Source organism: Sapajus apella, unplaced genomic scaffold (assembly GCF_009761245.1).
Source record: "Sapajus apella isolate SASKATOON/1434 unplaced genomic scaffold, GSC_monkey_1.0 scaffold74, whole genome shotgun sequence".
NCBI classification, from domain to species: domain Eukaryota; kingdom Metazoa; phylum Chordata; class Mammalia; order Primates; family Cebidae; genus Sapajus; species Sapajus apella.
In genome coordinates, this window is record NW_022437014.1 from 7,405,745 (window position 1) to 7,549,923 (window position 144,179).

The 144,179-nt window shown below is 37.1% G+C and overlaps 2 protein-coding genes across 5 annotated transcripts; one reads left to right on the forward strand and one right to left on the reverse strand.

Annotated features, from left to right (window-relative positions):
- Positions 1–4,562: 4,562 nt before the first annotated feature.
- On the reverse strand, positions 4,563–64,411 carry EXOC5 (exocyst complex component 5). Of its 3 annotated transcripts, none has more exons than XM_032251167.1 (18): positions 53,961–54,349; positions 43,713–43,807; positions 42,428–42,575; positions 39,579–39,773; positions 35,813–35,877; positions 33,651–33,679; positions 32,015–32,124; positions 30,326–30,370; positions 30,081–30,221; positions 28,974–29,056; positions 27,867–28,076; positions 26,196–26,343; positions 16,959–17,067; positions 13,694–13,814; positions 12,061–12,147; positions 9,888–9,996; positions 9,506–9,721; positions 4,563–8,733 (listed from the first exon to the last, which is right to left on the reverse strand). In XM_032251167.1, exons 3-18 carry the CDS (start codon positions 42,530–42,532, stop codon positions 8,545–8,547), a joined length of 1,962 nt encoding a protein of 653 aa, XP_032107058.1. In that variant the 5' UTR covers positions 42,533–42,575; positions 43,713–43,807; positions 53,961–54,349; the 3' UTR covers positions 4,563–8,544. The 3 variants fall into 3 exon arrangements, with proteins under 3 accessions (XP_032107058.1, XP_032107057.1, XP_032107056.1); XM_032251166.1 differs by lacking the exon at positions 53,961–54,349 and adding an exon at positions 64,129–64,411 and having other exon boundaries at positions 4,577–8,733; XM_032251165.1 differs by lacking the exon at positions 53,961–54,349 and adding an exon at positions 64,015–64,155 and having other exon boundaries at positions 4,577–8,733.
- An 81-nt stretch (positions 64,412–64,492) lies between these two features.
- On the forward strand, positions 64,493–88,922 carry AP5M1 (adaptor related protein complex 5 subunit mu 1). Of its 2 annotated transcripts, XM_032251168.1 has the most exons (8): positions 64,493–64,890; positions 69,675–70,320; positions 74,626–74,853; positions 76,517–76,656; positions 77,365–77,450; positions 77,542–77,660; positions 81,007–81,103; positions 83,566–88,922. In XM_032251168.1, exons 1-8 carry the CDS (start codon positions 64,817–64,819, stop codon positions 83,646–83,648), a joined length of 1,473 nt encoding a protein of 490 aa, XP_032107059.1. In that variant the 5' UTR covers positions 64,493–64,816; the 3' UTR covers positions 83,649–88,922. The 2 variants fall into 2 exon arrangements, with proteins under 2 accessions (XP_032107059.1, XP_032107060.1); XM_032251169.1 differs by lacking the exons at positions 81,007–81,103; positions 83,566–88,922 and having other exon boundaries at positions 77,518–77,650.
- The last annotated feature ends 55,257 nt before the right edge of the window (positions 88,923–144,179 follow it).

The following is a 144,179-nucleotide window of genomic DNA, read 5'->3' on the forward strand; positions in this document are numbered from 1 at the left end:
TTAACTAGGATAACATTTTAAAGACTTTTTTTTTTTTGAGACAGTCTCGTTCTCTAGCCCAAGCTGGAGTGCAGTGGTGTGATCTCGACTCACTGCAACCTCTGCCTCCTGGCTTCAAGCGATTCTCTCGCCTCAGCCTCCCAAGTAGCTGGAATTACAGGCACCCACCATCATGCCCAGCTAATTTTTGTATTTTTGTAGAGACGGGGTTTCACCATGTTGGCTAGGCTGGTCTCCAACTCCTGACCTCAGGTGATTCGCCCACATCGGCCTCCCCAAAGTGCTGGGGATTACAGGCGTGAGCCATCGCACCAGGCCTAAAGACTCTTAATAAGCTAACCCCAACCCAAGTGTTTTACTTGCCCTTTTGATGGACCCCACACATTGAGTTCTACTCATACAGCAGTTTTCCCATTCAGACATTACACCAGTGACGCGTGCCTCCACTCCTTACAAGTTACTTCTGCCTAGAATTACCCTTCTCCTTCCCCACTTATGAAATGCTATTTGCCTTTTTAAAGCACAGCTAAAACGTTATTTCTTTGGTGAAATCTTAAGAGGTAACAAAGTGGTTAAAACATAGGCTATGGAAGCCTAAGGATATGAGTTTGAATTCAGACTCTATGTAACTTTGATGAATTTAACTTCTTTGTGCCTCCATTGGACTCCTATTTCACATTGTTTATTGTAACATGTATTGTAATAGATCCAGCCCAGATAGAGACTCCTTTCTCACATGAAATCTTACTTGACATATGTTTTTTAATGGCCTACAAAAACAACAATTGTTTGATCATTTTTCCTTTGAACTTTATTAGTAAAAATATCCTACTGGTATTAAGTGCTTAATGGTCAGGTTTCCATTCATACAGTTTCTCTGATGCACTCTTATTTATTAAATAGCAATTACAGTAGCAAGGAGATTATATAATAGAAAAACATATGGTATGCATTTCAAATTTAATTATTTCAAAATGTAAGGTCTGTGTCTTTGGCATAACACTTGACCCTCCTCAATTCGGCTTTACTAATTTGCTCACTACATTAAAAACAAAACAAACCCACCAAAAATATAGTTGTTTCTGAGTGATAAAATTTTAAGTGATTTTTAAATTTAGTATTTTTAAATCCTTACATGATTTCTGGAATGACCATTCTTACTCCCTCAATTTGGTTCTAAAGCCAAAAAACCTTCAAGAGCTAAATGAGATGAGGATGGTCTCCTCCTGAGTAGAGAGAGGGGAAGCCCAGTATGGGGTACTGAAGCTCAAGTGAGGTGAGGAAGACGTTGCAGAGGAGTGTGTGTGTGCAGGTGTATATTTAAAATATGTGTGTATATACACACATAAAGTCCCCTAGAACTATCTACTGAGAAAGAATAGGGTCAGACTCAATAATAACAACCGCATCTCATGCACAAATATCGGTTTCTAATTGCCAGTTTCACTAAAAGGTGGAAGAATAGCTGATTAAAGAGCTGGGGCAAGGCAAGTACAAGATGAACGTGGAAAATCCTGTTGTGCCTAGAAGAAAGTGCTATAAAAATCATGGGAACATGCCAAAACACAGGAGGCAACCTGAAGAGGCTCCTACTGACCAAATTTGGGATAATTTGAGATTTGGTAAAATAACAGATAATCAAACAGAAAACTATGAATACATAGTGATATTGAGAATTCTGATTAGAATACATATATTTATACACACACACACACATACATACACATGCACACACACATATGATGGCTGGTTAAGGTGGCTCACACCTGTAATCCCAGCACTTTGGGAGGCCAAGGTGGGCAGATCACTTGAGGCTAGGAGTTTGAGACCAACATGGCAAAATGCCATTTCTACTACAAATACAAAATTGGCCAGGTATGGTGGTGTGCATCTGTAGTCCTAGTTATCTGGGAGGCTGAAGTGGGAGAATCACTTCAACCCAGGAGGCAGAGGCTGCAGTGAGCTGAGATAGCGCCACAGGATGCCAGCTTGGTCAACAGAACAAGACTATCTCTAAATAAATAAATCTATCGATTAATATCTATCTACCTCCAAAATATTTACAAAAGGAAAAGTAACAGTTTTACAATGGAGAAGCCTGGTAAATAGTACCTTAAAGTGATAAAACTGAACATCAACAGAAATGGGGCAAATTGAAATTGTGTACTACATGACAGGATGCAACAAGTAAACAGAATTGCATCTGTGGTACCCCTGCCAAAAAGCACAAATGGAATCTAGTTACGAGGAAACAGAAATCCAAATGTGGGGTATTTTACAAAGTAACTTCCCTATAATCTGTAAAAGTGTCCAGAGTCACAAAAGTCAAGGAAAGACTAAGGAACTGTGTCACAATGAAGGAGACTAGAGACACTACAATCTAAAGCAACACGATTTTGAACTGAGATCCTTAAAAGGAATTAGGACAGCTAGATTGGGGTCTGAGAATTAGATAATATGTCAATGTTAACTTCCTAATTTTCATGTATTGTAGTTATACTGGAGCATTCTTTCTTCTTGGAAATACAAAAGTAGTGGAGGGTGGTGCAGCATCATGACAGCGACTTATTCTCAAAAGGGAATAATTTTATTTGTACAGTATTTACAACCCTTCTGTAAGTCTCAGATTGTTTCAATGTGATATATAACTAAGAACACATAATTTTAATCATGGTAAACTTTGTTCAGTTCCTGTGTCCATTGTGCACATGTTCTTCAAAACTGTTTTGGTTTTATTAGAAATTTTTTTCATGCATGACTTTTTGAATCACGTTTAAACACACATACACACAAATATGCACACACATGCAATTAGGATACCAAAATGTTCATAGATGCTGTAAAGTTATGTGAATTCTATTTTTAAAATTAAAAAATGTACATATTACTATAAAAATAACTTCTCCCTCTTGTGGCAAAAACTGAAAATACATTCTACTGGAGAACTGTAATAGAGAGGCACTTAGGTATTATTCCTTATAAAATATTTTCACATAATTTCATGTGAATCCCCCATGTTATCCTCTAAATGGTACACGGTATTTACAAATAATACACTTAGAGGTAGCTTCACAGTTTTCTTTACATCCAGCATTGTCCAGATTCTATTTGGAGATTTTCTACAGGAAAAAGCTAAGAGTTATTTATTTTTCTAAAGACATGGACTCACTATGTTACCCAGGATTGGTCCTAAACTTCTAGTCTCAAGTGTTCTTCCCACCTAGGCCTCCCAAGTAGCTGGGAAGCTGTAGACTTGATAAAAGTGCTACAATAAAAGGCCAGAGTTGAAAGGAACCAGTTACAGCATAAAGATTAAAATGATAGGCAGGCAAAGAAGGACGGCCTTACTTAAAGGCATCTGCCAATCGATTTACAGGGGCATCAGGAAGGCTTCTCACCTCTCAAAGCTTAATCTCAAAACTCTGAAAGTCCATCATTGGAGATTAATTCCTTTGTTAGTTCTAACCAACCTTCACTTAAGTTTATTAAATAAAGATACGCTAGAGGGGATATGACATTTTCTTCATTTAAGATTCCCAATGGTGAAAACAAAGAAAGTCACTCATCTGAGCCAAAAATGAAACTTAACTTTCTTATTCCAGATTCCTGTTTCCTTTCTTAAACCTCCATATTTCCTCCTATTAAGTCACTAGGCACTTATAATTCTATGTTTTACTGACCTTTCACTGATAGTAATTTAAGTGGTTTTTGAAAGTAAACTTAATTCCAGTTTCAGGCTTTTAAATTAAAAGTGACTCAGTTGGATACTGTCTCTTAAACACAGTAATATAAATATTAGTATCTTGGCTAAAATGAATTATTGACAATTTTAATACATGTTGCACAGTACATATTAATACAGAAAAATACATGTTATCAGCAGCATAATGTTGACCATGTTCTAATCCATTCCACCTGCTCAAATATTAGTGCAAATAATTATATATTTGTAATGCATCACTGCTGTCTAGCACAAATCTATGCCTTCTGAATAAATGACTTTCCTCTAGGTTGATTGCTATTTGAAGTATGTGATATATTCCTATTTAAACTGGCTTTGTATGGTGAAGCAGACTGTAACCTTCTAAACCACTTAGAAAATGAGCAAGTGTGTTTAATTACTCATCTTTCCCCCAAAAGTAATCACAAAAGCAGAAGTTAATGGTACCTATCAAATAATAGTAATAAAATACACAATGCCTAGTTCAAAAATAGGAATTTTGTTAAGCCCAAGGGTGGCCTAGCTGCTCTAATTCGGCAATTAAAATTTCTTTTCTTTAAATGTCAGCTTTCTTTCCCATATATATTTGAACAGTTGTTTCCTCCCTAAATTTATAAAGAGAATGACTGATCAGTGGTAGAAATAAGAATTATGACAGCCTTTAAAACCCTTAGCATGCAATTTTGATTACATGAAAATAACTACCTGTTAATATACTAAATGTTTTGCCTTATATTTTCACTACAGCATTAGCTATTTAAAAATTACCAATGCACTAAATAGTTAACACAATTGGCAAGCCTGTGACATTTAAAATAGTTTTGGAACATAAAAACACTGATTTCTTCATATCTTCACGGTAGAATTGTCATTTACTTCTATGTCACAAAATATAGTACAAAATATTTGGTCTCTTTCTATTGTGAAAATTATCAAGCTGGAAAAGTATATAAAATAATAGCAATAAAATTTGTGATAGACATATTTCCATTAGGTACAAACTTAATATTAAAGTTTCATGACCACTTATAAAATTTTAAAAATCAGATTTAAAAAGTATGACTACACATTGAACATATTAAGAAAAACGCAACAGTAAATTAGATCCTGACCCTGTATGCCAACACATAATATAAATGCCACAATAAGACTCACATTGGATGAAAAGATTAAGCAAAACTAATGAACCTATCCAACTAAAGGATCAATTTAATGTTACATAAAGAGAATAGCATATAGAACCTAAAAGTGAGTGAGAAAAGATTTAGGTTTCAATCTGAGGATTTTACTAGCTGTAGACCTTGGCTGGTCTACTTACCTTTCTATGCATTAGGTTTTTCATCTGTCAAATGAAAATAATAGTATCCAAATCCTAGGGTTGCTCTAGAATCAAATAATATATGCAAAGGACTTAACACAGTGTGTGAGACTTAAATGAATACATGTAAATATAATTATCTTTATTATGCAGTAAAATTTTTTAAATTGCTAACTTTTAACTTGATGTATAATTATTCAGTCTAACAATATGGACTGATCTTTTCTTCTAAAGTACGTAATAATGTATTACAGGGCAGATCAGAGAGAAATAATACAGAAACTGAATTTAATTGAATGAAAGCACAAAATGCTTTGTATGTAAAATTCAACAATATATGGATAATGTGCAGAATAGTTTTGAATTAAAAAAAGTTAAATCTTCCAGATGTGAGCTTTGTTAGTAACCAATTATGTACTCACTGAGCCCTGATGTCTCTCCAGCACAGTTCAAGCACGCCTTAGCCATTACCTTAGGAATCTAACCACTTTAAGGGGTTTTGTGGCATTTCAAAAATCAAAATCTCTTTATCCAGATCCTTGTAAATATGCACCATCATAGATAAGAAAAACGCATTTTAGGGAAGCAGTGAAATCTCCACTTGGAATTAATCTACTGACTGATAATTAAATTATTTCACTGTGAACCAGAAGGCTAGTATTTAAAAAGCAAAATATTTAGAAGTGAAAGAGGAGAAAAAAAAGAACAATCTACAATGTAATATAAATTAACCTAATTTAAATTAGATTTTAATTTAACCTACTTTGACAGTTCTTTTTAAAACAAGAAAGATCCTAAGGACTTGCAACTATGGCAACCCTCAAAATGGGACCAAAAATTGTCTTGGAATGGGCAGGTGGTCATCTGTCTAAAGATCCTTCCAGCTATTATTTAATAATTCTTCATAAGGACACTTCATCTACTCTGGTTTACTGTCATTTTCAACATCATAATTTACATAAGGTAGGAAAACTCGTATTCTGTATTTCAGATATTTCTCAAATTTTAGAAAAACAATGTCCAGTGTGTTAGAGTGTATTTTCAACTTCATTCAATGCATTACCTAAATACTGCATATTAGCTCATGTGATACTGTGGAATATTGCAAAGATTGCACTTATTTAAATGTTGGTTAAAGTTACCAATATACAAAGCTTCATTCTCTACCTAAAATTCTACCATGTGCAAATGAAAAACATTTTACTTATTGATCATCTCTTCTGAGCCATGAACTTTGGGTAAAATTTTGTGATGGCTATAAATATGAAAATATTTTAAAAAATCAGAATACAAAGAATGCATATTGCTTCACAAGACACTTTTTTTTTTTACCCCCTTACAGGAAGACCATCTCTGTTTAGGCTAAATTTCTAATCTTGTTTAGGAAAGTGAGAAGACCTATGCTGTGAAAAACTTTTTAAATCTTAAATTTTTAAATAAAAAATCATTTATAAAATTCAGGATGGATGGCTCTAAAATATAAAAAGAGTGAAATAAAAAAAAAAACAACTGCAGGGAATTTGTTTATTGAGCATTAATGTTAACACTTCTAAATTAAGTATTCACTTATGAATTTTGTCACTGTCCTATCAATGGACATAATAGAAAATATTGCACAGAACTCAGGCATGAAAATAATTAACAAAATAACTAAGCAACAAGTATATGCTTTACATTTTAAAAATTAATCCAAACAAAATAATTTGAAGCACTTCTCTGATTTGGAAGTCTTAAAATGTTATCTCATGTTTTATTTGAGATTTTTTTTCTTTTTTTCTTTTTTACAAATTGACACTGTACAAAGAGCTTAAATGGCCAGTAAAACTACTGCCTTAAAATTGTTGGCTTTAAGTAACAGAGGTAAAATTTAATTCACATCAGAGCTTTCTAAAATGGCAACAGTACAAGCATATGACTTTCTCTAGTGTTGAAAACCTGTTCTGGCTCTCCCTTGGCTAGAAAACAAGACAGCCTTCTAAAGCTGCCTTAATGTCCTAAAATGCTTTGAAAGAAGTTGGTATACTTCATTCCCTTGCTTACCTGGGTAACAGTGAACTAAACAGAAAATGAAGAAAATTCGGTCAACAGTAACTTAAACAGTACTAAGTTAGCTCTGGACTTAGGAAGTTTGGTAAAGTTGATGACATTTAGAATAAGGATCTTGGAAGAAAAGCAGTTTTCCAAAAATAGGCTAAAAAGTCTATATTAAAGAAAAAATGCCAAGAGTGAATTGAATACTTATTTGTTCCTAGAAGACTATGAACAACACAATAAGAGCTGAAACACTACATATAATTTAAAATGCATTCTCCCAGAGCAAGTTTATAAGGTTTATAGAATAGTAATGGCCTTTCTAAATTTTCACTTGATGTTTAAAATTTTATGTGATTTATTATGTCACCAAATTAAGCCAATTCCATAACTCTACCCAAGTAGGAACACCTTCAGAAATGTTTTGAAAAAGGACAATCACAGGCCTACAGACATGAAGAGCAATCGGTCTTTGCAAAGCTCATCTCCAAATCTATCATTCTCAATTCCTCTTAAAATAAAAGACTAACTGTATGTTCAGCCATTCCATCTTATTAAAGTTTAGCATTATGACAGAAATCTTAAAGGGCTGCACTGTTGCTAAACACTGTCAATATTTCTTATATGCACCATTTAGACTATACCTCATTTTTACTTCCCTTATATTAAAATAATGAATAAATATGGTCCTTTAGTTAAGGTCCTCCATCTTAAGTGAAATATAAATAAGGTAGTTTTATTAATTTCTTACTAGAATTGGCTTAAAATCTATTTACCAAATAAGAAATAGTAAACTTTTAAGTTTTACCCAGAAAGCAGAAGTATTCTGATCCACTCCTAATGTCTACATAAAACTTTTCACCATTTCAGTTTAATTTATGACATTTTCTTGGACTAGTATTAATGCTGTACCTCAGAAAAAAAAAATCCAGACAACCAACTACAGAAAGTATGCTTAATTGTTAACTTTTTGAAAGAGGCAAAAAATTATTTAGGAAAACCTAAAATAATCTGATTAGCAATTGATGCTGAAAAGGTCATTAAAAACTGAGGAATAATAAATGTAGTTTTCCTGCATTTCAACTGTTATTAATGCAAAACAGAATGGCAACATTTCTAAATGGAATATGTTAAAGTACAAGAATGGAAAAGACTGGTAACATTTCCTTTGCCTTCTGACAGCAACATTTTCTAGGATGAAAACGGTGACATGTAGTTTTACAAAATCTGAAATTTCTACATTCAAGAATAGAATTGAAATTCAACTTAAGGGGAAAAAAAACAAAATATGGCTAGCGGCGTCCAAACTTGAAATAAAACCTCAAAGGTAAGTATGGCTGCTGTTTTGTTCCAGTCATTGTTTCACAAAATGTTGGCTGTGTCATAACGGATCTCCTGTGCTTTCTATCAACCGAGGCCTACTGAAAAACAAGACATTCTTGTGTAAAGGAATTGACATTGAATTCCTTCAATCTCAGCTGAAGTGTCGAGCAAGGCGGGCAGATCTATAATCAGCACGAAGTTGTACGAAGGAGTGAAGTATGTTCTTGTCCAGATTAGCAAGTTGTTCTCCTGAGCAGACTTGCTTTAAATTATCTGGGGCAACTACCAGAAGATTGCAAAGAGCATGCAGAGTATCAAAAAGATGTAATACCATTGGAATCTGAATTGAGAGAATAAAGAAAGTAACATTGAAACAAAATAGGTTCCAGTTTTACAATTAGCCTGTAACTTCTTACATAGTCAGGTGGGACTTACTAGTGTAGGAGGGGTTCAACATGTTAGAACTTTTTAAGATCACAAAGAATTAAAACTTAAAGATTTTGGTAGCTACATAAACTTGCTATAATATTTCGAAAAGATCCATATGTCAATTTTCTTCAATAGTAAGAATTATATATACTGCAGTGGACTAAAACTAATTATCATTAGTATATATCATTTTTCATAATTTAAACGTTAGAGAAAAATTCAAGACATAAATGAAGACAGAACATTATTTTCCTAATGTGTGACATATACAGCATTAGTCATGGATGTCAGTAAGTCAAAGACTGTAGGACTGAAAATGCAGCATGAAGCAAAAATGTGTTTAATATTGAATAGATCAGTCAGGCATGGCGGCTCATGCCTGTAACATCAGCACTTTGGGAGGCTGAGGCAGCAGATCACTTGAGCCCAGCAGTATGAGACTAGCCTGGGCAACATCGTGAGATCCTGACTCATCTGAAAAAAATAGAAAATAAAAATTTAAAATTAAAAAAAAAAAAAAAGATTGGAACAACACTTTTTCAGATAGAATGTGTTAATCTATCTCATACAATATCAACAAAACTTATAAACCTTTTACTAATTATAAGTAAATATCAATTTTTAATGATCTGACTTATGTTCCTAGGCCTATTTGCAAGTTTGATGTTTTTGTGTATACATACCTTGAAGTCTTTGGCACACTTCCTATATTCAGCTACATCACAAATTGCCAACATGCCACCCATACAACTGTAGGAATATTGTTGAAGATGCTCATAGATAAGTCGATGAAAACGTACTCCAAGTTCCATCAAAACTGTATCCACATTCTTCCCATCCATGGAATTTTTAATCTTCTCCACTTGTTTTCTTACATAAGCACAGACTTTTACACAGGCCTATAAAAGTTTCTACACTCATTACATAGGAATATATACCAGCTTAGCTAAAGAGGAAATACATAGTTTCTCATTAATCTGTAAGTATAAAAGAAAAACATCTAGGGCACAGGATACATCAATAAAAATGTTAACAAATATTAACAAATTCAATCATTTTACTCACATTAGTATATTGAATCAAAACATTGTTTTCATCTTCTGGCTTAAAATCTGTTTTCTTTTGTTCTGCAGCCAAAATATGCTTCATCTGTCCAATCATACAATTTAATGTCCTAGAGAATTGAGAATACAACATTATTTAACCCATCTAACTTATTCTAGGTTTCTGTTTAATTATATTATTTATACTAAATTAAATTAGTAGCCAGGCTCGGTGGCTCACGCGGGTAATCCCAGCACTTTGGGAGGCTGAGGTGGGCGGATCACCTGAACTCAGGAGTTCGAAATCAGCCTGACCAATATGGTGAAACCCCATCTCTAAAAAAAAAACAAAAAACAAAACAAACTAAATTAAATTAGTTATTTGATTTCCTATCACCATAAAACTCTTTTACTATTGATAAACTTTAGATATTAGAAAAAGCAAGCTCTAGGTCTTAATATGAAAGAGCTCTTGGTTTTATTATCTTTCTGCTCAAAACAGAGAGCAGATTCTTTGTGCAGTATTTCAAGGAAATCCTAAAATCTTAGAAGCCTGCCACTAATTCAATTCCTTAACAACTAAGGATCTTCAAAGCAAAACTATACACAAGTTGAGTATCCCTTTCCCAGAATTCTTGGGACCAGAAGTGTTTTGGATTTTGGAATTTTTCAGATTTTAGAAAATATCTGTATATACATAAGATATCTTGGGGATGGGACCCATTCTAAACACAAAATTCATCTGTTTAATATATACCATATACATGTAGCCTGAAGGTAATTTTATAAGATATTTTAATAGTTTTGTACATGAAACCCATTCATTGAGCCATCAGAAAACAAAGATGTCACTCAGCCACCTATGTGGACAATCCATGGCTATCTGGCATCACCAACATTCCTGACACTGAATTTACATGCTACCAATAAGCAATCATTTTCTTATACTTATTCACACATGAGTACTTAACAGTAAAAAAGATGACATGCCATTAATACAGAGAAAAAATAACATGCTCAAGGTAACTAAACAGCACAGTAACATCACTAGAATACCTGTATTGCCCGTTAAACAACAACAAACAATACAGCAGACACAAGAACACCCCAAACATAAAAGGAACTCAAACAACTCAATAGCAAAAAAACAAATAAGCCAATGTTTAAAAGGCAAAGAACCTGAATAAAAATTTCTAAAAGACATATAGATGGCTAACACGTATATGAAAAAGTGCTCAACATCATTAGTCATCAGGAAAATGTAGTCATCACTTCACACCTGTTAGGATGGCTATTTTCAAAAAGGCAACAGATAACAAGTGTTGTCAAGAGTGCATACAGACATCTGCACACTGTTGATGGGGATGTAAATTGGTACAGCCATTATGGAAAAGTACAGAAATTCCTCAAAAAATTAAAAACAGAGCTACTATATGATCCAACAACCCCACTTCTGGATATCCAGGCATGCCTTGTTTTATTCTGCTTTGTTTTATTGTGTTTCTCAGATACTGTGGTTTGTTTTATTTTTACAAGTTGAAGGCTTGTGGCAACCCTGTGTCAAGCAAGTGTATTAGTGCCATTTTTCCAACAGAACATGCCCACTTTGTGTTTCTGTGTCACATTTTGATAATTCTTACAGTATTTAAAACTTCATTACTGCTAAATCTGTTATGGTGATCTGTTATCAGTGATCTCTGATGTTATTTTAATCGCTTTGGGTACCACAAACCATACCCATATAAGACAGTAAACTTAAGTGATAAATATAGTGTGTGTTCTGACTACTCCAGTTAATGGCTGTTTCCCTGTCTCTCTCCCTCTTCTTGGGCCTCCCTATTCCTTGAAACACAATAAAATTGAAATTAGGACAATTAATAATCCTACAATGGCCTCTAAGTGTTCAACTGAAAAAGTCACGTATTTCTCACTTTAAATCAAAACCTAGTAATGATTAAGTTTAGTGAGGAAGACACGTTAAATGCCGAGATCGGCCAAAGTAAAAACCTTCAGGATTCAATAAAGACAACATTCTAATAAGGATGAAGGCAATAAGTAAAAATAAAATCAAATGTTGTAGCAAGATGGTAGAATTAAGACAAAGAATTTTTCTTCTCTAAGAAATATTTTCACGCTGCTATGATATGGTGTTTTTATAATTTAAAAAAATGCAAGAGACAAAACCAACAACTTGCCTATCAATGCCAGTATCCAATTTCATCTCCATTTGTTCAATTATTTCTTTTTTCTTCTGAAGGCATTCAGATAACTTAGGGGAAGAGCTATTGTATATTTAAAAGGGATAAAGAATCATATTACTAATCCAATATTTTCTATAAGTTTTTCATATATCTGTGGGTATTACGTTATATATATTTATAAATACATCCATATATACAGACTAATACTGTTAACAAACCCAAGATGCATATAACAAGCAAAGTAATTATTTAGCATTCACTATGCACAATTCATTATACTAGTTAAGACTAAAAACAACCAATTAAAAGCGAAAAAAGGGCCGGGCATGGTGGCTCACCCCTGTAATCCCAGCACTTTGGGAGGCCGAGGTGGGCAAATCACCTGAGGTCAGCAGTTCTAGACCAGCCTGGCCAATATGGTGACACCCTGTCTTTACTAAAAATACAAAAATTAGCCAGGCATCGTGACGTGTGTCTGCAGTCTCAGCTACTCGGAAGGGTGAGGCAGAAGAATCACCTGAACCCGGGAGGCGGAGGGAGATTACAGTGAGCTGAGACTGTACCAATGTACTCCAGCCTGGACGACACAGCAAGACTCCGTCTCAAAAAAGGGAAAGACAATGACTATTTAAATTTGTTATTCTGATCTCTGAGAAGACATCTCTGAAGAATATAAATGTGACTTTAAAATTTTGTAATTATTTGGTTTTCTTTATAAACAAATATCTAGTGTAATAATAAGAAAAGTTACAGACTATCACTAGGGTTTTAATAATACAGTAAATCATACTATAAAATTTGGAGGGTAACAGCCAATCCAGTTGTATTTTTAAATCTTTAAAACCCTAACAAACATATTTGCCTTCTGAATGCTATCGGAATGTCAAAAGACCCAAAATATCAAGAAATAGGCAACCCTAATAATTGTGTGAATTCTCTGCTTTGTGGTATAACAGCTCTTAAAAAGTAAATTTCCTTCCAAAATATGATTCAGGGTTTACAAGTGATTTTTATCTTTGAGACTGTTTCTGGACTTGTCTTGGCATATCAATGTTTACAACAAAATGTCAAAAAAATTTATGTATTTTTCTTCTTCCATAAAAACACTAAAGGGATAGTTTTGTAAAGCATGTTCACATGCAAACCATCTTATTCAATTCTCATAAGCTTTATAAGTTCACATAAATTGATATGAAGATGCAAACCAAACCTTACTTAATACCTCATTAAAATCTGTCCTATTGATCTCAGAAAATTATTTGTATGTCTTTACATTACATCAAGTGGGTACACGAACTGTGTCTATCAGATCTTTTAAAAGATGTCAAATTTGCTGAGTTTCACTAAGCTGGAGGTCCTCTTTCACATTAGATTTCGGTTTTAGGTGGCAGATTAAATCTTTTGAAATACACCAAAATTAATATAGTGGAAAGAGAAAACAGAAATGCAAGAAGAAACAATATTTTATTTCCTAAGAACTTTTATATTTTTATTTCATACCACTTGTACAGTTTGACATTTTTGTAAACGTGTACTTTTTAAATTTAATAAAAATATATGTAGAATATTATGTAGAATACTGTATTATTCACTGAAATATTAATAAATATCAGATAATTTGACTAACCTTATAAGTGGCATAAGGTGATCATTAAACTGCTTGTCAAAAAGATGAAAAATAGTATTGGCCTGTTGCACAACATCCAAAAAGTAAAGATTTGCATTCCTAGAATCTGAAGAGGGAATTCCTAAAATTGGAAGGCATACATATGTTAGAATTATCCTTGAAGAAATTCATTTTGGCAACAGAAAAAAAATGTTTTTTTAAAAATCTATAACATAAATAAATGTAACCACTGTTTTAATACATCGATAATGACTTCTGTGGACAGAAGAGGAAAATCAAGCTTAAGCTTATTAATATATTAGTAAAACTCATCCAAAGTTATTTTTATGCCCAATTTTTACCATCTACTTAGCCTTCATGATTCACATGAGCCATGAATACACTTGCACCATTTTTCTTATAAACAGACCTTTTTTTCTCATTAGTCTTCTTCATTCAAGTCTCTTTATCTTTTATCCTAGATAGTGCTGCCATAGTAATATGCCCAAACGGACACATTTGCTTTACTGTACTCTCCACTAATTCCTCAAAAAATACTCAAAATGTCCTCACTGACTACAAAATAAATTCCTGATTTTATTCTGGAATTTATTCAGAATAAAATAAAAAGAGAATCAAGCCACTCCATATTCTGACCTCAAATGTCAGCTGATCTCTCTGGATTTCCATGTCCTCCTTTTTGCAAAGAATAACAGATGAACTTTAAGGTCCTAGATGTTTATGTTTCTAGCTAAAATGAACAGACTTAGACTAAGGAAGATATGCATAGCTAATGAGAAAATACAGGCTTGATACCTAAAGTTATTTGTCCTATAACGATTTTTTTTGTCTTAAAAATGGAAAACAGGGCTGGGCATGGTGGCTCACGCCTGTAATCCCAGAACTTCGGGTGGCCAAGGCAGGCAGATCACTTGAGGTCAGAAGTTCGAGACCAGCTTGGCCAAATGGAGAAATCCTGTCTCTACTAAAAATACACACAAAAAATTAGTCAGGCGTGGTGGTGCATGCCTATAGTCCCAGCTATTCAGGAGGCTGAGGTGGAAGGATCGCTTCAACCTGGGAGACAGAGATTGTAGTGGACTGAGATAGCACCACTACACTCCAGCCTGGGTGTCAGAGTGAGACTGTCTCAAAAAAATAATAAAATAAAATAAAAAATAAAAAAATAAAAAAAAGGGAAACAAAGGTGTTTCCTCCACCCTCAATAAAAGACAAGATTACCAACTTGTAAGAAAATTGAAGGCTCCAATTGCAAATGAACTTTACAAGAGAAAAAAATAAAATACATATGTATAAAATATGAATCCTTGTTATTAATAAAAGACATAAAAATTAAGGCAATATTGATGCATTTTTTCTTTATAGGCATCAGAATTCAGCTACAATGTACGGTTTTAACCACAAAATTATTAAAAATTTTTAAAGAATATTCAATAATTACAGAGAAACTGGCACACACAAATAGTCCAGCAGCAGCTTAAGTTGGCAGGAAATGAAACCTTTAGGAAAATAGTTTAAATCAAAACAAAATCTTGGGAGGCTGAGGAGGGAGAATCACTTGGAGCCAGGAGTTCAAGACCAGCCTAGGCAACAAAAAGAGACTCCATGTCTACAAAAAAAGAAAAAATTAGCTGGGCGCAGTGGCATGGACTTGTAGTTCCAGCTACTCAGGAGGCTGAGGTAGGAGTATTGCTTGAACCCAGGAGTTCAAAGAGGCCATGAGCCATGACTGTGCCACTGCACTCTAGCCTGGGTGACAGAAACCCTGTCTCCAAAATAAAAAATAAGGGCATATCAAAATATTACACATTTTTTTTTCATTTTTTTCTCAGTTTTATTTTACTTCATTGTACTTTCTAATCATTTGTCTATCTTTTCCACATGAATGTAAACTCCACAGGTTCAGGAGTAGGCATTTAATAAGCATGTGTTAAATGAATGAATTTTGGTGAGTGGAGGCAGACATTAACAGATAAAAATTTCATTGTTATAAGTGCTATAAATAAAGTTAATGCAATGATAAGATAATGAGGATAATTAGGCTAGAAAAAGAGGGCTACTTTATCTATGGTGATCAGCAAGGGCCTCTCTGAGAAGATAACATCTTTGTTGAGATCAGAAGGTTGAAAAAGCGGGCCATGAGAAGAGCTGAGGCAAAATAATTTTGGGGATAAGGAAAAACCAAGTTCAAAAAGACTAAGCAAGGAAAAACAATGAGGGTCAGAGTGACTGGGGCAGTGAAAAGAAATGCAATGAGAGATGATCAATGCCTACTAGGTCAGATGAAAAGTCATGTTTTTCTAGAGTTTGCTGTTGTTTTCCCCTCAAGAGTAACAGGGAACTACTAAAGATTTTTAAATAAGGAAATGAAATTAAACTTGCTGTTACATGAGTCAGTAACATGGAGAGGCAAGAATGGATGCAGGGAGACTAGTGACAAGTAGACAGAGATAAACGGTGTTTAAATTAGGGTGACATCAGTGAAGATGGAGAAAAGTATATGAATTTGATTTATGCCTGGAAGTATATGGAGAGGATTTGCTGATGGACTGGCTATCGGAACTGATTTCTGAAAAGGAGGAATTAAGAAACTCCTCTGTTTTGTTGGGGCATTGAGCAACTGGTAAAATGGTAATGCCCTTTAAAAAAACCTGACATATAATAATCATTCATATTGGTAATGCCTTTTAATGACACTGGAAGAATGAAAAAGAACAGGTTTAGAGGGAAAATAAAGAGTTTCACTTTGGCTATTTTAAGTTTGAGATCACCACTGACTAGATGAAACAGACAACTGAATTAATGAGACTGGACTCAAGTCATCATTATGCTACTAACTACTAAGCCCAAAAGACCAAAAGCAAAATAAGAATTTTAATTTGAATCTATTTTTTTCCAGACTTCTGGAAGAAGTTTTGAATACTTCTCTTTCTAAATCTTACATTGCTCAATTCCCCAACCACAATTGTTTTCGCCTTCATTTTTTTCCTTGACATTTTCTTACTTACAGCATTGTAAGACATTGTGTCATACATTCTAGTGACTTAGGTAGCTTATTATTCTATTACGCTGTATGTAAACAATATGAGAGCTTCTGTATAGCTTTCAGCACCTGGCAAATCCTTGCATTATAAAAGCTCAAACTTCATTGTACTGAACTGAATCTGACATACAGAGATGATTATATGCAAAACAACATTTTGTATACAGTTTAAACAAGCAGGATCAAAGGAATTTAACACAAGGGTAACACAAATACACTCACCAGCAAGTCCTGTTTCCAAAGCATAATCAATATGCTCAATACATAAAAATTCCACAAGGATGGTAAAAATTCTGAAGGCATTCCTTGGTAAGTCAGATGGATCAGATAGCTTAAAAACAAAAATCAAGCAATATCACTCCTCAAGTCTACCTTTTTAAAACACCAATTTTTTAAGCAATCAATTTTTTTATAAATACAGTCAGTATTTCAGGTATCAAAATAACTCACAGCTCTCCCCTTACCCCCCACACACAAACACACATACATACAATTAAAATGCTCCATATTTGTTTGTAACTCTCCTGACTTAGAGCAATGTTTTTCAAATATGCATTACAATCCATTGGTAAAATCCAAGTATACTATCATAAAATACATACCCCCCCACATATATATGTATACATGGGGCTAGCATGTAAAATGCATTTCTTACTGTGGATCGAAGGGGTTTGGGAGCAACTGACTGAGCAAAGAACAGTCTAGTAAAACTCAGAACAAAAAGAATGCTTTGTTTTACTGCGGAGTGGAGACGGAGAAATTAATAACAGAGGCACTATAAAATATGACTGGCTCAAATAATAGTTTTCTCATTTCCTGATTAAGTGAATCTTTGAGATGTTATTTAACCCCATCAGTGCCTCAATTCCTTCATTTGTAAAATGGGAATAATATTAGCAGTGCTGACATTCTAGCCTTGAGGTGAGAACAAAATACAAAAAAAAAGCATAAAGTATTTTAGCACAGTATTTGCACATAGTGAGCTTACAATATTCTTTTGGTGCTGCTGTTGCTACTAACCTAGCTATTTCATAAAACAATTATTAGTTATGCTGGGAAAATAAAATACTTTTTTAACAGAAGATTACTCTTGACTTCTTATAATTGCTTTCTATGTTATTTATACATTGATTTTTGCTTCTGTCAAATCTATTTGTTGTCTTCATTAATGTACCTTCTTGGGGTTAATATTTATTATCTGATGTATTAAATTTGAAGTTGATAAAGAATTCTATAACCCACTTTGAATTCCCACTGATTATAAATACTGATTTGGTATTACTCAGCTTCCTTTGTGGTCTTATTAATAATTACCCCAACCATTAACCCTCCCTCATCAGCCTTTCTACTCCAACATTCACCCTCCCTCTCTAATCACTGATGTTCGAAAATGCTGTTACCTTCTTCACAAGCCATTCTTACACTCCACCAATTTACATCCAAACATCCATGTGTAACAGACAGAAGAGGCAGATGGAAAATTGGTAAGGATATAGAAGACCTGAACACCATAATCAACTAAGCCTAACTGACATTTATACAATACTCCATCCAACAACGTCACAATATATATTTTTTTCAAGTGCGTAGAAAAAAGATGGACCATATTCTGGGCCAAAAAAAAAAAGAAGTCTTAATAAATTTAAAATGGGTTTACATCACACTAAGTATGTCCTCTGACTGAGGAAGGAGACCCAGGCATCTAGGACCTCCCCCTTGACCTCCACACTGCATTTCAATAGAAGAAAAGGCTGGCCGAAGGGCAGTGCCTCTTGAATCACCTTCCTATAAGATAGCAGGAGACACGGTTTTTACTTGAGATCAAATCCCCACCCCACTCCTCCATTGGAAACCAGAAACCTTTCACATGTAATTCCTAAAACTGTAAACCCAAGACCCTTTCACATGTAATTCCTAAAGCTGTAAACACAAGACCCTTTCATATGTGATTTCTAAAGCTGTAAACCCAAGACCTCTAATGCTGTAAACCTAAGATCCTTTCACGTGTAATATGTAGAGTGTAGGCCTCTATAAAGGCAGAGATTCTCTTTGTTAGGGGAGCTTGGCCATTTGGACAAAACATAAAGCCTTGCTCCCAGGCCGTAATAATAAAACCCCTTCCCTTCTAGTTCCGTGTCTAAGGGGTCTGTTTCTCAAGGCTGCTCCTGCTTCATGACCACAATGAAATCAAATTTAAAATCAGTAACAGAAAGATATCTAACAAATTCCTAAATATTTAGAAACTAAATAACACATCTAAATCATGATTGGGCCAAAACAAATCAATAGCAAAATTAAAAGGATTTGAACTGAATGAAAATAAAACACAACATACAAAAATTCTGGGATGCAGCTCAAGTAGTATTTACAGGGAAATTTATAAGACAAAACACCTGTATTAGATTAGAAAGTTCTCAAAGCTTCCACCTTAGGAAACTAAAAAAAACAGGGGCCGGGGGCCGGGGAAGTAAAACCCAAGTAAGCAAAATAACAGAAGTAATAAAGAGTAGAAACTGATAAAATTTAAAACAGAAAAACAGTAGGGAAAAATTAATGAAACCAAAAGCTGATTCCTTGTGGGGGAAATAAATCAGTAAAATGAATAAACCTCTAGCCAAACTGATAAGAAAAAAAAAATGACACAAATTACTAATATTAGGAAAGAGATAACATCACTACAAATTCCACAGATATTAAAAGGACAAGAAAATATCATGAATAATTTTATTCCAATAAATTCGACAATTTATGTGAACTACACAAATGCTTAAAACATACAAACTACCAAAGATGATTTAAAAAGAAGTAGATATCCTGAATTGTTCTGTATCTACTAAAGAAGTTGAATTTGTAGTTTAAAATCTTCACACAAAAAAATTCACGCCCAAATGACTTCACTTGTTAATTTTACCAAACACTTAAAGAAAGAATACCAATTCTAAACAAACTCTTCCAGAAAATTGGAGGAGTGGTGGATCTATTTCCCAACATATCCTATGAGGCCAACATTACCCTGATACTAAAACCAGACAAAAACTTTAAAGAGGGGGAAAAAAAAGTCAGTATCCTATGAACACAGATGTTAAAATTTTTTTTACAAAAATTTAGTAAAGCTAATCCGACAATATATAAATATGACAAAAGGTCAATTGATGACCAATTGCAGTTTATCAAAGAAGGAACGCAAGGCCAACATTTGAAAATCAATCACTATAATTTACTATATTAAGAGAATAAAAAATTTTGCACAAAATCTAACATCTAATCCTCAATGCAAACACTCAGCTAAGTAAAATAAAAGAATTTTCTCAATCTGAAAAAGAATATCTATGAAAAACCCAATTAGTAATATACTTAATGGTGAAAGACTAAATGGTTTATTCTTAAGATCAGAAACAATGCAAAGTATTTGCTCTCACCACTTCTATTCAGCACTGTACTAGAAGTGTGGCTAGTGCAGTAAGGCAAAAGAACAAAATAAAAAAAATATATACTGGAACTGTCTTTGTGGGCTGATAATATGATAATCTATACAGAAAAGCCAGCGGAATATACAAAAAAAAAAAAAGCAAATAGAACCAATAAGTGAGTTTAGTTAGGTTGCAGGTCTGAACCCAAAAGTATGAGACAGGTTTCAATCAATTTAGAAACTTTATTTTGCCAAGATTAAGGACATTCCTGTCACACAGCCTCAGGAGTTCTGCCGACATGTGCCCATCTAAGTTGGCTGGGATACAGCTTGGTTTTACACACTTCAGGGAGACATGAAACGTCGATCATTATGTGTGATGTTCACTGGTTCCATCCATAAGGGAGGAACAACTCGGAAGGGTAGGGGGTGCTTCCAGGTCACAGGTAGATAAGAGACAAACAGTTGTATTCTTTTGAGTCTTTGATCACCCTTTCACTGAATATACAATTTGTATGTCAGAGGTAGGTAGAGGAATAATCACTTAAGCCTTAATCTGGATCAGTGAATCTATATTTTTACATAAACAATAGGACAGAGGAAGCAATCAGATATGTATTTGTCTTAGGATAACTTAAGTTCTCTTCTTTGTGCTGCAACTGTGAAGATAAGCTATCAATTTACATTGCCAAGGTGTCATTCAATAATACTGTTTTAGGGGAAAGATCTTGAGACCCTCAGGAATTTCCTTATAGGCAAACTGTGAGGGAGATATGTAGCTTTTTTACCTTTATAGCTATCTTATTTGGGAATAAAATGGGAGGTGGGTCTGCCTGATGCATTTCCAGGCTTGAGTTTTTCCCTTTGGCTTACAGTACTGATTCTGGGGTCCAGAGATTTATTTTCCTTTCACACAGGATACAAGAGCAACATACAGAAATCAATTGTATTTCTATATACTAACAACTAAGTTAAATTAGAAATTAAATATAAATTTTAAAAAGACCACTTACATTACACTATAATAGCATCTAAATATGTCAACTTTCCCCAAGTAGAACTATAGAGTCAATGTAATTCCAATGAAAATCTCAGACTTTTTCAGAAACTGACAAGCTAGTATAAAACATAATACAAAATGATTTATATGAAAATGTTAGAGGACTTATACTACCTGATTCAAGACTTATTATAAAGTTACAGCAATTAAGAGAGTATACTACAGGCATACAAGACAGACCAATGAAAGAGAAGGGTCCAGAAATAGAAGAGCTCAGAAACAGACCCACATGTAAATGGTCAACTGATTTTTGACAAAGGTTCTAGAATAATTCAGTGGGGAAAGCACAGTCTTTTCAATAAATGAAACTGAAATAACTGGATGCCTAATTGTAAAATTATGAACTTTCATCCACAATATGTATAACTTAATTCAAAATTGATTATATGTCTTAATGTAAAGCCTCAAACTATAAAACTGCTATAAGAAAACATAGGAGGGAATTTTTGTAAACTTTGGTTAGGCAAAGATTTCTTATATATATATGATACCAAAATCAGCGTCCAGAACAGAAAAGTATTATTAAATTGGATGTCATCAAAATTAAGAACATCTATCCTTTGCAATACTGATGAGAATAAAAAGACGAGCCACAGATAGAAAAAAAATGTGCAAATCACATCTGATGAATTTTAACAATAGAGAGTGCTCAAAAAAAACAAAAACAAAAACAAAAACACCAAACCAGAGAGTATATACTGATGGCAAATAGCACATGAAAAGATGCTCAACATCAATCATCATTGCATTAGGAAAATGAAAACTAAAACTATAATGAGGTATCACTACACACTATTAGTTTGGCAGTTTCTTGAAATAGCATATGATTCAGTTATATCACTACCTAGTATTTTTGAGATTTATTCGTGTTGATACATGTAACTCTACTTCACTCAAATTGTATAGTCTTCTACTGTATGAACTATACCAGTTTAACAATTCTCTTTTTGATGGACACTGAGTTTGCTTTTAATTTTTCACCATGACAAAAAATGCTGTTATGATGTTAGACATATCGTAAGAACCTATGAAGTTTCTCTAAGAAATTGCCAAAGTAGTCCTCAAAGTAACCGTACTAAATTCACTCCCATTGGTGGTGTGCAACAACTGCTATTGCTCCACTTCCTTAACAATACTTGGTCATCAGACTTCTTAATTAACCCAACCTAATGAAAATGGGATGGTATTTCTCTAAGTTGCATTTCCCTATTATTAAGACTGAGTATTGTACTGGTGATTTACATTTTCTTTTTTGTAAACTGCATATGTGCTTGCTTTGACTTGTTTTCTATTGATTTACATTCACAAGTATAATTTAATTTACTGTCTCAATACTTATAGATTATATACGTCAACATAAATAATTAAGACTGTCTCAACTCTCAATCCACTAAAGAGCCATGTATCTCAGTTCTTTATCTGCAAAATAACCTCACAGAGTGGTTATATGGTTATATGATGAAATAAGCCTGTATGATGTAAATATACATGTAGGCTTATTTCATTATATAACCATATAACCATATATTTATATACATACAAACATGTAGGCTTATTTCATCATATAACCACCCTGTGAGGTATGTAATCTACATACAAGCAAGATATATATACATACACACACGTGCACACTTCAAGTGCTTATAAGAGTGTCTGGCACTTCTCAAAAGAAGACATTTATGCAGCCTACAAACATGAAAAAAAGGTCATCATCACGGGTCATTAGGGAAATGCAAATCAAAACCACAGTGAGATACCCTCTGATGCCAGTTAGAATGGCAATCATTAAAAAGTCAGGAAACAACAGATGCTAGAGAGGATGCAGAGAAATAGGAATGCTTTAACACTGTTAGTTAAAGTGTAAATGAGTTCAATCTTTGTGGAAGCCAGTGTGGTGATTCCTCAAGAATCTAGAACCAGAATTACCATATGACCCAGCAATCCCATTACTGGGTGTATACCCAAAGGATTATAAGTCATTCCACTATAAAGACACATCTACATGTATGTTTATTGCAGCACTGTTCACAATAGCAAAGATTTGGAACTAACCTAAGTGCCCATCAACAATAGACTGGATAAAAAAAAATGTGGCACAGACACACCATGGAATGCTGTACATCCATAAAAAAGACTGAGTTCATGTCCTTTTCTGGTACATGGATAAAGCTGGAAACCATAATTCTCAGCAAACTAACACAGAAACAGAAAACAAACACTGCATGTTCTCACTCTAAGTGGGAGTTGACCAATAAGAACACATGGACACAGGGAGGGGAACATCACAGACTGGGGCCTGTCGGGGGCTGGGGGGTTAAGGGAGGGATAGCATTAGGAGAAATCCTAATGTAGATGAGGGATTGATGGGTGCAGCAAACCACCATGGCACATGTAAACCTATGTAACAAATCTGCATGTTCTGTACATATATCACAGAACTTAAAGTATAATGAAAAAAAAAAACCCAAAAAATAAGAGTGTCTGGAACATATTATGTACTATAAAATTATTAGCTATTATTATTTCATACAATCTTTTGCTAGTAGTATCATTTACAAATATTGTACTGGCTCGAGCATAGAAAGTCAACACCAAGACAAAAGAATGCCAAATTGCAGGGTCTTTATTGCCGGCAGCCACGGAAGACTCGCGTCTCTCCAATCCGTGGCCCTGAAAGGAGGGTGTCAAGACATTTTATACCCGTAAAACCACCTCCGGGGTGAGGGTGAGGGGCAGGGATGGGGGTGAAGGGCTTCAGACATTCCAAGGGCTAGTGGATTCTTTAAATCACCTCCTCGGCGGAGATAAGGGTGAGGGACTCCCGACATTCTGAGGGCCAGGGGACTTTTGACATTCCGATTGTTACTTAAGTGGTTCACAAAAGTCAAGATAAGCATTTGTTTACACATTGTCTGGGTATAGTAGAAATCACAGACCTTACTTACTTATTACAAGTCGCAGGGGCCAAGATGGTGTGGGTTTGGACTGCTTGTCTGTCACATTTGGGGTTACAGAGAGCAGTTTCAACAGAAAGCCGAGGTATGGTTGAGGTATGCGGTTTTATGGGGCTTTTACCATGTCATACAAATACTTTCTCACTCTGACTTATCTGTTTTGTGGGTCAAGATGGCCAGGGGGAGACCTATGTTAATTCTAGCTAAATAATTATAAGCTTGCTTGGCTCAGAGTATATTGAAGTTTATACACTGAACTATATTATTGGTACAGTTAATTAGAAATCAAGTAGCAACAGGAGGCCTAAGGTAAACACCATCTGAGAGCTCGGGAACACGGGGGTGGGTGGTGGTGTGATATTGTGCTGGCCTAGAGCCAGAACCGGAGCAAAACTATTTTATAAAATGCAAAACTGTTTTTAGATAAAGTTGAAATGGCTGCCCCATTCTCCTTACAATAACTGCTGTCCTTGGCCTCTGTAAATAGAACTGCTAGCTTGTTCTTCAAAACTATGTAAAGCTGCTTACCTTTTCTTATCAGTAACTGCTAAAATCTGTGATGTGTAAACAAATGTATATCTTGACTTCTGTAAACCACTGAGGTGAATCACAGAATCCCCTAGCCCTTGGAATGTCCGGAGACCCCTGCCCTTGTCTCCACCCAGGAGGTGAATCACAGAATCCCCTAGCCCTTGAAATGTCCAAAACCTTATCATCCCCATCCCCGCCCCTCACCCCCACTCCCAAGGTGGTTTTTTGGGTATAAAAAATCATGGCACCCTCCTTTTGGCACCACAGGTTGGAGAGACGCGAGTCCTCTGTGGTCGCCGGCATAATAAATGACCCTGCAATCTGGCATACTTTTGTCTTGTGGTAACTTTCTACGCTCCGGTCAAATACAACAGTGGTGGTTGCAGCAGGAAATACTGCTCTGGTCCCACGAATACCTTTTCAACATGGAGACCGCATGAGGGTCTCATAAAGAGGGCTTATGCAAAGATCTCTGAGAAGGGAGGTGACCTCTGCTCACGAGATCCGGGAGGGTCTTTGCAGATGGGAGCTGGTAAGGAGAAAAGCCTTGCAGGGCAGAGATCACAGAACGCCTCAGGCTTAGCCTAGGTTCTTGGAATATGGAGTGATTTTAATTGCTCTGTGTCCTCAATGCTCCGGGAGACAAAAGCCCCTTGATGCAGTGAGTGTGGTCAGACAGGATGCCATCCCCTATGCTTCTGATGCAGCCACACCCTGATAACAATCGGTGATAAACTCAGAGTACTAGTTTAGCACATCTTAGAAGGTCTAAAGTACTGTTAAATGCTCAGAACACCAGCTTAGCATGTCTTAGAAGGATCTCAAGTGCTCCCCTCCCCATCTTACCTACCCCTTCACCCTCCACTTCCATGCCCATAAGATCAATGAGATTATGCACAAAATAAAAGCGTTTGGGTTCCCAGGCTTGCGTTGGTCCCCTGGACCCATGCTATAAATTCTACTCTTGTGTCTCTGTCTTTACTTCCTTTTCTCAATCCCTCTTCACCCACATACCCGGTTGGGGCTGGTACCCAACATGTTTATTTTGTTTAAAGTGTGTTTATTAGAGAGGAAATTCTAAGTTTTACTGGAGCCACATGTTCATTCTTTCTCTTTGATGTCGATGTTCTTAAAACACCATTTTTTCCCTGATGTACCATTTCTTCATGAGAAAAGTCTAACTGACCCTTTCACATCTTCATTTAATCTTATAGGACAAAAATTTGATCTGCTCAACTTTCAAGTTATATTCACATTTATTCCTAATATTAAAATTATTCTGTTCTCCAAAACAAAATCCTATCTTTTATTACAAAACATAGTTGTTCCTAATCAGAGAGTAAATTTATATCTTAGTAAAACAAGGTAAGACTTAAAATACACAACTACATACAGTCAATTCTCCATGTCTGTAAGGTCCGTATCTGGATTATAGTGGATTCTGCACTAGCAGATTCAACCAGCCACAGATCAAAAATATTCAGTAAATTTACAATCACTCTTACCCTATGACATCTTTCAAAGGCTTGTTTGGTTTCTTGTAGAAGATTAACCACCACTTCTTGGGAAAGAAAAGTTTCCCCATGAGTATCGATACTTGGCCCAAGTGGTAAGTTAGTACGTTGCCTAATTCTCTCCTTCAAATCTTGAATACTAGTACGTCATAAAGACAAATGAAAAAAAGAAAACACTTTACTTAGATTTCAACTTCAATTACTTCCAAACTTAATATACATCAACAACAACAACAAAAATGGACCAATGGCCAAGAGACCTCAGTTCTAATTCCAATAACTAGTTTTGTGAAATAAAGCAAGCCTTGATCTCTAAACAGAAGATTTTCATCTGATAAATGAGTACATTTGGACTTCTAATTCTCAAGTCACTTATAATTCAGCCTTACAATTCTGACTCAATAGCAAAACTTGTTGGGTTTCTTTAGGAAGTCAGCTATTCCAAATCGATTAGCATTCTAAATAACTAAATAGTTCTGTTTAAAAAGGAAACTTTACAATTTTAATAGTCATTTTAAGATTTTTCACATTTATTCATATTAAACAAGATGTATTAAACATAATTTAGCTATTCTTAATTACTGAGGGTCATCTGAAACACTTACATGGGGTATCTTTGGAACGTTAGACTTTTTTTGCTCCTAGGATGTGTAATTCCAGACTACTATAAACTCACTAAAAAAAAAATTCCTATTACTCATTAGTTTTTCTTTTCCCTTCCTTGCTACTACCTTTCAGGTATTACCTCTTACTACTAATTTTAACTCCCTCTAATCATTATTTAATATACAACAAAATGGGAAATAAGAAACTAGTTTGGATACATATGTGTGGGGATTCTGGACTCTGCATGACTCCACTATCCTTCTGTCTCCTTTTAGAATCAACTGGGTTCTAGGCAGTTAAAGCCTGGCAGCTGAGATGCCAACTACTCTTACAGCAAGTTATTTTCTTCCAGTCTGTGAACAATTGCAGGCTTTAAGGTATTAATTTAATAGTTTTTTACGCTAAAGTCTCTGAATAAAACTCATAAATTCAAGTTACTTAAACTGCAAACTATTTTCTATTTTTTTCACACCTCCAACAATAACCAAAAAATGATGCGTTTCCTGGTCAATAACCTGGAATTTATTCTATTTAGAAAAAAAAAAAAAGAAAGAAACTATGGAACCTTTTGTATTACCGTGTTCTGTTTTACTTTTGAGACAGGCTGGAGTGCAGTGGCTCAATCTCAGTTCACTGCAAACTCTACCTCCTGAGTTCAAGTGATTCTCCTGCCTCAGCCTCCCAAGTAGCTGGGATTACAGGAGCCCGCCACCATACCCAGCTAATTTTTATTTTTAGTAGAGACAGGGTTTCACCATGCTGGCCAGGTGGGTCTCTCAAACACGAAATCTCAGGTGATCCGCCTATCTCAACCTCCCAAAGTGCTGGGATTACAGGCGCAAGCGAACTCGCCCAGCCTACATTTTAATCATGTTATGTTAGATCATTTCAACATGTGGTTTAAGAGCAAGATTTGATTGATAACATAACAATCTAAATTAAAAGAACTCTTCATAGAAAATTCTAATGATAGTCAACCTTTGATAAACTTGCCCAAATATAATAAAGTTATTAATGTCTTTAGTTTTAATGGTAATATTTAACAAAGACACTCACCCTCCTGTGCCAATGGATCTCTTTTGATGGTTTTTTGAATCATAATAGCGCTGTAGGATCATAGCACTTCTGCTTTTCAAATATCCAGTCTCCACCTCAATATAGTTCTCCAAATAGGAAATGAAAATGGATTTGATAAGCTTAGACAAGAAAGTCTGTTTATCAGTACCTAAATTAAACTCCATCAACTTGCTGGAAAGACTGCTGGTTCTTTTCATGGAAAAGAGGAAGAAAAACATTAACACATGCTTTAGGTCTAGTAACAATACTAAGGAATACAAATTTTTACAATGTGACTTTAATGACTTGTGTTAAGCCACCATTTCTTAAACTATGGGAGAGTACTTAGGATGCAGAAATCAACTCCATGGGGTTACATATAGAGTGTAATATTATGAACAATTTTATGGTTTTGAGAACTGTTATAAATTCCTAGGAAAAGAAAATGTAAGGCAATGTACCAGTCCAGAAATAGTGACAATGGCACACTGGCCTCAAGTCTGTCTAATGCCATTATTTATCACATGGTACCCAAAACAGAGTACTAAGAGGTCTACTGTCTGTTCACCCTCTTTTGTCTTCGTCCCTGTGGACTTTCCTCTAATTTTCTATTTCCCATTACTGAAAATAGGGTCATAACAGTGTTGCTATTGACATGGACTTCCTCATTTGGAAAAATCTTCTCCCAAAATGAAGACACTGAAGAATAGTAATAGGATTGGGAAAAGTCAAGGAAAAAAAACAAACAAAACTATGTATGAAGCTTCTGAGACAACCTGACATTTACAGAAGCACAAGACAAATTCCTACAGCTGAAATTATCATTTGTTAAGATTATATCACTTCCTTTTGCAGTTTCTAAAGTTTTGATTGCAGATAAATGTAATTACATTAATAGAGACAAGATAAACCATATCCAACTCCTCAAGTTAATGTATTAAGAATGTTCTACAATACATTATTGTACAATACTAGTCTATACAGCCAAGTAAATGCTAAAAGGTAAACTGCTGACAAGCTTACTCAAAAATACCTGAATACTTCCTCATTTTTTATCAAAAAAATAAAATCTGATATCTATTATTTTCTAATCATTAAAAATTTTACCTTGTATACAGATCATAGAGATTTTTGAGATATTGTTCTGCATCAGACTTCCTACATTCTTCTAACTGTTCTTTCACGAAACTCTAAAAGAAAAAGGTGAACATTCTGTTAATTAGGTAAATATTAAATTCTATAACTTCCCAAGATATTTTTTTTTTAAAATTCACTCCACAGTATTGAACTTTTCTGACTTACAATCCAACCAAATAGGCAATGTACAGAAAACAGACAAATCAGAAAAAATTTTCAAACAGGTTTTAAAAATTTATCGCTTCTCATATTTACCTGTAGAGGACCTGTAAGTACTAAGAATTCAGAAATACCTTTTCTTTTAAACTGGCCTATTCTGCTCTGTGAGGTACATCAAAAAAACAAAAACAAAAAACAAAACTGAGAGTACAAACAGTAGAGTGAATTCTTTAAAGCAGCATTTCCCAAACTGAGCTCCAGGCAACAAGTGTTCTTTCAGACATCTATAAGCATGACTCTAAAATAGGCTTTCTTGGACAGGAAACGTGTGAAATGCTGTATATTACAACCCCACTTCTAGAGAATTACAACACACATTAGTACATTAAAAGACTATCAAAAGCCCTGAATTGTGTTAAAAGAAAAAAAAAAAAGCAAAAATTTATTGAATGTTGTTTAATCCAGTGGTAAACATAATTTAGGGAATGTTGTCTAAAAGTACAGTGATATCGGGGATAAATTAAATTTCTGTGTTTTCCCTTTTCATGTCAGTACCATATTTTTAAAAATTCTACAGACAGCTTTTGTAATTCTTATTCAGTTTCACAAATGACATCTATTGGTGAAGGCAGGGACCAAAAAAAAGAAAAATCCCCAAGGCTATCTTACCACAATGTTATATTACTATTACAATGAAACGAAAATTTCAAGTGTGTTCTCTGATGATACTTATTGATTAGCACTTTTATGAATAACAAAGCATTTTTTTTTTAAAAGCAGGAGGGTTCCTTTCTCCTTAACTACATTACTATTTCTAAGGTCACTATATAAGTAAACTAAATTTTAAAGATACTTTTAAAATATAGGGAAAAAAATTACACATTGCTTTAAGAACTATTTGTTACTATTTAAAATTACCTGTAGTTTGATTTCAAATACATTTTGAATAAGTTTGGCCAGCACTGTTTCTGGATTACTGAAGATATCTCCAACTTGTTTGTTCACTCTTTGACAGAGTGCTGCAGCATCTTCAAATATATCATTCCTTAAATAAGCACCCTAAACAGCAGAGGCATTTTACACAGTGAATATATAATTTCTAAATGATTTTAAAAGACCAATTAGCATAAAATAAAATCCAATAAAATGTACTATTATGTTACCTCCTGGCACTGCTTTATATAAACATCAACACAATGGGAATAACCCTACAAGGAAGAAACATATTGTTATTATTCTGCTTAAATTATAATAATTATTATTTCAATAAAAGCGTTACATGTCATAAAGCTGTATCTATTTACTAGTAAATGGCCAATAGCAACAGCTATTGGACTTAAATAAAATTAACTGTAGAAAACCAATAACTTAACAAAGGCATCTTCTCCCTAGTGACTTCTATGATGAAATTTATCAGTTGGTACATGTCCTTGTTGAACCTTAGACTGAAACAAGAAAGCCGAAGTATATAACTGAGTTCTTCAGAGTGATTTTTGTCCTATAATCATCCAGCCATCTCCTTCCACTACAAAACATACCCACTCACACACACCTACCCACATGCATACACACACACACACAATGAGTGGGAAAAGGTTTTACATATATATGTATGTATTTTATATACATATAAAAATATTTATCTATGTATTTAAAAGTGTGCATATATATATATATATATATATATATAAATTAAAAAGTATGTATACAGGGATTCACTCCATCACCCAGGCTGGAATGCAATGGTGTGATCTTGGCTCACTACAACTTCTGCCTCCCAGGCTCAAGTGATCCTCCTGCCACAGCCTCCCAAGTAGCTGAGACTACAGGCACACGCCTCCATGTGCAACATGAGCAACATAAGAAGTGCACTACTGTCTCAAGAGCCATTCTCGGTACTCATTGAGATTGTACCAAAATGCAAAGTCCAACAAAAATAGCTTCCCTTTCCCCAATCTGATACAAATCAAATAAACGAATTGAAGGAAGAATCATTTCTTTAAGTACTTTTTTGCATAAATATACTCCTATACAGGAATTATCTCCCAAGTCCACATTCTAGGAAAACAATTCCATAATACAACATTCTTTTGTATTGCCTCCTGACGTCCCCTGGATTTAAGTCTTTTACTAGTCATATTCCATCTGCTCCCTGGTTCCTATATTCTACCAGATATTTACAGTTAAGATTTCTTTCTTTTCATCTATATCATAATACGTAAAAGCAAAAAGGCAAGCTGGGCATGGTGGCTCATGCCTGTAATCCCAGCACTTTGGGAGACTGAGGCGGGTGGATCACGAGGTCAGGAGTTCAAGACCAGCCTAGCCAACATGGTGAAACCCTGTATCTATTAAAAATACAAAAATTAGCCGGGCATGGTGGCACATGCCTATAATCCCAGCTACCTGGGAGGCTGAGGCAGGAAAACTGCTTGAACTCGGGAGGTGGAGGTTGCAGTGCGCCGAGATTGCGCCACTGCATTCTAGCCTGGGAAATAGAGCGAGACTCTGTCACAAAAAAAAAAACAAAAAAACAAAAAAACAAAAAAAAAAACAACCAACAAAAAGCAAAAAGGCAAACAATATGATTTTCTTTATCAAACTATAAAAATATTTAATTGATAAATCAATTTTAATTCAATATTAGTATTATTTAATATAAAATCTTAAATATCTAACATTTAATACCACTTACAGAGTATAAAATGTACAAATTACCAAAAACAATAAAAAATATCACTGTGATATAGTTACATAACGCATGGGGGAAAATCAGAGACTATAATATATAGAACTTGTAAAATTTCCATAACCTTGAAAACTAGTCTTCATTTGTAATTCTTACTATTTACCTTAAAATGAAGTAAAACTGCTGCTACTTCTCTCATTCTGGAGATTTCACCTCTTCTTTGAGCACTGGTAAATTCCTGAATCAGCTGGCATTCTAAATCATGGTATTTACCTAAAAATAAAGTCATTCAGTTACACTGAGGCATACAAGGTATCCAAGTTTTTTAAGAGTATCTACATTATTTACAAATATAGTAACTATGAATATAGCTTTCTTTTGAAGGAATAACAAAAACAACATGAGATTACAGGCAGTGAATCTAGCTCCTGTTATATACTGTGGCATACAAATCTACAATTTCAAAACAAAAGACTTCCCAACTGGTAAAACTGCTGAGATATCCAGAGTCTGAATGTCATTTGCCACGGTTACTTAAACCAACAGCTGACTGGAAAAAATCCTCCAGATGCTATTTCTGATAGCAATATATATGAAAAATCTTACTCATGAACCTATGGAAAGGGTGAAAAGGACTACAGAACTCTTTCATAGAGTTCTGATGCCTCTACCATAAACAATAGTGGACCGATGACTGAACACCAAATCTCATCCTGATAATATGCAGTATTCCTATTTTCTTCTTTTTTCTTTTTGAGAGAGTTTCGCTCCGTCACCCAGCCTGAAGTGCAGTGATGTGATCTTGGCTCACTGCAACCTCCAGCTGCCGAGTTCAAGCGATTCTCCTGTCTCACCCTCCACCTGTCAAGTTCAAGCAATTCTCCTGCCTCAGCCTCCCAAGGAGCTGGGATTACAGGTGCCCTCTACCCTACCTGGCTATTTTTTGTATTTTTAGTAGAGATGGAGTTTCACCATGTTGGCCAGGCTGGTCTCGAACTCCTAACTTCAGAAGATCTGCCCGCCTCAGCCTTCCAAAGTGCTGGAATTACAGGTGTAAGCTGTGTCCAACCCTATTCACTATATTCTTGAGGTTAGTATAGTTCTTAATGAACACTTGAACTTCAAACTAATCTATTGTGATGAAAAATATTCTCAGCAAGTCTAACTAGCTGTGTCATCCTTATTCTAAGACTTTTTTGAGAAAATACATGAATCTTTGAATCTTCTATGTAGTGGCCCACTCTAGACAGTCACCCTGGCTACCATGGAATCTCCAAATTTAGTCGTATTTTCAAAAACCTAGAATGATCTAACCTAAAATAAAATACAAGACTGGCAAGAACCAAACTAATTATGCAAAGGGTTAAATAGATACCAAAATGCTTATATAATCTTAAAAAAAAGAGACAATCTTATTCAGAGATACATGTATGGAAGCACACAATTTCCAAAATGCACTGTTAAATTAAAAATGCAAGTTATAAAGCTATAGTATGGTAGCAATTATTTAAAAATAAATGAAGACAGAAGTACATATAAATACCTATACATACACACACATATATTTATGCACACAGATATATATAGAATTTACGTCTTATGCTTGTATATCCATAGATTATTCTGCAAGAATATCCAAAAAATTCGTAATGGTTGTTTTCAGGGAAGAGAAATCAAACTCAGAGATGGGGTAGGAAGATGACATTTTTCCTACTTTTTCTCCTTTTGCTGTTTTATTTTTACCTAAGTAGTTTTTTTTACTTATTATAGAAAAGTAAAATAAACACAACATCGCTTACTTGCAATTTTTGATTTAACTTCTGAAAATCTGAAAGACAAAAGCCAACGATAAGGTTCGTTAGTTGTGACAAACATCCTATGCCAATTTAAGATGTTAACAAAAGTGAAAACCGAGTGCAGGTTATATGAGAACCATCTGTACTATTTTTGCAATTTTTCTGTAAATCCAAAACCATTACAAAATTTAAAGTTTATTGTAAAAAGAAAAAAGACAAAGTCAGAAGAGAAAATACTCATAGAAGCATGCCAGGTAATAAAACTGAATGTAGGTAATTCAGATGGGGTAGCTGGTTCTCATTTAGGAAATTCACACATTGAAATTTGATTCCCTTTTAAAAGAATCAACTGCTCTGCATAAGGCACTAACAGCCAGTCCCAAAACTGAGTTACCGTTCTTACTTATATTTGCTGGCATTTTAAATATACTTGATTATTTGTCTTCCTCCCCACTCCCATGGTTGGTATTTTTAAACATAAAGTTCCATCACTATTATTTAAAAGAAAAAGATGATCGATGATCAAATAATATATTATATGATAATGATATATTAATGACAAATGATAAAAGGACCCAGCAATGTGCCTAGCAGAGTAGCCATTCAATCTTTACAAACTAAAAAGCTAAAATACCACACAGTAGGATTTTTTCAAATCTTAAATATCAAAGTGAAATGCATAGCATGAAAAAGAAATCTTTTAAGATCATGTGCAATTGTTTGAAGAGAGTAGCTACCAAAAGAGACACCAAAGACAAATGAAGAAGGAAATAAAAATCTAGAGTGTTATACAATGATGTATCAAAGTCATAGCAGATCAGATCACATATAAGGCTATCTTAATCTGTGTGAAAAAATTAAGTCTAAATAGGATATATATTCAACTCCAAGGCTTGGTGAAGAGGCTAAAACAAAACCATAAGAGAAGTATGTACCTGGGTGGTGGTGAATACGACTCTGTGTGTGTGTGTGTGTATGTGTGTGTGTGTGTGTCAGAGAGAGAAACTGTGTGTGGTGTGTGTGTGTGTGTGTGTATGCATGTGTGTTCTGGAGTGGAAAAATAGAATGAAGAGAGCATGGGGGGGTGAAGTCAATAATTATCATGAACCTATTATGAGCTAGACATTTTACCCATTAAAGTAAACAGTCCAATTCTGAAATGAGATAAAGAGAAGTGTTAAGTGTTGGTGGGTGACTTTAAAAATTATTACAGTAAGTTAAATCATAATGCTGGGCAACTACCATATTATTATTAAGAATGACAAGATGATCATTTTTGCTAATTCTTCATGGTTATCAGACTTCAGAATAAAACAGATACATTTTTGGGGGAATTCCACTGCATGTTTGGGAGATAATGGTTAAGCTTTAAGTATAGCAATATGTCCATATTTTATCTGTTCCTAAGATTTTCAAGTATCATCAAAAAATAACTGTTTATTAATATATATTATTTGAAATACAGTAAATCATATTTCTTTCAAATATTCACATGAAGTACTATTTTACCAAGAGTTTATTAAAGAGTCTGACATTCTATAGACTAGAAGAAATCATGAAAAAATCTCCTTCTCAGTGGATAATTTATTTTAGGATGAAATCTAACTTAGCAATGGCTCTGGGCCCGGCCTTTTTGAAAAAGGGGTTCTTAACCTGAAGTTCCTAGGAAGAGTTCTGTGGATAAAGTCTAAAACTCCACAAAATTGTAAACAATAATCTGTGTGTATCTTAATTTCCTGAAGAAAGGTGATAGCTTTCATCAGCTTTTCAAAGGTACCCAAGGCCCCCCAAAAGCATAAGAACCTTCATCAAGAAAAAGTTCTCTCTACCCCCTACCTGGTTCTCAAAGTCCAAAATATGAAAATCCAAATTTTACCTTAGTCAATTTCAAAATCCTCCATCCAATTTTTTTTAGAAGACAGAGACTGAAATTATTTCAAGGCCTATCATTAAATTTAGATATTAAGAATAGACTATATTTTTTCAACAAACCATTTTATACTGCACCTTGTACAAAGCGAACGAACTAGCAAGTAAATGAACCAGCAAGTGCTCAATAAATTCTTGTTTAATTAATGAGCAAAGAAAATCGTATAGGAAAAAACACAATTTTATTTTATAAATTATACTATACATTCAAATTAACTCTTGAGAAATGTACTTGCCTATCAAAGGGTAACTCTTGGGCAATTAGGTGCAACTTCTGAATGATGTCTGCTGCTTCCTTTATCTATTAAAAAATAATAGAAACAAAAAAAACTTTTAGGCATATCACATCAAAAAATAATTATATATTTGAAATTAGTAATATCTCCTTGTATCTGTCCACAGTCCCTTCCCTAAAAACGTTTCCTTTAAAAATCCACAACAAATAAAACTTCATGAGCAACAAGAATACATTTGGGGTGTTACCAATAATGAGTCAATAAAACATAAACATTTATCTTTCTGGTACTGAAATTCTGTGATTTTTTGATGCCACAATCCCTTCCCAATAAAACCTGAAGTTCAAATTTAATCTGAAGAAATTCTCGAAACCAAGTGTAAATCTCTTCTAAGTTGATGAATCCAAAAAGGATAAACAAGATTTATAAAAATGATTTAGGGCATACTGCCACATACATCCTACATTGAGCTAAATGCCTATTATTTAATAATCATATGAATTTATAACACTTGTAAAAGCAAAGATAAAGTTTAATGTAAAGCCCCGGATGAAATATAGAAATGTGCGTTATTTATTCAAGTTGTGGAACTAAGGAACTTCGGCAAGAGTTTTAAAATTCTTTAATGCAGATATCCGTGCTTATTTACACAACAGTATAGGGGAGTTCTATAATGTTCATTATTCTTTAAATTTCAAATTAGTTCTTAGTTTTACTTTGACACAATTTTAAAGCTGATTTTATGAAGATTCATTTTATTTTATATTTGAAAAGACAGTGAGACTCATTAACATGAAAGAAGAGCTAAGAACATCAATATAGATTTTTTTTTCTTTTTTTTTTTGGAGACAGTCTCGCTTGGTTGCCCAGACTGGAGTGCAGCGGTGTGATCTCGACTCACTACAACCTCCATGTCCCAGGTTCAAGCTATGCTCATGCCTCAGTCTACCAAGCAGCTGGGATTAAAGGTGTGTGCCACCACACTCAGCTTATTTTTGTATTTTTTTTTAGTAGAGATGGGGTTTCGCCATGTTGGCTACGCTGGTCTTGAACACCTGCCCTCCAGTGATCTTCCCACCTTGGCCTCCCAACTGCTGAGATTACAGGCTTGAGCTACCATGCCCTGCCCAATATAGATTTTTCTAAGTAGGCATGTGAATTCTGACAAGCAACTGTGAATAACAGCGGAGCCTCTTCCCACTTCTTGCTCCAAATTATAGTGAATATAGCATTTCTGCTTCAGTTATCTCTTTTCTCCTAGTCAGCAGGTCCCTGTCATTTTCAACTACCAAACACTAACTCTGTGCTGCTGTATATGGACACAGATACCACTGCAGTATCTGTCCTCGCCATGCCATTAAGTTGTATTAGCAAAGTCCATAATTTTCTCCTCACCAATACCCCCATCAGAAATAATATACTTGGCACACAGCCTGCTCTATATTTCCATCAGGAGTTTGTTTTTGTTACTTCAAGAAGTCATCATTATGTGCTACTTGCAAACTTTGTTTAATGTACTAAGTAGTAGAGAGGTAAATGGCACTTGTTTTTATTGAATTTCCACAGCAAATTATTTTGTAAAAATTGTGTAAAGCACAGGTAGTTCTTAAGGTTACAATAATATGACACATTTAGTCAGTTAAAACATACTACAACAATAAGTAACAAAAGCTGTCAAAAACTATAATCTAATAGTTACTGATATTTGGGTGAGGTAAGAGACTACCCTTGCTAATAGTGTTAAAGATAATCACAGTCGCCAAGTATTATCCACATAACAAACAATAAGCTGCCACTCTAGGTTTTAAAAAAAAAAAGAAAACCCAACATACATGTAAGGACAGAGGTAAACATACAGTAAGGTTTTTTTTTGTTTTTTTTTTTTTTGTTTTGTTTTTTTTCAGATGAGAAGATTCCCTTTTTTTTTTTTTTCCTTGAAACAAGATCTATCTGTCACCCAGGCTGGAGTGCAGTATTGCAATCACAGCTCACTGCAGCCTCAACCTTCCGGGCTCAAGCAATCCTCCTGCCTCAGCCTCCTGAGTGCCAGGACTATGGACATGTGCCACAACAATCAGCTAACATATATATATATATATATATATATATATGTTTTGTAGAGACAGGGTTTCACCATGCTGCCTGGGCTCGTCTCAAACTCCTAAGCCCAAGCAATCATACTGCCTTGGCCTCCTAAAGTGCTGGCATTGCAGGCATGGGCCACCATACCCAGACAAGATTCTAAAAAGGAACAATTAAAAAAACAAAAATGACTAGGGGGCAAGAAGAAAAATAACATGATGTGTTGATATCTTATCCCATTCTAATTCCTCCCACAATCACACATTGGTCTAGCTCTGTGGGTGCTTTTTCCTTTTCTTTCCATTGGAAAGGTGACTGGTACAGAGTCCAGAAATTGAGATAGCTAAGAGTTTATCTAATAATTGGCAATCTAATACCATATGAGTTCTTAAGGATGGCTAAGTGGTAAAACCAGGCCAGAAATGAATTCAACTGCAAAGATATGGAAAAAATCTAAATGCCCATCAACCAATGAGCAGATAAATATGGTATAGTTATCCTATGGAAAACTACTCAGTCACAAACAGGAACAAAATAATGTCTTTTGCGGCAACACGGATGGAGCTGGAGGCTATTACTCTAAATGAAGTTACTCAGGAATAGAAAGCCAAATACCATATGTTCTCACTTATAAGCGAGAGCTAAGCTATGAGGACACAAAAACATACAGAGTAATATAATGAACTTTGGGGACTCTAAGTGGGGAAGCTGACAGGGGAATAAGGGATAAAAGACTACATACTGGGTACAGCGTACAATGTTTGGGTGAAAGGTGCACTAAATCTCAGAATTTACCGCTGAAGAACTCATCCTTATAACCAAAAAACCACCTATACTCCAAAAACTACTAAATTTTTCAAAAACACCTTTTATTTAGAGGAATTATCAGGACACACATAACTATTTTTCAAAGAACTCTAAAAATTATAAATTCTATAACCCTACAGAGTTCTATATTTAAAAAATGTGTTGCTTAATTCAAACTTAATGTCAATAATACTTAGCCTTTACATTCCACTATCTGAAATATTCTATGGAGTAATTCTAGAATTCAGAAAGACTGTATTCAATACATGAGTGGACAATGTTGTGATGTACATATACGATCCATAAGAATGTCCATTTTCTCACGCATTTTGATTTTTTTTCCCCTGAGGGGAAGAAAGTGAGCTATATTATCTTCTTTCAAGATTGTAGAGCAGCCAATACCATGTACCTGTAGACCAGGAGTAAGTGACTAGTGCCATGAAAAGGATTAACAAACAATTCAGAATGTTTTTCAATTCATCTTGGTCCAAACTGCTTTAATTCCTTATAAGAGATCTTTATTCAAGTAATAAAAAGCAGAAGTTCTGAATTCCTTATTCCTTTACAGAATGGCATCTCAGCTTATCAATGATTTATGTCAGACCACCACACCACCACCCAATGGACTGTAACTATTTAAAGACCACAGAAATTCTGTTATTATTGAAAGACATCTGTGAGATACTTATGAACACAGTTACCACCGCAATTTTAAGCCACAAAACAATTTCATCAAAAAATGCCAGAACAATAAAAGCTTTTAATAAGTCAGCTACTCAGTGATTTGAAGTCTAACTCTGGAAAGTCATTATTGCAGCTCATAATTAGGGCACTGTTATTAATGCTGTGATTGGTTTTATCCTCTGACAGCACTTACCTTTTCAGAATTTATAAAAACATCAGATTTCAATTCTCCATCTAGAAACTCATTAAAGTATTTCATCAATTTCTGAGCCTCCACTGCCCGTTGTCTGGGTGTGTTTACCCCCTCCAACTGGTCTCCAAGGTGACAGACTTTAGTTGCTACATAACTAATGTGCTCATCCAGTTCTTGGAAATGTTGGAAGGCAACCTAGGAAAAATGTGCATAAGCATAAAATATAATCAGTGTGCTCAGTTTGAAAGTAAATACACATCAAAACCAAACCACTAATCTCATTGCTACTAACTAATGATAACAGAAATTATATATGAGATAATCTACAAAATTCATGCTCATTAGGGTGATATGATCTGAAAACTTGTTTGCAAACTATTAAAAATAATCATATTTATCATAAGTATACTTACTAATCAACAAAAAAGCAAACAAAGCTATTTACTCCTCTTTCTGTTTTAACAAAAAATTCAACATCATTTAGCCCCAAATAATGATTCTGAAAACAATTACCTAAGTATCAATAGGATCACACATCTAAAGAGCTCTCTTGCTACTAAACTGAAAAGAATAAAAAATATGTCAGTAGGAGGCCAAGGAAGGCAGATCACTTGAGGTCAGGAGTTCGAGACCAGTCTGGCCAAAATGGTGAAACCCCATCTCTACTAAAAATACAAAAATTAGCTGAGCATGTGTGGAGGTGGGCACCTGTAACCCCAGCTAGTCAGGAGGCTGAGGCAGGAGAAGCACTTGAACTCAGGAAGCAGAGGCTGCATTGACCCAAGATCATGCCACCGCACTCCAGCCTGGGCAACAGAGCAAAACTCTGCCTCAAAAAAAAAAAAAAAAAAAAAAAAAAGTCAGTAGTAAAATATACCAATTTATTTTAAATATTTACAAAGTGATGTTTACATATAAAGTAAAATAGTTCTTTCTCAGTTTTGAAAACAGAAAAGTAGTAATTATACTACTAAGGCAAAAGTATATTTTACTTTCTAGAATATTCTTTCCCTTCTCTTGGGGTATACTCATTGGCCTGTGGCATATACAAATTGTGTGCAATGAATGCCTTGTAACTGCCAACAGAAGAATTGCTGATAATTTAGTGCGGGACTTTTGTTCTAACCTTAATTGAGGTGAAGAGCTGTAAACATTTATTGAGGACTTTCTCTGTGCCAGACTAGACACTGTTCTAAGCATATTACATGTAGGTACTTATATAATCCTCTCAACAACATATTTTACAGATTTTTTTAAAAATGAGGCATGAAAAGGTTAAATTGCTTGAGATTACACAGATGATAAGTGGCAGAGCTAAAACTCAAACTCAGGCAGATTGGCTCCAGAGTTTATTAGCTTAACATTATTATTATTATTATTATTATTATTAGCATGGGAAAACTGCATTAGAAGTACTTGGAACCTGTCACCTTAACTACTTAAAAATGTATTTCTTTTTTTTTTTTTTCTTTGAGACGGAGTTTCACTCATGTTACCCAGGCTGGAGTGCAATGGTGCGATCTCGGCTCTTCAGGCAATTCTCCTGCCTCCTGAGTAGCTGGGATTACAGGCACGCACCACCATGCCCAGCTAATGTTTTGTATTTTTAGTAGAGACGGGGTTTCACCATGTTGACCAGGATGGTCTCGATCTCTTGACCTCGTGATCCACCCGCCTCGGCCTCCCAAAGTGCTGGGATTACAGGCTTGAGCCGGATTACGCACCCGGCAAGAATGCATTTCTTATCTTAAATTACTGACTTCCTTATTTCTCACAGCCACATACGTTTAAGTGATGGAATCTAAAACACTGAAACTTTAGCAGAAATCAGTTTGCTAATCCCTGAGAGGCAGCAAAGCTAAACAATCTTCCAAACTACACTAAGGCCAAGAGCAGTACTTCACACCTGTAATCCTAGCACTTTGGGAGGCCAAGACAGGCAGATAACCTGAGGTCAGGAGTTGAAGACAAGCCTGGCCAACATAGCAAAACCTCTACTGAAAATACAAAGAAATTAGCTGGGTGTGGTAGCATGCACCTGTAGTCCCAGCTACTCAGGAGGCTGAGGTAGGAGAATCACTTGAACTTGGGAGGTGGAGGTTGCAGTAAGCCAAGATTACACGACTGCACTCCAGCCTGGGCGACTGAGTAAAACTCTGTCTCAAAAAAAAACAAAAGGGGGGGGGTGGTAATCAAATTCCAGATAAATCCCAGCCTGTAAATGGGATTCAGAGGTTCCAGATTAAGTCTAGAACCTAAGAATGATTAAGAAGTTTGGCCTGCTTAGCCCCAGGACCAATCTAGTGATTTGGTTTTACTCCAAAACACATGGAGGCAGTTTTTCCTATAGTTACACTTTTCCTATAGTTACACTAGAATTCTCACTGATGCGTATCTCTCATGACTTCTGTGAAACTTCCCAGAGCAGGTTTTCCTTAGGGAAAATTTAATCCAAACAATAGCTCATTTCATATTACTTTATGATTAAAGAGAATGCAAATGACTACCTAAATATCCAAACTAATAGAGTCCCTAAAATTACAAGTCTACTAAAGTGTCATTCTTGAAAGTTTGCATTGTTAGAGGAGAATCAAGGACCACACTCAACCGGATACAACTCTATCCTGAGAAAAGAGTACTGTGATCCTAAGCCAATGCTCTGTAGAAAGTGAATGCCAAGAGTACCTGATAACAATTGATTAATATTTCAACCCATGGGACTGAAGCAGTAGAGAGAAATCTTGACAATTACTATCATCTGACTAGACTTTTTTTAAGAGCTTAAAACTGGAAGGAAATCAAGATATCACAGCATATATAAAATACCCATTTCTTAACAAAATGTTTACCTGATTGCTTTTCTGGAGCTCTTGTACCTTCTTGGCAAATTCCTTGGCTTCTTTCTGACATTGTTGCTCTAGTTTCTCTACTTTCCTTTGAATCCTTTCATCCATTATCTGGAGTTCCTGAATATGATTTACGAATTCTTCTAATAATCTAATAGAGGAAAGTTTGAATATGTATCAATCTACCTATTTTTAATCCTTAGGAACTGATGAGTTCACTTATAATCATAAAGAAGGTCTTAATAAGAAGAGTTCCTAGAGCTTGGAATGATCATGTTAACTTTCTCTATAGCATCTTGTTAGAAATTTCTTCATCAAAAGATAAAGTTGTTCTGTAACTTCATAACTTCCTCATAGTTTTGTTCAGGCCACATTGCTTTCAAGCAAACATGACATTTGAAAATACAGCCAGGCTTTGCCGAGCACAGTGGCTCACACCTGTAATCCGAGCCCTCTGAGATGCTGAGGTGGGTGGATCACCTGAGGTCCAGAGTTCAACACCAGCCTGACCAACACAGAGAAACCCTGTCTCTACTGAAAATACAAAATTAGCTGGGCATGGTGGCACATGCCTGTAAACCTAGCTACTCGGGAGGCTGTGGCAGGAGAATCACTTGAACCTGGGAGGCGGAGGTTGTGGTAGCCAAGATCACGCCAATGTACTGCAGCCTGGGCAACAAGAGCAAGAGAAAGAAGGGAAAGAAGAAAGATGGGAAAAGAAAGGAAAGAAGGGAGGAATGAAAGGAAAGAAAGAAAAGAAAAGAAAGAAAGAAAATACAGCCAGGCTTAATTGAATTTGATGAAATAACTCGAAGGTGAATGAAAACCTCACCCAGAATCCCTAGTAAACCCCTAGAATAGAATGACATTTTATAGCCTTTATAAAATAGTCAAGAAGGTAAATGTACCATATAAAAATATACATTCCAGAGTTCAGTGACTTTCTGTTCCCCAATGTACAACTATATTTAAAACAATATATTTAATGTTTTTATTTTAGAAGTATAATCAACCATTTCTAGTTTATGACTCGTTAGAAGAAATGTTAAATTCTTATACTCAATAAAATTCCTTCTGCACACCAGTTAAACTGCTTCTTTAAAAGAATGTCAAAGAAAAAACAAAACCTCAAGCTTTTAATGCTCTGTTGTATTATATCTTTTATTGGCCAATTGTTAACTAAAATCCTTGTAGAGGAGTGTTGAAAGCAATCGCAATAGTCATCTCCATTCTAACACTAATGTGTACTAGATTAGATCTAAGGGGAAAAATTTTTTTTTCACTTCACCTTTTAGGATCAAAAGCTTCAGGTCCACCTCTAGAGCCTCCTCCTGGGGTTCTCCATACAAGACGTTCAATATATTCATCTGCCACAAAAGGCTCCTAGTTTATGAAATAAATACACTTTAACAAAGTTTCATATACAAGTACTTAATATTACCTATAAAATTAAAACAGCTTCTACTAGGTACAAACTTAAAATGAAATTAAATTACTATTTAAATACATTTATATTATTAAAATGTGCAGGTTTTTTTTTTTTTCAATTAAAAAATCTTCTGACAAAGTTTTCTTCTTTTAATTATAATGAGGAAGGCAGGAAAGGATAAACTGAAATTCACACTCTCATCATTGTTAGAAATATCAACAGGTATAATCTTTTGGAGGCCACTGGTAAGTATCAGGTAATATCAACAGTGTTACAAATGCTTGCACACCCTAACAGTAACTCTACTTTTAAAATCTAAGGGAAAAGCATATATGAATGCAAACATTTCTGCAGAATGTTCATTGAGCATTATGTATAATACTAAGAAATTGTTTACATAAATAACATTCACAAAGCAATAACTGACAAATTAGGGTAAACTTACAGGATGAAAAACAACGTTCCTATTCAAATCATAATCATGTACAAAGTTTAGAAATGAGAACAAAGTCTAACATATAAAAGCTGATGAAAAAAGCAAGATACAAAATCTTATAATTTTCTAAAAAAAAAAAAAAAAACCAAGTTTTTAAAAAGGATATCAGAGAAGGTTCAATCAAGAAAATAAAAATTCGAATGTCCACCATCAGCATATAATACATTTTTAGACTAATTCACACGAATTTACATACATTTCATACTACCCTCTTTCATGTAAATGGATATCACATATTGCCTCCTACCTAGCATGTAACTTAAACTAGTGATCAGCATTTGCTAGTGATTCCAACTTGAACTTTTATATCTACAAAGTTTTTTCTTAAACTTTTAAAGATATAAAGTACTGACATGTTTAAGAATTAAGTCCTAAGGATGAATTAATATCCTTGCAAAGTAAAAAATTTGGCACCCTGAAATACAACAAACTAATTTAGCAACATATCATCATTTACATAATCAGCCTCTAGTCTGCCTCACTTTTGATGAAACAAGAATTGATGCAAATCTAATAATGTTTAACATACATCTAAAATCGAGAAATATTGAATCAAGATGAATTTATATTTACAGTACTTAGAACTTGAGAAACTAAGCTACTTAAAAATTTTAGAAAATCTGGCCATCACATGAAATGCCCTATATAATGAAATGGTGGTGACAGCTAAAGTTTTTAAGTACCTACTAAGTGCCAGGTACTGCCTAGCATTTTACACTTTATCACACTCAATATGTATTATGGTAAGCAGTAAGTCTACAAGGTAGGTTCTATCAATACCAATTCATTTTACAGTTGTGAAATTACTTGAGGAAGTAGTCAGCCCTTCCAAAAATCTACAATACGTCCATTAAAAAACTTCATATAGTAATCATGTTCCTTTTCCCTATCATTTTATTGGCATACATATTTGTGTAAATTCTTAGTAATCAGTTCTTATGTGCCTTTTCCCAACTGGTCTGCCCAGAAGACTGGCCTTTTTGCAGTGCACCTACTCAGATGGGGAGTCTTTTCCTAATGCACACAAAAGTGGCTTATGAGGGGCAACCATGGTTCAAAGCACATTTAGACTAATGCTAGTACTACTACTTTAGACAGGTGGCTGTACATATTTATTTTCTTCAGCCAATAATTTGAGAACCCTGGCTCTGCAGCAGGCACTGTGCCAAGTGTGGCAGGACCAGTGTGACAAAGTCACAATTCCTGCCTACCTTCTTCCTGGGAGTGCCTATACACAATAACTCTCCTATCCTATTCCTTCTCACAAAAGGAGCTACAGCCATTTACTTTAATAAGGAAAGGAACACACGCAAATATTTTGAAATCTGTTGGATATAGGGGGCTACGTGGCCCTAAAAGCATCAGGGACCACGTCAGAGAGAGAACATATGGGGGCCAGGTAATAGATTCCTGGCCAAGATCTCGCAGAATCAAACCAATATATTCACGCGCGTATCTAGTGGTCATTTCTGCAGTCTACATATGTTTAACAGTGACAGACACACTTAGTAGCTGATATGACTCCAACATTTGGGTCCTTGGTCTACAGAATAAGAACTATTATAATGAGGAAGCCCAAGTAAAAAAATCTCTAAAATTGCCCCTGTCCAGCCAAAATAGTTAATCATGTGGGATGGCAAAAATTAATGCCACCCTTAAGAATCTAAAGTAGGCCGGGCACAGTGGCTCACACCTGTAATCCCAGTACTTTGGGAGGCTCAAGTGGGTGGATCACAAGGGTCAAGATATCAAAACCATCCTGGCCAACATGGTGAAACCCCATCTCTACTAAAAATACAAAGATTTGCTGGCCATGGTGGCACGCGCCTGTCGTCCCAACTACTCGGGAGGCTGAGGCAGGAGAATTACTTGAACCCAGGAGGTGGAGATGGCAGTAAGCGAAGATTGCACCACTGCACTCCAGCCTGCTGACAGAGAGACTCTGTTCAGGAAAAAAAAAAAAAAAAAAAAAAAAAGAACATAAAGTAGAGATCTACAATTTTTTTCTTAAAAGACCAGATAGCAAGTATTTTAGGCTTGCAGACCATAGAGTCTCTGTTACATACAACCATTCAACTCTGCCACTGTGGTACAAATGCAAACATACACAACACATAAATGAGCATGGTTATGTATCAATAAAACAGGATTCTGGGAAGACGGCAGAGTAAATCTGCCTCCCCATCTAGGTAACAACTGCACTGACAGAATCTTTCTGTTTTGGAACTCTGTAGGATAATGAAGGCTTATATTTTCCCAGGGGTAAGACAAGAAAACATGGTAACTTTGGTCAATTTCAGCTCTTAGCACTATAGCAGCTACCCAGGTCCCACCCCCGCCCTGTGGCAGAGTGCTGTGCACATATTACTGGAACAACCTGCACACAGCTTTGTAGGAGCTAGCATGGGCAAAAAGGACCCTGTCCTCCAAATATCTGGGATCCCTTCTCTGAGGGCTAATTGCTGCTTCAGCCGCCAGAGGCATAAAGTGGCGGGTGGCCTTTGTTGTTGCACCTTCCCCATTTTTGCAAGCCCCTCTCCTTCTGGATAAAGTGACTGCCAGAGGATTTAAGCCAATGGATCAAAGAAGGAATTACAAGGCAAATTAGGAAATACTTAAGAGATGAATGAAAATAAAAACACAACATACAAAAACATAAGACACAGTGACAGCAGTGCTAAGGAGTAAATTTACAATTAGAAACATTTATATTAAAAAATAAAAATATCTCAAATCAACATAACTTTGAAACTTAAGCTACTAGAAAAAGAAAAACTTAAGTAACAATAACAATAAGAAAAACTAAACCTGAAGCTAGCCTAAGGAAGGAAATAATAAAGACTGGAGCAAAAATTAACAAATTAGAGAATAGAGAAATAGAAAAAAAAAAAAAATCAATGAAACCAAAAGTTGGTTTTTAGAAAAGATCAGCAAAATTGAAAAGCCTTTAGCTAAACAGACCAAGAAGAAAGAGAAGGCTCAAATTACTAAAATCACAAATGAAAGTGAAGACATTACTACCAATTTTATAGAAACAAAAAGGCTTATAAGACAGCATTATAAACAATTATATGCCAATGAATTTAATAACCTAGATGAAATAGAAAAACTGCTAGAAACATAAAATCTACCTGAAAAAAATTGAAAATAATAAACCTATAACCAGTAAGGGGGCTAAATCAGTAATCAAAAATCTCCAGACAGAGAAAAGCCCTGGAACTGATGGCTTCACTATTGAATTTTGCTAAACATTTTATAAAACTAATATCAAGCCTTCTCAAACTTTTCCAAAAAAAATTGAGAAAGAGGAAACACTTCCTAACTCACTGTATGAGGCCAGCATTACTCTGATATGCCAACGCCATACAAAGACTGTACAAGGAAACTACAGACTAATATCCCTTTATAAACACTTATGTAGAAATCATCAATGAAATATCAGCAAACCAAATTCAACAGCATTACTAACGTGATTATATACAACCTACAGAACAGGAGAAAATATCTGCAAACCATACATTTGGTAGGGGGTTTATCTAAAGTATATAAGGAACTCAAACAACTCAACAGGAAGAAAACAAATTACCTGATTTTTAAAAACGTACAAAGGGCACGAACAGACATTTCTCAAAAGACATATAAATAGCCAACAAGTATATGAAAAAATGCTCAGCATCATTAATCATCAGGGAAACGCAAATTAAACCTCAGTAAGGTATCACCTCACACCTATTAGAATGGCTATTATCAAATAGACAAAAGATAAGTGTTGGTAAGAATGTGGAGAAAAGGGAACCCTTGCACACTGTTGATGGGAATGTAAATTAGCATAGCCATCATGAAAAACATTATTGAGGTTCCTGAAAAAATTAAAAATAGAAATACCATAAAGATCCAGCAATCATACTGCCAAATACATATCCAAAGGAAATGAAATCAGTATATCAGAGATATCTGCACCACCATGTTTACTGCAACATTATTCACAATAGCTGAGACACAGAATCAATCTAAGTGTCCATCAGTGGATGAATGAATAAAGAAAATAAGGCATATACTCACAACAGAATATTACTCAACCATTAAAAAGAAGGAAATCTTGTCATTTGAAAAATACGATGAACCAGGAGAACATTATATTAAGTAAAACAAGCCAGGAATAGAAAGACAAATACCACATGATCCCACGCATATGTGGAACTTTAAAATGTTGATCTCATAGGATAAGAGTAGATGGGTGGTTACCAAAGGCTGGGAAAGGCAAAGTGGGGGGACAGAAGAAGAGAGGCTGGTTAAAAGATACAAATACACTGTTAGATGAACGAAAAACTGAAAAATCAGTTTGCATTTCTATATACTAACAATGAATAATCTAAAAAATAATGAAATTAGTAAACAATTCCATTTACAATAGCATCAAAAAGAATTAAGTACTTAGGAATAAAATAAGGATTACCAAGGAGGTTAAATACTTGTACAATGCAAACTGTAAAACTTTGAGAGAAATCAAAGACACAAATAAATGGAAACACATCCTATGTTTACAGACTGGAAGACTTAATGTTGTTACAATGTCAATACTACCCAAAGTGATCTAGAGATTCAACTCAATCCTTGTCAATATCCCAATGCCTTTTTTCGTTTTATTCAAAAATAGATGAGAAACCCCAAAAAGCCCAAAACAATCTTGGAAAATAACAGAGCGGCAGGGCTCACACTTCCTGACTTCAAAACTTACTACAAAGCTACACTGATCCAAACAGTATATGATACTGGCATAAAGACAGACACACAGAACAATGAAAAAGAATAGAAAGCCTAGGAAAGGTTTTCATGGGTAACCTCTATGAGGTGTCATTACCTATGTTTCCTTTAGTTGCGCATAACCTAATTCTAAGGTTTTGGTATTTTGCAAAAAGGTTTCTATAGCTAAAGCTGAATCCTTACTTTGTGACTTTTTTTTTTAATGACAGCTTTGACTTTTAAAAGTGAAACCAAATCTCATTTGGCAGATGTGGCAGCCAAGTGCATCTCTGTAACCATGGCCCCTAGAGCTGCTGGCCTGGCACCCCCAATGCCAAGGGTGGGGTCTCAGGAGTCAGGCAGGGCCAGCACAGGTGTGGAAGGGGGGCAGGTGGGTTAAGGGCACAGAAGGGGTTGTGCTATGAATCATGTTGTATCAGTGAACCAGACCACCCTGATGACACCCACAGTAATGTTGTTAAGGTTGGGACTGGCCAGGGATGGGTGGATTAGAAGCACTTGGGAATAGCGGCCAGCGGCCCTGGACACCAGCCATGGAGCTGCTGCACAGAGCCTCATGTCCATAAGCTTCCAGGCCGGAGTTGGAGATTGGGATGAGCCCCTGTGGCGCCTTGGCCCTTCGGTGGTCCCTGCCAGGCTCTGACCTGTGCCAGTCAGTCATTGCTGGACTCTGGCCACACACTTTGGTGTTCTCATCTACTTGGAAATGAGCCAGTCTTTTTTGCAAGGTCAGCTGACCAAGAGGACATTTCCCCTCTGTTGTAGATCGTTCTTTTGCGTTTTTGTTTTAAAGGTGGGTGGAGGGAGGGCAGGGTCTACATTTGTTGCATGAGTCGATAGGTCAGAACTGTAGTATACGCATGCGTCCTGAGTGACATGTCATTTTGTTCAACATAAGCACCTTGGTAACTAAACTCTTCTAATAGCTACAAAGGCTTCAGTTCTGTATTGATTAAGTTACTGTCAAAGCTTGGGTTTATTTTTGCAGGACTTCATGGCTAAGAATTAGAACAGAGCAATGGGGCTCTGCTGTTGGAGTAATGTAAATTGTAATTATAAATAAACACGAAAACCTTTAAAACTTCAAAAAAAGCCGGGCGCGGTGGCTCAAGCCTGTAATCCCAGCACTGTGGGAGGCCGAGGCGGGTGGATCACGAGGTCAAGAGATCGAGACCATCCTGGTCAACATGGTGAAACCCCGTCTCTACTAAAAATACAAAAAATTAGCTGGGCATGGTGGTGCGTGCCTGTAATCCCAGCTACTCAGGAGGCTGAGGCAGGAGAATTGCCTGAACCCAGGAGGCGAGGTTGCGGTGAGCCGAGATCGCGCCATTGCACTCCAGCCTGGGTAACAAGAGCGAAACTCCGTCTCAAAAAAAAAAAAAAAAAAAAAAAAAAAGAAAGAAAAGAAAAAGAAAGAAAGCCTAGAAAAAAAATCCTCACATATTTGGTCAAATAATTTTTGACAAGGGTGCCAAGACCATTCAAGAGAGAAATGGCAGTCTTTTTAGCAAACAACGACGGGAAAACTGGATATTCAAATGCAAAAGCATTCAAGAACAAAAACAAGTAATCTGATTCAAAATTCAACAACAAAAACAAGTAATCTGATTCAAAAATAGGCAAAGGACTGAATAGATGTTTCTCCAAAGATATATACATGGTCAATAAGCACATGAAAAGATGCCCAACATTGTCTGGCTGTAGTGGTTCACACCTGTAATCTTAGCATTTTGGGAGGCAGAGGCAGGAGAATCACCTGAACCGAGGAGGCAGAGGTTGCAGTGAGCCAAGATCACTCTATTGCACTCCACCCTGGGTGACAGAGTGAGTGACTCTGTCTCAAAAGAAAAAAAAAAAAAGATGCCCAACATTACTAATATTTAGGGAAATGCAAATCAAAACTACTATGAGATACCACCTTACACAGGAAATGGCAAATGGCGTAGCTATCAGAGGAGTAAGTAAGATTGTAAGACCAAGGACAAGGATGTTTAGAGTAGAGGCATATGGACAATAATATGGAAAGAACTGTCCTCCCAAAATTCTTATGTTGAAGCCCTAACTCCCAAAGTGATGGTATCTGGAAATGGGACCTTTGGGAGATAATCAGTGTTAGATGAGGTCATGAGGTAAAGGCCCACATAATGGGATTTATGTTCTTATAGGAAAAAGCAATCTCTCTCTGCACACACAAAGAAGAGATCACGTCAGCACAAAGTGAGATGGTGGTGCCTACAATCTAAGAGAAGAGGCCTCAGCATGACAACTACCTTTCTGGCACCTTGATCTCGGACTTCTCAGACCCCAGAACACTGACAAATAAATTTCTATTGTTGAAGCCATCCAGTCCATGGCATTTTGTTATGGCAGCCTGAGCTGACTAAGACAGACAGATATACGAGATTGGGTGCAAAGTATGAAAATCTTTGTATAACATGTTAGCACCAGAGAACATGTACCATGAAAGAGGAACTAAGCAACCAAGTAGAAAAAAATAACTTTGCTTGGCATTATCACATTGAGCACATGAACAAAGCAGACATACAGACAGAAGATGGCCCCAACTGCAAGGGGTCCTTCTTCCTAAAACTGATCCAGCTACTGTGAAACCAAATATCTAGCTTAACAGTGACAGAGACCAACTCTAAGCCCCTAAAATAGCCCCATTCAAGACTAACCACATGGTTGGCAAGTTGACTATACTGGCCCTTTCCACACAAGAAGAAAGAATATTTTACTTTGATAAGAAGAGAACGTTTGAGTTGGGTTTGCCTCCTCTGGCACGGGACTCCACATATCACATCAGACCAAAGGACCCAGGTATCCAGTTTACAGCAAAGGAGGTAATCACGGTATTCACTGGTCATATCATAAACCACACCAACCAGAGGTAGGCAGACTAAAAGAGCACTGCAACGGCCTGATGAAGAAACAGCTGAAGCACCAGTTCAGAGGGGTACTCTATTAAGATGAAGCACTATCCTCCAAGATGCAGCATATATTCTGAATTAAAAAATATGATGTTGTGACTCCCATAGGAAAAACAGCAGTCTGGCAACAAAGGGTAAAAGCAGGAAGTGGGTTAACTTATCATGACTCCCAATTTGTGCTTGGGATCCCTGTGACTCTAGGTTCTTCAGGATTAGAATTCTTGGTCCCCAAAGAAGGAACACTTTTAGCCTATGAACACAGAGTGTCATTAAACTGTAACTATAAATACTGGTTTGTCATACTGGCTCCTTATATCCAGGGAATAAAGGAAAAGATGAGTGATCACCTTTGGCCAGGGCAATCAACCATGATGATTAGGACGAGACAGGGCTGCTAATACCCAATGGGGGCAGAGAACAGTATGTTTGGCACACAGGTGATCCTCTTGGGGATCTCTTAACACTCCCTCAACCAATTCTGAAAATGTATGGACAAGCATTACAACCCTGGCCTAAAAACAGTATTGTAACCAGTTAAGACATCAAGAACATCAAAGGTACTGGCTGAAGGTAAGGTGAAGTTAGAATCCATAGCAGAGGTGAGGGACAGCAAATATCAGTTGCAACTCTGAGACCAGCTATAGCAGTGAGGGCCACAGTTCATCTCACTAGCCTTCTTCTAATTTTCCTCCAGGATAAGACCTAACCAGAATGTTACAAGAGCTGCTCCCCAAATGGATATGAAGAAGTGAAGTCTACTAGTTGAACAAGGGTGGTCTGTGGTGAACACAATGATGTGTTACCCAGATTGCCCTTCAAGAAGCGACTTGCCCTAACTGCTAATAGTGCTGTCAACAAAAAGCCTTCACAGGCAGTATTTTCAGGGACCTTGTCAGATGCAAAGAGCCACTTCACCAAATGTCATGCCTTTCCCAATGTAGTCCATATCCAATGACTGATTAAGATGGGAATATTAGGGCCAGATCACTTTGGCCCAAAGCAAGACAACTCTGACAGGTCATTTTAGTTTCAGACCTCCCCACAGGAGCCATCAACACTGCCATTGGACCAATACTGTAACTCTACTTCTCCACGTGCCCAATCTTGCATCCTTGCTCTGCCCCCTCATAAATGTTTATCCATGGTTACTTCCTAATAAATATTCTGCACACTAAACTATCTCAAAGTCTGCTTCCCAAAATACCGAACCTGCAACACCTTAGTAGTCCAGTCAATAGATGGCAGTGACTCAGATGAAAGTTGCAGGGGCCAAGGTGCTGAGAAACAGTCAGGTTCAAGAGGTTTTAAGGCATGCATTCATATAACTTGCTGATAGACTGGATATGTTAAGAAAAAAAAAAAAAATCAAAGATTACTCATAGAGGTAGAGGTTTGCAGCCATAACAACTTTGCGAATGGGGGTGCTAATTACTGAGATGAGGAAGATCAGTGAAGGAGATGGATGAGGGAGCAATGAAACAAGAGTTTTGTTCCACATGTTATACTGTAGACGCCTATTCGATATATAAGAAAAACATAGAGCACGTAGATGGGAAAACAAGTCTGTACTACACAGAAGAAGCTGGAGCTTGATAAAATTTGAATCATCAACATATAGATGGTTACCTAAGGACTGGATGAGATCATCTAGGAGGAAGAAAGCCGTAAACATTTGGAGAGGAGAAAAACAATCCAACAAAGGAAAGCAGGAGGCACCAAAGAAAATTAGAGGTCCAGTGTCCTGGAAGCAAAGTGCATGTTATCCTCAGAGAAAAATGATCACAAGGGTTTAAGAGAAATCAGCAATTGATCCTTAAGGGATGGAAGTTCTAAAAAAGCAAAAAAAAAAAATTTTTTTTTAATTTTCCTTATAAAAGCAAATAAATCCTAATGTCTTGCTTTCTAATACTTTACCTTGCTGCAAAGGGGCTTATGAGAAAAAGATAGCCAAATTAACACATCCTAAGACCTCCAAATGACCAAATCCTCCAAGAGACTGCTCAAACAATTCCCTGTAATATAATACCTGTAAACAATTTTTAAATCCTTTAAAATTCTATAAGCCTGACAAAGGTATAGCTTCACTTTGTTTTACTACAGTAATCAAAAGTAAAAATTACCAAGCCAAAACAAAATCTAAGAACTATGCAATAAGATACTATCATATTAAATTTAGCTTTACATAATTGGTTGTTATATTGCCCCATTAAACTGATTTTATATGCTTTACAAATGTTACCAATTGTAAGATTAAAATATGGTGTTTATCACTGTGGAAGACAATGTGGTGATTCCTCAAGGACCTAGAATAAGGAATACCATTTGACCCAGCAATCCCATATAACCCAAAGGATTATAAATCATTCTACCATAAAGACACATCCACACATATGTTTACTGCAGCACTGTTCACAATAGCAAAGACCTGGAACTAACCCAAATGCGCGTCAATGATAGAATGGATAAAGAAAATGTGGCACATATACATCATGGAATACTATGCAGCCATAAAAAAGGGCAAATTCATGTCTTTATAGGAACATGGATGAAGCTGGAAACCATCATTCTCAGCAAACTAACACAGGAACAGAAAACCAAACACTGCATGTTGTCACTCATAAATGGGAGTTGAACAATGAGACACATGGACACAGGGAGGGCGAACATTACAGACCATGACCTGTCGGAAGATAAGGGGCTAGGAGAGTGATAGCATTAGGAGAAATACCTAATGTAGATGACAGGTTGATGGGTGCAGCAAACCACCACGGCACATGTATACCTATGTAACAAACCTGCATGATCTGCGCATGTATCTCAGAAGTTTTTGTTAAATGGTGTTTGTGGTCATTTCTACTGAAAAATCCCTTGGATGTCAATCCTTGGTCATTAATAAATCCCTAATTTAAACAATGTTGCTTCCTTGACAAAAATCCAACTTTTATATTTTCTTCTATCTCCATTCCCAAAAGTAGATCCAATAGATTGTGTTGGAACCACCCACAAACTCAAAGAAACTAGAATATTTTCCCCTATCCTAGGCAAAAAAAAAAATAAGTCTCAGGTCATTTCAGAGAGATATTTCTGTATCCTGTTAAACCAACTAACCCATCAGTTCAAAAATACTTCCTATCATATATTTTCCTTAAATTTATTATGGATCACTGTCTAACAAATCATTAAAACACTACCTCCTTTCAGTCAAACTTCCCTATATAATTGCTACTATACTATCAAATTCACACACACTTTTTTTTTTTGAGACAGCATCTCACTCTATTACCCAGTCTGCAGTGGTACAATCTCAGCTCACTACAAACTCCATCTCCTGGGTTCAAGCATTTCTCATGTCTCAGCCTCTTGAATAGCTGGGATTACAAGTGTGCACCATCACGCCCAGCAAATTTTTGTACTTTTAGTAGAAACGGGGTTTTGCCATGTTGGCCAGGCTGGTCTCTAACTGCTGGCCTCAATTGATCTGCCCACTTCAGTCTCTGAAAGTGCTCAGCTTACAGGTGTGAGCCACCACAGGCAGCCAAGTTCACACTCTTATGCCTACCCTTTAGGGTTCTTAACTTATACCACCCACCCAAATTGCTCTGTACCTCAAAACGAATAGCCACACTTCTATCAGACTATTCCAGTCTTCTTTTCAAGCCCACGCTACTCCTGCTTCCTAACCTGTGGCCAGGTAACTCACCCCACCAAGTATGCCCTTTCTTCTCCAACAATTCAAACACTGCTAAACCATTACTCAAAACCCGGCTTCATTCCCATTTCTTCTTTGAAGGGTTCCTTCCCTATATGGTCTCCACCGATTTCTCCACTCTTAAACCCCTATGAAGCTTAAAAGTTCAAATCCCAACAAAGAATATTAGTAATTGTCATTTTGTCATTTATTGACTTATAATCATTTTCATAAGTTTCACTCTTTTCTCTATACTTAAATTGAAAGCAAGGAGAGCTGTGTCATACATTTCTCTTGCTTTTCAGCTGTAGTCAATAAAACAATGCTGGGCACACCAAAACACTAGTTAGTTGGGGGCCATGGCTGGAGCCACTGCAGCAGGTCTTGAAAGACATGCCCCTGAACCATATATCCAAAACCAGAAAGGCAAAACCACCACTCCACAACCCAGAAATAAAGAATAGGCATTACATGCTACTATCAATCCAAGATTCTAACAGAAACTAAATATGAGCCTAATACAATTCTGGCACAACAAAGAACTAAAATAATTTTACATTTGGCCTCTACTTTCTAACCCCATTTTCTTTGATTTTCGATGAGATTATTTGCATGTTTTCTGCATATTAACAAATAAATTATATTTATTGACTACCGATTTTTTAAAAAGCACCACACAATGTTTTGTCTCAGGCTAGCAAAATGGATTTCAAAAATAGCAAGAAAAGGCAGAAAAATAACACACACTAAGACACAAATATAAGACAAATTTTGAAACAGTACGTCTGAAAACTACTTGTGACACTACAAGATAAATAATTTTACCTTTTAAAATTAAAGTCAATTTTAACATCCAATCTTGAAGCCCTGTAAACTATGAAATTAGCCAATTAATCACGTTATCAGAATTGTTTTGAAGACTATCTAAATGATGGTAGTTTAGACTCTTACAAAATATTTTAGATTCTCTTAAGCAAAATATTTTTCCAGGCTAGTCTATATCTCATTTTGAACAATAAAGTAATATATCTGATGTCTATGTCCAAAAGGGAGAGGTAACAAAATGTTACAATTCCTTTTATACTAGTCTCAACAGAATCATATAACTAGGTTTAAACTTTGTAGTGCAAGAATGTTTAAATATCATCATAGCCCAGCTCTTTCACCTCATTTTTACATATAAGAAAACTGAGGAAATGAAATTTAAGTCTTATAAAGGTACTAAACCAGTATTCTAACCCAGAGACTTTTCCCACTCTATTATAGTGCCTTTAACATTATATAGACTGTGTAAATTATTACTTAAAATATTTAATAAAATCTGCCATTAGCATTTCAAATAAAATTAAGTATATTTACAAAATTACACATTAAATATTTTTACAGGCATTTAATAAATACTTTTGAGATGAAATTAAGAGAAGCATGGAAACATTTGCTTCTTTGGTTTATTATATCCCGAATAAGCAAAGATATATATATAAACAACTACATTCTCATTATTTTCATATTTCAGCTTCAAGGAAATAGCATCAGAAAAGTTTGTGAAGTTTTAAACATATATATATAAACTATTAACAATCAAACTTTTAAATCATATATCAGTCAACTAGAACTTTCATTTAACTTGTAAGTTTTATATTTGCAGGGTGTTACATTAAATTGCAATCGAGTTTTAAAAAATAAGGCAATCACTCTTTCAAATCTCTGTCATACACCCCTCAACTATCTAATTTCCTGAGAACAACAGGAATTCAGGATCTTAGATTAACTACACACGTGCATTCTATAATACTGTCCTAAATTTAATTACTTGCTTATTCCAAGAGTTCACTTCCAAGTTGGTTTGGCTGGAGACCTCCAAAGCATAAAATACTTAAATGGAATTCTATTATTCCTAAGCATCAACCTCTACCTCTATCACTCTCTCCACTAAGACCAGAATAAGGTTATTAGATATTGGTGTAAATAAGAAATTAATCAGCCTCCGTTCCAGTTATCTATTGCTGCCTAACAACCACTCGAATACTTAGCAGCCTATAATAGCAATAATCATATTGTTCACAAATCTGTGATTTGAGAAGGGCTCAGCAGGGAAATGTGGTCTCTGCTCCAGGTGAAATCAACTGGGGCTGCTCAACTTGGCTAGAAGATACTCTTCCAAGACGGCAAGTTTATGTTTACTGCTGGCTGGGAGTTCAGCCAGAGCCAAGGTGAAGGGCCTTGGTTCTTTCAAAGGGCTGCTTGGGCTTTCTCTTGGCATAGCTGCTCGAGTCCAAGAGGTTAGGTCATCAAAGTTGATCCATCTGGCCCTCTATGGGGCCTGCCTTTGTAAATTACTATAAGCATCACTTTTACTGTAGTCATAGACCTGTACAGATTCAAGAAGTGAGCATAGACCCTACTTCCCTATGGGAGGGGCATAAACATCACAATGTAGTATGGCAGATCTTGGGGCCATTCTGAAAAATATAACCTTCCACAGCCCCTTTTTGCAACCCTCTCCCACCTCTTAGATCAATTACTCTGACTCAGCTTAGACTGAGAAGACTGAAGGCTTTCCCTCCCTAATAGAGCTTCAATCTAGTTATCATGTAAATCCACTTAAATTGAAAGAGGCTGCCACTTAATTTTTCAAAATGGATACTCCTCTTTTAATGGTATTCTCCTAAGCAATTTAAATTTCTCAACCCAATTCAGTAATCAAAATAAACTTCTGAAGTAGATATTATTATTTTTCCCATTTTACAGATGAGAAAACTGAGGCACAAAGAGGTGGGTAACTTGCCTGAGATCACACAACTAGTAAGGGACAGAACTGATAGATGTCATCCACCTCCCAGCTAAATTACCACCCATATAAAATGATACTTCCCAAACTGCTATCTCTAACTGTGATCTCTTTTTGAGTTACTAACTCATATTTCCATTTGCCTTGTGGACTTCTTTACCAGAATGTCTTGCTAAAAACTCAAAGTGTAAATACGTACATATTTTTAATGAACATGTTATTTCTTCCCCCTGAAAGGGTCCTTCTAATTTTCTCTGTCACAGTTAATGAATCACCAACTACTTCCTTTCCAAAGTTCACAAATTTGGAATTTTAACTGCTCAGTAATCAAATTCCTTTGATTCTTTCTCTGAAATGTCTTTTCAAATTTCTTCTCTGCCTCCATTGAATTAGGTTAGACTTTCACCTGCCTAATCAGTCAATAGATAATTCTGGAACACTACCAAATGACAAGAACTGCCATTATCAAATGACAGAAACTATGTCAGGTTGCCCATGATTCCTATTTTCCCAGCTAACAATGTCTTCCCCATCGAAGGCCATTCTTCACACTAACATTAAAATTGTTTGTCTCACCAACCCCTACCCAAAAAAAGTAAGGTCAGCAGCCCTCTTGCATGATGTATAAAACGCCTTCTTAAAACTTCCCCCCAGGCTTGGCACAGTGGCTCAAGCCTATAATCCTAACACCTTGGGAGGCCCTAGGTGGAAGGATCACTTGTGTCCTGGAGTTTGAGATTAGCCTGGGCAATATAGTGACATTCTGTCCCTATAAAAAATAAAATATTAGCTAAGCATGGTGGCACATGCCTGTAGTCCCATCTACTCAGGAGGCTGAGGTGGGAAGATCGCTTGAGCCTCGGAGGTCGACACTGCAGTAAGCTGTGATTATACTACTGCACTCCAGCCTGGGTGACAGAGTAAGACCTTGCCTCAAAAAACAGAAAAACTGATGGTCTCAATGCCTTGCCACCACTCCTATTTTTAAAACATGCACATTCACATCCTAACTGTTCTCAACTGCCTCACCTTACAACAAACTGGAGTCATCTTGTGTCCCTGCCTTGGAATACCCATCTCCTTAAGTTTCTAGTCATACATGAACATCCAATTTCTATATGCCATTATTAAATTAAACCTTTCCTAATAATACCTGGAAAAGATTCTGTACACCCACTGTATTAATGTATTAATATGTCCATCTCCCTCAACCAGATGTTTCATTCACCATCTTTTAACTCTAGTACCTGGAATGATGTCTGGCCTAGACATTCATTCAATGTTTGCAGAATGAATACATTTTATCATATACAAGATATTACAATTGGTAGCCAAGTTCTATAAACACTTACTTAACAACTAATATGGTTAAAATAAATAGCATTTCAGCACCCTGACAGTAATGGGGTGCTCCTTACTTGTATATCTCATGTTCAACAGTATATACCCGGCTAGCTAATTGAACAAGAGACATCGTTTTCAACCAGTCTGTTTAAATAGCTTTGATAATTTAGTTTGAAGAACTGAGACAAATAAACGTGGGAAAATGCGTTCTTCAATCTTCACACTTTAATTTGGAAGTCAAACAACCATTGCTTTCATAGCAAAATTACCTGACCCCAAGCACTATTATCAAAGAACCTATAGTTACAGAAAGAAAAAATAGGAATTTTTAATCCTGACATTTAGGACATCCACAATTAAACCCCAATTTACCTTACATGCCATTCTTCCTCTTTATATGTGCTATACTCCAGCCAAAATGAACACTCCCCTTATCTCCAGGGCCTACACCCTCCCTTTGTCTTGGATTTTATTGTCTGCTTTACTGAAAAGCCCCTCCACCCAGTTCCACAAACTCAAATCTAACTTATCCTCTGCAGATAATTCAAATGACACCTTCTGATCCTTCCCTTCTTCTAGAGGTAATCTTCCCATCCTCTCAATACCTATGGCACTTTATCCAGACCTCTCTGAAACCATTTATAACTTTATTTTTAGAGTAAGGAATCAAATATCTAGCTACCTTCTCTCCCTCTATTTGATAATAAGGGCGGGTTCTATACATAATATTTTCCAAATTCACAAAATTATGTTAACAGGCAGTAAAAAATAAAAGTCTCAAAAAAAAGAAAGAAAACAGTCTCATTGTGAAAAAAGTTTGGAAAATGGAATTCTCAGAATCTTTAACCTATTAAGGTACACTATAAATCTCCAATGAAACAGACTATGCTCATTTCCATAACTAATTTGGTCACTGAACCCTTTTTAGTTTCTGCAGCACATCTCGTAGGATTAATATTTCTATGACATGCCCTTTGAGACATGCAGCCTCATTAATTTCAGAACCTTATCTTGAACTTAATAGGTACTCAACAAATATTTGTAGAATGAACGAATAATTAACCCTAGTTACTAACTAGGAACTCTCCCATAATGGTCGCCTACACAGAGAAAAGGGAAGAATCATGGGGGAAAAAGTAAGCAAATGAGAAAAGAAGGTCCTCAGTAGTATAATAAAAGGAGAGGAATATTTGCAACAACATAAAAAGAACTGGTGGGGCATGGTGGCTCACGCCTGTAATTCCAGCACCTTGGGAGGCCAAGGTGGGTAGGCTGCTTGAGCTCAGGACATCAAGACCAGCCTGGGCAACATGGTAAAACCCTGCTTCTGCAAAAAGCTTTTAAAAATTAGCTGGGTGTGGTGGCAGACACCTGTAGTCTCAGCTACTCTGGGGGCTAAAGTGAGAGGATGGATTATGCCTGGAGGGTAGAGGCTGCAGTAAGCAGTGATCACACAACTGTACTCCAGCCTGCGCAACTGAGACCTAGTCTCAAAAACAAATAAAAGAGAAAAAAATTTAAAATTTCTGAGTCCAGCCACTTTGTATATGTAGAAGATATAATTTACCCATACCACATAAGAATCCCTATTTAGAATGTCCATCCTGAGATTTAAAAACACTGTAGATGAATCTTTTCAGAAAGCTCTGTCAACAAAAGTTGAAACTAAGAAGGTATTCCGAGAAACGTCCAGGATATACACTATTACAATAGCCAAATCATCTATTACTAAATCATTTCAGTCAACTGAGAAAACATCACAGTTTAGGTTCTTTTTGTTAAGAGTCATGGGACCAACAAGATTTTAAAAGAAGAGTTAACACAATTAAATTTCATGGATTCAAAAGCTTTATTTTGTTTTCATTTAACTTCTCTTAACACGAAAAATGAAAGCACAATTCTATTTAGTAGTGCATGAAAATCAGGATGCATAAAAACCAAATATCCTTGACTACACCCTGCCTTCTGTATCCCACAGCTCTCCAGCAGTGACTAAGAAAGGCAAGCAGGAGAAAAAGATACTTCCTGTGACTTGTACTACAACCTAGATGCTATGGCAGGAAACTGAGCAGTGATAGGATTTTTTTTTCCTCCTCCCTCCAAAGCAAAGAGATCAACTTTTCGCTTGGGGCTGAAAACTTACACAAGAGTAGAGTCGACTGGAGGCCTGGATTCATAGCCCTATCAGAAAAGATAGATGCACTTCTTAATTGTAAGTATTAAAACTTAATTGTAACAATTACGCTTTTAATTTTGATGAAGCAACAGGCTACATACAGTCAGGAAAAAAAAAATCACATAAGTTTTAAGATCTATAAATATGTTTAAATTTGTTCTAAAAATCCTCTGGCCTAAGGGTAGTCTAAGGACTACTGTATCTATCATCATTCAATCTTTCTGGCTACCATGTAATGGGAGTCTCACTAAATTATGTTAAATACTAATCTGGTTTCACTACTTAACCTAATGGCAGGACCCCAGAACGCTAAAATATGTATTTCCCCATCTCCTTCCCTTCCCCTCAGCGGTGGGGCGGGGGGGAGGCTGGGAATCAAACACATTTCCGAATAAGTTACTGAAATAATGTAAAACATTTAAATAAAAATATACATAAGATGGTCCAAGGCACAACTGAAATTGTCAAGCAGGCTAAACTCAAAGGATAATGTCGTATGAACTGTATGACAACATATATAATAGTTTTCTGGTAAGAGCTGGCTTGTCAGCAAATGTATTAATTAAAGATCTCAAACAACTTCATCGTTTTCTCCCTTTATAAGATGTGAAAAATAAAACAAGGAACCACAGCACTACTTAGTGCTTTGCCCAGGGACTCAGTAAAAGTTCTTAGCAGGAAAAATGTCTCCTCGTTCTTGTGTCAATAAACAGATGACACAATCTTGGAATTACAAAAATTAATGTAGCATATCTCTCAACATTTATCTGAGAAAGAACAGTATGTCTTAAGTCTTTCTTATAATTACAATCCTTCATTCACAAATTAGTCTTATTACAACTTATTATAACAATAACATATAAGTTACTCCTCTCAAAAAAAGTGTTATCTATCCAGAAGATGACTGACATGCAAAATATAGTAACGATAACAAATGTAAAGTTTCATTTGTTAATAAAACTGTGGCATTCAAATTGTAAGGCACAAAAACTGCTGAATCTTAGGCAGAAAAAGGATACCGTTTTCATTTATTGTAGATTACAGTCTTCATTATTACACTTGTTACTCAATGTGAAACTCAAGCACACACAAAAAAGGGGTCTTTCCTTTTTTATCTGTTTTCACTTCTTTCACACAAGGAGATGCTTTATAGGTTTCATTGTCTGGTACTCCAATTAGAGTTTTCCTATTCTATTATCTCAAACTTTTATCACCGCTTCTTACAGCGGACTTCACGAAATTAAATTTTAAGGTTTACATACCGAAAACGCTCGAGGAAAGACATTAGTACTTTCACTATTAAGTGTTAAGGATTCTCTAGCTTGCAGTTAGGTGATTTTACAATACACGTAAATACATATAATACAATTAAGGTGTATTATGTATAGGAAACGTTAGTTTTATAGTGTTCATTTTGGTTTTATTTTGTAATACACGTAATTGCCTTGAGTTTATTACACGAAATAAAGGGTTCACTTGAATTTTGCCTTCCTTCAATCGAAAGGGGTAAGTAGTCCTATTGTCCAAAAAAAAAAAGTCCCAGCCTTTTCAAATGCCAGGTTAAACTGGCAGGCATATGAATGCCACTTGCAACCTTACTAATGTAATAATTATTCAAAACGAGAAGCCCCCAAAAGTCCCTATCTCAAGTGGCTTCCTCCTATTATTGCCGCGAGGATCCCAGCGACAAGACAAGGCTCGCCCAGCCTGAGGCTCCTGGCTCTCTTTCCTCGTCCTGAGTCAGCCCTTCCCACTCCTCATCCCGAGTAGACATCTTCCAACGCCCGAACCTTCCAGACTTCCCCTCTTGCCCCCGCAGACAAAACCAACCTTCCTCCCTTCGGACGCCCGGCTTCGCCTCTCTGCCGCACGGCCGCCCAGCCCACCTCGGCCCCAAGCCACCCCTCCCCCACTCCACGCTCCGCCCGTGCTGACTCGGATCCGCCACCCCAACCCCTCAGTTTCGCACCTCTCTCCCGAGGGCTCCTCCTGGGCAGCCAGCGAACGCCCGCTCCTCGGCCCGCCCACCCAGCTGCCTGCAAACCCCGGGCCTGCCACTCCCTGAAGAGCCGCCGGGGCCCACCTCGAAGAGCTCGGCCGTGGTAGCCATCCCGGCCGGCTGAGAGGCTCGCCCGGCACTGGATGCCGTCTCCGCTTCACATGCTGCGCCTCAGAGGCGCGGTGCACAGGTCTCCGTTCGGCTCCCCAGCTCCAGCTCCAGGCCGCCGCGGGCTCCCCGACTCCCCACAGATCCCAGGCGGGCCGGTAGAGCGGCCATGAAGCGAATCCGCAGACGCCTGTCAGCTGCCTCCCGGCGCCGCCCGCGCTGCTCCCATTGTCACCGCCTCATACGCCGGAAGTGGAACTGCGCGCGCCCGAGAGGTTGTCGGGAGGGGCCGGCAAAGAAAACTAGCGGCGGGCGAACGGAAGAGAGACCCGACGCTGCGGTTTATGAGGAACTGTGATCCTTGCGAGCCACCATCCCGGAAGTGGACTTTAGAGGAAGAAAGTACCGGACTTGCATGGGATAAATGTTTCGAGGTTTTAGGCGGGGGCTCTTAGAACTTTCTGCGGTATATGTTGGTCTGTAGCAACTTAGAAGTGTTAGTCATCTCACCTAAAGGAGCTACCCTCTCTGCTGAGAGCGACTGGTATGTGGCTATGGAGCAGCCCCGGGGCTTCTGGTAAGAGTTCATCTGAGAAAGCCGGTCTGCGCTGTTCCTTGGTGGCCACCTTAGTTCTGAGATGAACTAAAGCTTTAGTGGCTTACCATGGCTCAGCGGGCAGTGTGGCTCATAAGCCACGAACCGGGAACTCCACTTCGTGGCACCGTGAGATTCTCCAGGTAAATGCAAATCTGAATCCTCGGGGATGATGGATCAGAAGATCGATGAAGTAGCTTAGTTGTGGGATGCCTCGTGGCCCAGATCCTCCACGAATAGCTGCGTGACCTTGGTCTTGCCGGTTAACAGACCTCTGTTTCGTCTGTTAAATGGAGATTTTAATAGTCCTACCTTACAGTGTTGTGAGAATTGAGTTGATGACTCGTACCTGTTAAGTATTACGATATATGTTTTCTGTTGGTATTGTGTTTTAAAATGACCTCCATCTGCTTAGGATTGATGCGGAGATGACTAAAGGAAAGGAAGAAAATTTACTCAGCACTGAACAGGTTTCAGATTTTTCAACTTGCATTGACAGAATCATTCTCGAACATTTTAACTTCTCTACTGATAAATCTATGATAAGTTTTGCCAGACCTTTATTTTTATCTTGTTAATATATGTCATTTGGTAGAAATCATCAGTATACTGTTCCTAATTTTTGAAGAAAATAGAAACACAAAAAAATTAATTGTATTCACAATTTCATAGATTGTGTTAAGTTGTCCTGGTCCCACTTTTAGAATTTGCCCTGTGTAATCAAAATAGTTCTGTTAAGAAAACTATACAATAATTATAAAATGTTGGTGGCAATCGAGTAATCTATTTCACCTTTTATTCTCTGGCCATTGATAGTTCTTTTTTTGTCACAATTCGTTCTTCCCTGAAGAAAGCTTATAGTGAAGTGTTAGCATAGTAGAATTGACATTGAGGCCAAAAAAATGATTGTAATTTCAAATGAAAATTGTTTGGCAATGGAGATATGAAAAAGTCCTTCATTGCAACCTAAAAAGATTTTGTTCCTGAGGGCATCGGAGTTGGTGTTTACTGTTTTCCCCCAGGATTTCTGGCTAACCCTAACCCCATCATTTCTTGTTGGACCTCAAATACAGGACATTAACATTCTTTAGTCCATGGTTTTATCAGGCTTATCAGTTCCATCCATAGTACCTCTCATTTTACTTACATTCCCTTTAGTTATCTATTTCTAACTGCTGTTCCCCTTCCCCTCACATGTTCAATGTTACCCTTTTTCATTGTATGCATTTTACAGATTACATCATTAAATGTGCTTTATACTTCACTTCCTAATGTTAAGTTTGTCAGAATTCTCAGTATTATTTTAAAGAAACATCCATGATACTTTGTGTTCCTCTAGAGCAGCATGTCCTATGCTCTGTGATGATCCAAAAGAGAAATGTTCTTAATCTGTACTGGCTAACACTGTAGCCACTAGCCACAAGTAACTGTTTAGCTTTTGAACTGTAGTAGCATAACTGAGGAACTCAATTGTTAACTTTTAGTAATGTTAATTAATTTTTATTTAACTTTAATAGCCACATGTGGCTAGTTCTACTATGTTGGACAGTGCAGCTCTAAGCCATGGTTTCTTCTTGCTCTGTTGTACTCCATGGTTCACATCCTTCACATTTTACCCATCCCCTTTCCATGTCTATGCCGATTTTGATTAAATACTGCTAAATAATCTGCTCCACAGTATGCTTTCAGCCACCTGAGCAAGAAGGGGTTCCTATATCTCCATTCTTTCCTAACATTTAATTTTTGCCAGTAAAGGACATCTTATTTGCGTTTCCATTTCTGTATGTAGTAATTATTGTTAGTCCTTTAAGTTTCCTCCACTGTGAATTACCGGTACACATCTTGTCCTTTTTTTTCTTTCAAAGTTGCTTGTTTTTTCCTGTGAATTTATAGGAGTTTGTTTTGTATTCTTGGTATTAGTCCTATGTCATTTTTCGATAGCACAGATATTTTCTGTTTTGTTTTGTTTTAGTTTGGTTTTTTGGCGTCCCTGGGTGGGCCCGAACCAGATATTTTCTTTAATTTGCCATTGTCAATTAACTTTATGTTGCACTTGGTTAAGCAGAAATCACTAATTTTGGTGCAATCAGAATAGTTAATGACTTTTGGGAATTTGTTGAAGTTTTACCGTGTCCGTATTTCCCAAAAATATCTTCCTACATTATCTTCTTCTCTTAACTTTATAATTTCATCTGTTACCTTTAGGTCTTTAGCCTATATGTAGTCCATCTTTGGATATGGTGTTAAGTAGAAATCCCATTTTGTTTCTCTCTGTACTGTGGGCCAGTTTTTCTGACATCATCTTTTAAGCAGTATGTCATTTCTTCATTAATTTGTGGCACTATTGGTAATGTTAATTATGTCCCCTCATATAAATGTTGGTCTGAGTTCTACTACTTTGTCTTGTGCCAATACCATATCTGTTGCTTTGTAGCTTTTCTTAATATCTCATAGAGGTGACCTTTTTACTGCTTAAAAAAAAAGTTTCTTAAATCCGAGTTTTTAGAATATTTTTCCACTGTGCTGAGGCTATGATTCAGAATAAAAAGTCAAATATGTTTGGATGGGCTTTTCAACATGTTTATGGAGGTAGCAAGTTGGTTCAAATAATTTAATTCTGTATCATTGAATGAGTTAGTTAAATTTCATTATATTTTCAGTTTTCTGACCTGTTGGGGCTGGTGTTAGGGCTAAATAGATATGCACTGACACATCATCCACATATATGCCAAAGGGAAGTGGCCAGTATTTAAGATTTAAGGCTGGGTGCCATGGCTCACGCCTGTAATCCCAGCACTTTGGAAGGCTGAGGTGGGTGGATCACCTGAGGTCAGAAGTTTGAGACCAGCCTGACCAACATGGAGAAACTCCGTCTCTACTAAAAATACAAAATTAGCTGGGCATGGTGGCACATGTCTGTAATCCCAGCTACTCGGGAGGCTGAGGCAGGAGAATTGCTTAAACCCAGGAGGCTGAGGTTGAGGTGAGCCAGGATCGCACCATTGCACTCCAGACTGGGCAACAAGAGCAAAACTCTGTCTCAAAAAAAAAAAAAAAGATTTTAGAAGGCAAATGATCTTTCCCTTATCTAAGTACTTATTTCCCGTAACAAAACTTGGTTCAGATTCTGGTTTAAAGATTTGCTGTCCAGATAATAATAGCATCAGCTTACATCTGGCTTAGGTTGGTATCATACCCCATAGTTGTAGGGACATTTAAACTTTGAGTTCTGTTTTAGAAAAAACATATAATAGATTTTTAAATGATAGGTTGAGTCATCCAACAAAATATTTATTTAACACACATTAGGGCATTGTATAAGGTCCCAGTCAATCGTGAAATTTTTATACTTAAGAACTTCAGTTATCCTCTAGAAAACTAAGTAATGAGAGATTGGTCTAGAGTTTCATCCAGAGATCTCTAGTATTCATATACAGAGACTTCGAGAAAAAAATGGCATTTACTTGCTATGCCATTACTGGTGTACTAACTAATGCTTCCCGTTTCTCAATCAAGAAAATGCATCAGAATGTAGGTGAGATTTACCTACACATGAATAACTTTGTTCTTTGGGGGTTTTTTGTTTGTTTGGTTGGTTTTTTTGTTTGTTTGTTTTTGGGGTGTTTGTGTGTTTTGAGATGGAGCCCCAGTCTGTCTCCCAGTCTGGAATGCAGTGGCATGATCTCGGCTCACTGCCAGCTCCCGGGTTCAAGATTCTCCTGCTTCAGGCTTCCAAGTAGCTGGAATCTCAGGCGTGCGCCAGCACACCCAGCTAATTTTTGCATTTTTAGTAAAGACAGGGTTTCACCATGTTGGCCAGGCTGTTCTCAAACTCCTGGCCTCAAGTAATCTGCCCACCTGCGCCTCCCGAAGTGCTGGGATTACAGGAGTGAGCTACCGCACCCAGCCTACATATGGATAACTTTGAATACATTCTTATTTATGTTTTTTAAAAATATTAGTAAACATCAATATTTTATTAGTAAAAAACTGTTTTAGCCAGGTATGTTTTTGATTCTTAGTAAAAACTGCTGATTTGTTGCTACCCCTTTATTTTACAAACAAGAAAATAGGCTAAGGGAAGTTAAGTGATTTACTCAAAAGTTAATAGCTGATAAAATGACATTATTTGGACTTCGAGTGGAGGGAGAAGGAATGAGGCAAACTACATGTTTTGGAACTAGGAAACTATGATTTAACAGATTTCTGTAAATGAGCAAAAGCATCTTCTATTCCGTTTCTAACCAGAGAAAAGATAAATTAGTAACTGATTACTGTTCAACTCAGAACATGCAAAAACATTCTGATTTTATTCTTTTTTATTGCTAAAAGTTTTTTCCAGGGTCATAGAGATAAACCATTATTACTAAAATGATCCTTTATGTTTTTGTAGGGATTAGCAAGAAGACACAGGATACCTATCATTCACTGTAGGTTGAGTAGAATAGAACATTCCTTTCAAAATTGTACTGTCTCAACTAATGAATCCAAAATTGTGAAGGGTTAAGTTGAACCACTTTGTTAGTCCTACTCTATCTAAGATAGAATCAGAAGGAAAAAAAAAATCTTATAGGTGCCTAAAATGGTTCAAGTATATGCTCCTTGCTGACCAAGATGGAATCTGAGTGGCTGAGAGACAAGGATTTTGAATTAGAATCATGTACCCTACTTAAACTAAATAACTAAACTGAATTAAGCATTTTAAATAATAGATTCTATACCAAGTATGAAACCGTTACTCTAGTAGTAACTTAATGAGCATTATAATTTTTTGGTTGTTGGCTTTTGTGGTTGTGTGTATATATTTGTTTCTTGTATATTTTATTTGTTACTTCAGCTTCCCTTATATTTGGGAGTTTTTAAAAATTCTTTCATCTTCATTTTACTTGGAAGAATTATTTATAATGTTTCTGTTTCCATAATGTAGACGGTATCCAACCGTTGAAAAACGAGCCAGAGTCTTCAACAGAGCAAGTTATGTGCCCATTCCTGAAGATGGTCCCTTTCTTAAAGCACTGCTCTTTGAACTTAGATTATTGGATGATGATAAGGACTTCGTGGAGAGTCGTGATAGCTGTTCACGCATCAATAAAACATCCATCTATGGACTCCTGGTAGGAGGTGAAGAACTCTGGCCAGTTGTTGCTTTTCTGAAGAATGACATGATATATGCTTGTGTTCCACTAGTTGAACAAACTCTGTCCCCTCGTCCACCACTAATTAGTGTTAGTGGAGTTTCACAAGGCTTTGAACTTCTTTATGGGATACAGGATTTTCTTTATTCAGGTCAAAAAAATGACAATGAGCTGAATACAAAATTGAGCCAGTTGCCTGACTTGCTTCTGCAGGCCTGTCCATTTGGTACTGTATTAGATGCCAACTTACAGAATTCGTTAGATAATACCAATTTTGCATCTGTGACTCAGCCACAGAAACAGCCAGCTTGGAAACCTGGAACTTACAAAGGAAAACCACAAGTTTCTATTTCTATCACCGAGAAAGTAAAATCCATGCAATATGATAAACAGGGTGTAGCGGATACCTGGCAAGTTGTTGGAACAGTAACTTGCAAGGTGAGATTTTTCTCTGGTGTTTGCTTTATCATTTTGTTTAACATATGGAGAAAAGTAACATTTGCTAGTCGTGTTTTAAATAACATTTTTTATTTTTATCTTAAGCAGCAGTTGTTAAATGGCAGAGTAATATAGAATTTTATAATGTTACCTTTTTATATTCCTTACCAATTATATTAGTTATCTGTGACTGTGTAATGAATTGTGTCACTATCCCCAAAATAGACATTTATTATTTTCATAGTTTCTTTGGGGATTTGTTTAGCTGGATGCTTTCAGTGTAGCATCACTCATGAAGTTGCAGTCAGATTTTCAGTTGAGGCCATAGTCATCTGAATGTCTGACTGAGGCTGGAAGATTGACTTGCAAGATGACTCATTCATATGGCTAACCAAATTGGTCCTAGTTATTGGAAGAAGGCCTTAGTTGCTTTCCACATGCACTTCTCAACTGGCTGCTTAAGTGTCCTCACACTTGGTGATTGGCCTCCCTCAGACCAGATGATCTGAGAGAGAGACAGAGAGATAGGCAGGCAGAAGTTATTCTTTTTATTACCTAGCCTGAGAGATTATGTAATATCATTTCCACTACATTCTGTTTATAAGTCACTAAGTGCTCCATATTCAAGGGGCATGGAATTAGGCTCCATCTATGAAAAGAGTAGTGTCAAATAACTTCAAAAAAATGGAAATAACAATACAGTTAGCAGTGATTAATTAGTAATTAGCCATGTTGAATAAAGATCAAAAATAAAATCCACAAAAAAATAAATCCTCCAAGTAAACTTTCTACAAGTTTATATTAATAGTATTCTCCTTTCTTTATTTTTCTGTCTTCCTTTATTCTCTGCAGTTACGTACACTTTTTATATATCAAATTTAATGTTGTGTGGCTATATATAAATCTTATCAATAAAACTAGATTTCAAGAGGAGAGAATTAGAACAGTCCTTACACAAAAATTGGGTCCATTATGTTCCTGTTTAATGTTAAAATTACCTAAAAGTTTTTGTGTCTGTTTTAAGCTCACATTTATCAGGGTCAAAATCTTCTTTCTCATAAGCTCAGCATATGAGAATGGAAAAATAGGGCCTGGCACAGTGGCTTACTCCCGTAATCCTAGCACTTTGGGAGGCGGAGGCAGTTGGATTGCCTGAGCTCAGTAGTTTGAGACCAGCCTGGGGAACACGGTAAAACCCCATGTCTACTAAAAATTCAAAAAAAAAAAAAAAAAAGCCGGGTGTGACAGCATGCGCCTGTAATCCCAGCTACTTGGGAGGCTGAGCCCGGGAAGCAGAGGCTGCAGTGAGCTGAGATGGCGCCATTGCACTCTAGCCTGGGTGACAGAGTGAGACTCTGTCTAAAAAAAAAAATAAATAAAAAATAAGATTATTTGGCATATTTATTTTTAATATGACTGACATTATTGTAATTGTCACTGACAAACCTTAAAAAGGCACCTAGGCCGGGCGCGGTGGCTCAAGCCTATAATCCCAGCACTTTGGGAGGCCGAGGCGGGTGGATCACGAGGTCAAGAGATCGAGACCATCCTGGTCAACATGGTGAAACCCCGTCTCTACCAAAAATACAAAAAATTAGCTGGGCATGGTGGTGCATACCTGTAATCCCAGCTACTCAGGAGGCTGAGGCAGGAGAATTGCCTGAACCCAGGAGGCGGAGGTTGCGGTGAGCCGAGATCGCGCCATTGCACTCCAGCCTGGGTAACATGAGTGAAACTCCGTCTCAAAAAAATAAATAAACAAAAAATAAAGGCACCTATTATATATAGTACTCTTCATAATGCCTGCCTGCTCTTTAAGTACTTACATTGTATAGCAGATACATAGTGAATTCCCATACATGTTGAACAGTAGATAAAACTTTAAAAGGTGAAACATTTCATATTAGAAATTAGAAAAAGATGGTCACTAAGCAAATGTTTTTTATTATTGTTTCCTATGCATAGAAATGTGTCAGGCACTAGAGATACTAAGAAAAATGTAAAGATTCTTGCTTTCAGAGAATTTAAACTTTGAAGAGAAAAATGGACACAGATACCTATCGATAGTTATAGTAGGACAGTTAATGTATGGTGCAATCTATATATATGATGGTGCATTTGGAGCTAAGTGTTATGCTTTCAGAGTTCACTAACTCTTAAAATATTGTGTAGTTCTGGTGAAACAGAAGATATCAATAATTCTTATAGGGCTCAGTTGGTCAGTTTGATTTAGGCTTTAATAGAGGTGAATTTAGAGTTGAGGTACAAAGACCCTGACTGCCTACACAAATGCAAGTGAAGTGTGTCAGTCTGGTTGAGCCAGAAAAAGCCACCATAAGATTTATGGGAGTAAAGATGTTTAATATAGAAATTAGGGCTTATTCAAGAGACAATGAGGGAATAAGTCTTTGGTCCTCTAGTTGTAGCCTTTTGGAAACAGTCACTAAAGACTTTAGTCTGGAGACTGGAGGAGCAAAAGTTCACAAAGAAGTCTGAGAAATTTCTGTTACTACCTCACAGTGGAAATTCAAAGAAAGGTCTGCAGAAGCACAGCATCTGGCCGCTTTGGCCTCGAAGTAGGAGCTCAAGGACAGTTGTGAGAAGCTATCTTATCTGGCTTTAAAGACCTTTCCAGAATAATGACTTCCTTTTTCTTTTCCCTCATGAATCCCTCATAAGCACCTCTCATTGGCAAACTAACCCACACTACATAGGGAAGATCCTGGGCTTCTCTATATAGCAAAGGTAGGCTGTAGAGGTGATACAGAATGCTTTTTCACACAAAGCATCAAATGAACTAAGACCTGAAGTTAATGAAAGCATTTACAGGGAGAAAAGAACATTGCAGGTGGAAGGAGTAGCACATGCAAAGTTGCATATGGAGGTATAAGACAGTATGATATAGTTAGAGAAATGCAAGAGTCCAATATGACTCCATGCGAGTTGCACGGTAGAAAATGATTAAGGAGGTAGATGAAAAAAAAACATTAAAAAGTAGGCAAAAGGCATGAACAGACACTTCTTAAAAGAAGACATACATGCAGCCAACAAACATGAAAAAAAGCTCAACATCACTGATCATTCAAGACATGCAAATCAAAACCACAATGAGATACCATTCCACACCAGTCAGAATGGCTATTATTAAAAAACAACAGATGCCAGCAAAATTGCAGAGAAAAGGGAACACTTTTACAGTATTGGTAGGAGTGTAAATTAGTTTAACCATTGTGGAAGACTGGCGATTCCTTAAATACATAGAGGCAGAAATACCATTTGACCCAGTTATTCCATTACTGGGTATATACTCAAAGGAATATAAATTATTCTGTTATAAAGATACATACATATGTATATTCATTACAGCACTATTCACAATAGTAAAGACATGGAATCAACATAAGTGCCCATCAGTGATAGACTGGATAAAGAAAATGTGTTAGATATGCACCATGGAATACTATGCAGCCATAAAAAGGAACAAGATCATGTCCTTTGCATGGACATGGATGGAGTTGGAAGTCATTATCCTCAACAAACTAGTGCAGGAACAGAAAACCAAACACTGCATGTTGTCACTTATAAGTGGGAGCCAAATAATGAGAACACATGGTCACAAGTGGGGAACAACCACACTGGGGCCTGTCAGTTGTGGGCTGGGAAAGGGAGAACATCAGGAAGAATAACTAATGGATTCTGGGTTTAATACCTAGGTGATAGGATGATCTGTGCAGCAAAACACCATGGCACACGTTTATCTATGTAACACACCTGCACATGTCCCCAGCACTTAAAATAAAAGTTGAAGAGAAATAAAAAGGAGGTGGATGAAAGCTAAACAATGAAAGGCTTTACAAGTAGTACAGAATTGAAATAGAATCACTGAAAGGATTTGAGCATGGAAAAAATATAATAAAAATTGTGTTTCGTTAAGATAGCTCTGGCATTGATGGAAGATTAGAGGACTAACTAAGGGAAAGCAAGTCCAGAAATATTTAGAGGGCTATGGCAGAAATTGTAAGGGCCTATATCAATGTGGTTCAACAGGAATGGAGAGAAGTCAGAAGATTTAAATTATCTTTGTAACAGAGTTTCAGAGAGAAGCAAAGGAGTATATGAGGGCTCTCCTGGTCTGCAGCTTGGGTGTCTGAGAACATGATAAAACCATTAATAACACAGAAGGCAAAGAAAACGGTAACTAGAGAAAAGTGAGTTAAATTGGGGAAAATGACTGATAAATTTAGAAAACCCTCAAACAGATTTGCTTCTGAGATTTTGGTGATAATCTTTCTGTTTGCATTTCAGTGTGATTTGGAAGGAATCATGCCAAATGTTACCATCAGCTTGAGTCTCCCCACCAATGGATCTCCACTTCAAGATATTCTAGTTCATCCTTGTGTAACTTCCCTTGACTCTGCAATTCTGACTTCTAGTAGCATTGATGCAATGGATGACTCTGCATTTAGTGGGCCTTACAAATTTCCATTCACTCCACCTTTAGAGTCATTCAACTTATGCTACTACACTTCCCAGGTAAACAACCTTAGAATGATTGAGAGTTTACTCATCTTTATATTCATAAAACTCTTGATAAGTAAATAATTCATACTCTTGGTTATGAAAACTTCTAAGTTCTATTTGTCAGACAATAATTGATGGATGAAGATGAAGATTCAGGCCAGGTGCAGTGGCTCATGCCTGTAATCCCAGCAGTTTGTGCAGCTGAGGCAGGTGGATCACTTGAGGTTAGGAGTTTGAGACCAGCCTGACCAACATGGTGAAACCCTGTCTCTATTGAAAATACAAAAAAATTAGCTGGGCATGATGTCATGCGCCTGTAATCCCAGCTACTCAGGCAGCTGAGGCAAGAGAATTGCTTGAACTTGGGAGGCAGAGGATGCAGTAAGCAGAGATTACACAACTGCACTCTAGCCTGGGCGGCAGAGTGAGACCGTCTCAAAAAAAAAAAAAAGAGATGAAGATTCACTTCTTTGAATAAGCTACCTCTTTGGTGTCTGTAATTGTTTGTAAATGGCTTTCAAAATATATTGATTTTTTTTTAATGTTCCCTAAAAAGGAGTTCATGGTCATGGGATAGATTTTGGTACGATTTAGTCATGGTTTTAACCATGAACATAAAATAACCTCTCGTTGCAGGCAATGTGAATTACAGATATATATTATTATTAATAGCTATTTATTGTTTATTGAATAACTGCCTCTGTGTCAGACATTGTCCTAAGCACTTTACATGTATTTTCTCTAATACTGTTAATAGTCTTTAGAGTAGACTTTATCCCCATTTTACAGCTGAAGAGAGTCTCGAAGTGAAATGACTTGCACCAGGCCATATAATTAATAAATGTCACTACCTGGATTTGAACGCAAATTTTTCAGACTCCCAAACCCCTTTTCTACTATACCATTTATCTCTTGTCCTAGTTGTGAATGAGTAAATCAGAAAAACCTACTTAAGCTAGCTTAAGTAGAGCAAATTTATTTTGAGAATACAACAGGTAATTTCATTGCCATTTAAGGATAGGAAAAGAAGCAGACCCATTTCTAATGGGACTAGAACTAGAAAATTAAAATCAATACCACTATGTACTCATAGTCTACCCCGTCACATCTCCGCTTATCAGTCTTCTCTTTCAGCTGGCTTTCTCTGCTTACACATGACCTTACAGCTCTAGGGCTTGCACTGTAAAAGTAGTCTTTCTGTCTTATTCCAAATGCACCGGAAGTCATGATTGGCTCACCCTAGGCTGCAAGTTGTTTCCCCTTCAGTCCATTATTCATGACCAACCAAGTAAGTTACTGCTGAGCTAGGGGATTGGAGAATTTATGGGATTCAGTTGGAGAAACAGGAGCTGTGGGCATGTTGGCAGTGATCAATATAGTATGCCTCCTGCATGCCCTATGCTGCAGGTCAGAGAACACGGAGACGGGAGCCTGGACAAGCAAGCATAGGAACAAGAATGCATTGGACACTTTTGTAAAGCAGTTTTCTCATCTCTGAAAACAGAAAGAGATAGAAGAATCCTTATCCTTATAACGAATATAGATTCATCATTGTTCTTACCAAAACAACTTGGAATAACCTCTAAGTCATTAAAAGTAACTATTTTCTCAGTTACTTTTGGTGTTTTAGACCCATTAACCTGAGAATTATATAGACATTTATGTTTCTTTTTAGGTCCCTGTCCCACCAATTTTGGGTTTTTATCAAATGAAGGAGGAAGAAGTACAACTAAGAATAACTATTAATTTAAAACTTCATGAAAGTGTGAAAAATAATTTTGAATTCTGTGAAGCTCATATACCTTTTTTCAACAGGTAGGAATAAAATACATACTGCCATAATTTCTACCTTCCTTAATACATTCCCACTGCCACATAATACATTGTCTTTGTCTTTTACCTTCTTTTTAAGGCCTAAAGAATTTTATTTTATTCAAACGAATGCTGATTTTCATGATATAGTCATAAAAATAATCTGCTTACTTTTAAGTATGTCTTTATCTTTCTAGTTAAACTTACTAGTAAATCATACTCTTAAGCCATTGTCGCTTCGTCAGGGATTATTTTTCTACTGGCTTAATTTCTAGCAATTTTTCTGTATACAAGTCAAACCAAACTGTCAACATCTGATGAATTAGCCAATTATAATATTACTTTCTTATCAGTTCTACTTATAAATTAATTCTGCAGGATAGTTTTTTTGTCAAAGTATATCTACATGTGTAGTAAAATCATATTTTAATGTTATAGCAACCCGTGTGACTATATTAATACATTTCATATGATTTCATAGTTGTCTTAAGGATTAATAATGAAATATGTATTATCACCAAAAATATTTCTGCGGGTTTTGGTGTTTTTTAAGATTTAATATTCATTATTCTATTGTTCTATTCGGCAAACTTAAATACAGATCTGCTTTATGAGGTCCCTGTATTAAGTAACAGTGGCCAAGTTTCACTTAGATCTCTTAAAACTGTTATATCTGTGATCTTTCTCTATTTTGTCCTTTTCTTTTTAAAGAGGTCCAATTACACATTTGGAATACAAAACTAGTTTTGGCCAGCTCGAAGTATTTCGAGAGAAAAGCTTATTGATCTGGATTATTGGTGAGCAAGTTTTATTGATTGATTTTTTTCTTATCATTTACAGTAGAATCTACTTAATTTAGAATAGTTGATTGATATATTTGTGTTTTAGGCCAGAAGTTCCCAAAATCAATGGAAATTAGTCTTTCTGGAACTGTAACTTTTGGAGCTAAGAACCATGAGAAGCAGCCATTTGACCCAATTTGTGTTGGAGAAACAGCATATTTAAAGGTAAACATATTTATATGGCTCACTACAGTAGGGCCCCTTCCTTTGTTTCTAAATTGCATATTTCTAGTTGATTTTTTTATATTTTCCACCAATTATTTTAGAATTCTGTTCTTTTCATCTGGGCTAAGTTCTCTTTTGGCTTTTTGTTTGATTTTTGTTGTTATTGAATCATTCTACTTCCCTTAGTACTTGAACATTTTAAGGAACCAGGCATGGTGGTGCGTGTCTGTAGTCCCAGCTATTGGGGAGACTGAGGCAGGAGGATCGCTGAAGCCCAGGAGTTCAGGGTTACAGTGAGCTAAATTGTGCCACTGCACTGCAACCTGGGCAGCAGAGTGAGACCAGGTCTCTTTTAAAAAGGGGTTCTTTGTTTTTTGTTTTTTTTAAAAAAAAAAAGGCAGTTAACCTAAATACCCTAACTTAAGCTAATTCTACCCAGCTCTCGGTTATCAAATTTGAGATTTGGGCCAGGCATGGTGGCTCTCTGTAATCTCAGCACTTTGGGAGGCCAAGGTGGGTGGGTGTTTAAGACCAGCCTGGCCAACATCGTAAGACCCTGCCTCTACAAAAAAATAGAAAAATTCTCTGGGCATGGTGGTACACACCTTTAGTCACAGATTTTGGGGATGCTCAGATAAGAGAATCACCTGAGCCTGAGGAGTGAGGCTACAGTGAGCCATGATTATACCACTGCATTCTGGCCTGGGTGACAGAGTAAGACTCTGTCTCAACAACAACAACAAAATGGAGATTTATATACAAAAAAATAAAAGATGTAGTCCTTGCCCTCCAGGAATTTTTCAGTGTTGCATGTCAACTATTTATCAGTGCTAACAGCTTTGGTATTTCTAGAAAAAAGTGCTACATATAGCTGAAGTTGTCGTGGAAAACTTTACAGTGGAGGTGAAGTTTAAGCCAAACTCTGAGGCCTAGATATGCATGAATATGAAGACTTGAAGGTTGACTAACATTTATTTAGGTAAAGAAATTACTTAAAAGAGTCAAGATAAACAAGGCATGCTTAGAAACCAATGCTAAAAATAGTAGTACTATATGAGACTGGATACATAATTTAGATTCAAATTATAGAGGGTTTGAATTTGACTTTTATTCCTTTGGCTGATGGTGTATTTTTTTAAGTAGGGGGGTAGTCTTTCACAAGTGATACCTCATGAATGTTAATCTGGAATGGATGTAAGGAAGGTAAGTAAAAATCTAGAAACAAGCCATTCTATAGCATATTAATATTCCATATGAAAGTTTAATATTATAGTGAGTTAATAATGCTGAGTTAATGTAATGTCAACAGAAAGGGAAAGGAAGAGAGAAAAGTGAAGGGACTGCCATAAAAGCCGGTAAAAGTAAAACCTTGACCACTAATTGAATACAGACACAGGAAATGGTATTGTTGAAAATAATATGGAACTTAAACCAAACTGGACGCTTTTTAGGAGGGTAGAGACATGAATTCATTCATTCATTGTTTTGTTCCAAATGTCTAGTCCAGGACCTAGCACATAAATATTTGCTGAATGGATGAACATACTTAAAATAAAATATAGATATGGAGAAAATTGGGAAGGAATGGGTTTCACATCGTATTTCTTGCTGGTAATAGCAACATAGCCCATTGTAAATGTTCAGTGGATAGCTAAAAATCTAAAGCTTGATTCTTAAGAGAAGGCTCAGCTGTATACAAGGATTTAGGAATTATCCACAGAGAAGAAATAGTTGAGACAGTGGAAATAAATAAGGTCAGAAAAAGGTAAGATAATACAGAAAGATTCAGAACAAATAAGGGAATTGAAAGAGTGATTAGAAAGGTAGCAAGAAAACCTAAATAAAATGGAGTAAAGAAATCAAAGACGAGAAATACAGGCGATTAGGTGAAGTAGTGAAGTCAGAAGTATTCTGGCGATAATTCATTTCTTCTGTCTTGGCTTTACCTATGTCCAGAAGCTTTGTTTGAAGGATTATTATAAAAATTCCTACTTCAGATACCTTTCAGAACATATGGAATGTTACTACACATTATATATCCTTCAAAGGAATTATAATTTTTCTATTCATTCCCATCAGTAACCAGTTGCTCACTCACACTGAAAGCATGTAGTACATATTTGTGTTCACTGAATGATCTAAGTGTGTTTTACAATATCTTAGTTGTGTGGAAGTCAGTCTTGTCATAACTTCTAGCATTCAGAATTATACCAAAAAGCAAGCAAAAGCCCTTTATTATCAGAGATCATTTGAGTTGCAACAGGAAAAAAATTGCTGAGAAGATCTGAAAATTGCATTACATTTTAAATCACATCATATGCATGTGATCAGTTAGTTTGATAATTAATGGAGGAAGTTAGGAAATGGGAGAAATTTACAGGAAATAGAGATAGAAGAAAAATACATAAAAAGGATCAGCATACTGCAAAAATCTGGAGCATTTAGCAACAGAGATGAGGAGAATCACAGCAAAGGAGAATTGGAGCTCTATGAAACAGATTTTTTGGTAGGCCATGTGAATGTCATTGTAACTTAGAGGCACCCTGGTACGATGTCTTCAGAGGAGGTACTAATGATTCACTCTCTTATAGCACAGTATGATAATTGACATTTGTAATGATAGCCCCACATTGTCAGTGAAATCCAGGAATTATGGAGTATGTTTTAGAAAGATTTTCTAGGTGAGAGAAAAGGCAATTCCTAAGCTTAGCTCTATAAAAGTTAAATTTTACCCTTCTGGAAAATTAAGTAGAGCAGCTCATTTCCCTTAAACACAAGCTAAACTGATGTTCCTGTTTTTGTAATTACATTTTATTTTGCTAGAAGGTGTATACTTTCCTGCCTGTAAAAGACATGATCTAGAATATATCATAACCACATAGCCCTAGGGATAGAAGAGAATATACAGTATACAAGACAGCAGCATAGGGGGAGACAGCACCGCCTTTTGGGGTTGGTGACGTGTGAGTTCAAATGCCAGCTCTGCTGCCTACATGCTGGGATGCCAGTTCCTTGCATCTTTGAACCGCAGTTCACTCAGCATACCTTGGAATATCTATTAGAGCTGTTAGTGAAGTGCATATTATATGTTAAGTACTTCATTATGACAGCCTTACAAAGAAATGGCCCTAATGCAAAGGGGAAAAAAAAATTTGTGTGTGTGTGTTTGTATACACATGTGCATGCACATACGCACGCGCATACACAATTCAAGTTTAATACTTATGCTTTTTATTTTGTGAACTGTGTAAAATAAATTCCCTAAAATTGGGTCAAGGGAAAAGATGCAACCATCCTTTTTACCAAATAATCACCTTAATTTGGTACATTTCTCTCTGCTTTCTAGCTTCATTTTAGGATCTTGGATTACACACTTACTGGGTGTTACGCAGATCAGCATTCGGTTCAAGTTTTTGCATCAGGCAAACCAAAAATAAGTGCATGTAAGTTATGCAGATTCAAACTAACTTAAGGAAATTAAAATGGTGTTTGGAGTTATTACCTATGGTAAAATTTGAATGTAACAGAACTTAGACATTGGAGAATAATCCCAATTTGTAAAATTCTGGGCTGATCCTACCCCATATAGCAGTTTGTATATGTTACACTGCCCTCTGCCTTCTCTTGTTTCTAAAGTGGTCTGACTGAGCAAAGATTGGGATAGAGGTGAACTTTAGTATAAAATCGGATTTGTTTTTCTCTGGTTTTTTAATTCAGATATGGTTCACAGAGACTGTGATGTTGGACAGACAAAGCTTAAGTCTGGCTCAGCCATTTCAGTAACTGTATACTTTGGGCAAGTTAGTGAACTTCTTGAAGTTTTAATTTTCTTGTCTATAAAATGGAAATAATAGTGCAATTTACCTCTGTATTGTTATGAGGTTTAAATAAGATTATATTGACTTAGTATGATGCTTAGCATATAGTATAGATTTAGTAGATACTAGAGATGATTCTTATTTAAAATTTTTAAATATCTTTAGCAAATGTTACAATCAATAAGCATTATCTAGCACCTTCTCTATTCTATCAATAGGAAGACAATAAAAAAAGATGCTTCCTGTCTTTAGTATGTTTAATGGTTGGTAAAGTACGGATCTTTATGTGTGTACACATACACACAAGCACACACACAAAACACAGGAAAATATGATGAGACAAAAAGCAATTTATAAATGAATCAAAATTATTTAATTCAGATAAAATAGAAATATGTAACAAAAAAGTAGCTAGAATGAGGTAGAATTATCTAAACTTAAGCAGAACCTTTTTACCTCATACATTAAGGAGAATAAAGCTGTTGTATATGTGGATAAGAATCCTAATTTACACACAGTTTTATTATCATAGTTCGATAAATATTTCTTAAACTAAGGATTAGGATTCTAAGAAGAATAGGAAAGGGCTCTACCTGAACATTTCAAGAGACTTAGAGAACTCAGAACTACAGAATTCTAAGCAATTACTTGTGCATGACAATATAACGTCTGTGTAATGTAACCAGAATAAATCAGTATTCACTACTTCCCTAGGCTTACCCTGTGTTTTCTGTTACATCATTTTTTGTTGTGTATATGGGAGACTAAAAGCAAACAGACCAATAGTTTAGGTTGCCTATGGGAAAATATTTTAATTTATTTAAGTTAATTAAACATATTGCAGTAATTTCCAGAGAGCATAATACATGATGGGAATATACCTGCTTCTTAATACAAGATATACTGAATGAAAGAACTCATTTTAAATTAATATCGTGACCCATTGTTTCTTTCCTCTGTTACTTTCAAAATGTGACTACCAGTTTGTGCAATTATGTAAGACCTTTATTTTGCTGTCATCTTGACAATAAAATCTATTTTTAAAATATACAACTTAGTTTTAAAATAGTTTAGTAATAAATACTAATTTAAATAGTGACTAATATTTATTGCTTTCCATATGCCAAACAAAGTTCTAAGTGTTTTATGTATATTACCTCATTAATCCTCACAGCACGCTATGCAAGTGTTAGCTCCATTTTACAGATGAGGTCACTGATGGAACTGAGAGATTAGGGTCCCATAGCTAGCAAATGGCAGAACTGGGAGTCAAATACTCAGGCAGTCTGGCTCTGGAACCTGTCCACTTAACAGTATGCTGTCTTGCCTCTCATTATTACTGAGTTCTCAAACTTTGAAGAAAACAAAAAGACAATATAGTCTATATTCTTTTCATATGCAGAAGGGCATGAAGAAGAAAGATAGAAAAGGCTGAATTGGATATCTATGTGTGTGTGGATATTTGTGTGTGTGTGTGTGTGTGTGTGTGAGAATTTACATGTGTAACTGCAAATGAGCATTATTATCTCAACTCTACGTATCGAAAAACTTTAGTTCAAATAGGTTGCCATTTTTGTAGAGTTTCAAAGCTATTTTTTAAAAGGCTTAAATTGATCAGAACTATAATAAGAAACCAGTGAAGCAAACTATTTAGAATGTTGCCACTAAGTTGGGTGTTATTTTATATCTCTCACATTTTGGATAAAGAATAGCAAGACCTGCATCAGGGCCAGGGTGATTAGGTTATTGAAGAGAAACCAATGAAAAATTTTTAATGTTTTTGCAGTTAGAATAATAGTCCATAAGAAAAAGATTTTAAAGAAAACGTGAGGATAAAATTGGCAGATGTGGCATAAATGAGAGATATTTCATGTAAGGTTAAAGATGGATTATTCAGATATTTAATGAGTCCATATTTGTAAAATGATAAAAGTTAAAGCCTCGATAATGTCAAATTAAAATGAATAATTCCAAGTATTCCCTTGGATAACTGCATTTCACAATTTCTAAAAACCATAACTTTGCTTTCATTGAATTTTTGCTTAGATAAAATAGTCTTATCATTAATTTCTTTTTCTTTTCTTTAGACCGGAAACTAATTTCTTCTGATTATTACATCTGGAATTCTAAAGCCCCTGCTCCAGTAACATATGGATCATTATTACTGTAATATTCTCATGTTTAAATTGGATTATATAATAACAGTTTAAAGAAAATCATAATCTTATATTTTTAATGTGGATGCATATAACCTATGAGTGAAAAACCATTGAATGATTCAGTTGTAAAACTACTCTTATTTAGTGTTTGTAGTCTGATAGAGTTTGAAGGGATGTTTTGAAAGCTAATGTCTCCAACTTCGTTACCCTTTGATTTTATGCCAGTATAATTCAGAATGTTAAAAGTAGGTATTCTCTTGGGCTCATTTTAGACTAGTTCTGGGTCACCCTGCCACACTTGTTTCCTAATGTTTCCTTGGCAAACATTGCCAATCAATCAATTACAGCTCCTTTTCTATACTGAGCCTTGATGAAAGGGTCAGCCTCTCTTTTAGTTCTGTGCAAGATAAAAACTATTTTCTCTTCCATATCTAAATACCAAGCTCCTAGTATAAGCTGTTGTTATAGAATACCAGAGACTGTGTTAGAAACAACCACCTCTTCAAAAGCAGCCAACTGAGACAAAGGAAAATTTTTTAAATAGTAACCTGTTCTTAATCAGAACTATCCTATTGACTAATAAAGAATCTGCATAATTCTATTTAAAGTGTGTAATCTCTGTTCTAGAGTTACTTTTTAAGTAAGCTTGTTAATCTGCCATGTTGACATTTTGCTTAGGATGTCAATAGCCATATTAAGATGTGTGGGATACCTTCAGAAGATGATCATAGTGTTTTGTAATCGTTTAATGTCTGCAGCCAAATTTTTTAAAGATAATTTAGGTATATTCCTCTTTCTGTGTTTTATTAAGTTAAAATTAATGAATTCAGGTAAAAATTCAAAAGGCACTCTGTAGGTAGAGAGTATCATCTAAGCTTATTTTAGTCACATGTAGTATATATCCCCTTAAAGCTGTCACTCTCACTTTCTTACCATTCTCTTGATTTCTTCAGAAACCGTCTAGTCATCATCATTATTCTCTACCTGCTTCTGCAAGTGTGTGTCATATTCTGTTTTCAGAGCAGTTCATTGTCAAGTTGAACTTTAAGTGACCATGCAAGAAAAGATGAAATCTCAAGAACCTTGAAACTTTATTCATGTCAAGGTTCTTTTTACAGATGAGAAAAATATATGCATTAAAGATTAATATTCATTTTAATTATATCTTTGGTTCTGTTTTTTAATGAGTCTTCTAAGGGAAGGCTTAGAAAAGCTGCTAACTCCTCAAAAGAGAGCATGATAGTTTAAAGGGATAGTGCATATAAATTTAGGATTTGAAATATGATTTTTTAATTAAGGTCGGTCCCAATCATTATAAATTCATTTTCTGCAAAGCATTATCATGGCATAAGGTTCTCTGTTCAGAATCATCCCAAGTAACAGAGAGATTAACTGCCTGACCAAGACTTTAACTTGTTATTCTAGCTTAATCATAGGTAATCAGCAGTAAAAACTTTCCTTTTGAAAGAAGATACCATTCCCTGTAAGTTATTTGATCTCTCTTAAACTCAAATAAAGCTTAACAATTCACTTATGTTAATAAGTTAATGATAATGGAGTCATTTGGAATCTTGATTGTATGTTTACCAAATATACTAAGGTGAGCAAGAGGCATTTATCTAGTGGGTAAGCAAAGAGTTAACATAATAATCCCATAGGCAAAACTTCATAAGCAGTTAGAAAAATCAATGAATCTTCAATTTGACATTTCTAGAAACTGGAGGAAAATCTAGGGTGTCCTGGAAAAGTGGTGAGGTGTTGGGGAACCTGATGCCATCTGTTGCCATTCCATTCTAACATAGTGCTACAGAAATAAACCAACTTAGGTTTTCATCCCATTGAGATCAGCTGGGCACACTGTGATGCTTTTGATTTTGTCTAGAAACCTGTCACTTCAGGATAATTTCTGAAGACAAAGTCTGTTTCCCGTTTGGTAGGTGACCTGTTTAATGTTTTCTCTGTGTCTGGGAACTCCTTAGTGTAATTAGCGACCTTTGAACTCCACAGCTAATCCTGAGCTATTTTGTATTCCTTACTCATCCTTAAGGCTGGACCTTTCTTTTCTTCAGAGTCCGCTGCCACAATTAAAGAAGAAACAGCTGCATTTCAAAGGGATTCCGATTCCAGAAGCTTAATCGTGATTGACATGTTCTTATTCTAAGCTATAAGACACTCTAAGAGTCCTTTCTTGGGTTAAAACTTCAATCATTTTCTAAAAAATTATCTCACTATGGATTTTATTCATTTTCTTTGATAACTATTCTTTGCATTTTTTAACTTGAAAGATGCTTTGCGTTTGCAGTGAATGTGAGCAACTACTACCAGTGAAGTAGACCTACTCTAGATGCAAAATTGCTAAATTCCTTTTTAGTGCCAAAATATGATTATGAAATCTGATGTCTATCACATAGGTAATTATTCTTCAATAAACTCGAAAGGTTAAAAAAAAGTGTTAAATTTTTAGAATGAACTACAGAAAAGATGGTTCATCTTTTGGTATACCACTTCTTTTCTCCATTTTTTACTAAACAATATTTTTAAAAGTTTTTAAAGCCAGCAATATAGTACTTAGTCAATACCCTTACAGTGGTGGCAATTTTTTTTTTTTAACTTTTTAAGTAATTGATTCAAATGTCAAGTTTGAAGTCGTTTTGTCAGGAATTCTGATAATAATTATTTGTTCAAAAAAATTTTTTGTTAAACATTAGTGTGTCCCATAAAATAGTTTAATTTTTTCACACCAATTCAATATTTCTACTGGATTAAAATTATGGTGTTTTATACATTGTATAATTTCTTTCAAGGCAGACATTTATACTTAGTAACAATTGCCAATATTTTTCTTCTGGTTTTTGTTACGTATTTCAAAATACTTTATAGACATTCATAGACTCCTATACTACCCCTGGGAGCTAGGTAGGTGGAATTATCATCCAGGACCTCTGTAGGGACTGCTGCCACAACAGAATGGTTGTTCCTAAGACAAAGGTCAAAAAAGGGGTGTTAATAAACAGTCCTCAGGTTTAAGGGACTTTTTTAGGATTACATCTTAAATTCCAACAAATCAGATTTAGGAGTTACTGAAAGTGAAATTGATCCATCCCTCATCCAAACTTTGCAATACTTTCCTGTTCTGACATCATTTAGATAGTTAGCTGTATTATCAGATTAGAAACCATTGTACCAGGCTGCTGAAAGGAAAAGGAGGCAAAAAGCTAAACATGGGATGAATTCTGAACCTTTTAACCTGGCTGAAGTACGTTGGTCCCTGTTATGCAAATACCTTCAATCCTCTGCTAAGTTCAGTGGAAATAATTTTCTTGAATGACAGGTTTATTCAGCAAGGATTCAGTTGGTGATTAATCCCCCTTTGATCTAGGGTATTTCACTTAACTACCAGTTACCTCGTTCTGACAAAGTGCAACTGAGATTAGGGAGATCACTAGAACACTACCAGGGTGTGCGTTTATTCTCTATAACCTTTTAAAGCAAGGGCCAAGAATGCAATTTATTTTCAGTATTTGAAGATGTAAAGTCCTGTCTGCTAAGTTAGAAAGTCAATTGAATACCAAATGAAGTTTATTTCTTACGTAATAGAACAAACATTTCTTTTTGCTTTGCCTAACAATGATATTAGGAAACATAGGCTTTGAAGAAAGAAGAAACAAAGACTACATTCTAAGTATTGCTTCTAGTTTTGTTTCATGCACTAGAGTATACTTACTCATCCTGAGATAACCCAAAAATCAAAGCAGTGGCTATAACTTAGGCTAAGAAAATGCCTCTGTTTTGTAAAGCTGCATGGTTCTTCTCACCTTTCCCCCTACCACCACCACCATTAGAAAATGTCATACTGTGTGATAAAGAAATCCAGTTGGAAAATGTGTTGCAGTACACAGTTATCCATCTTGAGACTTCTGATTTTGAAGTTTTGTTAACTCTTTTCTTGAGGCAAAGGAGCTTCTTAGATTTCCATTATAAGAATAATCGCATTCATTTTCAGAATACTTTTTTTCAAAAGAAAATGACAGCATTACCAAAATACTCGAGTAATTAAATTTTTTCTGCCTGCCTTTCTCTCAGTTATCTAAGTAGCTCCTCTTCCATAATTTTAAACTTTGAAATATTATATGGAATTTTGCACAGTATTTTGAGAAAAAAAATTTATTTCATGCTAGGTTTCTCAATTTGCTGTTTAAAACTGTTTGAATAGTAATGTCAGTGTTTATCTTGTAACATGTTGAATTAGAGGATTTATTCCTGTAGTATATTTTAAGACCTTTTAAAAAAGAAAAGTATCATGATTTGTTATAAAATATGTTTTTAAAGATTAGATTTTGATTAATGATTTAGTTATAGACAAGGCATTTTAATCCTTAGTAATTACTATTCTAGTAGTATTTTGCAATACAAGTGATATATTTGGATTATTATACTTTTTTTTAGCTCAGACTTTTTGTGATCTAATTTATAAATTGAAACAATTACTCAAAGAAGTACATATCTTTAACTTATGTCTGTGCTAAGCCAGCTTCCTCTAGTTTCAATGTAATAACTAGTTTCAAAATATATTTTGAAAGCAAGTTTCTAAACCACAGCAAAATTGAGGATCAGGAGAAATATAAGTTATGGCAGGTCTATAAAGATGGAGGGCAGGTTCCCATGGCTCTGTTGCTAAGAAACTAGGGTTTTTAATCATTACATTCCATGCAGTTATATTTATTCAATAAAACAGAATATATGTCAAAATTCACCATCACAGAATATATATACACACAACATATATATACAAGTATATGAATTTATGTAAATGTATACAACGCTAGTGTCTGACTTGGTTGGTTTCCCTGTGAAATATGTCAGTATAATGTAAGATGATGACTATTTTAAGGTGAAATATTCAAATATCTTTCTTCCAGACACAGTTAATAGTTGTGAAACGATTCATTAAAATGAAAGTTGCCAAGGAACTTGTGAGATTACGCTTAACAAAGTGATTAAAACTCTTAGGAGCTGAAGGTTTTTCAGCTAGCCGCTAACTTTCCCCACCCGCTGTTTTATGGATATAACATTAGTGTTTGTGTTTAGCCTGGAACGGTACAATGCTGTACCTGTATCACTAGTTTCTTGCCTTATAAGCAGGTTACTGCAAGGTCTGGTTGATTTTTCTAACGCCCTGGCTGATCTGTATAATTGGCATCAGTGTAATGTTAATGTGTGATGCAGAAGCATTTACAGTTGGACGAATGCTCCACAATAAAAACCACCCGCTAAATTTTTTTTCAGTAGGGTGTGAAAATTTGCATGTCTGTTTCCTTTAAATGGCCTCTTTTAAATGATAGTTTATGTTTATAAATTTTATTATAATGAAAAATTTTAAATTAGTTATTCCTCTTAAATTTTTCCTTTTTCCTTCAAGGGACTTGGGTGCCCTCTGCAGGTTATAACGAGATAATTAATGACCATATCTATTTTTAAACGCTGTGATTTTTTTCCCCTTTCATAAACATAGCCTGCTGACACCCAATTTCAAAGAGAGTGTGAGATAATTTATTTATATTGACTCTATTGCCAGTAGTTGAAGTTGGGATTTCTTTTCTCCACTGGTTTTATAGGTGTGTTTAGTGTGAAGAATGTGATACCATTGAACTTCCAGACTACTTAGCTGCGGCTCTTTAAATTTTAACTATAGTAACACACATTCCCTCACAGAAAGGAGATTGGGAAAATAGCTATTTTGAAATGTATTGCAGATGTAGGGAATAGCTTGTTTCCCATTATGTTGTTAGAATATTACACATTTGGAATAAGCCTTGCTTTTTCAACATGCATCATGTAAAATTACATGAAAGAAAATAGTTCAAAAATTACACAGGATTTCTCTTTCTTGATCTTGATGATGATGGTGATAATTGTGTTCTAGCTCAAAAAACAGACCTTCTTAGAATTTCTTATTTTTTTAAAACTGAATATTAAACAGATAATGCTTTGGTACTGCCTGTTGCAGACATAGGTCTACTAAACTAGAAAGATTATTTGAAGAGCAAATGGCAAAGGTTTCCTCACCATCCTGTGGAAATACATGAGTTACTCATTTCAGTACATCCGTACTTTCTCAACAGATGTAGCAGATTTGTTTCTAAAGGATATAGGAGTTCATTTTGTATATGAAACCATAGAACTGAAGTGCTAATGGCACTTCTGATTCAATTAACTTACTTGGTGAAGCTGCCAGGGAAACTAAATATGATGAGAACAAGAGGAATGACTGGATCAAATTAATAGAAATAGATCTTTTTGCAAGCAACATAATGATTCTGATCATCAACCTTGAAAAGTAAATTAGAACAAGCAAATTGCTGTTGAAAAATTCTTTCAGCACTCTGCTGTTGCTACTCAGCTAGTCATAGCTCAGCCAGAGGGAAGGAAAAAATGCACTCAGTTTTGCATTAACAAAGGAAACATTATTAAAGTGAATGTTTACATTGTGTTTATTGAAGTGTTGAAAGAATATTTGTTGCATCTTCAAGCAACCTTCTGCTCTCCAGACTATTACAGTGCATGAGTGATAATAAAAATGAGTCAGTCACTTGTACATTTTAGAAAAAATAAATAACTTTTAATGTAGTATTTCTCAACTGTGTTACTTCAAAATATTTAAGTGCTAAAGTTAATGTTACCTTCTCTGCTAAAGACTTGTCTCTAGGAAATATAGACCATTAAAAAAAAAAGAAAAATTTTAGAATTTTTCTAAAATTAGAAAAATAAATTTTAGAATTTTCTAAAGTTAGAATTTTAGCTTTTACCTTTCTAAAATCAACAATTTGAATCACTTATACTTTAGAAATTGAAATATAGTATTTAACAGGGATTAAAATACTATATCGTGCTTGGTCTGTTAGTATTATTGAATACAAGTTTAGCTTTCTGTAATCCCTTATGGATTGTCTGATTTTTGAACAACTATCTTCTTAGATTTACCAGCAAGACAAGTTATCGGCCTTTTCCCACATTTCACCCTAAACATGGTATCCGTCACAGTTATCAAAGATTAGCCCTTGATAAAGGCTCTTAAGAAACTCAGCCTGTTACTTCATGACTTACCATTTCTAAGTCTAGAAACAATAAAAAGATATCTTTGTCCATAATCAAAAAATGTTTAAAATAAAATAGATGCCATGCCTCTAATTCTGCTTTTGCTAAGGCAATAATTAGTAGAAGTGGTTAGTAATATTTGTAGCTTGTTAACTGACTGGAGCAAGAGGACTTTTTAATATGAATAATAGTGGTCTTGTGCCATAAGTACTTCCCTCATATTAAAATAGTGCATTATTTTATTTGATATTGAAGGTCTAAACACAATTGAACATAAGGTATAGCTTGGAATTTAAAACTGCTGAGCAGTATAGTTGAGAGGGAGACCATATTTTGGCCAATAAAAATTCATAATTAATGTTAAGCTTTGTGCTCACTATATGCCCTTCTGGGATTAGACACAAAGACAAAAAACAGTCCCATATTCTGAATGATACATTGTACCTCCTGCAATGTATTAGCATTATAGTGTAGAAGACTATTTCTATATGTTGTTAGTACAGAAACTGTCCAAAAACGTGATGGTTGAAGTTCCCCAGTCAGTTAAAGGGCACGCTGCGGGGGCAGCATATCTCCATGGGTCTATCTCTAGCAAACAGAATCCCAGAAACCTGAACATCTGATATAGCAGGAGATAAAGATTATAGTAAGTATATTCATGAGAGAATTTTTTTTTTTTTTTTTGCCTCCAGATGTGTGTGGTTTGGATATGTAGGGTAAATATAAATGTCTAATGAAAGTGATTACTATTATATTTGATATTTAATATATTAATACTGAAATACTAAGTTAAATAGAAAAACACTCCTACATACTAAGTATACATGTCTCCCACTGATTCCTCTTCTGCCTTCTTCACTGATTTTGAATGTGTTCTCAATTTGCTAGTATGAGATTTACCTCTGCCTTATTAATAAAGAAAATATGTCTATATAGAATTAGAAGAAAATATATATGTGAAGAAATGTTATATAATCTAACATCTGTATGCTATTGTGTCTTGGATTTACCAACTATCCTAATGTGTAATCAACTGATAAACTAAATTTTTCTTTTGGATAGTTCATGTGATAACTATAACCTGCTTTTTGCTAGCTAAAACTCTCTCAGACTAAAAGCTGTTCAGGCTTTATGATAGCTTCTTGAGCCAGACAGACTCCATCTTAGCGTCTTCATTTTAGTTATTTTCCCACCATTAAGTATGTAACTGTAGTATGTAGCTGGGGCAGGCTGGCACTGGGCACCTCCAGGAATGCATTTGTTGATAAGAAGTTAAGTGGTACCAGCAGAGCCTGGGAATGCAGGTGCTGTCGAGCGCCCAGAGCCCCCGTTATCTATAAGTTATATGTCTTTCGTGACAACTTTATCCCTCGCACCTGGCACTATTTTATTTCTCATGTACCAGTTTATCTTTTAACTTTTTTGCTTAGTCTGCTTTTGTGAAAAATTTGCTTCAGCTAGGTTCCTCCTCCCCTTCAAAACTAGGGTGAAAGAGACCACCTAACTTTTTTTTAGGGGCCGGGAGATTTTTGGGCGTTAGCCACCTCTCGGTCACCGGCATAATAAAGGACTCATAATTCAATCTCAGAGCGTGGCACATTCTTTGACTCGCTCAGGCACAACATTAACATCCAGAATGTCTACCTTGGAACACATTCTTATCCTTGTTTATTTTGAATATGTGTGTGTGTACATGTATGGAAAACAAGAAAAATACAAGCTCTGAGTAGCAGCCTCACATTGATTATATTAGTGTGCCAGTCTTTCCCCTACCTCCATAATATTTCAATCTTCTTGTGGACAATGACATTCATTTTCATATTTTTGTATTTCCGGTACCACCAGAAACACAAAAGTGTTGATTTAATAAAGTAGCAAAATGTTAAATGCATAATAAAGCAGATTGTCCTGTCACCTAAAACAAATTAGTGATGTTTGAGTAATTAGGGTTTTGCATGTGTATACAAAAGCCATTGTGCAAACAGTGGTTCAATCTGTATTGGGCACAGGTGAATTCTGCCCTGTGATTGCCATCTTTAACACTTCGGAGAATTTGTTGCCGTTTATGACACTGATCTTCAGACACACTGTGTAGAGCCTTGGCTTAAACTGTCAGACTGGCAACAGCTGAGGCTGCCCATCATAGGACACATTCCTTGCAGTTATGCTTCAGTGAACCTTAAAGCATTTGGCACTCATGTCTTAGAAATGTCATTCTGAAACACTCTACAACAGCTTTGTGGGCTCCCTGCTATTTACCAGAGTCAATCCTGATTTTGTTTGGTATAATATGACCTGATATGCTATGACTCTCCCTATCCGACCAAGCCACAGCTTTCAGTGATCCTCGTATACTGATGAAATGGAGTTGCCAGTATCCAAATATTCCAAGTGATTATTTAGAACATTTCCATTAACCATAAAGGCATAGCAGTATAGAGAAAATAATAGTCTTTGAAGTCACACAGGCCTGATTTCAAATCCCAGCTCTGCCATTTGCAAGCTGGGTGGTCCTGGATAAATTACTTAACCTTTGTGGTCTTTAGTTTCCTCCCAACTTCATAGGGTTATTGTGAGCATTGAATGATACAAAGTTCTAAGTGCATAGGTATTCAATTGGTGTTCATTCCCTTCTATAGCGGAGATTTATAATGGCCTTTTCATGGAACTGTCTCTACCTATAATTATGTGACTGTGCCTTCAGATTATCAAAATTATATGAATTGTCGATGTGCCCTTGGTTTTGAATGTTCAGCTCTGTATTGCAGAAATGCCTACTCAGTTGCCTGAATGGATCTTTGGAGTTAATAAAATGGCTGTAGAATTGAGGGGGTGTAAGTGTTTTGTAAAGTTTACCGAAGTTTAACAATTCATCATTATTCATGGAAAGACATTTACTCAAAATTCACAAATTATAAGAAAACAGTTATCTTCTACCAAAGGTGGGATTGAGTGAAAATAAAATTCATCCACAGGAACACTGAACAAATGTGGTAATAATGCAGGGACTATTGATAGAGCTCAGTTAACTTCTGGGGGTCTTTTATATTGTCTAACGTATGGTGTGTGTACCATTTATAACAAATTGCTGTTTGTGGAAGTCATTTCTTTTTAAGATGAACCATGATGAAACCTGAATTGGATGTCTGGTAAAGAGATGAATATGTTCAGAATATTCTAACACATGCATTATTACATAATGTACCAGGGCCTGGTTGGGGTGAGGAGGGTGAGAGACTGTGCAATTAGAATAAGTATCTGTTTTCCTAAAATTTACAGTCTAAAAGATGTAGAAATGCTTTGAGTACCAGCTGTTATCTCTTGGAATTTCTTGACTTTTTTCATAAAAAGATAGAAAAATATTAATTGACAACATAAAATTTTTTAGTATCAGATTGCTTGATTTATTCATGTGGTGAAACATTTGAGTTTTCAAATTTAGCTTCCTGAAAATCTGAAGTTTCAGAACAAGGGCACTTAAATTTCAGTAATGCTAAAAGAAATGGAAGATAATTTGTTCTCTTCTCACAGAAAAGACACATATTTGTTTTATTCTACCAGCATTTTGCCCAAATTTGCTCCATTGAATAAGGTATCCTAAGCTGCAGCCACAGATGACTGATGGCAGTGGATATATTCTTTCCATCTTCCCTAGGGCTGCATCTCTGCTACAATGCCAAGTTTCTCTCATGTTTGAAAGTAGGAAAGTAAAATGAAAGACATTGAAGCCTGGATTTGACCCCTCAGAAACTCCCGGAGACCACTCCCCCACCGCACTTGGAGCTTCCTGACTTCCCAGTCCTGGTAGGCCCCCCGCCCTCTAGGGAGGCACCGTTGGTAGTGCCTGAGAGCAGTCTTAGGAACTACATTTATTTCCATCCTTTAATAGTTACTTCTCTTTATGTCTTCTGTGTCTGACAAACACTTTGGTTTTACATTTTTAATAGTGATCTAAAGTTCTCTTTAGATAAATTTAAAATGAATTCATATTAAAAAATAAGTAAATTTTTTTGGTGGAGTATAGCCAACATAAAGGTTAAAACTCAAATGAGTGCACAGTAATCTTGGGTCTTTGTGAAAACCAAAGGTTGATGCTTAGGGAATCCAAAAGAAACATAACTTTTTATTATGCTACCTAAGACAGTTTTTCAGTAAAGCCTTTGGAGAGCTTAGTAAGCAGCGTAGTCAGTGAAGAATGTACTCTGGCTCTAGCATTAGATGGGCCATGTTTCAAATGCCATCTCTGCTTAAAGAGGTGTCCTGGGGCCCAGGGACCTCATTTATAAGATAGGAACCTTACCTCTTCAGATTGGTGTATGAATTAAATGACGCAGCACATACAACGTGAATGCTACATAGGTGATACTCATTCATTCTCTTTGACTCCCCTCAAATATCAATGTCAGCTGTTTCAATTAATGACTTATGAACTGAAAATAGGTCATCACAATTATTTACATTCCAATTATTGTTTGTAATGTTCTAGTAAAATAGGGAAAAGCCAAGTATTAAATCCTCATGTTTACTGCAACACATAGAAATCAAAAATTTGTGTCAATGGCAAAGTCAGGTTTAGATTTTCATCTAGTTAAGCTAAACAGTGCCACCTCCCCTGCCCACACACACACACACACACACATTAATATATATATGCTTGTAACAGATTATTTTCCTCTCTGGTTTGGTAAGTAGGAAACTGAGAGCTGAAATTCCTTTCTTTATTAGAGGTATGCAAAGCGTTTTCATGTACATGCTTTGTTAATAGCTTTGTATTGTCTTAATTTTTTTTTTTTTTTTTTTTTTTTTAAGCTTGGATCTCACTCTGTCACCTAGGCTGGAGTGCAGTGGTGTGATCATGGCTCGCTGCAGCCTCAACCTTCCGGGCTCAGCATTCCCCCTGCCTCGGCCACCCAAGTATCTAGGACTATAGGTGCACCACACCATGCCCAGCTAATCTTTAAAAGTTTTTTTTGTTTGTTTTTTATTTAAGAGATGGGGTCTCGCTATGTTGCCCAGGCTGATATGGAGCTCCTAGCCTTTAGCAGTCCTTCCACTTCGGCCTCCCAAAGTGCTGTGAGTACAGGTGTGAGTCACCTCTCCCAGCCTCAATCTATTTTTTATCTTGCATCCTATTGTACTACTGCCGTATCCTATTGTACTGATCTTTATTAATGTTATACTACTGTATCCTTTATAGTTTTCTCAAATCATTTTTGGAATGAGGCTGAGGATAATTATATATGCAAAAATAATGTCAATCCACTGCTGAGTAATGTTCTAAGCCAAATTTAAGAAACAAAGATTGGGGAAAATGTCATGTGATCCTAAAACTGATGTCAGATAATTCCCTGGTGGTTTCTAAATTTAAACATTTCATTCTTGCTCACACACATCTGTGTTATGCCACTGGTTGCTGCTTTAGATCAATAGCCCTTAAAATGTATTTCATTATTAAAAGAAAAAGGAGGACTCACATCATTAACAACTCTACCAGTTCAAATACATCTCTTTCAAATTAGCCTCCTCCAGAGATGATTCCAGTGTATCATAGCTAGAAAAATATTCAGGGGACCTCTCTTGCAAAAGCCTTCAAAGCTAATTTAGAAGCTACAAAAGAAAAATGAACCTCATAATTTCCTCTTCTGTTTAAATAAAAACCATTTTATCTTACATAATTAACCACCTTATATTCATGAGGCTCAATAAATCAAATATTTGGAAGAATGTGCCACATGGTTTAAAGGCCATTCACAAAGAAAAAGAAATTCCCAGAAATATTTGGCACAATGGCAGAATCATTGGAATAAGTGTGTAGTTAACCAAAGACTACTTTGAAGCTCAGTTGCAAGTTCTGGTATGTTTGTTTTTAAATGAATCTCAATAGTAGGGACACCCCATACAGCAGAATCCTTCATGTTTCTAGGAAGCCAAAATATTCAAAATATCAATTTTTATTTGTGTTCTGTTTGTACAAAGCATAAAGAAAAATTGTAAAAATAAAAATAATTATTTGGAAGTCTTTTATAGCAAATATCTATTTTGACAGGAAAATTACAGCAATTGTAACTGTAGTGTATAGCCTAGCACTGGGACTGCTTTAAATGAAGGGGAAATAAAAGTATTTGTGTATATGTTTTCATGTTCTAATTTGAAATACTCTATCAAGAGAAACTAAAAATTATGATTTACAGGTCATTCTCATTCTTATGGCAATCTTGTGGTTATTAGTACTTAATGTTAATATTTTCTGGCGTTTTTAAATTTTAATTTTTGTTAGCTATTCACCCACAAATGCAGTAAGGCTGACATAATTACCCCCTTTAATTCACAAAAGACATGTGTTTACCTATTCGTTATAATGCTTCTTATGCTGGCATGCTGTTACTGTGAAAGACTACTTTGAACACACAGTAGGTAAAATAATATTGTATATTGCACAGCAACTCCAATAACTGAATGCTAATTTAGCCAATCAAGACAAAGTAACTGCAATAATAATTCTTATCTTTTAACCAAATTAAATGGAACTCACATTGGACTTAAGTAGCTCCTTGCTTTAGCAATCACTAGAAAAATCAGCCAGCGAAGGTACAAAGTGTATTTGCAAAGCTGCAGCTAATTAAGAGATCTGAGTAGATCTCATTGTATTACCAATGTTGTAGGTATTAGTGTCATATCTAGAGTATTTGACACCTAAAGTGGATTTTTAAATACCCACCTCCGCAGGACAGAATTATTTTCAGTAATAATCATGAAAGGAACAAGAAAGATGGCTGAAAAAGGAGTGCAGATACTGAAAATCGTCTTTTATTGAAAATGTGTGTGTGCATGTATTCATAATAATCATGCCAGTACAAAAATTTTAAAAGGAAATATTATAGAATAAAAAATACCAATACTTTAAAATTATATTATGTATCTCAAAATGGGGGTAGGGTTTATACCTACATATTAGTCTGTTTCAATAATGCATAATAACATTACAGTAACTGATAACTGAATTTTAGTAAAACCAAATCACCTGCAAAAGGTACAGTTTAGACAGCTAGATTATACCACTGATGTAACATTCTGTTTTCTTGAGTTATTCTTCAGTTAAAAACAAATGGTTAGGCCAGAAACGATGACTCACACCTTTAATGCCAGCACTTTGAGAGGCTGAGATGAGAGGATATTTTGAGCCCAGGAGTTCAAGACCAACCTGGGCAACATAAGGAGACCCTATCTCTACTTAAAAATTTTTTTTTTTTTTTTTTTTTTTTTTGGAGACAGAACCTTGCTCTGTCATCCAAGTTGGAGTGCAGTGGCGTGATCTCGGCTCACTACAACCTCTGTCTCCTGGGTTCAAGTGATTCTCAAGTGACTACAGGCATGTGCCACCATGACCAGCTAATTGTTTGTATTTTTAGTAGAGACAGGGTTTCACCATGTTAGCCAGGATGGTCTTGATCTCCTAACCTTGTGATCTACCCACCTCAGCCTCCCAAAGTGCTGGGATTACAAGCATGAGCCACGGCGCCCGGCCCCTACAAATAATTTTTAAAAATTAGCCGGGTGTGGTGGTGCGAGCCTGTGGTTCTATCTACTTGGGAGGCTGAGGCAGGAGGGTTGCCTGAGCCTGGGAAGTCAAAACTGCAATGAGCTGTGATTGTGCCACTGCATTCCACCCTGGACAACAGAGCAAGATCTTGTCTCAAAATTTAAAAGAAGGGTTAACAATAAAGTAGTACCATTCAAATTTAGTAAAAGATGATGCTTCAAACAAAATTTGCCCTTCTCAAAAACATTACACCTCAGAGTTGGCATGCTGCTTCACTATGGTAATAAAAACTACACGGAATGACCTAACTGAAATAACTCGGGTTCTACTTCTTCATCTTTAAAATCACAGTACTAATTGTTAATTTCAGTTGTACTGCTTCAACATAGAAATTGCCTTCAAAGCAAGTTTCAGCACTTCTCAATTGTTACTTACTCTAAAACATAATGGGTGTAGCAGAGCCCTTTTGTGGGGGATTAACTGTATAATTGGAAATTGTCCAAATTAATTTATATGTAGGATACAATGTTTATTAAAGGATGTTATGAAGATATGCTCATTTGAAATTTTCATATGTTTTATTTCAACTCAACAGTAACCAGAGCAATTGTTTAGAATTTAACACGAGGTAGTTTACAGGATTATTATTTATGCTTTGTATAGTTTAGAATTGGCGACACATAGCGATAATGAAAAGCAGACACATTTTTGGTCAGTTTTATGACTGTGTACTTCTCTAAAGACATTGCATCCCCTTTGCCTGCATCAGGAAGGGACGACTGTGCCCTCCAACACTTTACTACATACCCGCATTTCATCTCTACCGACGAAAACATGCTTTGTTTTTTGCCAGGGACATCCAACTGCAGAAAACATTCAAAGATGTGCTGCACCAATCTCGAACATTGTATGTTCACCAACATTCACTTAGTGAGAAGGAGATCCAAGGGTGCTATCTGTTAGTAAATGAACAATTCTCATATAATTGTGTGTCAACCACATGCTTCCCAGGGCCTTTACACGACATGATTAGTTCTGCATCATATCCCACCATTAACACTATGCAGGCTCTTTTGACCCATTTTACTGGAGAGGAAATTCAGAGCGGGCCGCAGGTGGACAGCTGGCCCTCAGCGTTTTTGCTTTCTCTTTGAGTGCATTGCTAGTATTCACTCTGCCCTTCTCCATACCTAACATCTCAGTCCTTGTGTGTGCTTACATTTTGGGAATTACTTCCAAGTCTCTGTGTCCCCACTAAAGTATTAGGGACTTTACACATTCTAATATCAGAGGATTTGCTTTTCAGATAAAATTGCAAAGTGAGTAAAGCCGAGCAAAAAGGCCAATGGTGCAATTTCTGACATTGGGAGTATTTTACGTTTTGGACTGTAGGACCTCCATACTGTTTTGTACCCTTCAAATGACACTGCATCTGTAGCTCCTTAGTCATCCTACTCATGTGGTCCACCTTGATAAAGGGACAGCCAAACTTATTACTTGTGATTGCAAACAGGGAGTCAGAGCTCATGAGCCTACGGGAGCTTCTATCTTCATGAGGACAGGTTAGCAAATCTTTATAAAGTCACATGGCTTTTCTGTCTTAAAACTAAAACAACACTCCCGAGACCCACATAGCGCGAGTAGCTGTGCAATCACAATTACATCTGTTTTCAGTGTCTAAATCTGAAACACGTGGGACCCAGGCAAGATGATCAGATGATCTGTTTTTGATCCATCATTTAAAAAATCTTTTAAAAAGTCAATTTCATTTTTTTTAATTGCGTCTCTTTAAATTAGTGTAGGTATCCAATTTAGTTGTTAGTAGCCATGTAATTTTGAGAGATGAGACAAATTAATGAGAAAAAAGTAATGGTGATGATGATAGGGCTCATAGTTAAGAAACGAAGTTGAGTTATAAAAATCTTCACCTTCTATCATTTTGGGGGTTGGGTCCCAAGTTTTAAAAATTAATACATTTTATCTTTATATAACTATTTGTTGAGCATCTACTCTGTACCAGGCATTATTCTAGTCACTGGAGATCAGCAATGAATGAAACAAAATCCACTGATCTCAAGGAGCTTAACTACAGTAATAGGAGCTAGAAAATAAAGATGTAAATGAGTATAGTACATCAGGTGCTGATAAATTCTCTGGAGTTAAAAAAAAAGAGAGAGGAGAGGGAATCAGGACAAAGAGTCCCAGGAATGGAAGTGGGGTACAATTTTTTTAAACTTATTTTACTTTAGGTGCATACTATATCTGGCATTTCTCGCCATGTTATCCCTCCCAACCCTCCCCTCCCTCCCCACCCCCCGCTGTCTCTCCCCTACCTCCCCAACTGTCCCCAGTGTGTGATGCTCCTCTCCCTGAGTCCCGCGTTCTCATTGTTCGATACCCACCTACGAGTGAGAACATACAGTGTTTGGCTTTCTGTTCTTGTATCAGTTTGCTGGGAATGATGGTTTCCAGATTCATCCAAGTCCCTTCAAAGGTGGGGTACAATTTTTACAACATAATGTATAATTGTCATAAAATGGGGGAGAGGCAGGTGGCAGGGGGCAAAAGTGAACCCTCTAATGATTGGGAAAAGAGAGGCAAGTGCTGGGGAAGGCAAAATCCACACACCAGGAAAAAGAAGTGACCCAAGCTTAATCATCACAAGGACATCTAGGCGTCACAGGACAGGTGAAGGTGTCTTTGAGAAGTACTTCTACTTCTCAAACTCAATATCTTGCTATTTCAAAAGATTTTTTAAAAACCAACTGTTGTAGGCCGGGCGCAATGGCTCAAGCCTATAATCCCAGCACTTTGGGAGGCCGAGGCAGGTGGATCGCGAAGTCAAGAGATTGAGACCATCCTGGTCAACAAGGTGAAACCCCGTCTCCACTAAAAAATACAAAAATTAGCTGGATATGGTGGCGTGCACCTGTAGTCCCAGCTACTCGGGAGGCTGAGGCAGGAGAATTGCTTGAACCCAGGAGGCGGAGGCTGCGGTGAGCCGAGATCGTGCCATTGCACTCCAGCCTGGGTATCAAGAGTGACACTCTGTCTCAAAAAAAAAAAAAAACTGTTGTAATTTCACAAAACACCTAAAGCCTAATTACAATTGCCAACTACCTTCTGAAACGCCAGTGTAAAATCCACGGGTATGAAGGATACTGCTTGAAATCCTGTATCCTAAGCAAGACTGTTTCTCAATAAGAGAGTCTGCTATTTGACTTTTTTTTTTTTAAGCTATCTACTGCTAACTATAATTGGAAGTCAGAGGTTGGAAATTTTCAATTCAGGAAATCTGTTGAGAGTGTTTTGAGCAAAATTGTGGGGAGAGGTAGCTGTAATCATGAGGTGACCAATCCAAATTTGTTGAGGCCAACTGTCCCCCTGGAGGATGCGGGCTATAAAAGAGAAAGAGGTGTACGTTCGAGCTGCACTGCACCTTGGTCAAAGTCAGTTCCAAGGAAGAGAAGTTGGGCTTTGTCTAAGAACCGCTTTGTCTTGCCCGGAAAGGTAGGCAGTAGACCACCCACTTTTCAACAGACTCTGGGCTGCAATAAGGACCAAGAGTAGTAGTGGACGGGTGTGGCCACATCAGTATTCCACTCAATTGGGTGGAAAAGTTGGGCCAAACAAAAGCCCCTTGTGTTTTGGATAAATGGGGAGAAAAGCCCATTATTTTCCCATATCTATCCATATATTTATGAGCAATTTGTAGAACAGATCAGGCATATTACATCTCCAAATTGTATAAATATTCTGTACTTCTTCTTAAGCGGAGAGGATCTTAAGTAAAATATTTAATTACTAACACCCAAGTAAAGTTTGAACATGGAAATTTTGGCAAAGGAAATCTTGAGAGTATTCATTATCACACATATTTACTTATGCTATACAAATGCATTGTGTTGTAAGCTAATTCTGAACATAGATAATACCTAACATTTGTCAAGCAGTTACTATTGATTAATCCCTGTAGATTTTCTCTTTTAATCCTCCCCAAACCCGTAGAAGGTTGTTCTATTGGTACTTCCATTTTGCAGAGGAGAAAAATTGGGGTTTGATGAGGGTAAATGGTAGAGCCAAAATGTGAATACAGGGGAGCCTGTCTGGGGAGCCTGACTTGTTCTCCCTCTAATACAAGGCCTGCCAGGAGCAAGCCTGACTCTTTGGCAATTGCAATGCCAGATCTTACGTCTGTTTTTATTCTTCAGTGATCTTCTTTCTGACGCAAATAACACTGAAGCTAAATTACATTGATCCAGTTCACTTTTTCCTTAATTGGGTTGGTGTGAACATTTCTCTGCAGATCTTTCACCTTTCTTAACCCTCCCTTTTACTAATGGAGGCATTCAGTGGATGTGTGCTCTCTAGCAAGCCTGCCAATGATGCTTTGTAGTCATCTGTAAAAGAACTTTCCGCCCTGACTCCCTCCATTTCCACAAGCAAATGACTCACTCAAATTCCAGAGGCAAGAGGTGAGAAAAACTGTAAATGGCGTTCCTTGCAATGTCTCCTTCAGGTTCGGAGACTGTAACTTGCAGGGGCTAATTGTCAGAAAGTTTAATTGTTACCCTGCAAGTTGAGCTTCACTCATGTGCTGGGGCACACCATAGGTGCTAATAGTGGGGAAATGTGACTGGGGCTCTGCCCTGCTCTCTTCATTAAGCTAATGGAACATTTTCCTCTCATTTTCTCCCTAGGGTGGCTGTAGAAGTACAACCTTACAATTGTCACTCTTACAGTAATTGGAGGTAGGAGGAGTATATATAATCTTACTGTCTTTTCTATGCGATGGTAGTTGATAATTTCCAGCCAGCAGTAGAAAACTCAGTGAGTATTACATTAGCATTGCCTCCTAGGAGAGTGACTACTAAACAAAGACTATTATTAACCAAAAGAACACATACTACGGATGGCCCATCATCCCAAATATAAACTTCATTACTACAAACATCGACCCCTCTGGGAGTCATGGGCGTTCATTTTTTTCCGCTAGAATTCATAAAGCCTTAATCTTTACCTTTCTTTAGATATATGACTAGGCTTCATGAATTATTTTGGGAGGATCTCAAAGTTCACTGCACCATTTTCAATGTGGTAGGGTGTTCTGTTTGGCCATTAAAGTCCTTACAGTATAATAGGCCAGGAGAAAAACATCAAAATTCAGCATTCAACCCCTAAATCAGAGCCACTGGGCCAGCTGAGTGGCCAGCAGAACCCTCCCCACCAAAAAAAGGACACTGGGAGGCCCTTGAAGCCTGTTAACCTACACACAAATGGGGAGATGTGCTAAGGTACAAACTCCCGTACTCCCAAATCTTGACCTCCTGCAGTGTATGTTGATGAAATAACCCTTTTATTACCATCTATTAGATGGAGCATTCTTTAGAACATGGAGTATTCTTTGAAAATTCTCCACAATCCATGGTTATATTTGGTCTTCCTTTACAGAGTAACTGGAAAGGATGTGCATGGTGGCAATTTTGCTGCTTAACATAGTTCCATCCAAGAACTGCCCTTTCTTTTTGGATTGACAATCTCTTTCAAGGTAAGTACAAAGAGCTCATAAGTGTAAAAACTTAGATTGGTATTCACGGGATATACTATTATGTATTCTGCTCTCCCGGAATATGAAACATCCAAAAATGTAATGCTAGACTGGAGGCATGGTCAAACATCTGAATTGATAAAACTTAGAAACTTAAAATAAGCATTAAGCAAGTATCTATTATGTGACAAGCACACTGCTAAAAACATTCACAGATATTATTTATTTTATACTCTGGTGGTAGACAGAATAAGGGTCCCCCAAAGATGTTCATATCCTAATCACCAAAAACTGTCAATATGTTACCTTACATGGCAGAAGGGACTGTGCAGATGTTATTAAGGATTTGATGTGAGCGAGATTATCCTCGATTACCTGGGTGGGCCAGTGTAATTGTAAGGGTCATTATAAAAAGGAGGCACAAAGATCAGAGTCAGAAAAGAAGATATAACCATGAGAGAAATCAGTGATATGACATGAGCCAAGGAATGCAGGCAGCCTCTAGAAACTGGAAAGGGCAAGGCAATGGCTTCTGCCTCTAGAGCCTCCAGAAATAATGCAGCTCTGCCAACCCATTTTGGACACCTGACCTCCAGAACTGTGGATAATAATTTTGTGGTGTTTTAAGCTACTATATTTGTGGTAATTTGCAAGCCACCTGATGGACTAAGTAGGATACTGCCTTAATCCACTTGGGTGGCTGTAACAAACTACTGTAGTGGCTTACAAACAACACAAATTTATTTCTCAGTTTTGGAGGCTGGGAAGTCCAAGAGCAAGGTGTCAACAGATTTGGTATCTGGTGAGGACTGGCTTCCTGGTCCATAGGCAGATGTCTTTTCACGTAACATCGTGTGGCAGAAGGGAACAGGAGCTCTCTGGGAGTCCATTTTATAAGGGCACTAATTCCACTCATGCAAGGGTCCCAGCTCCCAACGCCATCACACTGGAGGTTAGGATTTCAATGTACGAACTTTGTGGAGGGATATAAACCTTCAGTTTATAGCAGACACTAATGTAGCTCCCAACAGTTTTATGAAACCAAACTGTCATCTCAATTTTAAAGGTGGAGAAACTGATATTTCAAAGTGATTTTCATAACTGATATTTCAACGGATTCAAGTGGCTTGATTCAGCCTTCAAGGAATCACACAATGCATAAGGTGTGGCTATTTTTGAGTGTACCTGAATTCTCTCTTGAAGTAAATTGACTTTACCCAGGTCGGAAAAAGCTGCAAAATGCATAAATTAGCTGACTCACTGACAGGATATTCATTCTTTTGTCTTCAGTCATCAGACCAATAGATGACTTTTGAATGAATTTAGCTGAGTTTTTATTTTTGAAAAAATCTGTCAAGTTGGTGAAGATGAATTCAGGATTCTGAAATCAGAGCTTGCTGTATTGCTCCTTTTCTCTCATCATTTTCGTTTGGGCTGAGTTTATACCTGAGTGAAACAAACAGTCTGTGAGGGATAGGGGCTTACTGTGTTTCCTGATATGCAAAATAGCAACTTTAATCAGGTAGGGCCTTTGAAAAAGATTTCATATACTAGTTTCAACCCTGCAGCCTATGTAAATTGAGAGTGTATTTTTGGATAATTAATGGTCATTTTCCATGTAGCTGGCATCTTGCAGTTCACTGAGTTCTACAGCGGGTCTGTGATGAAGATCTGAGCCACAGGGATTTAAGAGGGTTGTTTTAACTTTGAGCCTATTTGGCTCTACAATAGATATGTGTTCATGGCCCATCACCCCTAGCTCAAGGGAATTCCCTCCCCTTTCTATCTGGTACAAGTGAAGACAAGCTAAATATCCCCATGTGACCTAAGCCTAGCCAATCAAAGTACTCTACCTTCTGACCATAATGATTGGTTCAGAGAGCAGAGATGGGTATGTAGCCCAAGATGATCCAGAGTTCTTTTTTGCACTTTACTAGCAGAGAAAAAAGATATTTTCTCTTCCTCCTTAGCAATCCATAATAATAGCTTGTAGCCACTGTAGGCATGTGACTCATGCATCTTGCAGCCATTTTCCAGAATCTTAGGGGGCAGCCATCTGCTATAAGAGAATGCAGCCAACACCCTCAAGCTGAGAGTCAAGACTTAGAGAGGAAAGAGAACAAAAGAAAGTCCTAATTTATCCAGCCATGCCTTATGCAGCTAGTCCTGCTCCTGGACTCTTCAGGTACACAGGCCAATACAACACCCTTTTCAAACTTAAGTTAATTTGATATGGATTTGTGATTACAATAGAATAATTTTGGGGTTTTTGTTTTTGTTTTTTTGGGGTTTTTTTGTTTTTTTTTTTTGAGGCAAAGTTTCACTCTAGTTGCCCAGGCTGGAGTACAATGGTGCCATCTTGGCTCACTGCAACCTCCACCTCCCAGGTTCACGCGATTCTCTTGCCTCAGCCTCCCAAGTAGCTGGGATTACAAACATGCATCATCATGCCCAGGTAATTTTTTGTATTTTCAGTAGAGACAGGCTTTCAGCATGTTGGCCAGGCTGGTCTCGAACTCCTGACCTCAAGTGACCCACCTGCCTCAGCCTCCTAAAGTGCTGGGATTACAGATATAAGCCACCACATCTGGCTAAAATAGAATAATTTTTAATCTAACTTTTTAAAAATATGATATCATAATTCAAGGAAAAGGTATATAATGAGTGCCTTCTCTCCAGTTTATTCCCATCTGCCCAGTTTCTACCCCACAGGTTCTAATTTTTGCAATGTAAACTTTTAGATTTTCTTCAACCATATACAAGCAAATGGACAAATATATCTCTATTTCCTCTATTTTTTTTTTTTTTTTTTTTTTTGAGACGGAGTTTCACTCATGTTACCCAGGCTGGAGTGCAATGGCGCGATCTCGGCTCACCGCAATCTCCGCCTCCTGGGTTCAGGCAATTCTCCTGCCTCAGCCTCCTGAGTAGCGGGGATTACAGGCACGCACCACCATGCCCAGCTAATTTTTTTTTTTTGTATTTTTAGTAGAGACGGGGTTTCACCGTGTTAACCAGGATGGTCTTGATCTCTTGACCTCGTGATCCACCCGCCTCGGCCTCCCAAAGTGCTAGGATTACAGGCTTGAGCCACCGCGCCTGGCCTATTTCCTCTATTTTAACATAAAAAGTGCACATTAGACATTGTTCCTCACCTTGATTTTTTTTAATCTAAGAATATATATTGTCAGTCCTTTCCTATTAATGGATAGAGAGCCTCTTTAGTCCTGTATACAGCTATATAGCATGACAAGATCAATTCTGATCAGAAGGAAAAGCAGGTTGGTTTAGAGAAAGGAAGTCAACTCTATGTGAAAAAATAGTGTAACTCTATGGCAAAGAGCATATAGAATTTTTGGCCCACTTTTTAAGTAGGTAGAGATCCCCCATTTTAGCATCCTACTGAGCCTAATATTTCCCAGAGATGACTGTCAATCTTTGTGGCTACATTTGCCATGAGAATTATGAATGACTCTATATAATCTTGAAAAAGGGATCCAGGGCAAATAGAAGACTATAGCACAGGGTTGCAGACTGGAGACCTACAACTCAGCCTGTTTCACAAATACATTTTATTTGGCCAGCATAGTATTTTTTTTTTTTTTTTTTTTTAGACGGAGTTTCGCTCTTGTTACCCAGGCTGGAGTGCAATGGCGCCATCTCGGCTCACCGCAACCTCCGCCTCCTGGGTTCAGGCAATTCTCCTGCCTCAGCCTCCTGAGTAGGTGGGATTACAGGCATGTGCCACCATGCCCAGCTAATGTTTTGTATTTTTAGTAGAGACGGGGTTTCTCCATGTTGACCAGGATGGTCTCGATCTCTTGACCTCGTGATCCACCCGCCCCAGCCTCCCAAAGTGCTGGGATTACAGGCTTGAGCCACCGCGCCCGGCCAGCATAGTATTTTTTTAAAAAAACCTTTAGCTACCTGTTAATGTTTAAAATGTTTTAATTGGTCTATTTCATATTAACATTTTAATATTTTGTTTTAATATCTTATTTTTAAATTTCACATTTAAAATACAGATTTCTGGTTTCCCTTGACAACTTGGATTATTCATTTCCACAAGGCAACAATGGGTTGTAGTTCAATAGCGCGGGCCCTCTTTAAATAGGGTATTCCCTCTGCATTTCTCCCCAGTTCCTACTGCTATCTGTGGTCCCCTAGTTAGGTCAAGGGACTTCTGCCATATATTATGTCTTTTGCTCTGTTGCTTCTCATTCTTTATTCCCAGGTCGCTCCTATGGACATTTGACTATGTGACCTTAAGTTCATTATATTTGAATCCTGGGGGGACTTGAACGCCCCTTCAAAGAAGAGTTCTTTTCCCATTCCCAAGGCTATCTTGAAAATGCTCAGGGAAAAAAAAGTTTTTTTCATCTTCATTAACTTTTTGGGTCTGGTAGTAAAAGGAAAGAAGAAAAAAATTATTACAGCATATAGAAATCTCAATACATGAAGTACCTAAGAAAGATTTTCTTATTCATTCTAACTGGCACAATTATTACATCATGTTTTTTTCCATCTTTGATATGAATCTCACTCATGGGAAAATTAGCAACTTGAATTACTCAGTCTTTCCTAAAGCCAATTCTAAATTTCAGGTTAAAACTGAGTCCTAGGCCAGGCGGTGGTGGCTCAAGCCTGTAATCCCAGCACTTTGGGAGGCCAAGACAGGTGGATCACGAGGTCAAGGGATCGAGATCATCCTGGCCAACATGGTGAAACCCTGTCTCTACTAAAAGTACAAAAAAATTAGCTGGGTGTGGTGGCATGCGCCTGCAGTCCCAGCTACCCAGGAGGCTGAGGCAGGAGAATTGCTTGAACCCAAGAGGCAGAGGTTGCGGTGAGCCGAGATAGTGCCACTGCACTCCAGCCTGGCACCTGGTGACAGAGCAAAACTCTGTCTCAAAAAAAAAAAACCAAAACTGAGTCCTGACAGTGATTCAATTTCACAACCCGAGGGGACATCTTTGTATTCCACGTTGTTCCTAGCACAGTCCAGTCCATGATAGGCCCTTTATAAAGACATATTGGATTTCCATCTAAAGATGACAGTTGGAACATATGCATGTCTTCTGTCAGCCTTAACAAAACACACAAAAATAACAGAAAAAGGTTTTTCTGCTTAAAAAAAAAAAAACCCTGGTGCAGTGGCTCACCCCAGTAACCCCAGCACTTTGGGAGGCCAAGGCAGGTGGATCACCCAAGGTCAGGAGACTCTCAGGTCAGGACAAATAGAAAACATAAGAGTATTTATTTAAAAATCAGAGGAGAAATACAAAAGATTCAATGCCTGAATAATGGATAACAGGGAAGATGGAAAGTTAGAAATCACCAACAAAAAACAGTCATGAGAATTTTCCAAAGCTGAATTAAGAATATGACTTTCTGCATTCAAAGGGCCTGGTATGTGTCCAGTCCAAAAAATAAAAATAGACTTGCCAGGTGGGTGGCTCACGCCTGTAATCCCAGCACTTTGAGAGGCTGAGGCAGGTGGATCACTTGACGTCAGGAGTTTGAGACCAGTCTGGCCAACATGGTGAAACCATGTCTCTACTAAAAATACAAAAAATCAGCAGGATGTGGTGGTGTGCTCCTGTAATCCCAGCTACTAGGGAGGCTGAGGCAAGAGAATCGTGTGAACCCGGAAAGTAGAGGTTGCAGGGAGCTGCAATTGTGCCATTGCACTTCAACCCCAGGCGACAGTGCAAACCCTGGGCAACAGTGCAAGACTCAATCTCAAAAAAGACAAAGGAAAAAAAACAGACTTATACATGACTCATAATTTTGAATTTCGGAACTCAGAGAATAATGAGAAGATCCACAAAGTTTCTAAAGAGAGAAAACATTAGACAGTATTGGATCATACGTCTTAAGAGAGCACAGAAAGCTAGAAGAAAGTTGGTTAAATAATGCTACAAAATTCTAAGGGAAAGTAATTTACATTCTAGAATTCTAGGCCCAATCAAAATGTCACTTAAATGAGAATTTAGAGATTCAAATTTTCCAAAATTTGCTTTTTTATGTATTCTTTTTCATGAAACTTCTAAAGAAGGTCCTCCATTAAAAAGAGAGAGAGGGAGAGAGGAGAGAGAAAGCCAGTTAAGAAAAAACTTAGAATCCAATAGACCAATAGACTGGGGATGGATCCTACATATTTAAGAGGCAAAGGTAATCCCCAACACAGTAGTGATTACAGGTGCCAGTCCAGGTTATATCAGAATCACAGTTCCGGCCTGTGCTAGATTAGGCAAATCCTTCTCATTAACCATCAGCTTAATACAAAACATGGACTTCTTCAAACCCAACTTACAATATGATTACTAATATCCAGAAGGGTGAAAAGCTTTGGATGTGGGGGTGGGGGGAGGCATTTTTCACAAATCATGTGTGCTTTTTGGAGAGAGAATTAGTTCTTATATCACATTTTCCTATACTGCATCCTGAATTTCCCCCCAAACCTATTAAGATCTATGTAATAGAAATGAAATCTTAAATGTCTTTTCTTTTTTAAATAAATGTTTAAATTTTAGAACAGTTTTTGACTCACAAAAAAGTTGCAATAATAGTACAGAGTTCCCTTATTATACCCATCACCCAGTTCTCCTGGTTCATTTATCACAGCTACGGAACTAATACCAGTACATTACTATCAACAAAATTTCAGTTTCTTCACTTTCACTAATTTTTTTTCTATTCCAGGATCATATTTCCAGGATATCATATCATATATACTCATCATCTCTTTTTTTTTTTTTTTTTTTTTTGAGACGGAGTTTCGCTCTTGTTACCCAGGCTGGAGTGCAATGGCGCGATCTCGGCTCACCGCAACCTCCGCCTCCTGGGTTCAGGCAATTCTCCTGCCTCAGCCTCCTGAGTAGCTGGGACTACAGGCATGCGCCACCATGCCCAGCTAATTTTTTGTAGTTTTTTAGTAGAGACGGGGTTTCACCATGTTGACCAGGATGGTCTCGATCTCTTGACCTCGTGATCCACCCGCCTCGGCCTCCCAAAGTGCTGGGATTACAGGCTTGAGCCAACACGCCTGGCCTCATCATGTCTTTTTTAACCTCCTCTATCTATGACAATTTCTCAGATTCTCCTGGTTAGGCATTTTGTAAAATGTATTTCAATTTGGGTTTATCTGCCCTTTTTTTTTTTAAATCATGGTTAATGTATTAGTCTGTTCTCATACTACTATAAAGAAATACCTGAGACTGCGTAATTTATAAGAAAAGAGGTTTAATTGGCTCACAGCTCCACAGGCCTCCCAGGAATTGTGGCTGGGGAGGCCTCAGGAAACTTACGATCATGGTGGAAGATGAAGGGGAGGCAGGTACATCTTCCATGGCCAGAGCAGGAGGAAGAGAGAAGCAGGGAGGCACCACACACTTTTAAACAGCCAGATCTCATAAGAACTCTACCATGAGACAGCAAGAGGGGGATGGTGCTAAACCACTAGAAATCATCCCAGTGATCCAATCACCTCCCACCAGGCCCTACCTCCAATATTGAGGATTACAATTCAACACGAGATTTGGGTGGGGACACTGAGCGAAACCCTATCAGTTAGACTGGCATTATGAGTATTTGGGAGGAAGACAATGAAGGTAAAGTGCAGTTCTCATCACATAAAGAGAACATGCTATCAACATGACTTTGCACTGATGATGTTTTGGAGCCAGGTGATACATTTCTCCACTGTTGTTACATATTTTTCTCTTTCCACATTCTATTTCTCACAAGTAAGTCACTAAGCACAGCTCAAACTCAAGGGGTGGAGAGTTAAATCCTGCCTACTTAAGGGGTGGTGTTAAGTTTCTATGTAAATTATTTGGAATTCTTTTATGTAGAAAGATTTATCTCTTCTCTCCTATTTGTTTGTTTATTCAAGCTTTGACTCATGAATATTTATTTTATACCGTATTTATTTTGTTGCCCAAATTATTCCAGGCGTGTCCACTGGCAGCTTTAATTTGGCTCCTATGTTCCTCTGACATGCCTCATTTTTTTTGTTTTGTGTTTCGAGCATTTTTTTACCCTCTAGTTTTACAAGATGCTCTAGGTTCCATCTTGTATATTCCCTGCATCAGCTCTGTTATCAGTCATTTTTCTAAGGTGCATGGCTCCTTTAACCGGAGTCTGTCATGTGCCTCTTGTTTATTGCTGTGATTTGTTTTAGGGCTCAACTCCTTGTGTAAAGTTAAGAGCTATTTGGAAGATCAGGGAAGGAGAAAGATACTGATTACTTTCTTCATGATTAACATATAATTTACAACATCTTAACCTGGCTTCCTACAAGACAGAGACAACATTAATTGTCACTTATCCTAGGGAAACATTACTAAAAGTTGAAATTTTCATTCTTAACCTTATTCCCTTAGAAATATTATTTAACTAGCAATTTATAATCCATCTGAAGAATACTAACCAGGTATTGTAAGAATCAGATTCTGTATTACTAAGTATCTTTTTTTTTTTTTTTTCTCTTTATTCTCTTTTTTTTTTTTTGAAAGGAAGAAAAAGAATTAAAAAAAAAAAAAAAAAGAAAAAGAATACAGGAAAGGAAGAAAGAGGAAGAGGAAGAGGGAGAGAGAACAGGGGTGTTGCTTTATTGCCCGGGCTAGAATGCAGTCTAAAACTGGGTATGCCTGTAATTGTGTTTAATAATAGAGACATAAAAAAAAATGAGGGAATAAAATAATTAACAAGCAGCCAACCAATATTTCATTTAAACCTGTAAATACGTGTGATGTAGTACTGATAAGAGTGTATATTTTGTGTATTTAAAGTGGAGAGTTCTATGAATGTTAATTAAGTCTACTTGTTCCAGATCTGAGTTCAAGTCCTGGATATCGATGTTAACATTCTGTCTCATTGATCTGTCTAATATTGATGTTGAAGTCTCTTAGTATCTCTTTTAAGATACTAAGTATCTTAAAAGCAAGGGCCACATAAACATATAGGATAATATTCTTAGTCTTCACATTTTTATTAAGAATAGCTAACAGACTAACCTGGCCAACATGGTTAAACCTCATCTCTGCTAAAAATACAAAAATTTGCCAGGCATGGTGGCAGGTGCCTTTAGTTTCAGCTACTTGGGAAGACATAGGAGAGTTGCTTGAACCCAGGAGGTGGGGGTTTCAGTGAGGTGAGATTGCACCACTGCACTCCAACCTGGGTGACAAAGCAAGACCTTGTCTCAAGAAAAAAAAAAAAACGAAAGAAAAGAATATCTAACATACTTTACAAATTCCATACTCTGAGTCATTAAGTCTGTACACAGCTATTGCCATTTATTTTTTTAACGCAGCTTAAGGAAAAAAAAGATATCTTCATTCTACACATAAAATGAATAACAAATACTGGGCCTAAACAATTACTTCCTAAAGGAGCAGTTAAGTTAAATTAATCTGAAATCTATCCAATGTAAATGCAAATTCAAAGTTAATTATATTTTTTCCCAAAAAGCTACATTTGCACTTACAGATACAGGGCTCAACTCAACTGTCTGTGTCAAATGACATAATCTGGTTATTAGACTTATGATGGGATTTAAACATTTTAGTGAGAGGAGAAAGATAAAATATTCTTTTGTTTAAATTAAGTTTGCAGTTCGAAGGATTTGTTCATTTGATTCTCCAACTTTTACCTTTCAACATGAGAGAGTCTTGAAGGTAGTATCTTTGCTTCAGAGGCTTTTGCTTTCAAATTTAACTTTTACTTTGAAACTAACTGAAAAGAAACTAAGTGTATCAGAACCATACCTAATCCCCTAGGAGTCAGCATTGCATCAAGTTTATTAAAATTAAACACTCCTCTTTTTCCCTCTCCTTCCCAAATAGACATCTGGTAATAAAAAGCAAATCGGCTGGGCTAGGATAAAACGGGAAATGTTTTTCCTTCAGCAGTTCATTTGGAGAAGTCGCTTTGCTAATTGAGAAAATTTTTAATGAATTTTACTTGTATTAAAATAAAGGTGATTGCTTCATGGCAACAATGTACTCATTTGAAAAAGTCATTACATTTATGCATTGTGTTGTCACGTAAATACTTTTGCCAAAAATGTATTAACAAGAAATATAATATTATGGTTCATGGTTCATGTAGTATCTGAAGAGAATAATTGTATAACTAATCAGTGAAAACAAAGCAAATGTTCCTCTTGGGTTTGTACAATAAAAATGGAATTAAAATTGTTCAGGCTCAAAAGTGCAAATATAACACATCTCTACCAGCAGAAAAATAAAACTTTAAAGGCAAAACTTGTATATTCAATTCCTCTAAAAGTCTTAGTTTGATTCCCAATTCCCAAGCCTTTCTCATCAAAGTTCATGCATTTTTTATAAAGTAGTCAAATATTTCATTGTTTTAAAAACAACAAAATTATTCATTTTCCTGAACAAGCTCGCTGATATTCAGAACACATTCTGGGGGAAATTAATGCTAATCAGTGCAGTGGCAGCAAGCAAAATGGCACTTTAATGTATCAAACAGTAGCATAAGATTAAATTCACAGTAAACTTAAGAGCAAATAGCCAGTATCAATTTAAACACATTAAATCTTGGGAAAGGGTAAAGATTAGAAATGATCTGAAGTAATAACCAAATTCTTTTGCAAAGTATAGGCCTTATATTAGACAATAGCACCCCCTACCGGAAGCTTGAGTCTGCAGGGACTGATGGGCCGGGGAAACGGAATCTTCACAGAGGCTGCTCAAACCTCCACCTGGCAGGTGGAGCCACCATTGGAATTCAAGTGCATCATCAGTGTTAGAATCATTTCTTTTCTATTGCATAGCCACAAACTTCAGGTTCATCACCTAGAACTTTCATTGTTCCCTCAACTGTAAGTGGGCAAGAAATTGATTCAGAATGTTTTATTAGTGAATATTTGGTATGTCTTTTTATTTGAGAAAGCTAAAATTCCGTAATAAATAACTGACAATAAAAAAAAAGAGATATTTGGTCATGCAGTGATCTCGATTAGACTTCCTTGGAATTCTCCCATAGTGCTCAAAATTGTTTCTTTTCTTAGTAGATAATATATTTCTGAGGGTGCTTTGTTCTGAAACCCCAATAAGCATGCATGGTGGCTATACTTACACATTTATATGCAAACATTAATACATGCAAACACACACACATACACACACACCACATACACACAAGTTGCAACTATGGTTCAAAAGGGAGCAACATAGCGCCTAGAAGCCTCAGTAAAATGCAAAGTCTTTGCCATCAGTTTACCCTCCAGTGTTCAGGTTTATGGTTTTTTTCTATGACATTGTTTGGGTGAGTACGTATCCTTAACAATGACTTACAAGAGAAATATGAAAATTTCTGAGAGATGATAAAAGGCAGTAATTTGACAAACAGACTAGCCAGATCTACAAAACACCGTTTTAAAAATATTAATATATGCATAGGTGATCTCTAGACTGAAAACAATATTAATATGAAATGCCCAACAGTGTCAATTAAATAAATCAAATCTCTAAACTGGGTTATGTGCTGTTACTAAAGGAAGCCTCAGTCAAGCTGATTTGCTCAACATGTGTACATGCCACAAGCAGTAAGCTCAGTGATCAGAGAAATAAACTGAAGAAAAAAATCAGGAGGGATCATTTTTTAACAGATGGTGCAGATCTGTAGAGAGAATGGAAGAAAGACGAAAATAGAAGCAACCCTTAAAACCAAATTGGGCTTGAAAAGAAGTCCATATTACTGTGAAAAAAGATGGGAACAGCTCTGAGCTTTGCATTTTACTTTATGAACACCCACCCCGCCACCTCCAGCACCAAATGCTTTAGTTTCTTGAGTTTCATGTGAGTGATATTTATAAAAATACACCAAGGAGGCACAGTACCCAATGAAGGCGATCCGATCTCAGACCATGTTCATTCTCCTAGCCAACTGAGAGGAGAAGCTGACTTTCTTTTCCTTCCTCGGAAGTTTTGAAGTGCACCCAGGAGGCCAGGGGCAGCCAAATTGGAAGGCACTCTGTTTAACCCTCTTGCTTGAAATACAGAGTAAAATCATTTCAGAAAAGGGGTGAACATCTACTCAAAGTTGTCTGCAGTTGGGAGTGTTTGTTTCCCGAGGTTAGAAGCACATCACGAGCCAGGCACAGTGGCCCATGCTTGTAATCCCAACACTTTGGGAGGCTGAGGCAAGCAGATCACTTTAGCACAGAGTTTGAGACCAGCCTCAGCGACATGGCAAAACCCCATCTCTAGCAAAAATACAAAAAATTAGTCGGGAATGATGGCATTCACCTGTGGTCCCAGCCACTCAGGAAGCTGAAGGGGAAGGAGCACTTGAACCCAGGAGGCAGAGGTTGTAGTGAGCTGAGATCATGTCACTGAACTCTAGCCTGAGTGACAGAGTGAGACCCCAGCTCAAAAAAAAAGAAGCAGCACTTTATGCATTCGTCAAAGAAACACAATGAAAAGTATTTCTGCATAGTAGTTGGAAAAAGCATGGAGTCAGGACACAAGAGCCCAGGATCCTGTCCCAGTTTGGCCCCACTATGTGCCCCTGCATGTCATTCCACCGCTCTGTGCCTTAGTTTCTTCTTCTGTAAGAATGAAGACACTTGACTACATTTCTATCTCAGCCTTTGACGACAAATAAGTTTTAATGAGGATTTAGTGTTCAGACAAGACATGATCTAACAGTGCTTCATAAAATGATCGTGGTGCAAAAAGGAAGTGGGCTTCACAGGATCAAAGAATTATGGTTGTGATGGATCTTCCCTGGATTCACTCATTCATTTATCCTTCCATGGGTGTTTATCAAGGGTCTATTATGTGTCAGATTCCAAACCAGGCAATAGAATACCAATTTGAATAAGACTCACGTCTCTTCTCTCAAAGAACTTGCAACTTAATGGGGAAGAAAGACAAATCAATCTGTATTCACAACAGAGGGTAGAGAGTTCTCTCCTAGCATATGCTGGAGTATTGGGGAGCCTGTCTGGAGGATCTCAAACCGGGAGGAAAGGGTGAAAGCTGTCACTAAGGAATGCATGAAGGAGGCAACCATAAGCCTGACCTTAAAGCATGAACAGGAGTTTGCCGGGAATTGAAAAAGAAAGCAGGGGCATTTTAGGCAAAGGGAGCAGTCTTTGAACTAAAACCTAGGCCAGGGAGAAAATGTAGAAGATTCTGGCAACTTCAAGCAGTTCAGTGTGGCTTGAGATCAGGGTGTGCCCAGAGAAGCTGCTGTAGAGGGAGAGCGGGGCTGAAGGAAAAAGCTCATTCTACCCAGCGTGGGGGTGGGAACAGGATAGAACAGACTGGAGGCTTTGAAGACTGGTGGCAAGAAGAGCACCAGTGACAGATTGCGATAATGATCTGCACCAAGGCCACAGCAATGGAAATAGAGTTGGAAACAAAATTGCAAAATGTTTATAAAATAGAATTAACATGGTTCAGTGATTGATTGTGTTTGAGTGAGGAGGAGGGAGATGTTGAGGATGACTTACTTTCAGATTTCTGGCTTGGATGGCTGGTGCTGGGACCAGCAATGCAGACTGGAGATCAGATTGGGTGGGGAAAGATGCAGAATTCTGCCTGGGCTGAGGATGAATGAGCCATTAGGGTGAAGATGTCTTTAGGGTTTCTGGAGGATAAAAGAGTTTAGAGCAAAACAAAATATTCCAAACAAACACCCTTCTGCATACCAGCCATTATCTTCTGAATAAGAACTCATTCTCATGACCACATCATGAAAGTGTGTTATTCTGGAACTCCTCCACTGTTCTTGCAGTTCTAAACACAGCCTTCTGTCATCTTGCCCCTGTCTCCAAAACTCCCAGTCTCATACTCACTTTACCTAATCTTCAACTTCATCCAGGACTCCAGTTTGCAGGTTGCTGCACATTTTCCACCTACCACGTTCCTCCCAGCTTTACTTTCTTCCCTTTCTGTAGAAGGAAATCATATTTGGTCTTATTTGATACCATCCAGGATCATGAGAAACACATAGGAGACACTCACCATGACCATACAGAAAGATCTCTTAGACTCAGACCTCAATATTCACACGGTCACTAACATGTCTTCCCTGCAAAAGCCAGCGTTTAAATGATGCCCCACTAACTTCCACACAACTACCTCTGCATCGTCCCAAACCGGGTATTTTGTTTGTTTGTTTTTTTGTTTTGTTTTGTTTTGTTTGAGACAGAGTTTCGCTCTTGTCGCCCAGGCTGGAGTGCAGCATGCAATCTCAGCTCACTGCAACCTCCACCTCCCAGGTTCAAGCAATTCTCCAGCCTCAGCTTCCCGAGTAGCTGGGATTACAGGTATGCGCCACCACACCTGGCTAATTTTTCGTATTTTTGGTAGAGATGGGGTTTCACCATGTTGGCCAGGCTGGTGTCAAACTCCTGACCTCAGGTGATCCCCCTGCCTCGGCCTCCCAAAGTGCAGGGATTACAGGTGTGAACTACCACCAAGTATGTTTTAAAGTTGCCCGAGACTGCATTCGTGGGCCAAATCCTCTCCCTTTAGAAAATTCAGAAGCTGCCAGGGAAGATCACCACAATTTTAAAATGGCAGCTTCTCTGAGCCATTAGACAAATCTCACAGTTGCTAGACTTGATGAGTTATTCTGTTTATTCTTTCAGTAAGTGCTCAATAAATATGTGTTAAGCAAATGGTATGTTCAAGGCATGCCTGTAGCCTTTAAAATTTGATTCTAGGCTGGAAATGGTGGCTTATGCCTGTAATCCCAGCACTTTGGGAAGCTGAGGCAGGAGAATCGCTTGAGCTCAGGAGTTCAAGACCAACCTGGGCCAGATGGTGAGACCTTGTCTCTATTTTTAAAAATTATTCTATAAATATTTTAATAATAAAATACTTAAACCTTTTAGCTCTCTGCCAAAATGCCAGACCCACAGAGACCACTGAAAAATATGATGATAAAGAGAAATAAATGTACCCAGTTACCCCTGGAGTTAAACTATCGGTATCTACATATAATGAACACGAACAGCCATCTGAAGAAGTAAACCAATACATCATTTATAAATATGTGACATAAACCCTTACAAGTGGGAACTCACGCAATCCCAATCAAGGTGACCTGGAAAGAATGTTTAGAAAGGAAAATCTTATATAGCTAACTATGTCGTCCCAAGATAGACTGTATGAACTGTCCTGGAAAGAGCGTAACCCATCTGAATGACAAGGCTGCATACACGTTTAAATCCTCTCTGATTCTGTCTGTTTGTAAACTTCCGATTTTCTTTTTGCTAGCTGTTTGACTACAGAAGAGGATATATTCGTTGTACAGATGGAAATGTACCATCTTCCTGGCAGTTATATATCATATTGACCATTAATAAATTTGTATTAATTCAGCCATCTCTACTGGGTTTAGTTATGTGAGTTGCCATCTCCAAATCCTATGTAGGTAGATGCACATTCTGCAAACTCTGAGGTTTGAAAGCCAGAGAAAAATAAATTCCACTTTGTGAAACTCTCTGGCAGAAGGCTTGCTAACCCCTCCAGCCATGTACCTGAATGTGACCCTACAGAGCACCTTCTGTAATATTTGAATGGCAACACCAATTGATAGTCAACAAATAGTTATTGACTTTGCTGTACATATGTGTGATTGTCAGTAATCACAATAATTCTTATTTGTCAAATGGCTACAATGTGTCAAGAATAGCTCTAGGTTCAACCAAAAGTATGTAAAATTTTTTCCTTAAAATCTTATTTTGAGCAATTGATGCTCTTTTGAAAAAAAAGAAAAACAATCTTATTAATAACAGTGGAAAACTGAAATTAGCCTAAACATACAACATACAACAGTAAGGGGGGGATCTCAACTGGTAAAAACACATCCATGCAAAGACTAAAAAGCTACACATCAGAAAGTTAACAGAATCGAGTGTCTTTTTCATCATCGGTTTTGTTCTTTTATATATTTACATGTTTTGTGCACTGAATATGTACTTTATAACTGAGAAGCTTTCGTTCACTGCTAATTCACAAAAAGAAACTCCAAAATTATTGTGTGTCTTCGGAGTCTCCTTTGGGTCTTATTATTTTAATGGAATGTGGCGTTCTTAAAAAATATTACATTGAATTTTTAGATGAAGTACAATTAAATTGTCCCTTTGGTTTACTAAAGAGTTAATCAGTCAGTGTGCTTGCACATGTATGTTTGGCCTCTCGTTCAAAGCAAACCCATAGAGCAGTGTCAGCCCAGTTTTCCTTTGTTACCATAGCAACATAATAATGACAAAAGCACAGCGCTCCTTCCGCCCGTCTCACACATATGCCCTGCTACCGTTTCTCTTTCACCTGTTTTCATTCATCGCCATTTTCCTCCATCTATATTTTTTATCCTTTTTCCTATATTGGCTTTCTTCTTCCCAAAAAAGTTTATGTGTGGCAAAAGAAAAAAGAAAGAGTGTATATTACTAATCACAACACCCTAAATTTGAAATGCCAGTTTGTTTTTTCTGTCCTGCACACTTCAAGACTCTTTCTAGTCAACCATACATAAGGAGCAGTTGTATTTTTCCCTGGGAAACTTCTCTAATCAATACTTTTGAATGCAAATAATTTCAATATTCAGAACTTAATTCAAATGAGCTTTTAGGCGGGAGGCAGGAGTGCATACTGGGGGAGCCGCCAGCAGTAACTGCATTTTATTGGGCACTTCTCTTTTCTCGTCTTCCCACACGTATCCACAATAAATCCACTATTGGTTCTCGTCGTGTGGAGAGATGGGACGGTAACAGGAGCCATCAGAGGTAAACATCTCAGTTGCCCTTCATGCAATCAGGGACCTGGACACTGTTAAACTTCATACAGCGGTGTGCAGTGACCGCGCCTACCAAGGCCACTCTGCACCCTTCTTTCCTGTTTTTTTTTATGTCCTTTACGTCTTCCTAAGAATTCTGACTTCACTCAGGTATCTTCCATTTTACTGGAAGTCATATCCTTCAGGAGAGACTAGTCCTAATTCCAAGCTTAGATTGAGAGTCTTGATGTAAGCTAACCATGATGATACCTACCATGCCCTTGCCAAGGCTGGCATAGGCATGGGCATGCAGTACTTTTCTGGCCAATAGGACATAAGAGGGAAGTCTGACAGTGGCTTCTTGAGAGCCTCAAGAATAGTGGTTCCCACTATACATGTTCCACCTATTTCACAATAGCAGAAAGTTTAGCTGGGTACACAGATGTCCAGAATAAAGGATGCATTTCTCAGCCTCTTCTGCTGCCCGATAAGTTCTGGCTAATGAGATAGAAGCATAAGTGTAATGTGGCAGCTCCAGAGAATCTTCCCTATTGGACCGCCGATGGGTGCTTTTTACCTACTTTTTCTTCCTGACAGGGTCTCATGTTGTTGTCCAGGCTGGAGTGCAGGGGCGTGATCAAAGCTCAGTACAGCCTTGAAGTCCTGGGCTCAAGCGGCCCTTCTCAGCCTCCTGTGTAGCTGGGACTACAGGCATGCACCAACACATTTGGCTAATTTTTATTTTATTTCTTATAGAGACAGTGTTTTGCTGTTTCTGAAACCGGTCTTGAACCCCTGGCCTCAAGTGATCCTCCTGTTTTGGTCTCCCAAAGCACTGGGATTACAGACGTGAGCCACCGCACCCAGGCTCTTCTGGGGTTTTTAAAACATTTTTTTTTTTTTTTTTTTTTTTTTGAGACGGAGTTTCACTCTTGTTGCCCAGGCTAGAGTGCAATGGCGCGATCTCGGCTCACCACAACCTCCGCCTCCCGGGTTCAGGCAATTCTGCCTCAGCCTCCTGAGTAGCTGGGACTACAGGCACGTGCCACCATGCCCAGCTAATTTTTTGTAGTTTTAGTAGAGACGGGGTTTCACCATGTTGACCAGGATGGTCTTGATCTCTTGACCTCGTGATCCACCCGCCTTTGCCTCCCAAAGTGCTGGGATTACAGGCTTGAGCCACTGCGCCCGGCCTAAAACATTTTTTTTTTAATTCTGCTATGTGGATGTGGTAGTTGGAGGTAGAACGGCCGCCTTGGATCACGGATGACCTTGGGAATGAAGACTGTATGGCAGAACCAAAAATAAAAAGCCACACTAAAGTGGCTGTTATTTTAGATTTCCTGTTATTTGTAGTCAAATCTTATACTAATGAATACAAAGAAAGAGATGGCCCGTTTTCAGCCTCTAAATGTTGTTGTATCTAGAAGTTATGTCTGGAATGCTGCATCCATTTTGTAAGCATGAGAAGAACCAGCCCAAGGCCAATCTCAAACATAAGGTGGCAAGGGATGACGCACAGCTAGCGTCAAACAGTCCTGCAATCCCTTCCTGAGGATGTTTTATTATGCGAGAAAATACACCACAGTATTGTTTAAGCCATTGAGTTGATCATTTCTGTTTCTTGCAGCTGAAAGCACTCTAGTTGTTACAGATATTAATAGTTTCTTTGTTTTTGTTAGGCAGAGTCTCACTCTGTTGCCCGGGCTGGAGTACAATGGTGCAATCTCGGCTCACTGCAATCTTCCCCTCCCGGGTTCAAGTAATTCTCCTACCTCAGCTCCCCGAGTAGCTGAGACTACAGATGCATGCTACCACACCCAAATAATAATAATTATTATTATTATTGTATTTTTAGTAGAGACGGGCTTTTGCCATATTGCCCAGGCTGGTCTTGAACTCCTGATCTCAGGTGATCTACCTGTCCCGGCCTCCCAAAGTGCTGCCGTGCCTGGCCACAGATATTAATAGTTTTCTAATGATTATAAACTGTAAACTCCTTCAGAAAAGACTCAGCTAACCAAAGATTTGGAAGTAGGAGTAAAGATGAAGGTTTGAGGAAGGTGTGTTATAAAATGTTTAGAAAATAGGAAATGGGAGGAAAAAAATGACACCAGTCCAAAATAACCATGATGATAATTTGGACTTCCTAGTCTTTAAAAAATAAGTATATATAACTACACATATTGGCCGGGCGTGGTGGCTCACGCCTGTAATCCAAGCACTTTGGAGGCCAAGGCGGGTGGATCACATGAGGTCAGGAGTTCAAGACCAGCCTGACCAACATGGTGAAACCCCGTCTTTAAAAAAATAATAATAATAAAATAAAAAAATAATAACTATACATATTTTTACATGTAAGTAATCACATCCATGTTTAACTTCACCTCTCCCACCAAATATAGATTAAAAACTACAAAATTCAAGAAGCAACTGCCTGGGAACTCTGAGAAGTATAACAAAGCAGTTTGAGGAAGAAAGTCAAAATTCAAAGAACAGCTGTGCGGAGTGGCCCACACCTTCCAAGTGCCAGCACTTTGGGAGGCTGAGGTGGGAGGATTTTTGTGGTCCCAGCTGCTTGGGATGCTAAGACGGAATGCTGAGCTTGAGCTCAGAGGGTCAAGACTGCAGTGAGCCATGACAGCACCTTTGCATTTCAGCATGGGTGGCAAAGGGAGACCCCTATCTCAAACAAAACAAAACAAAACTTGAAGAAAAACTGCAATGGTGTTAGTAATGGTGATCTTTCTTTCTTTGGGGGTGGGCAATTTTTTATTTGGTGCTTTTTTTTTTTTTTTTGCTTTTACTTGAGGGTGGGTCAAATCAGAAAACTGCTCAGCAGATTCAGACAACAAAAAACTTCCTGGCCAGAAGCTGGGAAGAAAAAACCACTGCAAACGGAAGAGTGTGGAGGAAGTCCCTGTTTTTCATCTTCCTCTTTTTCTCCTCCCTGCCCTGACCTGAGGCCAGTCATGTATCTCCCTGGCATGGCATGCATGTGGTGAAGGGCAAAGACGGGTCTCCATTATTTTTCTTTCCACTTCTCTCTCACTGACCCCCTGAGAGTGGGCCCAGTTGTATGGAACTGGAGATTTCATTAGCACAGAGGTCAAAACTCTTAACGAACCCCATCTCTCCAACCAGAGGAACCATGAAAAGAGATCCCTGGAAATTAGACACAGTGGAGGAAATCTCACAGAGGAGAGATTTTGAGAATGAAGCTAATTCTGTGAATGAACTGACACAAGTCCCAGGCTCACCTCCAAGCTGTACATGAAGGAACACACACACACACACACACACACACACACAAACACACACACACATATGCATGCATAGCAAAGACTTTGAAAGCTGAACAAGTATTGGAAATACTACCCAAAGACAGAATTTGTAATCTAAACCTATGTGGGTTTTTGCCTGCTGAAACAAACAAACAAAATGAACATTCTCCGGAGAATTTTAACAGGACTCAGAGACTCACAACATAATATTTAAAATGTTAAGATATAATCCAAAATTACTTGATATATAAACAACCTTGAAAATTGGATCAATTCACAAGAGAATAAACAATCAACTAATGCCAAACCCAATGTATTAGGGTTCTCTAGAGGGACAGAACTAATGGTATATATACATGAGTTTATTAAGTGTTAACTCACACCATCACAGGGTCCCACAGTAGACCATCTGCAGGCTGAGGAGCAAGGAGAGCCAGTCGAAGTTCCAAAACGGAAGAACTTGGAGTCCGATGTTGAGGGCAGGAAACACCCAGCATGGAAGAAAAATGTAGGCTGAGAGGCTACGCTAGTCTCTCTTTTCACATTTTTCTGTCTGCTTATACTATAGCTTCGCTGGCAGCCGATTAGATTCTGCCTATGCAGATTAAGGGTGGGTCTGCCTTCCCCAGCCTGCTGACGCAGGTATTAATCTCCTTTGGTAGCACCCTCACAGACACACCCAGGATCAATACTTTGTATCCTTCAATTCAATCAAGGTGGCACTCATTATTAACCATCACAAGTCCAACCCCTGTTAACTTGAATCCATACACATCTCCTGATATCATACATAATCTTCAAATAAAAACAATCATAAAGTCATAATTACCCCTAACATAATACAAGTATCCTTCCCACAACCAGAAATGTACCAATCTGCAACACAAATACTATTATATGAAATTAACGGTACTTAAATGCTGATGTGAAGTCAATAAATCTTATGTCACATAGTAAAGAAGAAAGGAAATAAAATGAATATATTTTCTTAGTACAAGTGTATACATGCACAAATGTTTTTAACAAAAGGAGAAGGAAATATTCATGACAATATAGGTCTCGTTTCTGCAGCTGGTCACATGGTCATAGCTGGTACTGATGACTACCTTCTTCTATCCATTCGGTATTTCCTTTGCCTTCAGCAGGTTGTGTTTTTTTCCTGGTGGAGTGACCCAAACCTTCATTCCTGAAAGGTCTGGGTCATTTGTAGTCCTGCCTGGATTGGGTAGTCCTACCCAATGTGGTAGTTTCCCATTGACCTTAATCACAGGGCATGGTAATACTAAGAGACACCCTAATGGATCTGTTGTATTCCATGCACATGTTTCCTTCCCTCCACTGTGAAGCAGTAGACTGATTTCATCTTGATAGTCCAGGTCAGTCACACCAGCCACCACTGTAACTCCCTTCTTTGCCAATTGACTTAAAGGCAGGAGGAGACCAAAATGTCCAGGTGGCAATCTTAACTTCCAGTTTAATGGAATTGTTGTTGTGTCTCCTGGTGGCAGCATTTCTCCCTCTGGAACTAAGACCTCTAGGCCAGCAGAAAGTAATGTCGTGGGAACAGGAAGCAAAAATTTTGCTTGTGGATCACTAGGGGTGATGGTGAGTGGTGCCACTTTCACTTCCACCTCTTGATTCCTGCACCTGTGAATCCTAGCTATGGGAGAAACAGTACCATATATTGGACGCCAATTCAGAGCATACACAGCCTTCTGGAGAACTTTACCCCAGCCTGCAAAGTATTGTCACCTAGTTGTCACTGTAACTGTGACTTCAAAAGGCCATTCCGCTGCTCTATCAATCCAGCTGTTTTAGGATAATAGGAAGTATGGTAAGACCGGTGGATTCCATAAGCATGAGCCCACTGCTGCACTTCTTTAGCCGTAAAGTTAGTGCCTTGGTCACAGGCAATGCTATATGGAATACCGTGATGGTGGATAAGGCGTCTGTGAGTCCACAGATGGTAGTCTTGGCAGAAGCTGTGCGTGCAGGATAGGCAAACCCATATCAGCAGTAAGCGTCTCTTCCAGTGAGGACAAACCTCTGCTGTTTCCATGATTGAAGAGGTCCAATATAATCCACCCACCACCAAGTAGCTGACTGGTCACCCTGAGAAATGGTGCCATATCGAGGGCTAAGTATTGGTCTCTGCTGCTGGCAAATTGGGCACTCAGCAGTGGCAATAGCCAGGTCAGCCTTGGAGAGTGGAAGTCCATGTTGCTGAGCCCATGTGTAACCTCCATTCTGGCCACCATGGCCCCTTTGTTCATGGGCACACTAGGTGATGACAGGGGTGACTGGGGAAAGAGGCTGAGAGGTATCCACAAAACAGGTCACCCTATCCACATGATTATTAAAATCACTCACAGGGGATACAAACGTCTTCACAGTTTTTTACCACTCAGAGAGGGCCATCCACATACTTCTTCCCCAAATTTCTTTGTCACCAATTTTCCAATCAGGCTTCTTCCAAGTCCCTGACCATCCTGCCAAATTATTGGTTACAGCCAATGAACCAGTACATAATCACAAATCTGGCCATTTCTCTTTCCATGCAAAGTGCACAACCAGGTGCACTGCTCATAGTTCTGCCCACTGAGAAGATTTCCCTTCACGGATTTCCTTTAGGGGTGTCCTGGAAAGAGGCTGTCATGCTGCAGCTGTCCACTTTCAGGTGGTGCCTGCATATCGTGCGGAACTATCTGTGAACCAGGCCCTAGTCTTCTCTTCCTCTGTCAACTTCTCAAAGGGAACTCTCCCTGAGGCCATTGTTGAAGGCTGGGGGAGAGAAGGCAGGGTGGCAAGAGTGGAGACCATGTGCATTTGAGCCACTTCCTCATGTAACTTTCTTGTGCCTTCAGGACCTGCTTGAGCCCAATCGCATATATACCACTTTCAGTTTATGATGGAATGCTGCTGTGCATGACCCACTCTATGGCTTGATGAATCAGGAACAATCCAGTTCCTAATAAGCACTTCAGATTGTATGATGACTTGATAACCCATAGTCAAATGTTCAGTTTCCACCTAAGCCCAATAACAGGACAAGAGCTGTCTCTCAAGAGGTTTGTGGTTATCTACAGAAGATGGCACAACCTTGCTACAAAATCCTAGAAGCCTCTGCTGTGATTCACCTATGAGGGCCTGCCAAAGGCTGCAAATAGCATCCTTATCTGCCACTGACACCTCAAGCACCATTAGATCTGTTGAGTCGTATGGCCCAAGTGGCAGAGCAGCTTGCACAGCAGCCTGGACCTGTTGCACAGCCTTCTGCTGTTCTGGACCCCACTCAAAACTGGCAGCCTTTCAGTTCACTGATAAATGGGCCAGAGTAACACACCCAAATAGGGAATATGTTGCCTCCAAAATCCAAATAGGGTCACTAGGCTTTGTGTCTCATTCTTGGTTGTAGGAGGGACCAAATGCAACAAGTTATCCTTCACTTTAGAAGGAATATCTCGACAGGCCCCACACTACTGGACCCCTAGAAATTTTACTGAGGTAGAAAGTTCCTGAATTTTAGTTGGATTTTTTTTTCACCCTTTGGAGTGCAAATGCCTCATCAGTAAGTTCACAGTGTTTGCTACTTCTTGCTCACTGGATCCAGTCAGCATAATGTCATCAATGTAATGGACTTGTGTGATAACTCACGGAAGTGAAAAGAGATCAAGGTTTCTCCAAATAAGATTATGACACAAAGCCAGAGAGTTGATAGATTCCTGAGGTAGGACAGTAAAGGTATATTGCTGGCCTTGCTAGCTGAAGGCAAATTGCTTCTGGTGGGCCAGGACAGGAATGGAGAAAAAGGCACTTGCCAAATAGAGGTAACAGAGAAAACGGTCAATTAACTTGAAGATAGACCAATATAAATTATCCAATTAGAAGAAAGGGAAAAAACAAAACAGATTAGAGCTTTTTTTTTTTTTTTTTTTTTTCTTTTTGATGGAGCCTTGCTGTCTCCTAGGCTGGAATGCAGTTGTGTGATCTCGGCTCACTGCAACCTCTGCCTCCCGGGTTCAAGTGATTGTCCTGCCTCAGTCTCCCAAGTAGCTGGGATTACAGACATGCGCCACCATGCCCGGCTAATTTTTGTATTTTTAGTACAGGCAGGGTTTCACCATGTAGGCCAGGCTGGTCTTGAACACAGAACGTCAGGTGATCTACCCTCCTCAGCCTCCCAAAGTGCTGGGATTACAGGTGTGAGACACCACACCTGCCCTCACTGGCAGAATTTTAAGAAAATCTGTGATCTGTGTTATGTAAACCCCATTGTCCATAGTGTATAAAATTCAGTGCAAACTGTAAAGCTCATTAGTCGTTTGTTGCATGTATCTACTTCTAGAAAATTGGGCAAAATGGAGAGGGTGAAACAGAGGCTGTCCTATGTCCTGTGACTTCTAGCCATGCCTTCCTTCTCTTGACTGCTGCTGCTGTTTATTCTCTCTCTGACTTTTCTTTAGTTCAGGAGTGAGCAAAATTTCCTGTAGGATGGCTATTTCAGAAAAAAAAAATCAAAAGCCATATTAAAACATTATGTTTTAGATCAAAAACCATCTAAAGGCAAGGTTAGGCATTTCCTTAAAATTTTCCTTTCACTAAAGTTGTGCTCTTTATTCATTACTTTGTCTCTTCTTCCTTTTGTTACACTTACATATTGTTATGCAGCATACACTGGAATCCCTAATTATGTTTCTTTTTGAACGAATTTTATTTTGACATCTTTTTGTTGTTCACACTTCCTTGTTTTGCCTATTAATCCACAAAAGGCAAAATAAGCCTTTTCTGTCTTACTTAGGCCTCTAAAAATTGTATCTTTTAAATTTAGGAATAGAATGGAAAAAAGAAAAGTTTTGTTAAGATTGTATCTTTTAAAACAAGACATTTTCTTCTTCATTTTAAACAAGTGGCAATGTCTGTAGTACCCCAAAAGTACTCCTCGATTAACTTATTTGAAACCATTAACATTATCAGTCATTTTTCTATATTGACAGCATCCCACAGCAAGGATTTCCATATTAGTTATACCTGCATCCAGCCAATTTGGCCTCACAACCAGCAAAAACATCGGATCCACTGTTTTCCAGGAGAGCACAGAAACACTGGTTGTTCAATGTAAGAGGTGAACGTAGCTGAGCTTGGCCATCCCTGGGCTATTTTCTCCCTTCTGTAAACCTAAGGTTTCCTGAGACTAGATACGAGGCCCTGACTGAAGCTAACCATAATGTCCTCACTCTTGTGCAAATGAGCAGAGAATGTGAAGATAAATAATAACAAAGAAAACTGCACTGGGTATAGAGGAAGAAGGCCAGGGTCATCTTTGCAGTTAAATGCTCATTGATCTCAGAGAGGGTCCGAAGTAAGAAAGTCCAGACTACTCTGTGGGATGCTTATCTATTTCCTAGTGGATTTCCTGATCATCACAGCTCAGAAGAGTTTTTCCTTTAAAGTGACAGCATTGGGGCACTTGTCTATGATCAGCCTTTAGTGATGTTTACTTTAAGTTTCCATAGTAGCGCTGAAAATAAAATTGAAAATACTTTCTGCCTTAAGGTGTACACATTACTGATTTTTGTATGTTTGCTGATTTAAAATAATCCTTATTAAAATATGATTTTAAAGAAAATAATCAGCATTAAAATATGCTGATTTTAAAATAATCATTTTATCGATAATATGGCAAATCAGAAAATTCTGATATTTAAATAATTCATGGTTCTTTGCATTCTGTTAGGTGTAAAGCATTTTTTCTGTTAAAAGTGCAAAATATTTTTTGTATACACCAAGTACAATCTTTTTTTTTATTTTATTGCATTTTAGGTTTTGGGGTACATGTGAAGAACATGCAAGATTGTTGCATAGGTACACACATGGCAGTGTGATTTGCTGCCTTCCTCCCTACAAGTACAATCTTTTTAAATGTAGTTGTCTCAAAAAAATCTGTCCAAACAATTGTTAAACTGAATATCCGTGACACAGAAATATATATGCAAGTATTTGAGCCATTTTATAACTTCAATCATAGCAAACTGAAGATTATCTAAGTTTTTTAAAAGAATTGTCTTCAGCCTATTTGCAAGGTTATAGCTTTATAGCTAGCATAAATGTTTCTCCTAGTTTTCTGGAACAGGTAGGCTAGAAAACATTCACAAACAAATAAAAAGAAAGAATTTCAGGCAAGAATGAAAGCTGGAAAAGAAAGAATGCTGTTTAAAAAGCCTTTACCAGGCGGGCGCAGTGGCTCAGGCCTGTAATCTCAGCACTTTGGGAGGCCGAGGCGGGCAGGTCACTTGAGGTCAGGAGTTTGAGGCCAGGCTAGCCAACATGGTGAAACCCTGCCTCTACCAAAAATACAAAAATTAGCCCGGCGTGGTGGCACGCACCTGTAGTCCCAGCTACTCGGGAGGATAAGGCAGGAGAATAGCTTGAATCCAGGAGGCAGAGGTTGCAGTGAGCCAAGATCATGCCACTGCACTCCAACTTGGGTGACAGAGTGAGACTCTGTCTCAAAAAACAACCAACCAATTAAAAAAAAAACCTTGACCAATTCCAATGCATTCATGCTGATACCACCGTAACAAAGTAGTTGAAATGTTTGTTGTGATCAAGAAATTGCAAACAAATGAAAAGCCAGGTAGGTGAATAGAAATCGTTTACCTGTACTACAATAAGAAGTGGAAATATATCATCCTATGTAAAGAGGCAGCATGCAGGGCAGAAGGGCAGGAAGCCCAAGGGAGTCTGCACTCAGGAACACTGAGTTGTCACCTCAGAGAAACATCCATCTCCCTCATGACCCCACGGTGCTTTTCTGCCACACATCAAACACCAGATGGACAGCCCCCGGTCAGAAAACATTGTCCACCTGCCTCATAAATAGGAATATAGTGTGTAGAAGGTACCATTTTAGAGTCTTGTACTTTGATGCAGAGGTGCTAGTAAGGCAGCAGGAGCTCAGGGTAGGGGTTACACGTTGCAAATATGTCCAGAAACATCAAGCACTGTGCTCTCTGCAAAAAGGTAGGCTCCAGCTTTAGCTGCTGATTCTTTTGGCTCAAGCTGAGTCAAACAGTACACAAAGAATAGACAAAAGCCTGCAAACGACTGGCTTGCTGTGGGGTTCGCCAAACCAGTGTTGGTTCACTCCGGACACTGTTCTTTCCCTGTGGAAGCCCGGCTGCACCTGCGTCCAGATGAAGCTTGGTCACGTCTCCTCCTCCGGACCTCTGGAAAACTCTCCTTAACGAGAAGAACGGACTCCGGTCATTGAAGGCTATTGTTTCTGTACAGGCTTGAATGCTTATTCATATGGAGATTTTTATTCCTCAGTCTTCACATATTTTAAGCTTGAGCTTTTTTCTTTTCAATGAACTATAAAATGAGGCATGACGCAACTGTTAAAAATAATTTCTTCTTCAATGACCAAACCCCAGTTCCGTTTCCTTTTCCTGGAGGTACATGGAATTAGCCACATCCCTCTAATATTAGCACTTATATTGCCCGCCCAATCCTCTAAAAACTCAAACCCACTCATCTTAATCATCTGTTTTCTTTTCGCCCTAATATCAATTCTCACAGACCAATTTTTTGAGTGCTTTTTGCCCATTGTCAGGGCATATCAACTTTTTTTTTTAATTACTTTTTTCTCCAAAAAGTGAAAAGAAAAAGCATTTAATATTACTAGTATCAAGAATAATGTGATATTTGTCGGACGCAGTTGCTCATGCCTATAATCTCAGCACTTTTGGAGGCTGAGGTGGGCGGATCACCTTGAGGTCAGGAGTTCGAGACCAGCCTGACCAACATGGAGAAATCCCTTCTGTACTAAAAATACAAAAAATTAGCTGGGTGTGGTAGCACATGCCTATAATCTCAACTACTCAGGAGGCTGCGGCAGCAGAATCACTTGAACCCGGGAGGTAGAGGTTGTAGCGAGCTGAGATTGCACCATTGTACTCCAGACTGGGCAAAAAAAGTGAAACTAAAAATAAAAAAAAAAAAAAAAAAAAAAAAAAAAACGAATAGTGTGATATTTATGGATCTTAAGAACTGTCTGCCCATAGGGTTCGTTTTTTAAATGACTATTTCTTAAATGTGTATGAAATAATCTATTACATGAGCAAGAGCCTTTTATTACTCTTTTCACTTTATAGGAAAGGAAATTAAGGCCAGTTACATAATTTTTTTTTTTTTTTTGAGACAGCGTCTCACTCTGTCACCCAGGCTGGAGCACAGTGGTGCAATCACAGCTCATTGCAACCTTGAACTCCTGGGTTCAAGCAATCCTTAGTTGTATGATTTCTGCAGACCCCTACCATGCAGTGGAGGGACAAGTTTAGGATGAGAAATTTCAGCAATAATGATTTAAGCACCATTGTGTTGTCATTTATCAGTGTAGGAACAGCATCAAGAAATCTGCACATTTCAATCTTTTATAGAATGCCAAATTGAGGCAAGAAGAAATACTTTTCTCAGCACTTTCCCTTTTGAGCTTTCTCCTGTATTAGATATAGGATAGGATTGCTGACCAGTGTTCACAGCTCCAGTGGGATCTTGGGTGTTTCTAAGCCAGAGCCTCTCTGAGCAGGAGATGTCTAGGGGTGGGTGAAGCAGTGGGCATATTGAAAAAACAGATAGCTCATGTTAGCTTTCTTTCCTATTTGTAGTTACGTGTTTGAAAGATCTTTCTTTTGATCAAGTACCTATTTACTTCTGCACAAGTATGTGGCTATTATCATGCTCACAAAACGCTCTGTTCAAAAGTCGACCTTCAAATATCCTTGACGGTAGAAAAGCAAACAAATGTACCACTGTTCACTTAGATGACACAGGGCACCTCCCAATGTTTGCTCTAATCTGCTAATACCCTGTGGCAGGTGGAATCCATCAAAAGAATTCCCACGAGAGCCATTTTCTCAGTTGAACAAGATGGAAATTGCACTGGATTAAGTTCAAATATCATTTGTGACTGTAGCACATAAAGACATTAAAGAAGTTTATAACACTGTGATGACTACCGTTCAACCATTACTTTCCCTTAAGATCCATCCCTATAGACTATTCCCAAAACTTGGTAAGAAAATATAATGTGAAAGGGCACAACAACATAGCTATTTCACAGTAGATCTAGTAATTCATATGTGTTTTGTAGTTCATTTAGAGTCTAATTCTAAAAACTGAAGCAGGTAAAAGTGACACTGCGATTTTTTCATTCATGGTCAATCACAGAATCCTCCAGTATGGACCATGACAAGCATCATGAGACATGCAAGGGGCACCAATAGCCATAGTGAAAGCAAAGTCTCTGGAAGATACAAGGCAATCATTTGCCACAAATAATTTCCTTGGAAATTCATAGCTGGGTAATTCCCATACAAGAAGACTTCAAAAATGAAGAAGTAAATAATCTGATTTCTGAGTCTGACTACACAACTGAACATATAAATAGAAAATGCACAAATCTTGAACAACAAGAGCAATAGTACTGATGAGATTACATATTCTTAGAACCTGTACAGACAGACAGGCCAATAGATTCAACACTGATGTTCTAAGATTTTATAAAACCAATAATTTTGAAAAAGCAACTGATCCCACTGTTGAAATAGAAATGTCACAAAATTGCCGGGCGCGGTGGCTCACGCCTATAATCCCAGCACTTTGGGAGGCCGAGGCGGGTGGATCACGAGGTCAAGAGATCAAGACCATCCTGGTCAACATGGTGAAACCCTGTCTCTACTAAAAATACAAAAAATTAGCGGGGCATGGTGGTGCGTGCCTGTAATCCCAGCTACTCAGGAGGCTGAGGCAGGAGAATTGCCTGAACCCAGGAGGCGGAGGTTGCGGTGAGCCGAGATCGCGCCATTGCACTCCAGCCTGGGCAACAAGAGCAAAACTCCGTCTCAAAAAAAAAAAAAAAAAAAGAAATGTCACAAAATTAAGCAAGACTTTAGCTTTGGCAGAGGGGCAAAGAAAAAAGCTAAATGAAGAAGCACAAAAGTAAGACATGTTATCATCTTGAGAAGTCTCTGGTTTTATGTCTACTGGGGATTCACTCATTTTAATGACAATGCAGAAAATAGTATCTTCAGGATATTTCTATGTTAGCAACAAACGATTATTGATGAGTCCATATTGTTACAATTTTATACCTGTTTCACTCAAGAAGCAGTTGTAGTGAAACATAAAAACATGGAATATGGTATTTTTGGGATCCTAAAATAAATTCGAATGAATAGATATAACTTCTATTACCTAGGAGACACATTAATTTTAAACTTGTTTTCTTATTCTTTATTATCTTTGCTCTATGTTATATTGTGAATGAAAAGTACACATTAGGGAAATATGGAAAATATCCTGAGTAGTACAGTGTGTCTTGCCACAAAGCATTATGATCATTGTTATAATACATGTGCAGAACTAAAGCCACTAATTAAAATTTATGATTCTGGTTTTAAAAATACAATGCAGAAACTTATACGTGTGAAAGTATAAAAGCATATTAATAGTCTAGGCACTTGGCAAAAATATCAATAACAGAACATGGTCCCATTACTAAATTCAAGTGGTACTATACTTAAAAAATATATCTATTATTTAAGCAAATTCCATTACTTGAATGTGTTCCAAATAAAGAAGTTAATATTGATGAGAAACAGAGCAAATTAAAGTATATTTAAACATTCATAAAAATAAATTAAAATATACAAAAAAAAACAACAGAAAGTACATGAATATTTTGGAAATTGGGAAAAGAGTGACAAATTTTATTTTAAAATTTGAAGACAGACAAATTTTATTTTAAAATTCTTGGGCTGGGCACAGTGGTTCGCACCTGTAATCCCAGCACTTTGGGAAGCCAAGCCAGGTAGATCCCTTGAGGTCAGGAGTTTGAGATCAGCCTGGCCAACATGGCAAAACCCTGTCTGTACTAAAAATACAAAAATTAGCCGGGCATTGTGCCAGGTGACTGTAATTCCAGCTACTTGGGAGGCTGACGGAGAAGAATCTCTTGAACCTGGGAGGCAGAGGTTGCAATGAGCCAAGATTGCGCCAGTGCACTCCAGCCTGGGCGACAGAGAGAGACTACGTCTCAAAAAAAAAAAAAAAAAAATTCAACTAACCTATTAGATAAACCTCATTGCTTTAGTTTACCTAATAGAGACACAGGCATTTATTTCTTTTACTTTCGAGGCTGGTCTTAATATAATTACATATTTTACCTCTTTGAGACTCGGATTTCTTCACCTTATTATTTCTCTAAGAAATAAAAGTAAGGCTGGGCACGGTGGTTCACACCTGTAATTCCAGCACTTTGGGAGGCCGAGGTGGGCGGATCATGAGGTCAGAAGTTTGAGACCAGCCTAGGCAATATGGTGAAATCCCATGTCTACTGAAAAAATACAAAAGTTAACCGGCCTTGGTGGTGCACACCTGTAGTCCCAGCTGCTTGGGAGGCTGAGGTAGGGGAATCGCTGGAAACCAGGAGGCAGAGGTTGCAGTGAGCCGAGATCACACCAGTGTACTCCAGCCTGGGTGACAAAGAGGTAGACTCCATCTAAAAAAAAAAAAAAAGAAAGAAAAGTATATGAAGGATCTTATGTATTAATATATTTTAAATGTTTCATTAGTATGACTCCATTCTAAGCCCCATCTTATAATTTTTTTAATTTATGAAAATATAGAACCCATACCACCAAAATATACAATCTTAACACATTTACACATGCTTTTACTTCCAGGTGAGTCATAAAACAGTACTGCTGAGAAAATTATTAGAAAAATGAACTACATCTCAGTTGTGATTACCTTAAAATCAATATTCCTTTATTTGAACAAGCAGCAGCAAAAATCATTACGATAGGACTCTAGCAATTCAGGTTAAATTACAGCTCAATCATGAATTTGTTAGATCATTTGGACAAATTGTTCCAACAATTTCAATTTCTGCCTCTTGTAAGCATAATAAGCATAATCATCCTTGCTGGATACTATTATTTTAAAACACATGTTTTTAGGAAAACTTTCAAGGTTCTTAGATACCTAATATAAGAGAGGAAAGATACTATTACAAAAGTAATATCTGTCAAGGGGTAGGTTTTTTATCACATATATCTGAAATCATGTCCTTATTCATCCCCATGTGGGTGGTGTGTGAGTTCACATACAACTCAGAGTAAAGCAGTATTTCATGAAATAAAATCCAGAACAGGCTTTAAAAAATAGTAAAGATCCTGAGGAGTAAAGCAGGTGAGCCAGCCGGGCACAGTGGCTCACGCCCGTAATCCCAACACTTTGGGAGGCTGAGGCGGGGGGATCACAAGATCAGGAGTTCAAGACCAGCCTGGCCAACATGGTGAAACCCCCGTCTCTACTAAAACAAAAAACCAAAATTAATCATGTGTACTTGGGAAGTTGAGGCAGGAGAATTGCTTGAACCCAGGAGGCAGAGGTTGCAGTGAGCCAAGACCACACCATTGCTCTCCAGCCTGGTCAACAGGGCGAGACTCCATCTCAAAAAAAAAAAAAAAAAAAAAGCAGTTAATTGGTTTAAATGCCAGAATCCTGAGGAAATATTTTATCCATTTTATACAGCATCCAAAACATGTCAATGCTGTGAGTTCCTTTGTTAATCTTGTTTTGAATTTCCCAAGTGGAAAACATACCAAAGAAACAAAATTCAATTTAGAACTAGCAGCAGAGAGCCGTGGACATGACTGGTTATGTTAAAACTCCCCTGCGTGCACCGGCCATCCAGCTGCCCCTCACAGCAGCCAGTTGTCCCAGTGACGGTGTTTCCATGGCTATCACTACCACTTCTCTGCCCCTGCAGCCTGTTAGACAAACACCCTTTGCTGTTCCTAAGAGTGTTTGCAGATCCACATAATTATCTTTTGTAGCTCTAGTTCCCAAGGATTTGATCACTAGCTGAAACAGCCATTTACCTGTTTTCATAAATCTTTTTTTCAGCTTTATTATTTATAATGGTTTTTTGTATTGTTACAGCCGCCATCCCTTCCTCCACAATGCACATCCTTTTCCCATTAGCTTTTATCTCAGTCTCCCTTAAATCTCAGCTAACAAGATCTCCTAAATATAACTAGCCATTCTTTTTCTTTGAATGTTCTTTAAGACAGACAAACCCCTATGAAGACACACAGTTGGCTAAAGGTACATCATCAGGTGATCATACCACAGGCAGCAACTGCTAAGAAATACCAGAGATTATAAGAAAAACCTACTTTTCAGACCAAGTAAACGAAGAACTACCTTACAGTAGCACAGAGTTAGCAGATGTGAAGCCTCAGGTCATTGCTAGAGGACGAATTCCAAATCAGAGACCCTGGGGACCTCATCAAATGTGCCAGGATATTTCAGTTGCTCCACTCTGCCTGGTGTATCCCTAAGAAAAAAAATTAAACAAAGTTTAGTTTTGGAACTAAAAGAGATTTGTACATTCATAACGCTTTCCCTGCATCTAATTGCTTTAAGAGGTAAGTTTTCTACAAATATTATTATTGTGGGTGTTCAACAAGGCTAAATATATATATTTTTTAAATCAGATTTTCTTTTAAAAACGACAACATAAGTCCGTGGATTAACAGAGTACTTTTTAAAATTAAAATATTTCTTCTATTTCTATATTTTAAATATAAAAAAGCAAGTGATTTCTAATTTGTGCCTTCAGCTACTCCTGTTGCATTAAACTGTATTAAAAAGTCATTTCTACTTTTCAGGTATTATAAACTGTCATGCTCCCAATAAACAGTTTATATCACTGAAAATGTTAATTTCCAAACTGCAAGAAATATCTTCTTTTCTCAGGTCCAGAGTCAAATACTGTTTATAAATGTGTATAAGCAGGACTTTTTTAGTCCTGTTGGATTGTTCATCTACATAAATAATACTAGAGGGTGAGCAATGAATTTTTCTGATTTATACAACATTGTCCTAATATTTCTGGAGGATAAAAATATTTATATGGGCCAGACACAGTGGCTGACACTCTGCCCCCAGCATTTTGGAAAGGCCAGGTGGGTGGATCACTTGAGCCCAGGAGTTTGAGACCGGCCAGGCCAACACGGCAAAACCCCATCTCTACTAAAAACACAAAAATTAGCTGGGCATGGTGGCGGGTGACTGTAATCCCAGCTACTTGGGTAGTTGAGGCACAAGAATCGCTTGAACCCGGGAGGCGGAAGTTGCTGTGATCGGAGCTTGCACCACTGCACTCCAGCCTGGAAGACAGAGCGGGACTCTGTCTAAAATAAATAAATAAACAATTTTTTTTTTTAAAATTAGCAGGGAGTGGTAGCACATGGCTGTAGTACCAGCTACTACTTGCAAGGCTGACACTGAGGATTGCTTGAACCCAGGAGGTCGAGGCTGCAGTGAGCTGTGATAGCACCACTGCAGTCCAGCTTAGACAACAGAGTGAGACCTTGTCTCCGGAGGGGGGGAAAAAAGTAAACATAGAATTACTGTATAACCCAGAAATATATAACCCAGAAATTCCGCTGTAGGCATATACCCAAAATAGCTGAAAACAGGTACTCAAATAAATACTGTTACATGAATATTCATAGCAGCACTATTCACAGTAGCCAAGAGGTAGAAACAAACCAAGTGTCCATCAGAGGATGAATGGATAAACAAAATGTGGTCTCTCCACATAATGAAATATTATTATTATTTTATTTTTCTTGAGACACAGCCACAGTCTGTCATACAGGCTGGTGTGCAATGTAACAATCTCAGTTCACTGCAACCTCTGCCTCTCAAGTTTAAGTGATTCTCCTGCCTCAGCTTCCCCAGGAGCTGGGATTACAGGCATGCACCACCAGTTAATTTTTGCATTCTTAGTGGAGATGGGGTTTCGCCGTGTTGGCCAGGCTGGTGTTGAACTCCTGACCTCATGTGATCCACCTGCCTTGGCCTCCCAAAGTGCTTAGATTACAGGTGTGAGTCACCATGCCTGGCCCAATGAAATATTATTTAGTCATAAAAAGGAATGAAATACTGATACCTACTACAACGTGGATGAACCTTGAAAACATGTTTACTGAAGTAAGCCAGCCACCAAGAGCCACATATTGTATGATTCTATTCATATAAAGTGTTCAGAATAGGCAATTCTATAGAGACAGAAAGATTAGTGGTTGCAAGGGGCTGGGAGAAGAAGAATGACTGCTAATGGTTTGGGGTTTCTTTTTGGGGGAGATGAAAGCACTTTAATACTTTGTGCTACCCACCAATATCCTTGCCTCTGCGCCCTAGAATTCTCTGAATCAATTCCAGCTTTCTGCTTCTGATTTGGACAAATTCAAGTGGAAGTTCACAAATCTTATGGGCAAACCCTATCTTTTATTGATCCAGTTCAACCTATAATTGTCTTAGGACTTAGAAATTTGTCAAGTGTAGTTCTTTCTGAACCCGAAGTGAGATGCTCCTTTCTTTCTCTCTCATATATTCACAACAAAAACCCAGAAAGAAAGAAAAGTAATGCTTGAAATATTGAATTGTATTCTCTTCGGTGTAAACCATGCTCTTCTTTGAAGCTCAAAGTACAAAAAAAGAAAAAAAAAAAAAAAAAAGCTAAATACAGAAAGAACCCAGACTCAAGGGTTAGCAGTATAACCACCCCAGGTCCTTTCCCTCCTGGCACTAAAGAGTCATGATGCAGATTCCTATCCCTCAGAACACAATGGCTTAATGTGTTGGGATTTTGCTTTCTGTTTTGCCAGTTCTCAAAAACTTCTTAATGCTCTGAGACCTTAACCCCAATAAAAGTTATAAAACTATTGCTACCTCTAGGGATGATAATCTTTATGACACTCATGCTCTAATTGATCATGACACTATGTCCCAGATTGGTCCTGAGAATCCTTTTCATCAAGCTATGCAGAGCCACTAATTTTCAATTGGATTGCCTCAAGAGCAGCCCATTCAACATGGTCAGTTCAAATGGGGGAGGGGGCTAGGAGGCTGGGAGGAGGCAGGGGTAAGGGGAGGGACTCATTAACAAGGGGGGGCCAGGCACAGGGGAGGAGGGAGTCCTAGAGTCATAATGAATGCTAAATTTGAAAAGAACGAAGAGTTTCCCATACCATAGGAAAGAAAAAGAAAGACTTTACCAAATCTGATGGCCTTTTTCCTTTTGTAGATACACCAATACTGTATGTGGCATGCTTAAGAATATGTATTCTTCTAAGAAAAAAACACAATAGACTTGAAATCTGGAGCTCTAATGTTACTCCTGTTTTACTTCAGCTAACCAGTTTGGTTGACCTGGTACTTTCCTTTGAGGTTTTCTTTTGTGTATTTATCTTACTGTATATTTAAATATACACGTGTGTATGTGTGTGTGTATCTATTCCTGCTAACAAAAGCAATTTATTCTTATTTTAAAATTTCAACTATTAGTAAGATATATAATGGAAAAAATAAGTAAAGATCCCCATAATATCTCTCCTAGAGAAAAACCACTCAGTGATTTGGTGTCCATTCCTTCATTTTTTCCTGTTAATATTTAGTTTAGTGCTTTTAACCACTGCATAGTATTCTATTATCAGACTGCATCATATTTTATTTAACCACTACTGATGGACTTTTGAGTTGGAGGACAGTATTGTCTTATTATAAATAGTGCTTCAGTAAACATCCTAATATGTGTGTTTTTGTGCATTTGTACAAGTATTCCTGCAGAGAAGATTTCTATAAGTGAAATTGCAGGATTGGAGAGTATGCACACTTAAAGTTTTAATAGATCTCCAAATATGTCGTATCAAGGTAGACTCTCACCAGCAGTGTATTATACTGCATATTTCTGGTTTGTTTTTTTAAGGGACACAAAAACAATGAGAGAAAGTGTTTAAAGATTAGACTCATATATTCTTGGGTACTTAATAGGCAAAAAATAATTCTACAGTACATAATAGGCAAAGAATAATCATATGTCCAAGGGGAGCAATATTACAGCTGTGAGTTGTCAGGATGTCACAACCAGTAACAAACCTCACAATGTACCTTCTTGTACATTTAATTGATTTCTGAGATTCCTCAGCATTATTGGAATGGAAGAGTAGGATGGTATTTATACGGTTTCACATTTATTTATTTATTTATTTATTTTATTTATTTTTTTTTGAGACGGAGTTTCACTCATGTTACCCAGGCTGGAGTGCAATGGCGCGATCTCGGCTCACCGCAACCTCCGCCTCCTGGGTTCAGGCAATTCTCCTGCCTCAGCCTCCTGAGCAGCTGGGACTACAGGCACGCGCCACCATGCCCAGCTAATTTTTTGTATTTTTAGTAGAGATGGGGTTTCACCATGTTGACCAGGATGGTCTCGATCTCTTAACCTCGTGATCCACCCGCCTCGGCCTCCCAAAGTGCTGGGATTACAGGCTTGAGCCACCGCGCCCGGCCAGTTTCACATTTAAAAAGTGAGATAAAAGGAGGAAGGTAAACCTTATTTATGTTGTAATTATTATTCCCTGCTTCATCTTCAGTTCTAACACTCTGTCTCAAGATCAGGGCAGCACATTATTGGTAATAATGTAATATAAAAAATTGGTTCTTAAAAGTGACAACCATTTTCTTCACCAAATATTAGTGTTTAAAAAAGACAACTAACAAATTTGGGTAGAAAAACACATGCCTCTTAAAAATTACTTATTGTTTAGTCTAAACACATACAACACTGCGTAGCTTTATGTAACTTTTGTATAAACCAGTGAGCAAGGATGGCCTACAAGACAATATACTAATTAATAGTAATACTAATAATGGCTACTATTTTTGAGTACTAACGCAGGCACTAGGTTGTTTTATAAGAATTATCTCATTTAATCTTCAACATAACCATATGACATAAGAACTATTATTACCCCATTTACAGCTACAACATATAGTTTTTTTCAGAGAAACACTTTAAGCACAGTTACAAATACAGATGCTGTAGACAGTGATTTATAATGCTGGAAAGCGCCTTAAGCTCATCTTCCTCTTATCACTCATTTCTCCTTTGGAAGGGGATACTGATTGATTACATCTTTACTTTTCCTACCTTGGGTATTGTGAGGATTAAATGTTACACACAAATAGCACGTGCAATTCATTCTGGATTTATTCGACAATGAAGGGGAGAATGGTGGATCCTCTCAGCTGGTATTGAGCAGGGCTCTGACCCAGGCTCAGAAGCTGGAATCCTGCCCATAAGGTGGCCCTGTTTCACTTCCTTGCCAATGCCCAGGTGGGCAGAACATGGTTCTACTCTTCAAAAGTTTTTTTTAACACAGGAGAGGTCTCAAGCCAACCCTAAACAAGCAATAGGACTAGATCCTTGACGCTCATGGATAAATCATCACAAGTACAATTTACCTCATTGATGAATTACTGCTGGGCAATTTATGAGTTGTATTATAATGTGAAAGTGAGGGAGAAGAAAGCCTCAGTGCACAGTAAAAGCAAAATTACATTTGGCAGAAAAGGATCCATGTAGGAAAAGAAGCCTGCAAATCTTAGTAGGTACATGCTGGGCACAGCATGGGCAATAACTTTTGAGGTCTGTAGAAGAAAAAATGGCATCACTGAGATCAAGGAAAAGAAGAGAGAAAACGATGTGAATGCCCAAAGAGGGATTAACATTCGTTCCGCTTCAATACGAAAGCATATTGTGCTTGTATTGAAATATCAATTTTGAACAATACTTCATCTGCACCCCAGTCTATTTGTAATAAAGATGTCCTCCTTGGAGCATAATGAAGAAGTCTCATAAAGTTAACAGTTAGAAGGAAGATGATAATCAATCAGCCTTGTTGCAATTTGATCAAAAGTAATGAGAGAGACGAAGAGCTGGTAAGTGTTCTGAGCAGCAAACACTTTAAAAAAAGAGCATCAGTTTTTACTGGTGTAACCTTTGGTGTTTAATGCATTTACAAATGAGAATCTCATCTCTGCCTGCCATTCTTCCTTTATTTAAATATTGATTGTTTACTAAACTCAGTTCCTGAACAAAGTATTCAGTATGTAGTCATGCTTTTGTGTAAGAAAAGATTCTCCAAGAGAGACATATTTTAGAAATTGATTTCTGGACTTTAGGTTTCAAACTATCATCCTTTTCAGGGCCAGAAAACAATTAGCTTTCAGTCAAACTGGGAAGTTAATCTGAATGTTTTCAGGATGCTCAGGTTCTTGCAAGCTTTATACCTAAAGCAGATTCCCAGCTCTTCAGAGAACAACCTTTGAAGTTATCACGCTTTGCTAGCATCTCAAATGTTTTGCTTTGATCGGCAAGTACCATTTTTCCTAAAAATCTTTCTTGTGATTTTTGTATTGCTTGTCACCAAGCGTTTAAATTCTGCAATGCTCATATTCCTGTGAACCAAGGTTGAAATATATGGGCAAATATTTTGCCAGTTGTGTTGTCTTTGGTAATACAGAAGTAAGAGAAACAGTATCACTGAAGCCGTGTGTTTTATTTTAAATGCTCATTAAAATTCATTTTGATTATGTAGTAATTTTATATTTCCCTTTTATGTTTACCTTCTGGAATTTGAATAAGAAAGATGGAGTCATTTATCTGCAAACTTTATGCAAAATGAGAAAAAGAACAAACAATTTCTTAATGAGTTTCATTCCTTTTATTGTTACAGCATAGGTTTTAGAAAGTTTTGTATAAAAGTATTTGATAACGAATATATATTTAACATTTAGTGAAATATTTACTAATTATATTGCATATGAAATGATATTTATAAGATGTGATGGGGAAAAGAGAGAAAGAAAAGTAAAGAGGAAACAAGCAAAGAAGGAAGAAAATTTAGCGAAAGAAGATGGAAAGCAAATCAGGAAAGAAAACAGAAAGAAGATCAAAGAAAAGGAGGGAGACAAAAAGGAAAAAAAGGTAAAATCAAAGTGATTATTTTCTACAAATTTCATTATAGATATTGCTATTAAAATATATTTCTATGTGTATACAAATGTATATATACACATACATGCTTATAATTCTTCACATAAATGTCTTTATTTCCTAAGTACATGTAATACTAAGAAAAAGTAGTCCCAAATGCTTTCATTTCCTGTTATTACATTTTAAGGAAAAGAAGATTTTAAAAGGAATATATCCCAACTTTTTGAATGCAAGGATAATGCAGCATGGTTATTATTTACAGTTTTAAAAAAGCATTGCGTCTATAAATTTTCCTACCCTGGTATTTGCTGTTAAGGTGCTCATATATTTGTTTATTTTAAAAGATAATTGAATAGCTTACGGGATACTTTACCTCCTAGCAACGTA

What these genes read in the sequence shown, in the direction of transcription:
- EXOC5 (XM_032251165.1), bottom strand. Translation starts at nt 64,155, where the DNA reads ATGGCTACCACGGCCGAGCTCTTCGAGGTGGGCCCCGGCGGCTCTTCA. An exon ending in CAAGAGTTACCCTTTGATAG is followed by an intron (nt 33,680 to 35,812) that starts GCAAGTACATTT and finishes TTTGTCTTTCAG; the next exon opens with ATTTTCAGAAGTTAAATCAA. An exon ending in AGTGTGCCAAAGACTTCAAG is followed by an intron (nt 8,734 to 9,505) that starts GTATGTATACAC and finishes CTCTCAATTCAG; the next exon opens with ATTCCAATGGTATTACATCT.
- AP5M1 (XM_032251168.1), top strand. Translation starts at nt 64,817, where the DNA reads ATGGCTCAGCGGGCAGTGTGGCTCATAAGCCACGAACCGGGAACTCCA. An exon ending in CATATACCTTTTTTCAACAG is followed by an intron (nt 76,657 to 77,364) that starts GTAGGAATAAAA and finishes TTCTTTTTAAAG; the next exon opens with AGGTCCAATTACACATTTGG. An exon ending in CTTATTGATCTGGATTATTG is followed by an intron (nt 77,451 to 77,541) that starts GTGAGCAAGTTT and finishes TTTGTGTTTTAG; the next exon opens with GCCAGAAGTTCCCAAAATCA.